This window comes from Oncorhynchus kisutch, linkage group LG30, assembly GCF_002021735.2.
Source record: "Oncorhynchus kisutch isolate 150728-3 linkage group LG30, Okis_V2, whole genome shotgun sequence".
NCBI classification, from domain to species: Eukaryota; Metazoa; Chordata; class Actinopteri; order Salmoniformes; family Salmonidae; genus Oncorhynchus; species Oncorhynchus kisutch.
Window position 1 is genome coordinate 13,047,046 of NC_034203.2, and position 144,179 is coordinate 13,191,224.

Here is a 144,179-nt window from a genome sequence, read left to right on the forward strand (position 1 = left end):
GCTTCACCTACTGGAGCCGAGGAATCATGCACTGGCCCTTGACAGAATTATCTATTTGAAATCCATCTGAAATGTGAATATATGGCTTAGACTACACCAGTACCCTTTGTGTATTTCATCAGTACTGCAATGAATCATTGAGTCCTCATAACATATTTGAATTGATACAGGATCAATCAAGGCTATTGACATCAATTGAAAATACACAAACTGTTTACAATTGTCTTGTTGCTATGTCATTTACTGTATCCTAAGGAAAAAAACATGGTAGACTACAGAACTTGAAGTGTATGTTTATCAAACTGAAGGCCATCCACTCTCACACTGGAAAATGTTTTCTAATTTTCTAATCTCAATTGGCATATAGGTTTCAGGGGTTTTAAGAAGGGCAGCTATCACTCCGTCCCTTAGCTCCATAAGAGGGCCTACTATTGCTCTGTCACAGAGTTTCATCACAGTGCCTGCTGTCGCTCCACCACAGAACCCCCTCCTTGTCCCTAAGCTCCAGGACAAAGCCACTACCTGTCCTAGTGCTCCATCATGGAGTGACATCATGACAGGGCCTATTATCTTTCCTTCATAAGTCCCTTTCTCATTCCATCTTCAGAACTCTAGTCTGTTCCATCAGTTGAGAACGTCTGGTGCATTTATCTGCTAGAAATGGGATCGGTACTTCCTGTATATAGCCATGTGATTTTTACTCATTATTCACTGTATATTTATTCCTCGTGTCATTATTATAGTTTTTTTTTTTAAGTATCTTTATCTCTGCATTGTTGGAAAAGGACCCTTGAGTAAGCGTTTCACTGTTAGTCTACGCCTGCTGTTTACGAAGCATGTGACAAATACATTTTGATTTGATTTGATAATGTCCCTAAGACATCTTAAGAGGTACATTGATTTCTGCATCTCTTCTAAAGCGGCAGTGGCCAGTCTGCAACTCATGTGTTACTCCTTGGTTCCCAACCGAAGCATCTCAAACGCTAGCCCCTCTTTTTCGCCCTGTCTCTTCTTCTCTCATCGTCTCTCCATCACCGGTCTGTCTCTCTCTTTTATCCCTCAGCACATTCCCTTTGGTTTTCGGGGATGCTGCTTAAGCTGACGAGGAGCAGGAGCTCTCCCTTTCAATTTAGGTCAACTTTCTGCCCTACTTAAGACCTCCCTCTCCCCCATGATAACTAGGTCACTTTCCAACATCACATGCCTGCACACCCATGTGTATCATCTATACAGCAATTCTATAAATTATAAAGAGTATAGGATGTTATGGCAGCGAACAATCAGTATGGGCATTGGGGTCATGGAATGCAGAGGCTGATGAAAGAAATGAAAGCTGCAATTAATCATTCTCTCAACTATTATTCTGACATTTCACATTCTTAAAATAAAGTGGTGATCCTAACTGACCTAACAAAGGGAATTTTTATTAGGAATAAATGTCAGGAATTGTGAAAAACTGAGTTTAAATGTATTTGGCTAAGGTGTATGTAAACTTCCGACTTCAACTGTAAGTCTGTGATACTGAATTGACATCACAATATGCCATTGTGACACAGAGACATAACATCACAGTGTGCCTCTGTGACACAGGGAAATGACATCACTATGAGCATACAGTATGTGACACAGATAAAAGGACATCACGGTCTACTTCTACCCCTACCAAAGAACTACATCAACATATGATTATGTGACACAGGGAAATGACATATACCATTACATCACAATGTATACATTGAATACAAAGATGACATCACTATGCTTCTCCGTGACACAGATGAGACAGAAAAAGATATCACCATCAACAAACAATCTAGTTTGATAATCAAACATTTATTTCAATATTTAGACATAGTCAACTCCATAGAATAGTGAAATACAGAGTGTATTTAGAATGTGGAATACAGAGTATGTCTGGTGGTATCATTATACACAATGATTGGAATTCAACCCTCTAAATAAGAGCGACTCCTGACTGAGGCTTCTGTTTCGCTAGCCACAAAGCTATCTGCCAATCACCACATCTGTTCTGAATGTGCACAGGCCAACGTTTGCAGATGTATAATAAAGCCAACTGACAGTTCGACCATAGAAATAGAATGACTAGATTATTATAAATTCCATTTCTATGCTCTCAACTCTGTACAAATGCATCCTCAGTCTATTAAACATCAAAACATCTTCTTCTGCCAAACATGATTTTATTTCTGTAGATATGCTTTCCTAACAACATTGTCTGCATGGCAAAGTTACAAATATTGTATTTACAGTGATAGAAATAATTCCGAGTTAATCAATTGGTTGTTTGATTGATCAATTGAGTAGGTATAAATCAAGGTACCAGCCAGAACTTTCAAAAGGTGTCATATACAAAAAAAAATAAGCCTTTAGATACAGTACATATTAAAATGACCATGCAGATATGACCACAGTTTAAAGCCATCATGAAAGTACACAGGCAAATATGAAACATTTCCCCCTTAAGCCGTCGCCTCCAATATACCCTTTGAGACATAAAAAATATGTAGAATATTTATATAATATCAATTCAGTGTCACTGAAAAGAAAAACACACACACACACACACACAAAAAAAACGTGATTATCGACGGACATTTTTAACAAAATCTTCATTTAATACATCTTACGTTCATATTATTGTGTACAGACACAAACAAACTGAATTACATTCCTTATCTTGGCAATCCAAATGCGACCGACATATCATGACCAATGTAAAACAACAACAAAAATGATACTGTGGTAGATGTCTCATGTTACTTCATGAGTAGATAGTGTTCTATACGCATAACACTCATGTCAGGGGTCTCAAACTGGCGACCCACGGGCCACAAACGTATTTAATGCGGTCTGACCTTGATTTAACCTCGTTGAAAGAGAACGTGGTCCCCGGCGAAATGGCTTTGAGACCCCTGCTGTATATGTGCAGTAAGCTCTTGGCACAGTTTTGTAAAGGTATCAGCCTACTATAATATACGTACTATACACGCCCTACTTACATTTATAGATTGCTGAATGGTTCTACCTTTGTACACAACAAACTGGATATAAATCATTGATTATTAGCATGTCACACACATATAGATCATGTGTGATAGTTACAGTGCCACTAACCAGTGGTAGTGAAAGTAATGTTATTTTTCACTTCTGTACTTTAGATCAAGGTTGTAATAGTTGTGTGTTTATATTCACTTTTATTTCTATCCGTTTTGACATTTTTATTTGAAATTCAGCTTAGTTTCAGTTCGTTTTCCGACCTGATTTGTTAGTTTTGATTTAGTTTTGAGTTGTATAAAAATATTGATATTTTGTTTTGATATTATTTAGTGCTGGATTCAATCCGTATCGCCAGAGTGTCGCCGAAGATCCGCATTAAAATGTAAAGGTAATTTCCGATTGAGCCGACATATGCAACGTTTACAGTGAATGCAGTCGCCGCGCCCGCGGGGAACGTTGCCGTAAATTGTCAATCACGCTGTATAGCGGATCTTCAGCGCTATGGATTTAATAGAGCCCTTAGTTTCAGTTTTAGTGTTAGGGACAGACAGCATGCATTGGAGGGTAGGAGCCATTTGTGTTGCATAGTTTTTTGGGGGTGTTTTTTGGGATGTCGTCTTCTTGCAACTGGGAGGCAGTTATACATAAGGTGACTTTTAAGGTCATAGGTTAGTTTTAAATTATTAAATTAAATTATTAGAAATGATTAAATCAATCTCAATGTAAAAAAAGGAATAGCGAAAGATCTGGAATAGCAAAACATATGGTGATAGGAAACTTTCTCTAGAGTATGTTTACACCTGTGCTTTTTACATTTAGTAGTACTGTACATGTAAGAAGAATCAAATGACCTAGACTATGTTTATCTAGTGATAGCTAGTGATAACTAGTGATAGCTAGTGATAGTGTTCGAAGATTATGACACTGATCCTTTTTCTAAAATATTTTATGAGTTGGAGAACACATCGGGAGGGACCTCAGACCATTCCTCCATACAGAATCCTTCCAGATCCTTGATATTCTTTGTCTGTGCTTATGGACTTCTTTCTGGATTTTGATGTGTGCTTGGGGTAATTGTCTTGCTGGAAGATCCACTTGTGGCCAAGTTTCAGCATCCATGCAGAGACAACCAGGCTTTTGGCTAAATGATGCCATGATGCCGTTGACCTTAACAAGAGTCGCAGGACCAGTGAAAGCAAAATAGCCCCATTACATCAAAGATCCACCACCATTTCACTTTTATGTGAGTCATTTTCTATTAAGGTATCTTTACTTTTACTCAAGTATGACTACTGGGTACTTTTTTCATCACTGCAAAATTGTTTTTCTCAAAGTTGTCGGAATTCCACGTGAGTCCACTTAACAATATAAACATTACGGCTATTCGATCAAATACGCCTCACACAGCAAATTAGCAATTAAAATGTGTTTTGACCAAATTTGACAGCTGCATACAAAGAAATCCCCACTTCCTCTGCTTCTGCCTGTTTTTTTTCTCCGCATGGGCAGATTTTGGGGTAGAGTCAAGCCTCTCGCTTCGCCTCTTCCTCTCTGTAGCGATTCACAAACTAGGCCTATTTGAAACGTCGCCATCTCCTGGACGCATTTACCCACCAGATTCAAAAGCTTGAAAACCGTATTTAACACCCAGTTTGTTTGTAAAAAAAATAAAAAATATAAAACTGGACATAATTCATTATGCTTTATTTTAGTTCGTTTTGGAGTCAAAGATAATAGTTTCAGTATAGTTTTAGTTTTTCAAACAGGTTTGTTAATAATTTTGTTTTACTAAATTGTTTTTTCATGATTAGTTTTAGTTTCAGTTTTAGTTTACTATAATAAACTTGCTTTCGACCGATTATGACTCACTTGTTTACTATTACTCTTGTGGGAGGGAGAGGGATGGTATTGGCATTATACAACCTCGTCTCTCAAGACTTGTTTATACCTGGCGCTAACATGCGTTCTTTGTGCTGATCTTGCCCACACTCTGATTGTGCCCACATTTTCAGAAATGTATCTAATGTGGTATTAAAATGTCTCAGAGGCTGCATTTACACAGGTAGCCCAGTTCTGATCTTTGTTTCACAAATTGGTCTTTTGACAAATCAGATCACCTCTGAAAAATATCCGATGTGAAAAGCCTAATCCGTCCACTGTGTCTGCATTGGTACCAGATTTCCTGGTTCCTCCCTGTATGTAAATTATTTGACTGCTATTCTTTCAAAATAATATTTATTTATTTTAAGACACATATTGACATAAGTCAATGGTGACATCTGTCAATGATTTTAAAGTGCGAGATAACGATGATTTAAAATGGTTGAACTGTCCACATCTGTCTATACTTGTGTGCCTGACTACCTATGTGTACCTGACTACCTCTGGATGCGGGCTGAAAGATCTGATCACAATCCAATCACAATGCACAGTCCGAATGTGAACAAGATCAAGAAAGGACGCATGTTAGAACCAGGTATAAACAGGGCTTCAGTCGTGACTTGTACACTGTACATTATAGCCCAAGGGAGACTAATGTATTATTTAATTTAATCTAACAGTACAACCAAAGTCCACAGCACAGGCTTGGCTGTCACATTGTCCAATCTGGAAAATCAACCGGATAATTAGACCAATTCGTGTGCGCATAGCAATGGGTTGGGAAGAGAAGCCTCTCCCGAGAGTGGTTTCCTTTTTATAGCAATCATCAATAGATACATTTACTTGAAAATGAGTTGAGTGCAAAGTGAGTAGCATTCACAACATGTACAGCAGTTATAGATTTTAGTTGGCTATATGAGCTGATAGGAAAAAGGGTACTTTATCAAAATGTTTATCAAAACAGTGAATACTTATTAGTATACTTATTTTAAAGGCAACAAAGGACACAAAGACTCAAAGTCCTTCTTGAATTTCCCATCTTTAAGAAATGTTTTTTTTATTAAGGCTCCTAGTAAGCAATTATCTGACATAGTTAACCCACTGCCCCTACTAATCAATTATCTGACATAGTTAACCCACTGCCCCTACTAATCAATTATCTGACATAGTTAACCCACTGCCCCTACTAATCAATTATCTTACATAGTTAACCCACTGCCCCTACTAATCAATTATCTGACATAGTTAACCCACTGCCCCTACTAATCAATTATCTGACATAGTTAACCCACTGCCCCTACTAATCAATTATCTGACATAGTTAACCCACTGCCCCTACTAATCAATTATCTGACATAGTTAACCCACTGCCCCTACTAATCAATTATCTTACATAGTTAACCCACTGCCCCTACTAATCAATTATCTGACATAGTTAACCCACTGCCCCTACTAATCAATTATCTGACATAGTTAACCCACTGCCCCTACTAATCAATTATCTGACATAGTTAACCCACTGCCCCTACTAATCAATTATCTGACATAGTTAACCCACTGCCCCTACTAATCAATTATCTGACATAGTTAACCCACTGCCCCTACTAATCAATTATCTTACATAGTTAACCCACTGCCCCTACTAATCAATTATCTGACATAGTTAACCCACTGCCCCTACTAATCAATTATCTGACATAGTTAACCCACTGCCCCTACTAATCAATTATCTGACATAGTTAACCCACTGCCCCTACTAATCAATTATCTGACATAGTTAACCCACTGCCCCTACTAATCAATTATCTGACATAGTTAACCCACTGCCCCTACTAATCAATTATCTGACATAGTTAACCCACTGCCCCTACTAATCAATTATCTGACATAGTTAACCCACTGCCCCTACTAATCAATTATCTGACATAGTTAACCCACTGCCCCTACTAATCAATTATCTGACATAGTTAACCCACTGCCCCTACTAATCAATTATCTGACATAGTTAACCCACTGCCCCTACTAATCAATTATCTGACATAGTTAACCCACTGCCCCTACTAATCAATTATCTGACATAGTTAACCCACTGCCCCTACTAATCAATTATCTGACATAGTTAACCCACTGCCCCTACTAATCAATTATCTGACATAGTTAACCCACTGCCCCTACTAATCAATTATCTGACATAGTTAACCCACTGCCCCTACTAATCAATTATCTGACATAGTTAACCCACTGCCCCTACTAATCAATTATCTGACATAGTTAACCCACTGCCCCTACTAATCAATTATCTGACATAGTTAACCCACTGCCCCTACTAATCAATTATCTGACATAGTTAACCCACTGCCCCTACTAATCAATTATCTGACATAGTTAACCCACTACCCCTACTAATCAATTATCTTACACACTGTATCTGTTCGTCTATTAATATACAGTATTTGCCACTGTATACCACTGTGAGCAAAAAAAAAGAAAAAGCATAACATACTGTTTTCCAGAAATCCCGGTTGTAAGAATCCCAGCGTCTGGAGGAAATTCACTCACGACTTCTGAAAAACCTGGGGATTTTGGGAGAGTTACTGGGATTTCTAACCCCAGTGATAATATTTGGTGATTTCTCAAAACATCGCTCTTTTATAAATCACCTACCAAATCAATGCATATCCTGCTAAAGTTCCAAAAACAACAACTTTGAATAAACACATCTCTGGTAAAATAGACTATCAATAATTAGAAAAAAGCAAACGAGGACATGTGAATATTGTTGGCAGCACAATCAGAGTACTATAAATATGTACAGTACATAGCAAAAAATAGAAACATTTATTTTCACAATTGTCAGAGTACTATATGTATGACTGTTGTATCATGAAAAGCACCTCTAGAGTTGCTATGCATTTCCTATGCAGTTGCTATGCAGTGCAACACACTATGACAGTCACATTACACAGGGATATTAATATGCTGAGAAAGAGAACAGATCGTCAATGGAAAAAGCCTACAAAACATCATGTCTATCAACTTTGGGTGCAATCATAAAATTCACTCTGGCTATCTACTCAGATTTCAGAGCACTCTCGTCTGAGTGTGCCAGAGAGCAGAATAACTGATGAATGTACGAACGCTCAACAGCTGTTGAATATGGCCAGTATCAGTAAACGTTGGCAAAAAAAAGCATTAGTAAATTGTTGCCAGCAGCACAGTTACAGTCACCAACTCTCTGGATAACATAAACAGCCTAACCAGCTCTGCTATGGTGAGTAAAATGGTCAGAGTGAGCTGTTCTCTCATTTATGTCTGGAAGTAGCTAGCAAGCTAGCTAACTTTAGCCAGTTAGGTTGGGTGATTGACTGCCGTTGACTGCCAACTCTACTCCTTGGCCAGAGCGTCAAGTGTGCGCTCTGAACGCTCCGAGAGTGAAACGCTCTGAATGTACAAACAGACAATCTGACAACGCTCTGAATTTACGAACACACTCAGAGCACCCTCTGGCACTCCGGAGAGAATTTACGAACACACTCAGAGCACCCTCTGGCACTCCGGAGAGAATTTACGAACACACTCAGAGCACCCTCTGGCACTCCGGAGAGAATTTACGAACACACTCAGAGCACCCTCTGGCACTCCGGAGAGAATTTACGAACACACTCAGAGCACCCTCTGGCACTCCGGAGAGAATTTACGAACACACCCTTAATAAACAACTTGCACGGTTTATTGCCATCGAAGGCTCTTGCCGGGTGATAACAAAATAGTATCAAATTCCTAGTTCAAACCACTATAGCCACTATATAAAAAGAGTTTGAAGTTGTGCTTCTCAAATGGATCAAAGTTAATGTAATGAAAGGAGGGTTGAAAAGTGCGCGCAAAATGACCTTGTGGCGATTATCCAGCGTCTCCTGCATTTTTAAAGGATTATTGTGCGTGCTATAGTTTCATTTTCTCAAAGAACACACACCAATAAAGGTAGCCCCGGTCCTATCAAACCAGGTCTAACAGTAAAACAACTGCAAAAAATGAAGAATGATCAGATTATTGAGTAATGGAGAAACCCCTATGTACTGTACAGTGGCCTTCCTGGACCAGACACACTAAGATAGCTCTAATGAACTATATGACCATTGGACAATTTATCCAGCCCAGTTAACTCCACTGAATCTATGACGGGTTTGATAATATACAGCCGTTTATGAGCTGAATGTTCTCATTGGTCTTGTTGTGGGGTCCAGACTAGATCCAGTGTAGAAGGCCACTCATGGGGGGGACAGATAGGACCACCACTTGGGCAGTAAGGAGGAATGGTAAGTGCCGACTGTGCAGCTGTTCACTCCCTATACGCCAGACCCAGGGTGGGGGGCGGTGTGGGGGAGGACCCTTTGAAATAGTTCCTGGAGTTGTCCGGACTTGGACCTCTATCCGGGAGCAGGATGATTTTGCCCTTCCTCCGCAGGGTGGACTCCCGACTGGAGGCGATGGAAAGGGTCTCGGAGGCGGCCTCGCTGCCCCCTCCACTTAGTCCCTCCACAGGGGTCACACGGATGGTGGTGATGCCCTGGTGGGGGTGGTGGTGGTGGTGGTGGTAGTGTGGGTGGTGCACGTAGGGGTGACCCCCTCCCCCACCGCCACGCTCACTGCCAGTGTCCGTACCCGTCTGACTCATCCTCCCGTCGATGGAGCCGTAGCCGTCCTTGAGCGAGTCGCAGCTCTCCGAGTCGCGGTTGAGGTCGTTGAGCTCAAAGGACTGGCGGATGCTACCCCGTTGCTCCTGCGGCTTCCACCTCCAGGAGCCACTGCCGTCCGGAGGCTTGATCACAGGCTTGTTTTCCGGGTGGGCCTCCACCCTTACGATGCCCTGGCCGGGCTCCTGGTCCGTCAGGGCCTTGTAATGGATGGAGCCTGTGCAGCTGACCACGCTACCGTCCTCAGAGCTCTTGGGGCTGCCGTGCTGGAGCAGACCCTGCTGCTTGGACACGGTGATGACCTGCATGATGCGCGGCTGGTTAGTTAGGCTGTTAGTCCTGCACAGGGCGCCCTCTTTGGCCACTTTCAGCCACTTGGAGCGCGCCGAGCCTCCCCCGCCAGGGATCCCACCGCCGACATAGCTATCCTCTCTGTCCTCGTCATCCTCATCCTCCCTGGTGGAGGTGCTGCTGTTGTGCTCCTGGGTCTCCTCGGGGATGTGGACCAGCTGGGAGGAGCCTGGCCGGGACTGGATGGAGACGCGGGCCCCCGCAGCCAGGCCGCTGCTGCCCCCATTGTGGGGGAGGTGGTTGGACAGCGGCACGATGCTAGCTGCCAGCTTCATGTACTGGGCGGGGATGTGGCCCTGAGCACGGAGCTCCGCCTCCAGGCCCATGGCGGACGGCTCAGAGCTGCACCTCAGCTCCATGGTCCTCTGGGGCGAGGAGGAGGAGGATGTTGAATGGTGGCATCCCACCACCACCCCACTGTCCATCACCTGCAGTGAGAACTTGCGGTTCTCGTTCTTGCTCTTCCACTGCGACAGCAGCTGCTTGGAGCGCGTGGAGTCCATGGAGGCGTGGATGCTCGCGTGGCGGCGCGGGACCCGGTGCTCTTCGGGGAGCGAGCCGCCGTGCGACCTGGGCAACGTGCTACTGTTAAAGGTCACCAGGCTGTCCTGTTTACACAGCGTGCTTGACGAGGTGATGCACTCCACATCAGCACTGGCCCTCTTCAGGTTGTTCAGGGAGCTGGACTCGCGGCAGGAGGGGACCCGGGTCAGGAGGGTCGCGGGACGGGCGGCGGTGAGGCTATCGGTGGTGCTGATGCTGTTCAGGCTGTTCATGCTGTTGAGGCTGTTGGGCTGCAGGTGGCGCCCTGCGCTCTGGCTGACGTTGGGCACGGTGTTGCTCCTGGGGGGCTCGCGGAGCGGGGGAGGCTGGGGCTGCTGTCTGGACGTGTCCCGAGTAGGCTGGAAGTTACCCACTGCATACAGACCCTGAAGGGAGGACAGACCATGACAGCATTCTTTATAGGTTGAACTACCATCCTGAGCTACCTCTACCTACCTATCTATACCTAATATATCTGTATCTACCTATAACTGTCTAAAATTGTCTTAGGCGTCTGTAGACAGACATTAGTACACAATCAAGCATCATTCAGTGAACATATCTAAGACAAAAAGACATGAAACAAGCAAGGGCAAAGAGCCATTCGTTCAACATGAGGTCTGCACGATTGTGTCAGTGGATTTGGTGTGCCACTGGTCATGTGACATGTCTTAGTCACTGAGTCATAGATAATGCAGCAGCCAACTATATTACTGTCGTGGTAAATTGTCAGTGGCACGATCATAGCCACATCATAGCCTCAAGCACTTCTGATTTAACATTCCTCAATGTGAGGATATTGTGTGGGTGGGTGTAGGTGGTGTGACATGAATGTTTGTGGGATGTGCATGTCTGTTATTTATACATGTCCATGATCCAGTACCATGAAAATCCAATATTTTGCCGCATATTGCTGAAAAGGATTTGAGCAAATGCACAGTATTGTACAGTATCTTTACCAATCGTAATCATGTTATGTATTTCTGATGCCGCACATTAAGCTAATTCAATGCACATTTCATTTTGGTGACATATCCATTACCATGTAGCCTAATTATAGCCAACAGTATTTGAATAATGTTGAAACATTGACACCCTCATACAACAGCATGAATCATATTGCTCAAAACTAGTGCATCCTGCTTTGTTCAGCATGCCGGTAATTGGATTTCTGGAACCCCATTTACAAAAGCACCACAGACTCAACAAACAAGCTAGCAAAACATGCCACTATTCATTACATCCATCAATATACAGACAGACAGTTGCACCTTTTCCTAGAGGCTCCACTCTGGTTCCAAAAGGGTTCTTTGGCTGTCCCCATAGGAGAACCTTTCGGTTTTTAGGTAGAACTGTTTTTATTTCAAGTTAGAACTCTTTTGGGTTCCAAAAGTAGAACCCTCAGTGGAAAGAGCTCTACATGGAACACAAAAGGGTTCTACCTGGAAACAAAAGGGTTCTACCTGGAACCTAAAATAGTTCTTCAAAGGTTTCTCCTATGGGAACAGTCGAAGAACTGTTTTAGCTTCTAGATAGCACCTTATTTTTTCTAAAATGCCAGAAGGAGATAAGAGGCTAGCTATATCAGAGGTGTGCTCTAGTATTAGAAAGAATGGCTGCAATGAGATGAATCTTCAGATCAGTGTTCTTCAATCCTGGTCCAGGTGACCCACCGGGTATGCAGGCTTTTGTTCCATCATGATACTTACACACCTAATTCAACTAAATCAATTTGGCATGTTATTTAATTTACAAGGTGAATGAAGTGTGTTACGACATGGACTGGAACAAAAACCTGCACCTCTTGTCGGTCTCCAGGACCAAGACTAAAGAGCCTGGAGTGTCCGAAATGGCACATTATTCCCTAATATAGTGCACTTCTTTTGGCCAGAAAAAGTAGTGCACTTTATAGGGGATAGGGTTCTCTTCCATACGCAGACCCAGATCTACAGTCGTCGAGTGTCACCAGTTAGTCTCCCCAGACCAAGACCTAGAAGATCAGTGATCAACTAGAGATCTACTAGAGCATCTCACCAGGTAGACGGCGATCCCGCCTCCGATGAGGAAGCCACAGTAGACGTCGATGGCGTGGTTCTTGAACTGGATGATGCGGGTCAGGCCACAGATGATGCCACCCATAATGAAGGTGAAGACCAGCAGGGGCTTCAGCAGTTTGGAGGAGTCCGTCAGTGTAGCGTTGAAGTACATCTGGAGGAGAGAGGAGACTCAGTGTGCCATTACTCAGGCATCCATATTAGGAAGTCGCCAACTGGCAACTTTGGAAGTTCTGTCGGAAAACTCACCATACTTACATTCTAAATAGTATTTTGGGTATGCGAAAAGAGAAACTTTTAAAGTATATGCATTCTTTAAATGCCAGGATGTCATACTCATTTCGGTTAATTATCTAGTAGAATTGTCTGCACACTATAGAGGAAGAGGATCGTCTTTTCGGATCCAAATGTGATTGACAACAGCTGATAATCAGAATATGGGACTCGCTCTACAAAAATGAACGAATGACGGTAACAAGCGCGATTGCACATTAGATGATGCCTTCACAGTATAGATGTATTATATAGTATGCTGTTATTTGTTGCATACTGCATTCAGTTTTACCAAACAGTATGTTCTAAATAGTATGTAGTATGAGTATGTAGTATGCAGTATGTAGTATGCCGTTTTAGTAAGTAGTAGGCAAGACAGATTTCGGCCACAGCCAGGGAGTTTTGTCTGACAACTGGCGAGTTCCTACTATGGATGCCGTACAGCTAATAATTCAGCTATCGTCTATACAGTTATCTATTTACCATATATCCAGTTGCATTATGGATTCGACAAATTGTTCTTGTTTGTAGAGAGGCCTGGAATCAATACACTATAAAATAGCTGTTTAATTGTTAGCAGAGGTGCCTTGTCGAAACGCATTACGACTGCGTTCCAATTCAACCATTCCAAGGAATATGTATGTTTTTGTGGACCTTAACAGAGACTGTTCAAACCGAAATAGAGTAACATGGAAAACATTTGTAGAGTAAGACACATGGTCATCATCCAGTGGATGAGGACCAGTTAGGCTGAGGAGAAGGATGTGTGTGTGTGTACGTCTGTGTGTGTGTATGTGTGCTTGTAGCTGGATTACTTACAGAGACGTAGACAGCAGCGAAGGCGGCCAGAGTGGCATGCTGCGAGGGAAAGGACTTCCTGGAACGACAGGAGAGGGAGACGGTCATTTTTTATCTTCCGCTTGAGAGACGGTGAGACGGACTGAAGGGAGATCCACCGTGAAGGGCGCAACCCGTGATCGATTTGCCACAGCAATGAGTTGGTTATATTTGCCCCACAAATCACTGACCATATGTTGAGCAGTTTGAGCATAAGCATTGCGAGTTATTGTCACATCCCTAGCCTGAACTAGCTTGCCACCGAGGAATAAAGTCAACAAACAGCTATTAATTCACTTTATTAAAAATGACGGCCAATCAGACTTCAGGAGCAGCACATACCTACTGTGCTGTAGCAGTCATTCATCTATGGTCCTCCTCCAGACTCACTTGCCTATTAAAGTATTCCATAGCCTACATCATTTATACAATACAAAAACAGCACACTTAAAGGATTTAAAACATATGCTAATCCTAAGAAAATCAACAATGTTTAATCTGACAACTGAGGGACCTTCTAACATGGATTACAAAGGGGCCTATCTCCATGCAGATGTGCACAGGCCTACTTCCCTTCCTGAGAGGCTGGACAGAACAGAATACACACAGTACAGATTCCGCATATTGAGTAAACAGAAACTGACAGCCTTGGTAAGAGCTGAAAATGATAGCTGTGAAATACTCAGTTGCCTGGTCTGTGTGTGGGTTCAGGCAGATCTGCCACACATTCCCTGTTTCGTAAGTGCACCGGGATGAACCGAGTGGGCTGTAGGAACAGCATCTCCGGTTCTCCTTGCTCTCTTCTTATTTCTGTACCGGCAGACCGTAGCTAGGACAGCTACATTGTACAGTGAGTCAGACACAGTATTTATTAAGTTAAAGCCAGCAACGTGGTGGAGAGTGGAGACATTAAAATAAAGAAGATTCACCCATTTTTTATGTTATATTGTATTTGTGCTTCTCTGAGCGATGTTCTATCAATTCCCAGGGTCATTTCATGTTTTCATGTGTATCTGAGCTACATGTATTGCCGTTCAAGCAGGCCGATATAACATTTAAAATGGGTGAAAAATTTCCTTTAATTTCCTTTAAGTGCCTTTAACAAACTAATGTCTCTGAGACTGGCGGTGAGTCACTCCTGAGGTAGAGGCTAGTGTGGGTGTTGTTTAGAAAGCTAGCGCTATTCTTAACATTGCAAATGAGCATTTCGTAACATAGCTTTCCAATGTAGAGTATATGAACAACAGATAGATGTACAGTAGGCATGTTGTTGGTTTACTGGCGGGGAAAGGTGTTCGCTGTAATAATGTGTGAAACTTCTGCATATACTACACTGGAGAGATATGCTTAATGACCATCTGTGGCGGCCCACTATAGACGACGTTGCGTGCCACTTGCAGAGCACAATTTCAGTGCCTGTGTTTACAAACTCCAGGGTGAAGTTTCTCCTACTTTTCCCCTTCAAATCTAGGATAATGTTCCCCTCCACCAGTCCTAATCTGTATTTACGATCTAAATGGCAAACATGATCCTAGATTAGCACTCTGACCTGCCAGCGTTGATGATGGATGGGTCTGCTCCTCCAGAACAGAAGTCCTCTGTGATGAAGGAGCTGTCGTCACAGGTCAAGTTGAGCGTGGTGTAATTGGGTTTACACACTGTCAGGAAGTATGGGGCGTGGTAGCCCGTCGACAGCTGGATGACATCAGTGATGAGAGCCGTGAGGCACAGTCCAAATACGTGGACCCCTGGTAGAGTGATGGGGGGGGGGGGGGGGGGGCAGAAAGTGGGAGAGCAAGGGAGGTATTACTCAGCTAATCACCAAAAGACAAGACAAAACACTATGCAGAACATGTGGGTGTTCACTACACAGCTGTGTCAGTGTTGTGAAGTTAGATACGCCATTATGTTTTCAAGACGTCACGATTGAGAAAATACCTAAACTTACCAACAAACCGAACAGCACGCCGTATGTACGAGTTGAAATTGCAGCCGGCTGCATTGATATTGGCCTCTGTTTTGACCCCAGTCTTTCTCCTAGACAGACAGCAATACAGGATACCTTCTCCTATCATTATCTAAGAAGAGATTTGACAGAAAGGACAGACAGAGGGAGGGTTTAATTAACACAGACCAGGTTTGGGGTCCATCCTAGTTCAGTTTCTGTATGTTGAATAATTGGACCAAATAATTTATTCATAGGATTGCTCCTGAATTGACTAGAAATGTATTAGGTAATGACGCCAACACTGACAGATAATGTATTCATAATCTCAGTGGATAGCAGCATCTGTTAGTGAAGGAGAGATGGCTAAAGTGAATGCAGGGCTGCTCCACCACCTGAGGCAGCTAAAATAACTACATGCCTCTGAGGCAGCTACACTAACTGGCTGCCTGAGAGGCAGCTACTACAGTCTGATACCTCCCACGGCTCCCAGTGCCATGCTAAGGTAGAGATTGGTTACTACACAGGACCACAGCTGGGACAAACCACAGGACCCGCGTGGGAAACTCCCCACGACAGCTGGCACGTACTATCTCACCTGCGGGGTGAGAAACAAATTACCCTGTTGGGGAAACACTGTACATCTGGGTTGAACCATCTAAGCAGCGGGGGGAAATATATCTACTCCATGAGAACAGGTGGGAAACACCATACAATGACAGACTGTATGAGAAAGAGGAAAACATCGACATGGAGAAAACTCCAGGGGATAACTTCAATTATGTATGAACACATACAGAATGTGAGATGCTCAGAGATACTTGGGAAAATGGTCACAACGGGGGACCAGCGTGCGTGTGTTTCAGGGGAAAGGGGTGTATCTGAGCTCCTTCAGCTAGGACTTGAAAACCTCCCCATTCTTGCTCAATTTTGCATGCCTTCTCAAACAGCTGCAACTGTATATGCATTCGCACGTCAAGTCTTCTCTTGAGTTGGGCTCGGGGATGGAACAACTGTTGAACATCTGAGCTTGTGGTTGTTTGTGGGGGAAGGGTGGGGAGAGTGTGTGTATGTATCCCACATCTGTTGCTAAGAGGTAACGATGTTCGGAACAGTATAGGATGAATCACAGTAATCGTTTCCCAAAAATAAAATGTTGAAAAAAAGTGTAGAGATCTGAGTACTTTCTGAATGCACTGTACATATTTAAAATAATATTTATATTTGTTAAAAAAAAATATATATATATATATATATATATATATATATATGGGGAATTGGAAAGAATGCAGACAATTACTGTACAATGATTGAAGCCACAATCTATTTGCAATATTAAAGCCCCTACAAAAATTATTCAAAACAAATAATTATAATAATGAACACATGTCCATTCTAGGAGCAATTACTACAGTATAGCCTATACTGTATAATGTAAAGTGTGCGTTCGGCACCGTAGGAGGAACATAACATTAAATACATCATTGCCTGCATTTACTTTCATGATGAGAGGATCAGCGAGTGGGAACAAATGAAATAGGCAGGATTTATAGTCCATCAATAATCTCCTGCTACAGAATATTGATGTTATAGAATCTATATATATGATTTATCTCAAACAAGGGGGATAATATGAAGTTAATGACTCAAGGAGGGAGATGGGGAGTTGCATTAACCATCATAGCCCATGATGCTAGAGGCGGACTCATTAGCCATTATACTGAAAATATTTTTTGTATGCTTATATGGCCGTCTTGTAGTTTTTGTGTATAATACTAAAGATGTATAGTGACCTACTTCTTTAAAAAAATAACAACAGTACAAGTCACAGCTTATTATCTGAACCATATTCATTTTGGACTGCAAAGCTAGTAACATAGTCCGATAAATGTAGTCATGTAGCTAAAGTAGAAGAAACCTAAATAGAGAAACCAAGTTTAGATTCCTCTGTGTGTTTCCACCTCGAGACCAAGTCATGCACGTATTAAAAAACCACGAGAAAACCCTTCAGTGGAAAGCTGTAAATGGGGAAACACTGTACATAAATGGTTTTAGCAGGTGAATTTCAGCTATAACAATATTTGGCCTTATCATGGCTATGCTTTATTGTAACCAACTGCCCTTCTAAGCACCCCCAAGGGCCACCTGTTAAATAAAGCATGCAGTAGGATACTATAGGGCTTTAACAACAATAAAAAATCACCACAGGACCGGGGAGATGTCTGTCTGTCTGTCTGTCTCTCTGCCTGCCTGCCTGCCTGCCTGCCTGCCTGCCTGTCTGTCTGTCTGTCTGTCTGTCCGTCCGCTCGTCCATCCGTCCGTCCGCTCTCCCGCCCGTCTGTCTGTCTGTCTGTCTGTCTGTCTGTCTGTCTGTCTGTCTGTGTTGATGTTCAGCCAGTGGCCCTAGGTGGGCAACAGTCCAATAGAAGCTGACAGCGCCAGCCAAACTGTATGGGTCTGAGAGACAAAGCATGACACCGCAAGAAGCACAACACCCCGCAGGTTGCCTAGGTGATAACAGCCGAAAGAGAGAAAGAGAATGTGTCGCCGAGCGAGATGCTGTCAGGGGAATTTTTGCTGAGGACCATAGAGAGACTAGCAGCAGCAGAGTGATGCTAAGGATTGTATGAATATAACACGCAATTATTAACCAGAGAAATCTGAAGATGTTTTGGAACGTGTAGGCCAACACTTTCCATAAAAGGTCCATGGGAAACTGTATCGCGGACACCTTCAGGTCTGTTGTTTTCTCACACGAGCAGTGTCTAATATAGAGAAGAGACGATAGATAGAACACCATAGATGTTATCTTTATGGAAGAAACGATTCCAAAACCAAGACCTTTAGCAAAGTGATGGCACTTGAAACCCTTACGAGCCCAAAGACAGAACACTTTTGGAAGAGTGAGATATTACATTTGAAAACAATGAAAACCTATTCTTTACTAGACCCTAAAGGTAAATCCACTGTAAAGGGGGAAAAAACCTAGGGAGTGTACACTTCTGGGTGAGTGAACCCTTAGAAGTGATCCTACAGCCTAGGAGTGAATTCATCTGCATGAGTAAACACATTGTGACATACCATTGGGAGAAAACCCTTCTGATATAGTAAGTCTAGGTAAATGAGCATGCTAAGATATGAAAAGGCATACCTTTTTGAAGTGAACCTCAGACAGTGTAAGTAAGCCCGTTGGATTCTCCCTGAACTCTCATTCAGCATGAATAAACCATATGTGACTACTGAAATGTGGAGGAACCCTTAGGAGGGAACACACTGAGATTAAGGGCATGCTGGCCGTGAGTAAGCCCTTAGAAATGAAACATGAAGAGTGAATTTAGCTGACAATCTGAATATGGAACCCTTAGAGGGGGACTAAGCACACACACAGTGAGTAAACCAGGACGGAGTGAGTTTTCCAGCACAGGCCCTAAACCCTAAGAAGTGATCCCCTAAGAATACATTTGGTTGAACACTGACTGTGAGTTCAGCTAACACCGGAATGAAAGTAAATTGAAGAGCACACTGATGCCACTAGCTTGGTCCCACATCTGATCGTACTGTCTTTCCAACTTCCATGTTCATTGTTTGGCATGACTAGGAGTTGGTAAGACGCCAAAAACAGATCTGGAAACAGGCTATGATGCTACACCCTTCAGGCAACCAATAGGGAGCGAGGGAATGAGGTTTGTGGTTATACTGACCGTAGCTGTAGGTCCAGCGAAGGCCAGGCTGAAGAGCATGAGGAAAGGGATGACTTCCTCAGCGGGCCTGATGTAGGGCATGCTCAGACTGCGGTCATTGCAGCTGTAGCCCAACCGCACCGGTTTGAACACGTCGGTCAGCTCCAGGAAATACAGGCTGACCACAGAGGAAGCCATGATCGGGAGCTGGAGGGAGAGAGTGGGGAGGGAGGGGGGAGAGGGGGAATGGTAGGGAAGACAGAGAGAGAGATGAGGTTGAGAGGAGGATAGAGGAAGACAGAAAGAGAAAGAGAGAGATTAAGCAGAGGAGGGCAATAGGCAGATGTTTCAGAAAGAGAGGAGAGAGAGAAATGAGAGACAGAGAAGGGGGAAAAGGTTAGAAGCTGTCATGATAACATATGGCAGGCAGCAGACAGAAAGCAAACTACTATAAGAGCCCTGTCGGACAAGCCATCCAAAATACAACCCACTATTCTTCAAAATGACATCACTGAGCACTGAGATGTTAGCCTTTTTAAACAGCAATGCTCTTCCAGACAGGGCCACAAAGGGGCCCCTGTTTCCAATTAGCGACTTCATTTAGCAAACTAAGATACATAGAGAATACAATGATGATAACTGGTTTGATATGAAACACCATTGCGCTAAAGAGTGATTGGATCCCGACAGAATTCAACAGTCTTAAGAGATTTACCGCCTAGCACTTTGTTGATAACCATCTGTTACCCAAGCACAACAGCACTGTGTACCACACCGCATAGTGCATACAGAACCAACACAACAACACGAACTGTGAACATGGAGAACACAAAACGAGTGGTTTATGAAAGCACAGCGATTACATAGGGTAGATTTCCCATTAATTCTCCCTTCGTAGTGCACTCCACTTCAGAACAACCCAAGAGCTCTGTGAGAAATGTGTTTCTCCAGAAATCACACAGGCGGTTTCCATGTACCCCTTGCAGTGGGGATGACACATTATTACAACAGCAACGGAATGGCATAGCACGCAGTCTGCTGAGGATGCGTGAGGACTATTGATTAACCAAACAAATGTATATATGGAAGCGTAGCATTTCAAGGGAAAATGCATTTGAAGGGAAATGTTTATCTTTTTGCAGCTGACCAAAGGCATCTTCAGAGGCTGTGATGGCATTTACAGATGTAACACCAGTGAGAGCAACCATTCTCTGTTGGTGGGGGTGTTACTAGAAGACTGTGCCCAAGTTACAGTCTTAGCGACCACCAGGGAACCAGGTTCAAGGTCACAGAGTCATGCAAAGGTTACATCGTAAGGAGAAACTCCACTCCCCTATCGCTCATGCGAGTTTCTCCAGCTTCAATCATTGAATGAGCTCTAATTCAAGTAATTTACACTTCTTCAAAAATGAAGGATTCTAGGAGTCAGCTGTTCTGTTTACAGCACGATTATAGTGGTAGGCAGTCAACTCGATATTTGACAAAGCGGATCCTAGAAAATCAGAAAAGACAGAATAACTGTCTGGTAAACACTTCACAGTGTCCTACAGCTGCTTTACCTTAAAGCTGCACACATAACAAGCATCATTACTATCGCAGAGGGACAACGCAGATACATTTTTCGCGGTCTACCCATTTCCTCCAGCCCTTGAAGGTCTGAAACAAACTGTCAAAACATGCACCCTAGTTGGTAACTCTCCTACCTGGAATGGGTCATACCAACTCACTTCTACAGAGGTGACATTATCTTTCTGAAAATACATCACAGTATTTACACTCCTAATAATAGCATAGAACCATACGTCCATACAATCCCTAAGCCCGAAACAATACAGAGGCCGTACATTTACGTACTCAACAGAGAGAAACTAGACCCCTGCTCCAAAATGTGGCACCACCACACGAGGCAATGTGAATGGGCACCCAATGCGGCACATTGCCTCCCCCTAGGATCGGAAGCACACATCGGACATGGGGGAAACAATGTAACAACTAACATCTCTAAAAGGCTGCTGCAAGCTCACGTTTCGAGTTTCAATTGATAATTCCATTGGTAAACAGGCCATGATGATTGAAAGGTCCCCAAATCCCACTTGATGTCTGAGGATGAGTTGAGGTGACTGGGAATGCAGCAGTCTCTTGGATGGGTTCACAATATGATTCATGAAACCCAGCCTCCCACTCTCCTGTTCAGACAACCACTATCAAAGTGATCTACAATAGGGAACATTCCTTAGAACATTTCTTCCTGTCAACATTCTAATGTGGTATTCAGTGAATACGTGCTTTAGCTCCTGTTATTTTTATATCACTCTAGTACACATTGCTGCATGTAAAAAGATATATGTATATATATGTGGCCTCCCGAGTGGCGCAGCGAGGCACTGAATTTCAGTCCTAGAGGGGTCTCTATAGAGATCTGGGTTCGATCCAGGGCTGTGTTGCGACCGGGAGACCTATAAGGCAGTGCACAATTGGCCCAGCGTCGTCTGGGTTAGGGGAGGGTTTGTCCGGCCTAGGATGTTCTTGTCCCCTTGCGCTCTAGCGACTCCTTGTGGTGGGCCGGGCGCATGCACGCTGACTTCGGGTCACCAGCTCTACAGTGTTTCCTCCGACCCATTGGTGCGGCTGGGTTCCGGGTTAAGCGAGCAGTGTGTCAATAAGCGAGCAGTGTGGCTTGTCGGGGTTGTGTTTCGGAGGACGCATGGATCTCGACCTTTGTCTCTCCCGAGTCCGTATGGGAGATGCAGCGATGGGACAAGATTGTAACTACAAACTGGGGTGAAAAAGGGGTAAAAAAAATACAATTAAAAATGTATATACATATCTAAAGTGAGTAATTTATTACTTTTAATGATAGCTAAATGTGGACCATGTAAACTGAAAACTGTGAAACGTTTCTTAAACCATCTGCTTGTGTGTGAGACATTATTGATATGACAGTATAACCAAACAAACACAGACTTTCTTCAAACACAACAATGGCGACTTAATATTAGTTAAATTACGTTGCAATGCACTAAATATTGGGGTAACGCTGCAGAATAATATTTAGCTTAACGCTAGTAATAAATAGGTAGAGTAGATGGACGCAAGGCAAGCCGCGTTGTCACAGGACCATTGAAGCAACTGAGCCCCTTCCATAACATGAATGATGATGAAGAGATATATAGAGTAGGCCTATATGCCACAGTGCCACAATTTCTACCGTATTGTTCATCACAATCCAATCTATCCACATGCATTCATTTCCGAAGCATCTTACAGTTGCCAAAAAATGATGGGTATGAAGCTAATCGCAAACAAACACCTGAGGAGCTGTGCTGCCTGGTTGCCCACCATACTGATAGCACTTTGCAACCTCATGCTCGTTTAATAAGAGCTTACCGTGCAAGTCTGTTCCTGCATCTGTTGGATTACTGCAATCCAGGTTCTGTGTAGGCTCTCTGCTCGCTATGATGCCACCAGTTAATTGACTAATTGAGCTCCTTAAAGAACTTAACTAAACGATGATCTGCACGATTATTTTGCCTGTCCTTAAGCGACCGTAAAGGAACATCGATGTAAATCGACTGAAGGAGGGGCAGTGGGTTGTTCCCCGCCCAAGGGCATATTTAAAAAATGCAGTGTCACATTGAATATTTATGTTAGAATAATACAGTTTCCCCGGTTGAGCGACCAATGGTTTATCAGCCACATTTTTCTTTCCTTACCGTAGCTCTGAATAAATTGTCACCATACCTCTTACCAACATATTATACATCAATTGAGTTTGTGGATTACACTTTACATATTTCCACTTTTCATAATGATTTTTTTGTTGTTGTGGTAGAGATATAACTTTTAGTTTTTCATTGGATATTCCCTTCTATTCAATCCCATGGTAGAGCAGGCTGGGCCACCAGGGCAGTGATTTAAGTCCCATGGTATGACACTTTTATATTACAATGATCACTCACTCTCTCTCTCTTTTCTCTCTCTCTCTTACCCAGGGCAATCCTTCTTGTTGATGTCACACATAGACAAGAGTTAGCCATTCTTCATATCCCGTTGAGCGTCTTTATGCTTACTCAAGCATAGTAAACACAGTCGACATCGGCTAAAGAGAAATGAACCCGAGGAAGAAATAGAGGCTGGTGCAGAGAACTCTCCATGGTGCTAAAATGAGATACTCTGTACCACCGTGTGGTTCTCCATTTTCATTACTCTAATCTTATTTTTTTACTCACCTTTCCACTGACTTTTTACTGATATCAGACATGTTGTGCATTTATGGGGATGGAGAAGGCAACCCACATTTGGTCAAAACTAGTATTGCCATCCACTACAGCCACTGCTTCCAAGAATGGTATGGAATGGTATAGAATGGTATAGAATGGTATGGAATGGTATGGAATGGTATAGAATGGTATAGAATGGTATAGAATGGTATGGAATGGTATAGAATGGAATGAACTATTGAACTAACCTAACGTAGCAGCCATGAAAGACACGCGTGAAACTAGATCCCCTACATCCCTCAAACTCAACTCTGGACCTCGAAGCCAGTTCCACTGCCTTTTTTCCCCCATTGTCCCCCTCTAATCAGGGACCGATTTAGACCTGGGACACCAGGCGGGTGCAATAAATGATCAGGAAGAAGAGAAAAGCAGCAGGCTCTGGACCTCGTAGGGTAAGATTTTAATACCCCTGCCCTAAATACTGGTCTTGAACAGAAGAAGAAAAATAACTGTTGGGGGAGGTTCTCTTGTGCACTGTTCAATGAATCCAGTAAATGTGGAGGAGTTAAGATGGAGGGTCGCTTTGTTAGCGTCCAAAAGCGGAAGTCTCGTCACAGGCTCTCTTTCCATTTCCCTTGAAAACTGGACCGTCCAGTTGTTGGGGACTCGGCAGAGGCTACTATTGAACTAAAGCCAGCTCTGTTATGAGTTGGACCGGTAAAGGTCCAATGCAGCCGTTTAAAAAAAATCTCAATATCAAATATTTCCCGGGTAACAATTAAGTACCTTACTGTGATTGCTTTCAATCAAAATGGTCAATAAGAAACAGAAATAGCTTCTTAGTTAAGAGCAATTTCTCAATCAAAAATGTTGCTAGGACTGTCTGGGAGTGGTCTGAGTGGGGAGGGGGAAAACTGAAAACTAGCTGTTATTGGCAGAGAGGTTTGGAACTTCCTTTCTTATAGGTCTATTAACATAATATAAATATTATTAACTCCAGGTGATGTCACCAGGCAGGCCAAAACAGGCTGATATTTCAGGCGGTCTTTTTAAACAGCTCTAATTCCAACATCAGTTGGAAGCCACATCCAACTCACAAGTTAGCAGGACATTTATGTTGTTCATCCTCAACTCATATCCATAGGGCATATATTTCCAATAGTGACTGAAACCAAAGAAGTCAGTGTTGACTTCCATCTGCTTGATGGACAAAGTGAAGGGAACCTCTGCATCTCAACGACATGTTTGCATTACAACCCTCCTGCCTGTACTTTAGAAGCCCCATGAGAAAGCTTGTTCAACTTATTATGGGGATCTAGCCCTCTCCAATGTGTCCATCCAAGAACCAGGCCATATAGCCTAGTATAGGGGGGAAACGTGACCAAAGGAGTCCATCCTCACCTCTTCTATCACCGTCTGGTTTAGATCTGCGTCTACCCGCTGCAAGAGCAAACTGCAGCGCATCGTCTGGTCTGCGGAGGTCACCGGTTGTCACCTGCCTTCCATCAAGGACCTGCACGCCTCCAGGACAAGTAAGCGTGTAGGTCAGATCATCGCCGACGCCTCCCACCCCGGACACCCCATCTCTCAAAGACTCATGACCAAAACCGCCTGCCACCTGAACAGTTTCTTCCCTGCGGTGGCCCTCATCAACCGGCCATCAGGCTCATAGGGATTAAGTGACTTTGCATTGGGCCGATTACTGCACCTTGTCATCAATGACCTCGAATACCAATCTGCACTCTATTGCAATGGCCCAACACTGTATACTGTATTCGCCAAGGCAACATCCCTCCCTCTGCTTATATAGATATTTCCCATCTGTTAATTGTATATTCCCACTGTAATCAGCCTATAATACACTCTAGAGTTTTATGTTTTATGGTTAGTGTTCCGATATTGTATATTCTGTATGATGTCTATGTGGATTCTGATTCTAAAATCCATTATTTCAAAGACCAACCTGATGTTCTTTTCAGGTAATCATCTATAGTTCATCATCAATCGATCTATAATGAATGGAAAACATGGCCTACATATTTGGTGGAGCGTCATTAAACCCACTGTAATGCTTTGTAACTACACAGCAGTCTTCACCATCATGGAGAACTCCCAGATTCAGCCATTACTACCTTTCTGCATCGAATCACACTAAATGCAAATGAACGAATCAACCCTTGGCTACATGAATATTTGACATGGGTGTAACAGGCTGTTTAAAACAGTAGGCCTGCATAAACTGGCATGGCATATTAATATTCATGATCCCTGCTTGGGAGAAAACAAACAAGGCTAAACATGTTTAATTCTTTGAGTCATTTTTGCATAGTCCAACTAGTTTTTATGAACACTCTCTAAATGATGTGGGTGTTGAGTTATATGAGCAATGAAACAGATATGAAACAAGAGTGATGTGACTATTCAGATGAGAGTGAAATTATTTATTGTTTGTCATGTTCAACACTTCAGTTGATTGGCTACTGTATGAATCTGTTATATGACACATGACAGAAAGACATGAAGATAGTCCCCACCGCCAGCTCGTTAACCTTGAATAAGTAGTTTCAGGGCAGCCTCATCATTCATCCTAGCCTTCAACGTGACTGCCATACCAATACACAGTGCCGCCGTGACTGCCACACATTCTGCGCGGCTACCTGTAGGCAATGTGGTGTTGTGCATAAAATATGATACAGCTGTATTTCGTTACATTTCCGCTGTCAGTCACCGCATATTCATTCAAAACACATTGTTTCTCTAGGCTACTCCAGCGCCAGCGGTTCAATGCGCATTGGAGCTGTCGCGGAATGGTAAAACTCACCTACCTCAACGAAATAGAAACAAGGCAGCAAGGTGACGCTGTCTTTGGTCACCTTCCCTTTTAGTCTCTCTTTAGCAGACATGATGAACCTCCTGTCTCTCCTTTGAGAGGCCGGAGACAGAGAGTTGTATTTAATTCCGCCCGTAATTTTGGCAATGTAAGAGATTACGCTTCTGTAGCTGGTGGTTTCAGCTTCATCGCCAAGTGTCGCGCTTGTGTTGAATGAACAGCTCCACTGCAGCCAGTCACTCGCGCACCAAATCACTATCGAAGCAAACCGCAAAACCGAATGGTAAAATAAAAAATGTTGTGCGTATTTAGATATCTAGTGGGAAAAACATGATCCAAATATTGCATTGTATTCCTTGAGAGTATAGAATATTTTGCAGGTGACAACAACGACGTGCAACGAGAAGGAAAATGCAAAAAGATCGATGCAAGTGACGTCAGAACAAGTGTGCTAAAAACCTATTTTTCACACGGGTGGCACGCATGGAAGTACGCGCACACCCGAATGAATAAGCGTGTGTGTGTACGTGCTACACATATAACGATTGTAGACCCTCTAGCTCTGCACTCATTGTTAATTTTCATGTAAACATCTGTCATTGAACACAAAATACATGTAATCATTGCAGAGGGGAATTGAGGCAGAATTGCATATCTAGGCTACTGGTAATAGATAGATCACCTAAGCCTTTTATGCATATTTTGCTATAGTAGCCTAAGGGTCTTGAACAGAGAGATTCAGGCAGACAGACAGACAGATAGAGGACAGACCGACAGACACATACAAATACCCACCTCTAACTTCATTGCTGTACAACACAAAAACATCCTCAACTTTCCTTGTGTGTTTCCTTTTATGCAGAATGCTTTCCAATCCAGTCACTTTAGCTGGTTTTCACTTGTTTGTTATTCCACACAAGATCTTTGGGTGAGAGATTCCTGACATCTTCCATTTCTTATGCCAATTTAGTGAATACTGGGGCAGTTAGCTGAATTGTGCCACCGAGCATGGGATTTAAACCCTCAGCTCCAGCTTTGTTAACTCCTTCATGTGGTCAGTAAATTCTAATGCTTTTCTTACCATTTCATTTTTTGTTTTAATTTGTTCTTATGTGGTGGTTGTGGTGACAGTTGTATCATGGTATCGTTGTAAGTGTCATTTCAGCTTTATTCAGGAGGACACTCCCAAGTAAATGTTTGTTTTCCTCACCCTTCAATGTAAACACCGGACATTCTACTGTTATTACAGTTATTACAACAGATTTATGCAAACGAAAAGGGCAACAACCCAACAAACAACCAAATTTGAACTCATTCTTTAATGACTTTAGATATCAGATTCAAAACTGATTAACCAAGGCCATAGTCTTTAAAAAAAAATTGGGGTGGGATGTGTTTCACCTCGTGTCCACAATTCAGAGCTGGTAACGTCTGCCATCTAGTGTTAGAGCTTGAATATTACAATAAAAGGGAAGGTTGCGTCCCAATTGTTTTGAACAGCCACCTTTCCTCACTACCTTAGTAACGTCCCTTGATGACAAATGATTTGAAACGACCTGATAAATATTGCCCTGAGACGTGAGTTGACCAGGAAAAACTCTTGATCCTTATGATAAACTACAAATACTCCCGAGCACCCTGAGTTTTTCATGGTCAAGTCACATGGTCAGGAAAAATCCAGGGGCCCTAACTAAAAGTCATATTATAAAGGTAAATTCCAGTCTTTATAACTGTCAGTGATTAGATAGTAAACAGTGTTATTAAATGGTATTGGAACATTGCCAATGGTGTGCTGTTAAACATGCAAGGTCCTTAATTAACACCTACACACTCACAGCTCAGAATATCCACCGCAGCCAGGCTGGCAGGCAGGCAGATGCATGCCTTCTCAACTCCCTTTGTTAAATGGGAGCCAAATAGGTGTTAATGGTAGGCTACTCCACGAACACGCATGATAAGACACTTCATTGGCTTTTTAGATAAAAAATCATTCATTTCACACTTTATTGTAAGATTAGCAATTTGAGATAGTGATATCTTCAATGTAATTTGTATCCATTGTAGTCCTTCTCTTCTTCAAATCAAATCAAACTTTATTTGCCACATGCGCCGAATACAACAAGGGTAGACTTTACCGTGAAATGTTTACTACAAGCCCTTAACCAACAGTGCAGTTCAAGAAGAAGAAAATATTTACCAAGTAGACTAAAATAAAAAGTCATAATAAAAAGTAACAAAATAAGGCCTCCCGGGTGGCGCAGTGGTCTGTGCCCAGGCTCTGCTGCAGCCGGCTGCGACTGGGAGGTCCATGGGGCAACACACAATTGGCCTAGCGTCGTCTGGGTTAGGGAGGGTTTGGCCGGTAGGGATATCCTTATCTCATCGCGCACCATTGACCTCTGTGGTGGTCCGGGCGCAGTGCACGCTAACCAGGTCGCCAGGTGTTTCCTCCAACACATTGGTGCGGCTGGCTTCTGGGTTGGATGCGTGCTGTGTTAAGAAGCAGTGCGGCTTGGTTGGGTTGTGTTTCGGAGGACGCATGGCTTTCGACCTTCGTCTCTCCCGAGCCCGTACGGGAGTTGTAGCAATGAGACAAGATAGTAACTACTAACAATTGGATACCACGAAAAGGGGTTAATTTTTTTTTTAAGTAACACAATAAGAATAACAATAACGAGGCTATATACAGGGGGCACCGGTACGAGTCAGTGTGCAGGGGTACAGGCTAGTTGAGGTAGTCTGTACATGTAGGTGGGGGCGAAGTGACTATGCATAGGGAATAAACAAACAGCGAGTAGCAGCAGTGTACAAGAGGGAGGGTGTAAATGTAAATTGTCCAGTGGCGATTTTTATGAATTGTTCAGTAGTCTAATGGCTTGGGGATAGAAGCTGTTGCGGAGCCTTTTAGTCCTAGACTTGGGGCTCCGGTACTGCTTGCCGTGTGGTAGCAGAGAAAACAGTCTATAACTTGGGTGAATGGAGTCTCTGACAATTTTATGGGCTTTCCTCTGACACAGCCTGTTATATAGGTCTTGGATGGCAGGAAGCTTGGCTCCAGTGATGTACTGGGCCGTTCGCACTACCCTCTGTGTTGCCTTACGGTCAGATGCTGAGCAGTTGCCATACTGGCAGTGATGCAATCGGTCAGTATGCTCTCGATTGTGCAGCTGAAGAACCTTTTGAGGATCTGGGGGCCCATGCCAAATCTTTTTAGTCTCCTGAGGGGGAAAAGTTTTTGTTGTGCCCTCTTCACAACTGTCTTGGTATGTTTGGACCATGATAGTTTGTTGGTGATGTGGACACCAAGGAACTTGAAACTCTCGCCCTGCTCCACTACAGCCCCGTCAATGTTAACACCTTTTCCTGTAGTCCACGATCAGCTCATTTGTCTTGCTCACATTGAGGGAGAGTTTAAAGGTTTTGTTCACATCGGCTACCGAGAGCGTTATCACACAGTCATCCAGAACAGCTGGTGCACTCGTGCATGCTTTAGTGTTGTTTTCCTCGAAGCGAGCATAAAAGGCATTTAGCTCATCTGGCAGGCTAGCGTCACTGGGCAGCTTGCGTCTGGGTTTCCCTTTGTAGTCTGTAATAGTTTTCAATCCCTGCCACATCCGACAAGTGTCAGAGCCGGTGTAGTAGGATTCGATCTTAATCCTGTATTGGCGCTTTGCTTGTTTGATGGTTCGTCTGAGGGCATAGCGGGATTTCTTATAAGCGTCTGGATTAGTGTCCTGCTCCTTGAAAGCGGCAGCTCTAGCATTTAGCTCGATGCGGATGTTGCCTGTAATCCATGGCTTCTGGTTGGGATATGTACATACAGTCACTGTGGGGACGACGTCATCGATGCACTTATTGATGAAGCCGATGACTGAGGTGGTGTACTCCTCAATGCCATTGCATGAATCCCGGAACATATTCCAGTCTGTGCTAGCAAAACAGTCCTGTAGTTTAGCATCTGCGTCATCTGACCACTTCCATATTGAGCGAGTCACTGGTACTTCCTGCTTTAGTTTTTGTTTGTAAGCAGGAATCAAGAGGATAGAATTGTGGTCAGATTTGCCAAATGGAGGGCAGGGGAGAGCTTTGTATGTATCTCTGTGTGTGGAGTAAAGGTGGTGTAGGATCTTTTTTCTCCCCTGGTTGCACATGTGCCATGCTGTTAAAAATTTGGTAAAACTGATTTAAGTTTGCCTGCATTAAAGTCCCCGGCCACTAGGAGCGCCGCTTCTTGGTGAGCATTTTCTTCTTTGCTTATGGCCTTACAGAGTTGGTTGAGAGCGGTCTTAGTGCCATCTTCGCTTTGTGGTGGTAAATAGACGGCTACGAATAATACAGATGAGAACTCTCTTGATAGATAGTATAGTCGACAGCTTATCATAAGGTACTCTACCTCAGGCAAACAATACCTCGAGACTTCTTTAATATTAGACATCACGCACCAGCTGTTCACCATGACGAATAGTGCTTGTGCAGGATCCTACTGTATGTGTTGATCAACATACTGATCAATGGAATGCGCGCCAAACTGAAAGCGCGAACCACTGCATTTAACTATGGAAAGAGGCCTGGGAATATGGCTGAATATAAACAGTATAGTTATTCCCTCCACATGGCAATCAAACAAGCAAAATGCCGGTACAGTGACAAAGTGGAGTCGCAATTCAACGGCTCAGACACGAGACGTATGTGGCAGGACTACAAATCATGGACTACAAAAAGAAAACCAGCCACGTCACGGACACCGACGTCACGCTTACAGATAAACTAAACACATTCTTTGCCCGCTTTGAGGATAGTACAGTGCGGCCGCTAACAAGGTCTGTGCCCCCCCCCTCTCCTTCTCCGTGGCCAATATGAGTAAAACATTTAAACCTGTTAACCCTCGTAAGGCTGCTGGACTAGACGGCATCCTTAGCCGCGTCCTCAGAGCATGCGCAGACCAGCTGGCTGGTGTGTTTACGGACATATTCAATCGCTACCTATCCCAGTCTGTTGTCCCCACATGCTTCAAGATGGCTACCATTGTTCTTGTACCCAAGAAGGCAAAGATATCTGAACTAAATGACTACCGCCCCGTAGCACTCACTTCTGTCATCATGAATCCTAGACTAGTCAAGGATCATATCACCGCCACCTTACCGGCCACCCTAGACCCACTTCAGTTTGCATACCGCCCCACAGGTCCACAGACGACGCAATCGCATTCACACTGCACACTGCCCTATCCCATCTGGATAAGAGGAATACCTATGTAAGAATGCTGTTCATAGACTACAGCTCAGCATTCAGGACCATAGTACACTCCAAGCTCATCATCAAGCTGGAGGCCCTGGGTCTCAACCCCGCCCTGTCCTGGACTTTCTGGCGGGCCGCCCCCAGGTGGTGAAGGTAGGAAACAACATCTCCACTTCTCTTACCCTCAACACTGGGTCCCCACAAGGGTGCATGTTCAGCCCCCACCTGTACTTCCTGTTCACCCACGACTGCGTGGCCATGCATGCCTCCAACTCAATCATTAAGTTTGCAAACGACACAACAGTAGTGGGCTTGATTATCAACAACAATGAGACAGTCTACAGGGAGGAGGTGAGGGCACTGGGAGTGTAGTGCCAGGAAAACAACCTCTAACTCAACATCAACAAAACAAAGGAGATGATCGTGGGCTTCAGGAAAGAGCAGACAGAGCACCCCCCTATCCACATTGAAGGGACAGTAGTGGATAAGGTAGAAATGTTTAATTTCCTTGGCATACACATCACAGACAAACTGAAATGGTCCACCCACACAGATAGTGTGGTGAAGAAGGAGCAACAGCGCCTCTTCAATCTCAGGAGGCTGAAGAAATTTGGATTGTCACCCAAAACCCTGACAAACTTCTACAGATTCACAATCGAGAGCATCCTGTCGGGCTGTATCACAGCCTGGTATGGCAACTGCACCGCCCTCATCCGCAAGGCTCTCCAGATGGTGGTGCAGTCGGTACAACGCATCACCGGGGGCAAACTACCTGCCCTCCATGACAGCTACAGCACCCAATGTCACAGGAAAACTAAAAAGATCATCAAGGACAACAACCACCCAAGCCACTGCCTGTTCACACCGTTACCATCCAGAAGGTGAGGTCAGTACAGGTGCATCAAAGCTGGGACCGAGAGACTGAAAAACAGCTTCTATCTCAAGGCAATCAGACTGCTAAACAGCAATCACTAACTCAGAGAGGCTGCTGCCTACATTGAGACCCAATCACTGGTCACTTTAATAAATGGATCACTAGTCACTTTAAATAATGTCACTTTAAATAATGCTACTTTAATTATGATTAATAATGTCATCAGGCTTTCACGCCTCAACCAGATCGTCAGGCGCCCACGCCTCAGCCGGTTTGTCAGGCTCCCATGCCTCTGCCGATTCGTCTGGCTTCTACGCCCTAGCCGGCTTGTCCAGCGCCCTAGCCGCCTTGTCCAGTGCCCATGCCCCGGCCGGCCCGTCAGGCCCGCCCAGGTGGGACGCCAGGTGGCGCCCCTAGAGGAGGGGTGCGGGGTTGGTACTGTCACTCCTGGTCCCATTCTCCCTCTCTGGCACTCGAGGGCGCCAGACTGCCTATCATTACGCACACCTGTCCCCTTCATAACGTGCACCTGCGCCTCAGTGGACCCACCTGAACTTCATCATTATTTGATTGCCTCCCCTTTATCTGTCTGTTTCCTCTGTTCTATCCCTGTGTCAGCATTGATGTCGTTATTTTGTCCGCTGTCCAGATGCTGTTCCTGTCCTGTTTCATGTCCGTTATTTATTAAACGTTCTCCCTGTACCTGCTTCCTGTCTCCAGCTTCGATAATCACACAGATAGAAATGCAAATGGAGGAGGTGTTGCTATGTATGTCCATAGTCATATTCCTGTTAGGCTGAGAGAGGGTCTCATGTCAGATTATATGGAAGTAATATGGCTACAGGTTCATCTGCCTCACCTAAAGCTTATTCTCGTAAGAAGTTGCTATAGACCACTGTGTGTTAAAAGCAAGTATTTGCACTATATGTGCGACATGCTCGATAATGTATGTGATATAAAAAGAGGTATATTTTTTGCGTGACCTAAATATTGACTGGTTGTCATCAAGCTGACCACTCAAAAAAAAGCTTCAAGCTGTAACCAGTGCCTGCAATCTGGTTCAAGTCATAAGTCAACCTACCAGGGTATTTACAAACAAAACAGGAACGTAATAATCCATGTGTATTGATCACATCTTTACTAATGTTGCAGAAATCTGCTCTAAAACAGTATCCACACCCATCATATGTAGTGATCATAATATAATAGAAAAACCAAAGTTCCAAAGACTGGACTTAAAATTGTGTAAAAGCGATCATACAATAGGTTTTTCACGATTCCTATGTCGAAGATGTGAACAATATGGTCTGATGTTGGTCTGATGTGTGTAATGAGGAACATCCAGACGGTGCACTTGAAGCATTTATGAAACTGCTTCTTCCGGTTACTGATAGGCATGCGCCCATCAAGAAACTGACTGTTAGAACTGCCAAATCCCCATGGATAGATGATGAATTTAAGAACTGTATGGCTGTGTGGGGTGAGGCAAAGGGAATAGCAAATACATTTTAAGTATCGCTGTTAATTCAGTTGATTGTGGTGTACCGCAGGGCAGCCAACAAGGACCATTCTTGTTTTCTGTTTTCACAAATGACCTTCCACTTAACTTGAATAAAGCCTGTGTGTCTATGTACGCTGACGACTCAACAGTATAGACGTTGGCTGCAACAGTAAAATAAATAAATGAGACACAACACAGAGCTCCGGTCTGTTTTCTAATGGGTAACTAGTAATAGGCTGATGCTAAATATCTCAAAAACTAAAAGCATAATTTTTGAGACAAATCACTTGCTTAACGCTAAACCTCGTTTAGATCTATTATTGAGTAATGTGGCTATTGAGCAAGTTGAGGAGACTAAACTGTTGGTTGTAATCCTAGAAAGCAAGCTGTCATGGTCAAAATGTATAGACTCAATGGTTGCTAAAATGGGAAGAGGCCTGTCCATGATAGGGCGTTGCTCTGCCTTCTTGATATCTCAGTCGACCAGACAGGTTCTGCAGTCCCAAATTTTGTTGCACCTGGACTACTGCCCAGCTGTGTGGTCATGTGCGGCAAAGAAGGACATGCTGTAGGTAAATTGCTGTTGGTCCAGAACAAAGCAGCACGTATCGCACTTAGATGTACATAGAGTGAAAGTGTCAGTAACATGCATGTCAGTCTCTCCTTGATCAAAGTTGAGGAGAGATTGACTGTATCACTATTGGTCTTTGTGCAAAGCATTGATACGTTGAAGGTACCGAACTGTCTGTTCAAACAGTTGGCACACAGTTCAGGCACTCATCGGTACAACACAAGACGTCTCTTCACAGTCTCCAGGTCCAGAACAGTGGCTGGGAAACGCACAGTATTAAATAGAGCCATGACTACATGCCACCCCAGGTAACCCAAGCTAGCAATAAAACCAGTTTCAAGCAGATAGAATAGCACCTTGCTGCACAAAGGGGACTGTGAAGAGAGAGACATTTTCTATATATATATTATATTGTAATTTGCAATGTACTACGTATTAGACCTAGATAATGTGTGTATGTACTGATATGTAGGCTATGTGTGACATTTTAAATGTACTGTATGTATTTCAGTCCTTGACTAATAATGTTCTGTACTATGTATTATGTCATGTCTCATGTGGATCCCAGGAAGAGCAGCTGATGCTTTTGCAGCAGCTAAAGGGGATCGTAATTAATACCAAAAAACAATAGAGAGGTCTATTTTCATTTATACTCTATTATGTACAGTTCTAAAGTTTGGTTTGAAAAGGTCAACACGGCTGCACATATTGGCTTCTTATGTTTTGGTTAGTGGGAAGTGGCGGCTCCTGATAAGGTCACTGTCCACCATCCTTTTTTGCTGAACTTTGGAATTGTGATTCAGTTGCGGTTTGCTTCAATGGTGCTGAATTGGCGATTGGCGCTGTTACACCTTGTTTACTTTACCCCTGACCTTTTACATTGTGACAACAAGTTTACCACAGGAGTGTCGCTCAGTGGGCAAAGTTTGAGACCCCCGAAATAGAGGACATATCAGCAGTAGGGAAGTGTCTGAAAATCCAATTTCACCACGGAGACCTTGTCAGTTGGTGTGTACACTGCAAGTCTACCCACACAATTTACAAGGAGGGATTGTGTAGTTCCCTTGGGTTTAGCTAACTCTAGGTCCATGTGAAGATGAAGAATAAGACTGTCGTGTCCTCTGGGTCCTTTGAGGAATAAACAATGCTTCCTCCAGTTAATACTAAAGCCTGAACCAGTCCTATAGTTACCAAGCTGCAATGTGCCTTTATATCAACACAGCCGTATTGTTCTGTGAAGGTTTCCTAGTTCCATTATTCATTATTTAGTGCGATGGGGTTCTCAGGAAGCGAATGGAGGAGACTGTTTTCCTTGTTGTCTCTTCTTATTACAGTACAGATGTGTTAAAGAAAGTATCCATAGAGTGTGTTCTCTGTCCCTGCAATGTCTCCAAGCCTTGTCTGTGCCACCACTCAAGCCTTAGTCACTATACAGCAATAAAACACTGCAAAATAAATCATTATCCCACCAAGAGTGTCCATAGAGAACACATGCAGTAACTGAACCAAGATGGCTGTTTAGTTTTGCTTGCTGACTGAGCTACCCTGCTTTATTTTAGGCATTGTGACAAATCCATTTGTAGGCTCCACATGTCCTATTTAGATTCCAAGTCTCATCACCTCATACTCAGATTGAGGCTACCCTGTCTCATTGCAAAGGGTCTAGCAGGAGTGTGTGCATTTCTTTGTCTATTGCTGTTGTGCCGACCTGAGAAGGATTGATTTAGTACATATATTCAGGTGTCCTGCAGTGGACCTTTACTGAAAAGGTGACATTGATCTGACGTTATGAAATATGACTTGTTGACTGGGATATAATCTCAGTTAAGACATAACTAAAATCTAGGGTTATTTGGTCTGATGCTTTTTGTAGTCTACCCATGAGAGGCTAGAATGGATTATTTTTTTAATCAGTTCATCTCTAGTGTGACGTTCCGTAACAGCGAGGTCATCATCTTGTCAGGACTAGGACACAAACATTTTCTTGTTCATCATATTCCACTAGAGGGCACACAGGCATGCCACAATATTGTTAAAGTGAGGGAACTAAAACCAACCATGATTAATATTTGTTATCAAGAACCAAATGTTCTTAGTTACATTTCAACAGGATAAAATGTTACTGAATATGCTGGACTCTCCCTTCTAGTCAATCTGCTTGATTGTCAAGGTGATCTGAAAATGAGTGGTGTCAGCTTTTCTTGGTGAATATTGGACAGTAGTAAATTATAGTAAAACAAGACACTTCATCAGTCTTGTTGTTACTGTAGCCCACAGTATTTCATTCCTCGTGTACTGTACATTCAATTAATTCACAGTAAAAGCATCCCTATCCTCTCCAACCACGTGCCTGTGCTGTAGCATCGAAGGGAGACCAGCAACAGCCACGATAGTAATATCGTCTCAAGAAGCTTGTGATCAAGACAATGAGGGCAAATACTTAACAGTATCAGCATCTGATTTTTGTCATCCATAATCTGAGGATTTATCATCTTAATCTGTGGGCTACTGTACTTCAGATCGCCTCGCTTCTGCTTATAAACTGAGCCTTGTTTGTTACGTGAACAAAAACTAAATATTTAAGATTTCCAGAGTGGCCACTCGAACAATATCTAATTTCCTTTGAAATAATAATGAGATTGCTGAATAAATTATGGAGCATTCAGCTTGTTTAGCTGAGCCACAACTTTTAGAAAGAGGGATTGTGACAGTCACGCCACATCTTAGGTTGGACGAGGAGCCGCAGTCTCATTGGATCACCATCAGAAACCCTCTCTACATAAATGAAGTGGTTAGTAGGGGAACACGGTTAAAGATGATAATCAACAAGATTTATGAAGACAGTGAGGAGGACCGTGGCAGTAACGATGTAAACAAGAAGAAGAAGAAGACAGACGGACATAAACACAATATTGGATATACTACGTAAGGCTATTGGCGTTTAGAGGGGCAAGTCCATGGTCCCCACCAATACCAAACTGTGGTCTCTTTATGTTCCGAGTCAGAGTAAAGCCTATTGCTAATTCACTTCTTACACAAAGTGAGGGAATCAAACATAAAGGATGTGTCAAATCTCACTGGGCAAATGTTCTCTTATTGTTCTACAGCCATCCATTAGTGTTGGATTTGCATGGATTTAAGCACTATTACAATGATTTTCATATAATCTTCACAGAGCTCTATCTCTAATGATTTTCTGTCCAAGGATAAAGAGAAGGATTTCAGCTATTCGGGAGAAGGAACTAAAGTCACATTTACTAAGTCTTACCACTATGTTCTGGCTATTTTCATAGTGAAATCTTTCTCTTTTCAAGATACACAGTTTATTAAGTACACCCATCTAGCACCGTGTCGGACCCCCCTTTGCCTCCAGAATAGCTCATCAGGGCATGGAAACGTTTCTCAATTGATATCAAGGGACCTAATGTGTGCCACCAGCCTGTATCATTGACACCAGGCAGGATGGGGCCATGGACTCATGTTGCTTACGCCAAATCCTAACTCTGCCATCAGCATGACGCAACAGGAACCAGGATTCGTCGGACCAGGTGATGTTTTTCCATTCCTCAGTTGTCCAGTGTTGGTGATCGCACGCCCACTAGAGCCGCTTCTTCCTGTTTTTAGCTGATAGGAGTGGAACCCGATGTGGTCATCTGCTGCTATAGCCCATCCGTGAAAAGGACTGACGAGTTGTGCATTCCGAGATGCCGTTCTGCGACCACTGTTTTACTGCGCCATTATTTGCCTGTTTGTGACCTGCCTGTTAGCTTGCACTATTCTTGCAATTCTCTTTCGTCCATTTATTAACTAGCTGTTTTTAACAATAGGTCTACTGCTGACTGGATGTTTCTTGTTTGTTACACCATTCTCGGTAAACCCTAGACACTGTCATGCGTGAAAAGCCCCAGAGGCCGGCCGTTTCTGAGACACTGGAATCGGCGCGCCTGGAACCGACGATCATATCACGCTCAAAGTCACTTAGGTCACTCGCCCAATTTAATGTTCAACAAATAGTAACAGAATGCTATGTCTGTCTGCATGCTTTATATAGCAGGCCACAGCCACGTGACTCACTGTCTGTAGCAGCGAACCATTTCTGTGAACAGGGTGTACCTAATAAACTGGCCACCGAGTGTATATATCTGTTGTTATCCGCATGCTTGAGTTTGAAGTAACCTCCTGTCAGAACAAATCATAATGAACTCCATATTGGAGTGAGAAAAGTATCAATATTGTGTCCGTATACTGTCCCACGATCCATGTGTACACCATAACTCACAAATAAAACCATGATCTGTGAATATCTACAACTATTTCACAAATAAATCCATGGTCTGTGAATATCTACAACTATTTCACAAATTAAACCGTGATCTGTGAATATATTAAAATGTTTCACCGAAAAAACATGATCCATATATACAGTGTCTTCAGAAATATTGACTTATTCCACATTTTGTTGTGTTACAGCCTGACTTCAAAATGGATGAAATATTTTTTTTTCTCACCAACCTATCACAAGGTGAAAATATGTTTTAAGAAATGTTTGCTAATTTATTGAAAATTAAATACAGAAATGTCTTATTTACATTGGTATTCACACCCCTCAGTCAATACTTTGTAGAAGCACCTTTGGTGGCAATTACAGCTTTGACTCGTCTTGTGTGTGTCTGTATCCGCTTTGCAGATCTGGATTTGGGGATTTTCTACCATTCTTGCTTACAGATTTTCTCAAACTCAATCTTCAAGTCTTTCCACAGATTGTCAATGGGATTCAAGTCTGGGCTTTGGCTGGGCCACTCAAGGACTTTCACATTCTTGTTCTGAAGCCATTCCAGCATTGTTTTGGCTGTATGCTTAGGGTCATTGTCCTCTTGGAATGTAAATCTTCACCTCAGTCTAAGGTCGTTTGCACTCTGAAGTAGATTCTCATCAAGGTCTGCCGGGTTGGGTGGGGAGTGTCGCTGCACAGCTATTTTCAGGTCTCTCCAGAGATGTTCGATCGGGTTCAAGTCCGGGCTCTGGCTGGGCCACTCAATGACATTCAGAGACTTGTCGCGAAGCCACTCCTGCGTTTTCTTTTCTGTGTGCTTAGGGTCGTTGTCTTGTATGAAGGTGGACCTTCACCCCAGTCTGAGGTCCTAAGCGCTCTGGAGCAGGTTTTCATCAAGGATCTCTCTGTACATTGCTCCGTTCATCTTTCCCTCGATTCTGACTAGTCTCCCAGTCCCTGCCGCTGAAAAACATTCCCACAGCATGATGCTGCCACCACCATGCTTCACCGTAGGCATGGTGCCAGGTTTCCTCCAGACGTGTCGCTTGGCATTCAGGCCAAAGAGTTAAATCTTGGTTTCATCAGACCAGAGCATCTTGTTTCTCATGGTCTGAGAGTCTTTAGGTGCCTTTTGGCAAACTCCAAGTGGGCTGTCATGGGACTTTAACTTCTTATGGCTGGGGGCAGTATTGAGTAACTTGGATGAATAAGATGCCCAGAGTAAACTGCCTGCTACTCAGTCCTAGAAGCTAAGATATGCATGGTGTATTTGGATAGAAAACCCTCTGAAGTTTCAAAAACTTTTTGAATGATGTCTGTGAGTATAACAGAACTCATATGGCAGGCAAAAACCTGAGAAAAAAAAATCTGAGGTTTGTAGTTTTTCAACTCTTGGCCTATCGAATACACAGTAGGATATTGGTCATGTTGCATATTTTTGCGTGCGCTCAGATAGGCTTTCCACCGCAGCAGCCTAGGCTACACCTAAACGTTAAAGATCTGACATGCTGTATCGGATGAAAACAAGACGATTTTTCAGTCTTAACAACTGTTAAAAATTGCCCCACCGCTCTGGGACCTGCACCAGTCTGCTTGCAGTTGTCAGTTATCGTTAGGTATGTGGATGATCAAGGCTGTATTCAGAAACGTTTCTTGGTCTACTGTGTCAAGTGGGCGAGATGCACAGTCTGTGTTTGACTTTATGAATTTTGAGATGTTTAACTTCATAGAGAAATGTGTTGTCTAAACCTAAGATGGCACAGCTGTAATGGAATGTATCTGCTATTTGTATTTACAGCTAAGTCCCCTCCTGTTCCCCGATTTAAGAGGTGATGACTACTCCACTCCACTACCATTGCCAACTTTCTCCTGACATGAACTGAAGCCACAACGTCTCATGTGCCCACTCATCCACTGGCACATTGAATGTTTCCCCTCCAAGCACAGTGAGTACCTCTATCAATTTTCTCTCATTACTGTATGTAGAGTTAATCACTTACACAATCACATTATTACACATCAATGATTTTACTCCTTGCTTGGACTAACTCATTCTTAGCTCTTTTGTCTAACTGTGTAGTGTGTTGTCTTATAGTTTTTGTCTTCCCAGTCAAATTCTGGCCTGCACCGTTCAAGCTTCTGAACACCTCAACTCATACCTCATACCCTCAATCAATCACTGCTGTGATCCCTTTCCAACACGGTCTAAGTAGCCCTCTCATTCCCATTCCCCATAATATTATTTATTAAATGCTTTAGGTTAAAATAATTAGTCTTTCACGATTTTTGAAATACACTTTGTCGTCTCTGTGCGTTCCGTGCCACCATATACCATATACCATATATATATACAGTATGGAGAACAATTATTTGATACACTGCTGATTTAGCAGGTTTTTCTACTTACAAAGCATGTAGGGGTCTGTAATTTTTATCATAGGTACACTTCAACTGTGAGAGACGGAATCTAAAACAAAAATCCAGAAAATCACATTGTATGATTTTTAAGTAATTCATTTGCATTTTATTGCATGACATAAGTATTTGATCACCTACAAACCAGTAAGAAATCCGGCTCTTACAGACCTGTTCAAACAGACTCCAACCTCTCCACAATGGCGAAGATCAGAGAGCTGTGTAAGGACATCAGGGATAAAATTGTAGACCTGCACAAGGCTGGGATGGGCTACAGGACAATAGGCAAGCAGCTTGGTGAGAAGGCAACAACTGTTGGCGCAATTATTAGAAAATGGAAGAAGTTCAAGATGACGGTCAATCACCCTCGGTCTGGGGCTCCATGCAAGATCTCACCTTGTGGGGCATCAATGATCATGAGGAAGGTGAGGTATCAGCCCAGAACTACACGGCAGGACCTGGTCAATGACCTGAAGAGAGCTGGGACCACAGTCTCAAAGAAAACCATTAGTAACACACTACGCCATCATGGATTAAAATCCTGCAGCGCACGCAAGGTCCCCCTCAAGCCAGCGCATGTCCAGGCCGGTATGAAGTTTGCCAATGACCATCTGGATGATCCAGATGAGGAACGGGAGAAGGTCATGTGGTCTGATGAGACAAAAATAGAGCTTTTTGGTCTAAACTCCACCCGCCGTATTTGGAGGAAGAAGAAGGATGAGTACAACCCCATGAACACCATCCCAACCGTGAAGCATGGAGGTGGAAACATCATTCTTTGGGGATGCTTTTCTGCAAAGGGGACAGGACGACTGCACCGTATTGAGGGGAGGATGGATGGGGCCGCCATGTATCACGAGATCTTGGCCAACAACCTCCTTCCCTCAGTAAGAGCATTGAAGATGGGTCGTGGCTGGGTCTTCCATCATGACAACGACCGAAACACACAGCCAGGGCAACTAAGGAGTGGCTCCGTAAGAAGCATCTCAAGGTCCTGGAGTGGCCTAGCCAGTCTCCAGTCCCGAACCCAATAGAAAATCTTTGGAGGGAGCTGAAAGTCCGTATTGCCCAGTGACAGCCCCAAACCTGAAGGATCTGGAGAAGGTCTGTATGGAGGAGTGGGCCAAAATCCCTGCTGCAGTGTGTGCAAACCTGGTCAAGAACTACAGGAAACGTATTATCTCTGTAATTGCAAACAAAGTTTCTGTACCAAATATTAAGTTCTGCTTTTCTGATGTATCAAATAATTATGATTATTTTCTGGAGTTTTGTTTTAGATTCCGTCTCTCACAGTTGAAGTGTACCTATAATAAAAATTACAGACCTCTACATGCTTTGTAAGTAGGAAACACTGCCGATTTTGCAGGTTATCAAATACTTGTTCTCCCCACTGTATATGTCACACACTGATCTGTTTCATCTGTCTTTGTGCTTGTCTCCACCCCCCTACAGGTGTCGTCCATCTTCCCCATTATCCCCAGTGTATTTATACCTGTGTTATCTGTTTGTCTGTTGCCAGTTAATTTTGTTTCGTCAAGTCTACCAGCGGTTTTCCAATGCTCCAGTCTTTCTCTAGTTCCTGTTTTCTAGTTTTCCCGGTTTTTATCATTCTGCCTGCCCTGACCCTGAGCCTGCCTGCCGTTCTGTACCTTATCACACCACCCTGGATTACTGACCTCTGCCTGCCCTGACCCTGCCTGCCGTTCTGTACCTTTGCCTGCCCTCCTGTTTTCGTAAAAAAAACTTTTGTTACTTCGAAATTGTCGGCATCTGGGTCTTCTCCTGAGCCTTGACAATATATACATATACATACGGATCATGATTTTATTTGAAAAATATTTGAACACATTCACAGATCATGGTTTCATTTGTGAAACATTTTAATGCATTCACAGATCATGGTTTTATTTGTGAAATATTTGTATATATTCACAAATCATGATTTTATTTGTGAGTTTTGGTGAAAATTCATATGGATTGTGGGACACTATACAGACCAAACATTGAGACTTTTCTCACTCCATGCTAGACGACCAGGCGTGTGTTTGTGCGAAGAACATTGTCCATATGATTTGTTTTTGCTGCCAGGATGACCTGAAATGCACAGCATAGAAGATCAAAAAACATCAATTTTTTGGACTAGCTAAACTGACAAACTGTGGACCCCCAAGGTTTCTAGTAAAATCATGTTTTGTTTGTTTTTGGTCAAAAATACCACTAGGTATTCAGCCAAAAAATGTGTTTAATTTTTATAGGAAATCTGTTCCCAAAATTCCAACAAAAATAAAGAAATATATATATATATATATGATCATGTGTGTGATCATGTCTCAAAATGCAATGAAGCTGTGAAATTATGTTATTTTCCAATACAATCTCCTTTTGGGCTTAGTTGTGGTCAATTTGAGGTGGACACATTATTATTATCCAACAAACAACAACTTTAGCTGAATCTAGTTGCCTACAGATGTTGTTGTCGTACACATGAACGTTAACAAGATCCTGTGGCTCATGCCAATGGTTGGCGCGCGCTGTCACTCATCATGGTTCCGTACATTCCACGCATATCTCTCACGTCACGGAAGGAAAGTCTATTCCATCCCACGCGCTCATGTTCCCAACCCGCTCCATACTCTTTTTCTGTCTTAGCGCTCACCCTGGCATGGACCTCTGAGCGGTGTCAAGACTGAGCTCGCCTCTTCACCTAACACGATGTTTTTTGGATTATCTTCCATTGTAGTAGCGAGAGATATATGTGGATGGAACGCGGAGCGAGGTGGAGTACTGGACGGGTTACAGCAGTAGCCTAAAAACCGGGCGGCTGGGGGTTCCATACAACCATGCTTTACTTCCAGCTGGTGATCATGGCTGGGACTGTCATGTTGGCATACTACTTTGAGTACACCGACACTTTCAACGTGCACGTCCAAGGGTTTTTCTGCTATGACAATGCCTACACCAAGCCCTACCATGGACCCGAGGCGTCCAGCGCTGTTCCCCCTGTAATACTTTACGCAGTGGTCTGCGGATTGCCGTTGCTTTTGGTGAGTTTTGGAAAATGGGCAAATATTTGTATAAGGCTGGCATAAACTAATGGACCCAACTGCATAGGGATGAACCACACAAATGTACAACTTTAGGTTACAACAGTAGCAGTTGAACAGGTCTCCATTGGCAAAGAGGTATTCAGACCTCAATGGTGCAACCTGTCTAGGTAAACATTAAGTGTTTGTTTTTCTACATTGGCAATGAATCGACGGAAATTAGTCGTGCCAACCATATATCTTGTTGATAAGACATACAATATATCCCCGTTGCTTTTACATGGCTGATACTGTGTAGCACCCGCTGTACTGTACCCTTTTGACAGTCCCCATGGATGTTTTCAGGTGTTTCGTGACATGTAACTTTCTACTGGGCAAAAACGGGTTGAATCAACGTTGTTTCCACGTCATTTCAAAAATAATAATATGTGATTAAGTTGAATCAATGCGGAAAACTAATTGGATTTGCAAAAAGTGGTGCTGAGTTACTGCTTTTTGAGGTCGGTTTGGTTTTCAATTTCGGTTTTGCTAGTTTTAACAAAACATTAAATGCACTACACATTTTGAGGGTTGAATTCTGTAACAACCCATATACAACAATTAATAAAAGCCCCATGATGGTAGTGTGCCCCATGATTACTTTAATAAAATAATTCAATTGTTATATACGGGTTAGAATGGTTCAGGGAACATAACCTAAAACTGGAAAATAACGAAATTATTGGAGGAACAAAACCCAAACCGGAAGCGATCTATACTGTTCCGAAAGAGAAACATTATTTGAAAAGCATGGGAACCGCTTAATAACGTTATTTTACGTTCCGCGGATTTTTTTCCAGCCCCACAAAAATCGCAACAAAGCGCCTATGCAAAGCCCTCACTCACTCTGTCACTCAGAAATGTATTCCAGTGTCTGCCTGCCAGCTGGAAATCTTGTGCCAGTGGGTGTGTAGGCTACATGCCCCTCCCCTCTGAAGCATACAGTAGGTTACTGTTGCCTGCTGATGACATTACAAGAGTGATTCAGAAATTAGGGAGAAATTTTTAGAAGAATGCATTAACTTTTTAAGTGCTTGTTAAAACCTCTTAATGCTCCACAGCATACTGCTCTATCCACACTGATTGGTGAAGTAATTTAATGTTGAGCTAAATGTAAAAACGAAATTGTCTCTATACACTGAACAAAAATATAAATGCAACATGTAAAGTGTTGGTCCCATGTTTGATGAGCTGATATAAAAAATCCCAGAAATGTTCCATACGCACAAAAAAATTATTTCTCTCATATTTTGTGCACAAATCTGTTTACGTCCCTGTTAGGTTTTGCCAAGATAATCCATCCACCTGACAGGCGTGGCATATCAAGAAGCTGATTAAACAGCATGATCATTACACAGGTGCACTTTGTGCAGTTTTGTCACACAACACAATGCCACAGATGTCTCAAGTTTTGAAGGAGCATTCAATTGGCATGCTGACTGCAGGAGAATTGGATATCCATTTCTCTACCATATGCTGCCTCCAATGTCGTTTTAGAGAATTTGGCAGTAGCTCCAACTGTTCTCACAACCGCAGATCACGTGTATGGTGTCGTGTGGGCGAGAGGTTTGCTGATGTCAACATTGTGAACAGAGTGCCCCATGGTGGTGGTGGGGTTATGGTATGGGCAGGCATAAGCTATGGACAACAAACACAATTGCATTTTATTGATGGCAATTTCAATACACAGAGATACCGTGATGAGATCCTGAGGCCCATTGTCGTGCAATTTGTTATTTTTTTAAATTTTATTTCACCTTTATTTAACCAGGTAGGCAAGTTGAGAACAAGTTCTCATTTGCAACTGTGACCTGGCCAAGATAAAGCGTAGCAATTCGACACATACAACAACACAGAGTTGCACATGGAATAAACAAAACATACAGTCAATAATACAGTAGAACAAAAGAAAACAAAAAGTCTATATACAGTGAGTGCAAATGAGGTAAGATAAGGAAATAAATAGCCCATGGTGGCGAAGTAATTACAATATAGCAATTAAACACTGGAATGGTAGATCGGCAGAAGATGAATGTGGAGGTAGAGATACTAGGGTGCAAAGGAGCAAAATAAATAAATAATTACCAGTATGGGGATGAGGTAGGTAGATAGATAGATGGGCTGTTTACAGATAGGCTAAGTACAGGTGCAGTGATCTGTAAACTGCTCTGACAGCTGGTGCTTAAAGCTAGTGAGGGAGATGTGAGTCTCCAGCTTCAGAGATTTTTGCAATTCGTTCCAGTCATGGGCAGCAGAGAACTGGAGGGAAAGATGACCAAAGGAATTGGCTTTGGGGGTGACCAGTGAGATATACCTGCTGGAGTGCGTGCTACGAGTGGGTGCTGCTATGGTGACCAGTGAGCTGAGATAAGGCGGGGCTTTACCTAGCAGAGACTTGTAGATAACCTGCAGCCAGTGGGTTTGGCGACGAGTATGAAGCGAGGGCCAACCAACGAGAGCTTACAGGTTGCAATAGTGGGTAGTGTATGGGGCTTTGGTGACAAAACGGATGGCACTGTGATAGAATGCATCCAGTTCATCCATCACCTCGTGTTTCTGCATGATAATGCATGGCCCCAAGGATCTGTACACAATTCCTGAAAGCTGAAAATGTCCCAGTTCTTCGATGTTCTGCATAATCACCAGACATGTCACCCAATGAGCATGTTTGGGATGCTCTGGATCAATGTGTACGACAGCATGTTCCAGTTCCCGCCAATATCCAGTAACTTTGCACAGCCATTGAAGAGGAGCTTGATCAACTCTATGTGAAGGAGATGTGTCACGCTGCCTGAGGCAAATGTTGGTCACACCAGATACTTACTGGTTTTCAGATCCACGCCCCTACTTTTTTTTTTAAAGGTATCTGTGACCAACAGATGCATATCTGTATTCCCAGTCATGTGAAATCCATAGATTAGGGCCCAATGAATTTATTTTAGTTTCCTGATTTCCTTAAATGAACTGTAACTGAAATTGTTGCATGTTGCGTTTATATTTTAGTTCAGAATCATTTTGGTTCCAACTGCTGGTTGTGTATATTACATTTCTTTTATTTGATTACTTTATTATTTCATTCCAAATCATCATCAGATCTCTATAGAGCTGTTGCCTATGCTGTCTGACAAAATCACTATTTTAGTAATTCTTCAAAGTAAATAAGGCATACTTTTATGACTGCTGAATACCAACTATCAATCACTTAGATAATGTATTTGCAAGTATAGATACCTCACGAAGCGACCCCTCTCTATCACGCATTCTTCTCTCTCCTCTCCCTGTCTGGCCCACACTAACCTAATGTAGCAGGCATAAAAAAAACACACACTGGACAAGTAGGCACTCAATGGATTATGTAGTTAATTACCATGTTTTCTGAGCTAATATGTTGATTTTTGGTCTTTTGGAAACTACAACTCCCTACTATATCACACAGTTCGGGGTTGATTTGATTTATCTCTAGAGAAACAGTGCAATGTGCGCATTGAGCTTACATAATAGAAACAAACTAAATGGAATTCAAATAATTGAACCTCATTTATTTCAGTCAATTAGTGGTTTAAATAAACTAGCAAAAAGTCATTAAAGTAAGGGCATTTCATCCTTCTTTTAACCCAACTTTTTACCTAAATCCAAAACATGGTGAATTTTTTATATATTTTTTATTTCACGTCGAATTAACGTTAGTTAACAACTTAACCAAAGGTACATCAAAATTAAACGTGCCAAGTGGGTAATTTAGCATATAAATAAATGTAGGTCTGTGCATCAAGCAGATGTCTGAAAGGAATAGTGAAGTTGCCATATGGCCAAATAGAACTACTAGGCATAATGTAACTTTCAATAGTCATGCAGGTGCTGTACTCTGCTGTTTTGGATTCAGGCTTAAAAAACAGCTAGATGCATTGGGTAACCAGGATAATAAGTATAATTATTGGCCATGGCACATGGGGCACTGCCGTTTGCCAAACCTATCTGGTTTATTTGTGAAAAACACAGGCAAACCCTGTCTATGAATTTACTCATATTCTTATACTTATCTCTTCGTATCTGTCCATTTTCTTTATAGTATGAAGAATACAATTGAAAAAAGCTGAATAAAATAGAAAGGATATTTTCTCCAAGCGATTTGAGGGAGTGCGCACATACAGCTATTCTGTGTTGAGCATTTCACAAAGAAATAGGTATTCCAGATGCTTAATTTAGTTATTAATGTAACTTTAGTTTTTATACAAATGTTGGGCTATGTGTTTTGATTTTTAGTACATTGTAAGGCTGCATGATACGACTCTAATGATGATTTGAAAAAAGTCGCTTGAAGGCATCAGCTCTGCTTTGTTTTTTTTTACGCAGGCTGTACACCTAGATCAGTCACTCATACACAATTTGACAAGCACTGGATAATGCCTAGAATTTAACGGCGGCATCCCCTTTGTGTGGGCGTAACGCACCATAAAAAATCCATGCCTTTTGCAGCCAGTGGCCTGTGTGCCCTTCTCCCTGAGTGCTGAGCGCTCTGAATTACCTCTCACTCTCATGACTCTTCATCACGTGATCGGGTCTTTCTCACAGGCTACAAGTGAAGACAGACACATCGGGGGCGCAATTGCGCGGGTCCTTATCCAATTCCCGAGTTGGAATTGAAGATTTTGCAATGCGCACAAGGAAGTAGGCTATAAGCGCGAATGTTCCATTATCAAATTGTTATGCTTTTATTATAAATGCGCATTTTTATGGTGAAAATGGTCTTCCCCAAACTTGAAACTCACATGCTGCTTATGTATGCCAGTTAGGCTCTGCACCCCTTGTAAAGTGGATTAATGTGCTTAATTTTAAGAAGTTATTTGGCAACTTTAGTTGTGATACAAACATTATCAAAACATACAGGCCTATGGGCTAGGCTACATGAGGTGTGCGACTGATTCGAAAAAGACACACACAAAAAAGGCATTGTTTCTTATGCTGGGCATCATTCACAAGTTATAGGCTAATATTGTCACCCATGCATTGATGCCAGAGTGATTAGAGGAACAATAGAGTGCTGAGTACCAGGCAGTTAGCAAGTTTGGTAGGCTACTAATGACCATCAGCAGCATCATAGCTTGGATATTAACTCAACTTTGAATAAGACTGTAATTGAAACTGTACAGCCTACCTGTGCTGGAGGACATCTGCAAGATGGTGCTGGCATGCTTAAATAAGGAAATGAATGTAAAATCAATTGCACTAAGTTGTTGATCTTTTTGTTTGCTGTCACAATTTACTGTAAGTTGTAAAAAAAAAACTAGTTCTTAAGTAGATTTCTGACCAGATACCTTTTTACTTTTACCAGAGTAGTTCCTAAAGAGGGTTACTTTTACTTGAGTAAATTACAATCTCAGTAAGATACTTTTACTTTAGGTCAAACGTAATATCAGAGCTCTGACTTTGTGATAGACTGAGTGTAACGGCATTCCTCCCTCCTCTTCTGAGGAAGAGTAGCGAGAAGGATCGGAGGACCAATGGGCAGCGTGGTAAGTGTCCATTATGTTTAATACGAAAAATAACAGAACACTAGAACAAAACAAAATAACGGGCATCAATGAAAACCGAAACAGTACCGTGTGGCAACAAACACACACACGGAAAACAAACACCCACAACTCAAAAGTGAAACCCAGGCTACCTAAGTATGATTCTCAATCAGAGACAACTAACGACACCTGCCTCTGATTGAGAACAATACTAGGCCGAAACAGAAACCAAACATAGAAAAACAAACATAGACTGCCCACCCCAACTCACTCCCTGACCATACTAAATAAAGACAAAAACAAAGGAAATAAAGGTCAGACGTGACACTGAATCAGGGCAGGCTTTGGGTCAGTCCTTACCTCATCTCCCCAACTGAGTCTGACTACCCTGCACCTCTGTGCCGTTAAGCGCTTCTATCCAACTGTCTCATTACTGTCACACATCTCGCACACCGCTCCTCTAGACCCATCCATTCCCATTCATTCCCCCAGAGTTGTTAGCTTTGAGAAGGAAGGAGACAGAATTTTTTTTATCCATACCAATATCAGATTCTGGGTTTTTTTGCAAATAGAGAGGGAACAGTGAAGAGGTTCATAAAAAATTAAGCTTTTACCCAACTGCACAGAGACCTGAGCTTTGGGCAAATTCACAGAGGTAGAGAGCTAGATTAAAAAGCATGATTCGACACCTCAGTGTACTTGTCATGGCCGGTGTCGGTGGAAGAAGGTGAGGACCAAAGCGCAGCGTGGTATGTGTTCATGATGTTAATATTTAATGAATCAAACTGAACACTGAAATACAAAACAACAAAGTGAAAGAACGAAACAGTCCTGTCTGGTGAAGACACACAACAGAAAATAATCACCCACAACTCAAGGGTGAAAACAGGCTACCTAAGTATGGTTCCCAATCAGGGACAACGATTGACAGCTTCCTCTGATTGAGAACCATACCAGGCCAAACACAGAAATCCCAAATCATAGAAAAAAGAACATAGACTGCCCTCCCCAACTCACGCCCTGACCATAATAAAACAAAGACAAAACAAAGGAACTAAGGTCAGAACGTGACAGTACTATTGCAAATTTGAACTAGCTAGCGAGAGCACGTCATGGCTTGTCGAGTGGTCACCTTTCTTTGGGCCATGAAGTACTACCATTGTTTTGGTAGGCTACTGATTGTCAGTAGCTATGGTCTTACGTATTGTTGTGAACTCAAGTCTTTTTCAACCCTGCACCCAAAGACTTTTGTCTAAGGACCTTTGAATTGAGTGCACCAATCCTTGACTCTGTGGGTTCCTATCCTGGGCGGGCAGCGATGGATGTTACATCATTAGATGGGACAGTCCGACTCCTGAATCCTAGGCAGACGAGAATCAGTAATGGTTCAAGGCTGGCCCAGTCCAACCCCCGAATCCTTGACCGACGAGAATCAGAAACATCCACTGAAGAGTGTCTCACCCCTAGCCTTCCCCTAGACTTCCCCGGACATCCCTTATGGTTCCTATGTAATGTTGAGGGGGAATTTATGATGAGCGGATATTGACGGACCCAGCTATCAATAAAACAGTAGCAGCGTGACCATTGAGACGCATTTCTCCGCAACATAACTTGATCAATGAAAGGTTGCCCTTGCCTGATACCAAGGCCTCTTAGATTCCCTCTCCCAATCACTATTATTATCTGCTATGTTCTGGGGAATTGTGTTCGATAATGGGCTAGGATGGATGGGACTACTAACAGGTCATAATCTCACACTCCACTAGACACGTAATGATAGCCATTATTATCATAAACCCTCCAGAAGCTGTTCAGGGATGCACTGAAAAGCGAACAAATTCTCTCCTGCACCCTGAGGGTTATGGTGGTGCACATCCATTTAGTAATCTTGACAATGGCTAAGGGTGCTAGCTTTGCTGCAAGGTTGATAACTTACAAAGAGAGTATACAAAACAAGGACAGGAACCATGCCTCATTTGTGAACGTGTTATGAGCACAAACACGTGTAATGCACAGATTATGAGCTACAAAGGGTATTTCTTTGGTATTTTAGGGAATGGTGCTCTTTGGACTGAAGTCACACAACATGAGGGTGACAAGCCGTTGTGAACATTGACGTTACGATCAAACCGTTTTTGATTCATAACCACAGGTCCTCACTACTCTGTCTTGTCCTGACCCACAGCAGTAACTCGCAGCTGTAAGAAATATACTCTGCAGGAGAAATCGATATGTGTGTGGAGAGCTGTCTCCGCATACACACACACACACACACACACACACACACACACACACACACACACACACACACACACACACACACACACACACATGCAGGCACTTACTCACACACACTGACAATTCGAACAAGGACTACTCAAGCTGAATCAAAGGAGACGGCCCAGTTATCCACTGTGCCATCTGTCTGTCTGTCTAAACAAAGGAGTTAAGAGACTGTGAAAACAGAGACTGTAAAATACAGTCCCACAGTGGAACTAGAGGCATATTTGGTTGTTGTAGAGAATATAGTTGAAAGCGGCAATCTGCACTTGCTACATACATTTTTGGACTTATAAATGAATGATGTGTACCCATTGATTCGTGAAGAATATAACATTAATCGCTCATGAGCTTAGTTCAACTGTTCAATATAAGCTTGTTTTACTCCGTAGTTTGTTAACGATGTAAACTGAACAAAAATGTAAACGCATGATATAAAGTGTTGGTCCCATGTTTCATGAGCTGAAATACAGTGGTGGAAAAAGTACCCAATTGTCATACTTGAGTAAAAATATAGATACCTTAATAGATAGTTACCCAGTAAAATCACCCAGTAAAATACTACTTGAGTAAAAGTCTAAAAGTATTTGGTTATAAATACACTTGAGTATCAAAAGTAAAAGTAGAAGTATACATCATTTCAAATGTCTTCTTTTAAGCAAAGCAGACTTCACCATTTTCTTATTTTTTTAAATGTATGGATAGCCAGGGGCCTATACTCCAACACTCAGACATCATTTACAAAAGATGTATTTGTGTTTAGTGAGTCCTCCGGATCAGAGGCAGAAGGTATGACCATGTGTTGTCTTGATAAGTGTGTGAATTGGTAAATGTTTCTGTCCTGCTAAGCATTCAAAATGTAACAAGTACTTTTGTTGTCAGGTGAAATGTATGGAGTAAAAATTGCATTATTTTCTTTAGGAATGTAGTGAAGTAGAAAAGTAGAAAAATATAAATAGTAAAGTACAGATATCCCCAAAAGGTAGTATTTTAAAGCATTTTTACTTCAGTACTTTACACCACTGCTGAAATAAAAGATCCCAGAAATTTTCCATAAACACAAAAACGTATTTTTCTCAAATTTTGTGCACAAACTTGTTTACATCCGTGTAAGTGAGTATATCTCCTTTTCCAAGATAGGTGTGGGTATATTTGCAGAGACAGGTGTGGTATATCAAGTAGCTGATTAAACAGCATGATCATTACACAGGTGCACCTTGTGATGGGGGGACTATAAAAGACCACTCTAAATGTGCAGTTTTGTCACACAACACAATAACACAGATGTCTCAGGTTTTGAGGGAGCGTGCAATTGGCATGCTGACTTCAGGAATGTCCACCAGAGCTGTTGCCAGAGAACTGAATGTTTATTTCTCTACCATAATCAGCCTTCAATGTCGTTTTAGAGAATTTGGTAGTACTCCCAACCGGCCTCACAACTGAAGATCACATGTATGGTGATGTGTGGGTGAGCGGTATGCTGATGTCAACGTTGTGAACAGAGTGCCCCATGGTGGTGGTGGGGTTATGTTATGTGCAGGTATTGTCTATGGACAATTAACACAAATGCATTTTATCGATGGCAATTTGTATGCACAGATATAGCGTGACGAGATCCTGAGGCCCATTGTCGTGCCATTCATCCGCCACCGTCACCTCATGTTTCAGCGTGATAATGCACGGCCCATGTCGCAAGGATCTGTACACAATTCCTGGTGGTCACACCAGAAACTGACTGGTTTTCTGATCCACTACTTAAAAAAAAAAAGGTATCTGTGACCAGTCATGTGAAATCCAAAGATTAGGGCCTAATGAATGTATTTCAATTGACTGATTTCCTTCGGTGAACTGTAACTCAGTAAAATCTTTGAAGTGGTTGCGTTTATGTTTTTATTCAGTATAATTGCAAACAAACACTCTATAGCTGTCACGTCCGGACCTTAGTTCCTTTGTTATGTTTCTTATTTAGGTTGGGAAGGGCCTGAGTTGGGGTGGGCATTCTATGTGTTGTTCTAATTTTAGTTTTCTATGTGTTTGGCCTGGTATGGTTCTCAATCAGAGGCAGCTGTCAATCGTTGTCTCTGATTGAGAACCATATTTAGGTAGCCTGTTTTTCCCCACTTGACTTGTGGGTAGTTGTTTTCTGTTTAGTGTATTTCACCTTACAGAACTGTTTTGTTTCATTCGCCGTATGAAATATGAACATGGACACGAACAACGCTGCATATTGATCCGATCTCTCCTACTCCTCCGAACGTTACAGAACTACTCCCCCCCCCCCCCCCCCCCCCCCCAAAGGACCAAGCAGCGTGGTAACGGGCAGCAGCAGCGATCTCAGGACTCCTGGACATGGGAGGAGATCCTGGACAGCAAAGGACCCTGGGCACAGCTGGGGAATAGCGCCGGCCCAAGGCAGAGCTGGAGGCAGCGAAAGCTGAGAGGTGGCGGTATGAGGAGGCAGCACGGCAGCGCGGCTGGAAGCCCGAGAGGCAGCCCCAAAAAATGATTGGGGGGGGCACACGGGGAGTGTACACGGGGAGTGTGGCGAAGTATGGTAGGAGACCTGCGCCAACTCCCCGTGCTTACAGTTTGTATAGTAGTGTGTATTACTGTATTTAGTAGCCTCAACCATCCTGACATATACTGTACCTCTACCCAACTCATCAAACAATATATTGGTTGCAATCACTTTGCTCTCATTGTAGCCTTGATAGGACGAGGAAAATCTCAGGGCCCTCCAAACCATTGTAATGATCATTATTGAGTAGTGATTTGACATCCATTATCCACAATGTGAAACCACACATTGATTAAAACACACATGAACACACCCATGCATCTACTCAATCATGCATCTACTCAATCATTTGGACACACACACACACACTCATACACACTTATAACTTCCCCTTGGTTGTTGGACAACAATTCTCTTTTTCCTTTTGATGGATGAGGTTGCAAGTTCAAACCCCCGAGCTGACAAGGTACAAATCTGTTGTTCTGCCCCTGAACAGGCAGTTAACCCACTGCTCCTAGGCCGTCATTGAAAATAAGAATTTCTTCTTAAACTGACTTGCCTTGTTAAATAAAGGTAAAATAAAAAATTTAATAAAAAATGTCATTAAAACCGGAGCTATGTGAACCTGTCATTACTAGTACAGTCCCCACACATATAGTGAACTTGCTTCCTCCCCTCCTTTAGCTTCCAGCTTTATTTATACTGTACATCATCTGTTTAAAGCACTTCAGGCCCCTGCGACTGGATCTCAGGATGCTTAAAGCTAGATCTAGGCATTTATTAATCCACGGTGCTGCGTTGTGAGATTTTCCACTTGACGCGTTGCTTTAAAAAAGATCATTTGACTCCACGAGGTGGACTTACTTTACCAGGGTGATTTACGCAAGTGAGATTTTCGGGGGAGTTGGTCTCTTTCCCTAATCTCAATATTGTGAAAGACTGAATTTGGGTCATCATTGGTAGTCACAAAACTTAATTTCAAGTGGAAATGTTTATTTGTAATTCTTTAAATGGATCATGTGGTGTATTGGGAAATGTGTTAATGAGTTTCGCTGTAAAATGGTTGCAAATAGCCAATGGGATTTGTATGCAGGGGTTGAGTTATTTGAATTAACAAATGATAATGGAGTTTCCGTTCTTGCATTGAAGGGATTGGATTGTGAGATGCAAGGGCGGTAAAAGTTCAATGATGTATTGGAGAGTTGGGCTGAAGACACTGGAAACAGTAGTCGACTCTTCAGTAAAAGAACCCAGCATCTTAGGATGCAACAGATCAGTTATCTTTTTACAAGATTCTCCAAGGCATTAGATAGCAAATAGTTCATTACTATAGCAGTTGTAGACAGTCTTGTCTTTCAGGCTTTTATTTCACAGTTTTTCTGCTTTGTTCAGTTCTTCGATGTCTTCACAAGTTCTTCAGAGGCAGACACAATATACTAGTTAATATACTAGTTAAGTTATACAGCAGTTGAGGACATTCCAAAATGTAAAGGTTGTCCAATATGTCCTCTTTGCCATTGTCATGCCCTGACCTTAGAGAGCCGTTTAATTTCTATGTTTTGGCAGGGTATGGTTCTCAATCAGGGACAGCTGTCTATCATTGTCTCAGATTGGGAATAATACTTAGGTAGCCCTTTTTCCCTCCTTTCAGTGTGGGTAGTTATCTTTGTTAGTGGCACTATAGCCCTGTAAGCTTCACGGTTGTTTTTAATTCGTTGTTTTGTTGGTGACATTTACTCAAATAAAAGGTAAATTTACGCGTACAACACTGCACTTTGGTCTACATCTTACGGCGCCGTGACAACCATCTCATGTTAGCACATCATTTTCAGATGTAGCCTAGCTCTGATTGTCCAGGCCAGCTTTGATTGACCACTAGCCACACAGCTTGAGTAACCTCTAACTAATACTCACCTCATTTCAATGTAATTTGAAGCTTCAAATGAGCAGTGTAAACGGCAAAGTTTAAAGCAATCTATGATGTACACACCAGAACACCAGATCCCTTTTTTTGTTTTTTTTCACCCAATCAAATGTGTACTTATGAGAGGCATAAAGTGCAAGTATCAAATTCCACCCAAAGTTGTGCCCCATATGGGAATGAGGTGTCATCTGTGACAGAGCCACGGGTATGGGTTGGTTTCAATACTAGACCAGTGGTTCTCAACTTGTTTTGCTTTGGGACCCAAATTGAACCAGGTTGTCTCAGTCGCAATCCAATATTCACATCAGAATGTTTTTGTTGCTGCAAAAATGCAATCTGGAAAACTATTTTTAATGATATATTGATAGTAAATGTATCAGTTATATTACAAGGGAACGAAAGTCCCCACTTTTTCGTTGTCAATAATTCCATTTTGCCTATATTCTTGATGATGAATGTTAAGCTCACTGCTATGAGACCACAAATGAACCAAATATGCTAAATAGCGCTGCTAATAACTCTATATTGAAAATACTGTGATTGAAGACATAGTTCAAACTTCAAAGGTTACTTTCTACCTAGTTTTAGTCGTTTAAGTTTAGACTGGAGTATTTTTCATTAAATAAATCTGAAAATCGTGACCCATTTAAAACCTCCCACCAACTCCAGACTAGCTCCCCTCCCCTGGTCTTCTGTCAATCATGATTATCAATCAATCAGTCAAATTTATTCATAAAGCCCTTCTTACATCAGTTGATGTCACAAAGTACTGTACAGAAACCCAGCCTAAAACCCCAAACAGCAAGCAATGCAGGTGTTAGAAGCACAGTGGCTAGGAAAAACCGGAACCTAGGAAGAAACCTAGAGAGGAACCAGAATATGAGGGGAGGCCTGTCCTCTTCTGGCTGTGCCGGGTGGAGATTATAACAGAACATGGCCAAGATGTTCAAATGTTCATAGATGACCAGCAGGGTCAAATGATAATAGCCAACCATTCAGAGTACTCTACCGCGAAGAGATGAGTATTCAATAAAGACTTAAAGGTCGAGACCGAGTCTGCATCACTCACATGGATAGGCAGACCATTCCATAAAAATGATTAGGTTTGCAAAATTCCGGGAACTTTAAATATTTTCCCTAATTTTCCCAAAATCCCGGTTGGAGTACTACCTCCTGAACAATTGAAAGTTGCCAGAATTTTGCAACCGTAATCATGATTGAGTGCCATAGATCAGAATAGACTTGACTAGAGGTCGGCCGATTATGATTTTTCAACGCCGATACCGATTATTGGAGGACCAAAAAAATTGAAATAATGAAAAATGTTCAATTTGGTTTAAATAATGCAAAAACAAAGTGTTGGAGAAGAAAGTAAAAGTTCAATATGTGCCATGTAAGAAAGCTAACGTTTAAGTTCCTTGCTCAGAACATGAGAACATGTGAAAGCTGGTGGTTCCTTTTAATATGAGTCTTCAATATTCCCAGGTTAGAAGTTTTAGGGTGTAGTTATTATAGAAATTATAGGACTATTTCTCTCTATACGATTTGTATTTCATATACCTTTGACAATTGGATGTTCTTATAGGCACTTTTGTATTGCCAGTGTAACAGTATAGCTTCCATCCCTCTCCTCTCCTCTACGTGGGCTCGAACCAGGAACACATCGACAACAGCCACCCTCTAAGCAGTGTTACCCATGCAGAGCAAGGGGAACAACTACTCCAAGTCTCAGATCGAGTGACTTTTGAAACGCTATTAGCGCTAACCCCGCTAACTAGCTAGCCATTACACATCGGTTACACCAGCCTAATCTCGGGAGTTGATAGGCTTGAAGTCATAAACAGTGCAATGCTTGAATCATTGCGAAGAGCTGCTGGCAAAATGCACGAAAGTGCTGTTTGAACGAATGCTTACGAGCCTTCTGGTGCCTACCATCGCTCAGTCAAATCATAGACTTAATTATAACATAATAACACAGAAATACGAGCCTTAGGCCATTAATATGGTCGAATCCGGAAACTATCATTTCGAAAACAAAACATTTATTCTTTCAATGAAATACGGAACCGTTCCGTATTTTATCTAAAGGATGGCATCCCTAAGTCCAAATATTGCTGTTACATTGCACAACCTTCAATGTTATGTCACAATTACGTAATATTCTGGCAAATTAGTTGGCAATGAGCCAGGCGGCCCAAACTGTTATACCCTGACTTTGCGTGCAATGAACGCAAGAGAAGTGACACAATTTCACCTGGTTAATATTGCCTGATAACCTGGATTTCTTTTAGCTATATATGCAGGTTTAAAAATATATACTTCCGTGTATTGATTTTAAGAAAGGCATTGATGTTTATGGTTAGGTACACATTGGAGCAACGACAGTCCTTTTTCGCAAATGCGCACCGCATCGATTAATGCAACGCAGGACAGGCTAGATAAATATCATCAACCATGTGTAGTTATAACTGGTGAATATGATTGATTGATTGATTGTTTTTTATAAGATAAGTTTAATGCTAGCTACCAACTTACCGTGGCTTCTTACTGCATTCGCGTAACAGGCAGGCTCCTCGTGAGGCAGCTGGTTAAATAAAACGGTAAAAATACAACTGAAAAAAATATATATAAAAAAAATTCTGCGTCCAGAAATACCGATTTACGATTGTTATGAAAACTTGAAATCGGCCCTAATTAATCTGCCATTCCGATTAATCGGTCGACCTCTAGACTTGACCATTCCCACCAACTGGTGATCAAGTCAAAGTGACCCATTTGGGTAGAGTTTGGGACACACAAAGCGGGATGTAAAGGCAGCCAACAGCTTCACAAAATCCTACTATAACTTTGAGAGTTTTCATTGGCTCGATAGGCTGCAAATATAGCTCGGCGCTGTCACTATACGGAAAAATTAACAAGAATAAATAAATAATCTGCTGAAGTCCTTGTAAAGCAGCCAGAGGAACATTCCCACTTATCAGGGTTATACTGTTGACATGTATGGGCCAAAGATGGCATGATTGCTATTATTAGTGAGCAGTGAATAAGTCTCTGGCTCGTTCCTGTTCACAGTAGTAGGGGGATGAGTTTGCAGTGAGATGTGAATAAATTACAGGGTTTAGGTCCCCGTGCTTTGCCGAGATACACTGGAAAAGGTTGAGCTGGTCAGAGCTTCATTAATGGCTATAAGCTGCCTTTTTGAATTATGTAGTTTTAGTGAAATATGAACAATATATTTGCATGTTTTTTTATCGCAAAGAACGAGTGATGCGTCATTAAGCAGATTGACAAAACTCATGTCTTATTTACAGTAAGCTTCTAAAAGCCTAAATAATGAGTGTTAGACAACATTAAAAGACAAGTGGGAATAGATTAAATGGATGGTTTGTTCAGTCATATAAATGAAAAAGCAGTCCTACAATAATAGAGTGAATGTGGTTTGTTGGTGCTCCACACTAGGCCTACCTGTGAAAAATTCTGTTGTGCACTGGGCTCAAGTGCTGATGGGTCAAATGGTAAAGTGCCTTCAGAAAGTATTCACACCCCAGTACTTTTTCCCCAAAAACTGTGTTACAAAGTGGTATTATAATTGATTTAATTGTCATTGTTTTGTGAACGACTACACTAAATGCTCTGTAATGTCAAAGTAAAAATAAATACAAAATAAACAAATATATGTTGATTAGGTAAGTATTCAACCCCCCATGTTAGAATCACCTTTGGTAGTTATTACAGCAGTGAGTCTTTCAAGAGATTTACACACCTGGATTGTGCAAAATTTGCGCATTATTCTTTTTAACATTCTCTTAACATGCTCTGTCAAGTTGGTTGTTGATCATTGCTAGACAGCCATGTTCAAGTCTTGCCATAGATTTTCAAGCCGATTTAAGTCAAAACTGTAACTACAGTAGGCCACTCAGGAACATTCAATGTCATCTTGGGAAGCAACTGTGTATATTTGGCCTTCTGTTTTAGGTTATTGTCCTGCTGAAAGGTGAATTTATCTTCCAGTGTCTGTTGGAATGCAGATAACCAGGTTTTCTAGGATTTGCCTGTGCTTAGGTCTATTCCATTTCTTTTTATACAAAAAACTTAATCTTCCTTGCCGATGACAAGCATACACATAACATGATGCAGTCACCACCATGCTTGAAAATATGAAGAGCGGTAAGCAGTGATGTGTTGTGTTCGATTTTCCCCAAATATAACACTTTGTATTCAGGACATAAAGTGAATTTCTTTGCCACATTTTTTGCAGTTTTACTTTAGTGCCTTCCTTCTTTTCACTATGTCAATTAAGTTAGTATTGTGGAGAAACTACAATGTTGTTTATTCATCCTCAGTTTTTTCCTATCACAGCCATTAAACTCTGTAACTATTTTAAAGTCACCATTGGCATCATGGTGAAATCCCTGAGAGGTTTTCTTCCTCTCCACCAAATGAGTTAGAAAAGACGCCTGTATCTTTGTAGTGTATTGATAAGTGATGTAAAGTAATGAAGTAAAAATACTTTAAAGTACTACTGTCGTCGTTTTTGGGGGTATCTGTATTTTACTATTTATGTTTTTGACAACTTTTACTTTTACTTCACAACATTCCGAAAGAAAATTATGTATTTTTTTCCCATACATTTTCCCTGACACCCAAAAGTTAAATTTTGAATGCTTAGCAGGACAGAAAATGATCAAATTCACACATGTAAGGGGTGCGTAACCGGTGGCAGGGAAGTCAGACTCAGGAGAGCAGAACTTTGTAATAGCCGGAGCAGTTTAATAGCAAAACCAACGGCATAAAAATAACAAGATATTGGGTACAAACACCCGTCGCGCACCAATCAACACGTGCACAAGCACTTACAATAAACAATCCCACACAAAGACATGGGGGGGGGGGGACAGAGGGTTAAATACACAACAAGTGATTGAGGGAATTGAAACCAGGTGTGAGGAAAAACAAGACAAAACACATGGAAAATGAAAAGTGGATCGATGATGGCTAGAAGACTGGCGACGCCGACCGCCAAGCGCCGCCCGAACAAGGAGAGAACCCGACTTCGGCGGAAGTCGTGACAGCACACTTATCAAGAGAACATCCCTTTACTTAAATATATTTTAGCAACTACCATTACTTTTGATACTTAAGTATATTTAAAATTTTAAAAATGTACTTCTACTCAAGTAGTATTTTCCTGGGCGACATTCACTTTTAATTGAGTCATTTTCTATTAAGGTATCTTTACTTTTGCGAAGTATGAGAATTTAGTACTTTTTCCACCACGGGTATTGGTACACCATCCAAAGTGTAATTAATAACTTCATGCTCAAAGGGATATTCAATGTTTGCTTTCTTTTTTCTTTACAAATAGGTGTCCTTCTTTGTGAGGCAAAAGAGAGGAAAACCTCTCTGGTCTTTGTGGTTGAATCTGTGTTTGAAATTCACTGCTCGACTGAGGAACCTTACAATTATCTGAATGTGTGGGGTACAGAGATTATGTAGTCATAAAGAAAACACTATTCTTGCACACAGAATGAGTCCATGCAACTTATGTCAAATTTTTGAGTGCTTCAGAACTGTACCATTATGACTTGTGAAATGTATGTTTACAGCTTACATAGTGCTGAAAATCAAAGTAATTACAAGGGATAAGCCCAGTTGGCATACTTTTCTGGTGTGATTCCATCATGATTATGTTCTTGATTGGACCACACTCACAAACAGTGGCAAACAAAACAAAAAAATATGTGATGCATGCCAGCAAAGCCACTACACTACACAACACAACACTAAGCAATACATTAATTGCACTATAACGGTGACAAATGGTGCCCACAAACTGTTATGGCTGTCCCAACAGCAGAGTCCCAACAGCAGTCCCAACACCTTACCACTGCTACACCTGGCTATCAGCAGAGCCTTGTCTGGCAGCAAAACAGTTCATTCAGCCTCATTTAATGCCTTTAAAAAACATAGCTGATATGGCTCACTTTCTTAAACAAATGTGGTTAATACTGACAATTGAGGTGTACAAACTATGGCATAAGGGGTCAACAAGCAGATAAGAGGCAATCCGTAATTTCGATTAAGACATTAATGAGCGAGCTAGGACGGATGTAGTCAATTTAACTATTGGTTCAGCACTTTTGAAATGTACAGCGACAGAATTCAGAACATGGGCCATTCTTTCAGTGTTCTCCCTGTACACCAAGTCGGAACAGTAGGTAAAAGAAAGGGGGCATATAAGCAGACAATGACATATTTCAATATTTGATGATTACATTTCTCTAAAACAGGTTATTGGCTACATGTGCACCACAAATGTGATACCTGTGCACCACAAAGTCAGAACAGTAGATGAATTTAAGAGGGGAAAATATACCAAATTATTAGGGTGAGGCACATGGGCTACTAACAGCTTACTACACAACATACACTTAGTATTACTTTCTTACCTACAGTATACATATCTCCCTGGCATATTATATAATTTTATGCAGCAGCGTACAAGACGTTTATGGACTCACCTTGTTGTGCTGTGCTCACAAATTTGTGGGCAAATTTTGTCATTAAACTTTGTCATCAAAGTATGGCATTCTCTGGATTTATGGTGCTTTCAAGACAACTGGGATTTTGGAAACAAGGTCGAATCATGATGACATCAGTGATCTTCAGGTCGTTGCTCTAGAAAGAGGCCCGAGTTTCCGACTTACAATTCCGATTTGGCTGACCGTTCAAAGCGTATTTTCCCAGTCGGAGCTCATTTTCCCCCCAGAGTTCCCAGTTGTGTTGAACTTATTGAAGTCAGATTTCCCAGGTCTGTGTTAACAGTTGTGTTGAGCGTGGCAGAAATCATGCTGGATTGACAGCATGGCCAATGTTGAATGTTTATCATTTTAAGCTTGGAATAGAGACACTTAGACCCAGAATTAGGACCACACACCCACTCCACTGAATAGCAGACTAGTGATTGCTTTGCAATTCTTGCAGTTAGCCACTGATTCCTTCCAAACCACTCATTGTTAAGTTTGCGATTTCCAACTTGTAATGTTTATATGCAATGGTCGATGAGCACCGATACATTTTGTTTATAATTTCTCTTTATAATTTCTCTTCATATGACAAGGATTAAAAATGATTTGACAGTAGATTGTCGACTTGATTCATGATGATGACTGCTAGCTAAGATTTTGAAAGTATGATGTTGATCAGTCCAATGAAAGCTACTGTAGATATAACGTGATGAGAAGTCATTTTATCTGTGGCCAATGACCTTGAGTCTTCTTGGATGGGCACTTCTAATGCAACTCTATGGCAGCATCCAAGGGGCTTGAATTTTCACTGTGTCCCCATGAGTGACAGAACACTGAGCCAATCATGGCGCAACTCGAGAACATTACCAATCCCTGCGCTCTGTATTTTCTGCTGGCTGCCCCACCACAACAGGAAGTACTGAGCTAGGCTGAAACGCCTACATTTTGGAGCTGTCTTACTCAAGAAAGCAATAAAGAGACCATGCTTTATTAACTCAAAGATTATTATTATATATTTTTTTTTACATTGTTTGCAAACTGATATATAACACGTATTAATGCCAACACTTTTCCCCCCAAATAATGTGGGGCTCAAAACAGGTGGGGCTCTGACTGCAGCTAGAGTCTAGGGACACCAGGGAGACAGTATAATATAATCTCACTGAAATGGATTCAACTCACTGAAGTGGATTAAACACAGCATCCCTGATGCGCTGGTCTAGGTGTTGGAATAGGTAAACCTGCAGACTACACCTGATGCCCTGTGTCACGAATGTGTCATGATCGCCAACCTACCTTGTCACATACCAAGGATTAACACTCTACCACCACAAAACGCCTATGTTTGTTTCCGGGAAATTATTGCAGACATTATACTGGGTGTCTGCATAGTGTCTTTACCTAAAGGTGCTTATCACCCCATTCATTGTTCATTGGTGCAGTATTCTTCCGTCTTAGGTCTAAGTGTTGTACTCTGTGCGTGGTTGCAGAGAGAAAACAAAATAGATGTTAATGCATGCCCTCAATAGGACATTTGGTTGATGTGGCACGAAGGCATTGCTACAGGGAAGATGGTTTAACGGGGACCGTGGTGTGCATTCTTTGCCCAAAGAATTCACAATATTAAGATCCTATTATCAGTGAGTCTCTCTCTCTCCCTCTGTATGTTAGATCACAGCCATAGAGTCGGTGTTGTTTCTGCTTCAGTATGTGTCAGAGGACCTGGACAACAGGGAGAAGATCATCGTCATGGGAGACTGCTGTTACCTCAATCCTCTGGTGCGCAGGACCTTCCGCTTCCTGGGTACGTGTTTTGGCAGTAACCTACCTCCATACCACTTGCCGAATGCTTACTGTCCCCATGCAGAATGGCTGCCCGAATTCATGATGTGGTAGCAAGGACCTTCGATCAAAGGTCTGCACTCAAAATAAGACAAAGATTGTTGGAACACAGTAAGTGGTGTACAGGAAATGTCTGACTCAAAATGATGAGTGATGATGAGTGATGTTTACCTATATTTAATGCCACTAGTAAAGTACAATGTAGCAACATTTTCTAAGCTATCATTAGTGTCAACAAAGTTAAACCTACCCACATACGCCTAGGTCTGGCTGCAGTCAAGATGGTGAATGGAGTGTTTGTCATTGCCGTGTGCTTGCTTGAAGCCATGCTCTGTGGTGTTTACCCTTGCTGTAGGAAAATAACATTTCCAAAAGCCCTAAAGAAATGAAGTGGAGCGGAATTGATTGGATAAAAGCTGTTTGCATATCTGTAATATAGTCCGTGCTATTTTTTGGGGGGAACAGACTGTGAGACTGTGTTTTGGCCAGTGACAGCTTATAGGACAAGAAGCCCAATGCTAGTGTAATCAAATCAAATCAAGTGTTATTGGTCACATACACATATTTAGCAGATGTTATTGCAGGGATGCGGATGCGAACAAGTCACCTTTCGGTGAAATTCGTCGTTTTTGAATCCAAAATAGGTGACCTACGTGAATCGTGCAGATCCGATGAGAAAAGTTTAGGGGGGAGAGGCTTGGGATCATTACTGGCTGTAAGCAGACGAGTGATGTGTGTTTGGAGAAATACCTGCTGTATCCCAAGGCTCAGCCAGTCGTTCACATAACAACAGAATGCCGCACGCGACTGAAGAGAAGAGACAACCAATTAGCTAGTTACAGAATCAGCGTGCGTTCTAGAAAGACAGCAGATAGTGCAAAGACAGTTACGGCAGTGTGTCCCCTGAACTATAACGAAGAGGTAGATGAGAAGCCTTAGCTAGCCAGAGAAATGTTGAGCAACATTAGCCTACTTAGCTGATCTAATAATTGAGTTTAATGTGTGAAACTTTTCTGGCTAATAAAGTCAGACAGCTAACATTAGCTAGCTAACGTTACAACATCAGATGAGCTAACGTTAGTAACCTAACCAATTCGCTGCAGTATTAACTGGTATACGACTCCTTGTCGTTCCTCAAGTTATAACGTGTTAGTTGATTACTGGACCCTGGCAATCTGTGTGAAATGTTAACTAGCTAACGAACTAACTACTATCTGTGAACTAATGTTTTCCCTCTACAGAATGCGCTTCATTTTCAGAATGAGAGAATTAGGGGAAAATGTGTAGCTGGAGTTGGGCCTGGTTTATTATGCTAGATGCTAATAGAGGTGAAAGAAATGCCATACACTAACCCTCTCAATACAGTGGATAAAAGGGGTATGCCGGGTGTACTCTCTGCCTGAAAGAGATTATACCAACCAAGGGTATCATGCTCTGCTGGCACATTGTGTTCTACTTTAACCCTAAAATCTTAGCATATTTTTTATTACAATCAATCTTAAAATCAAAGTTTCACATTCAACCTTTTAGTGTGAAGAACCAAATAAAACCACCTTAAGACCTCCAAACATTTATTTGAAAATCCGAAGTTCATCATCAATTTTAACGACAACACTAACAATTGTGAATTCAGAAAACATGAACACTAAAAGGAACAAAGTGTGCATCTTGCATTTGTTACAAACCACAAGCATGTGACTGCTCTTTGCAGACACGTGTGTTGCACTGAGAACACCAGCAGCTGACTTTTCCATCCTTTGCGCTTGGGCAGAGCTGGCACCTCTTCCTCTTCTGGACCTGGCTGCTCTGAGTGGTGGTGGCATGGCTCTCTTGCATCACCCCACATCTTTCCATTGCCTCAGTTCTTCTGTGGAGATGGGAGAACCGTCCAGAAGAATAACCATGTCAGCAGCACTCCAACAATCAGGCCTTAAGGTAGACTGGCCAGACGGAAGCCACTCCTCAGTAAAAGGCACATGACAGCCCGCTTGGGGTTTGCCAAAAGGCACCTAAAGGACTCTCAGACCATGAGAAACAAAAATTCTCTGGTCTGATGAAGCCAAGATTGAACTCTTTGGATGGAATGTGAAGCGTCACGTCTGGAGGAAATGCGTCACATTCACTGTGACGCAGTCACTGGGTATGAACCTTCACAGTTTGCTGGACAAGGTCCCACACATACCGGAATGCTGCCAGGTGGTCAGTTGCCTCTCTGGACACTCTGGTCCTCTTGTCATCAAGGCAAATTATTTACTGTATGACAAATGAATACTACTACCAATATTGTTAATACATATTTCTAAAACAAAAGTCAAAGAGAATAACACACAGCTCAAACATTTTTTTTCCTTCTTCAAAAGTGGCTTGTATTCACCTATCATCTTGGCGATCTCACTGCAGAGTTACAGGGTCAGAGAGTTAGAGGGCTAATCCTTAGGAAGACATCCTGACCATCCGGCAGACCCAATCTGGTGAAAGTTGTTATTGAAGCAAGAAAAAAACAAAGAAAACTTCAACCCATTTGGAGTAACTCAACCATTGCCAACATATTTTTCCTTTTACTGGCAGGCATGTGAAGAAAAGGTATTTGCATATTTACCAAAGGCCCAGGGAACCTAATTTGCATATGTACCATAGGGGACCGGTAATACCCCTTTGGATACATGACTCTCACATCGTGACTCACATCGTGACTCATGCGTCCCCAAAAACCAACACTGCCTAATAAATCAAAAATAACAAATAAACAGCTCTTACAGCTCTTGATAACTCCATAAAGTAAAAATAATTGTATCTCATGAGGTAATGGTAAAAACAGACTAGAGACAGGTGTCCCACATTCAGGGGCAGCACTCTCTCCCGGACATTCACGTGGCCTGAAGCACACATAGGACTATTGATCAATTATAAATGTGTTAATGATCCGGGCACCTTTAACTGCTCTCCCAATGCACTTGCCTTAGGAAGCCTTTCAAAGGGAGAGATATGTAATCATTCATAAACAGTCGTATATGGAATTCAGACACATTAGATTATGCAGTGTCCCGATAAGGTGAATAGGTACCTTCTGAAGTTAACAATCCCAGAGCCCCTCTCTTGTAATCATTGTCAGTTCGACCTGTTGCATTGACATAGAAACAGTCCCTGGGACATAGTTTATGTTGGTGGAGAGAGAAATGTGCAGTTAACAGCTAATTACCTGTGATTCTACATATAGAGAAAATGTTGTAGTTTTAAAAAGACAGTTTGCTGCAATTTTAACCATTCTGTCAAATGTGCAGTTTCATAGCCAATGTCCTGTATTTCTACACATTTTGCCATAGGGTGGAGAGAAATGCTTGCCATTTTTAAAATGATATCTGAGTGAGAGTGACTTAAAACATTGACTATGATTACTACAAGTTTAGATAGCTGGGTAGATTAATTTACCAATCCAACACTTTGGCTGACATGGGCTAATTGAGTGACTGCCAGTGACTGACATAACAATAGAAAAACAGCTGATACACAACCAAACTTCTAAATGGCACTTTGTGTATTCTACTATTCTAACTCTCAACAATAAGTTGAGACCTCCACTGATGCCGCATTCACATGCTAGTCGGAACTAGGAAACTCTGAAATGTCTGATTTGGTCAGACATTTCACGACGTGATTAACTACAAGTTAGACATTTCAGAGTTTCCTAGTTCTGACTAGTATGTGAATGCGGCATCAGTTCCCCCCCCCAAAAACTACTATGCCACAAGTTGCCCATCCCTGGTCTAATCAGACACTGCAGTCAAGCCTTTAACAATTTTTCATTTTCTGGAGGATTTCAAGCTGAAGGAAGACATTCAAGGTGAAGGATTCTCGTCTAGACAAAGCTAATCACATACTCATCATTAGTCTATGACTCATTTAACACAGTAGTTGGAGACCACCCTGTCTCTTCACTTCCTCACCTCTAACCTTTGTTGATTTTTTTTTTCTCTCTCTCTCTCTCTCTCTCTGATTCCCATCTCTCTCTCTGATTCCCATCTCTCTCCAGGTGTGTATGCGTTCGGACTGTTCTCCACAGACATCTTTGTAAACGCAGGCCAGGTTGTAACAGGAAACCTGTCCCCCCACTTCCTGACTGTGTGTAAGCCCAACTACACGGCCCTGGGCTGCATACAGACCGCCCGCTTCATCAACGAAAAGGGGGTGTGCACGGGAAACGAGGACGACATCATGCGCGCCCGCAAATCCTTCCCCTCCAAAGAGGCGGCACTCAGTGTCTACGCCGCGCTCTACACAGCAGTAAGTGTAATACACTATTTGTAGAAGTTACTATTATGTATTATTTATTTATTACTATTACGTATTTCTTTGTTTGTTGGTGGACTATTAGGGATGCAGGATGATATTACCACAGTTATCCATTATACAGTACATACGGTGAAGTGGGGGATCTCATGCTAACTATGCATATCCGATCCTGCCGACTACGCCAAATGTACTTCTAAGGACAGTTTGAAGATGATCTACACCACTTTGTTTAAAAGGCCTATTATCCATAGTTAATTTCTATTGGTGGTCCTACCACACTCAAGGTACTCAACGATATCATAACCGCCATCGATAAAAGACAGTACTGTGCAGCCGTCTTCATCGACCTTGCCAAGGCTTTCGACTCTGTCAATCACCATATTCTTATCGGCAGACTCAGGAGCCTCGGTTTTTCGGATGACTGCCTTGCCTGGTTCACCAATTACTTTGCAGACAGAGTTCAGTGCGTCAAATCGGAGGGCATGCTGTCTGGTCCTCTGGCAGTCTCTATGGGGGTGCCACAGGGTTCAATTCTCGAGCCGACTCTTTTCTCTGTGTATATCAATGATGTTGCTCTTGCTGCGGGCGATTCCCTGATCCACCTCTACGCAGACGACACCATTCTATATACTTTCGGCCCGTCTTTGGACACTGTGCTATCTAACCTCCAAACAAGCTTCAATGCCATACAACACTCCTTCCGTGGCCTCCAACTGCTCTTAAACGCTAGTAAAACCAAATGCATGCTTTTCAACCGGTCGCTGCCTGCACCCGCATGCCCGACTAGCATCACCACCCTGGATGGTTCCGACCTAGAATATGTGGACGTCTATAAGTACCTAGGTGTCTGGCTAGACTGCAAACTCTCCTTCCAGACTCATATCAAACATCTCCAATCGAAAATCAAATCAAGAGTCGGCTTTCTATTCCGCAACAAAGCCTCCTTCACTCACGCCGCCAAGCTTACCCTAGTAAAACTGACTATCCTACCGATCCTCGACTTTGGCGATGTCATCTACAAAATGGCTTCCAACACTCTACTCAGCAAACTGGATGCAGTTTATCACAGTGCCATCCGTTTTGTCACTAAAGCACCTTATACCACCCACCACTGCGACTTGTATGCTCTAGTCGGCTGGCCCTCGCTACATATTCGTCGCCAGACCCACTGGCTCCAGGTCATCTACAAGTCCATGCTAGGTAAAGCTCCGCCTTATCTCAGCACACTGGTCACGATGGCAACACCCATCCGTAGCACGCGCTCCAGCAGGTGTATCTCACTGATCATCCCTAAAGCCAACACCTCATTTGGCCGCCTTTCGTTCCAGTACTCTGCTGCCTGTGACTGGAACGAATTGCAAAAATCGCTGAAGTTGGAGACTTTTATCTCCCTCACCAACTTCAAACATCAGCTATCTGAGAAGCTAACCGATCGCTGCAGCTGTACATAGTCTATTGGTAAATAGCCCACCCTTTTTCACCTACCTCATCCCCATACTGTTTTTATTTATTTACTTTTCTGCTTTTTTGCACACCAATATCTCTACCTGTACATGACCATCTGATCATTCATCACTCCAGTGTTAATCTGCAAAATTGTAATTATTTGCCTACCTCCTCATGCCTTTTGCACACATTGTATATAGACTCCCCCTTTGTTTTCTACTGTGTTATTGACTTGTTAATTGTTTACTCCATGTGTAACTCTTTGTTGTCTGCTCACACTGCTATGCTTTATCTTGGCCAGGTCGCAGTTGCAAATGAGAACTTGTTCTCAACTAGCCTACCTGGTTAAATAAAGGTGAAAAATAAAATAAAAAATACTTCAGAAATTTGATGTTGATAGAGAATCTTCCCCGATCTGCTCAAGCGAGGTTGTTGCTATCAAATCCAAAACGGAATTTCTGCTTATTTCAGAATGTTAATGATTGCCCATTAATTTTTATGAGACTGAGCTTAGTTTCATTGTAAGGTTTTTGGCTTTACTTCTTTGAACAGACAAATTATGTTAAATGTGTACAACAGACATTTTTACAATATCCTTGTGGTAACCATCTGTTTAGTTCAGATTTAGAACCAAATTGCATCCAGGTTTTCAGAAAAGTAGGCCCATGGCTTTTCACTCCGAGCCTATATTGTGCTGCTGCTGTGCTATTGAATGAAACAGTTGGATCTAGACTGAGCAGAATGCTTTGCTCTGCTCAGAATGCTCCTCCGTTGATATTTTGGAGGGTTGCTGCTGTTGTTGGTGGTGTCTATGCTGTTGAGCACCTTGATCAAATTAGTTCTTATTGAAGAATTTCCTCTCCGAAGACGGTGCAGGGGAAAGGGTGCTCCAAAATCACTTCCCCATCCTATTCTGTGCTCCCTCCTTTCCAATTTCAGCTCAAGTGGCCCGCCCTCTAAGATTGGATGTCTCTGTTTTTCTCAAAGCGACTGATTGTACGTGAAGCCTGAGAGTAGAGGCTAGACACAGCAGTTTGGTGACATGCTTATCATTAACACTCATCCAGCATTAAGAATGTTTAGAAGACAGTATTTATATTTGCGCAATCATGTCTAATATTTTGTTTGAATTATTTATTGTTGCCAGAGGAGGGGTGCATTTGGAGTCAAGTTATTCAAATTGCTTTCTGGTTAATACTGTAGGCTATGTCTCTGGGTCTCAGGGCTGCTCTGTGCCTACTAGCTAGCGCTTAGCGGTAATTGCTGCCTCTTGCTCTTCAGCCTTATTGGACGTTGTCTCTCAGAATCAGACACAGACTCGGCTGAATAACCCTTGTCTCTCCTTCATGCTTGTCGCTAGAGGGGTGAGGGACTGGAGGTTAGTTGGAAGAGCAGAAACAATGTCCTCTCCAAACGTTACTAGAGCAAATGTTTCATCTCCACTTCATTGAAACTTCAAATTAATTGAAAGTTTAAATATATACTGAACAAAAATATAAACACAACATGTAAAGTGTTGGTCCCATGTTTCATGAGCAGAAATAAAAGATCCAACATTTTTTCCATACACACAAAAACCTTATTTCTCTCAAATTTGTTTACATTCCTGTTAGTGAGCATTTCTCCTTTTCCAAGATAATCTATCAACCTGACAGGTGTGGCATATCAAGAATCAGCATGATCATTACAGAGCTGCATGTTGTGCTGGGAACAATAGAAGGCCATTCTAAAATGTGTAGTTTTGTCACACAACACAATGCCACAGATGTCTCAAGTTTTGAGGGAGCGTGCAATTGGCATGCTGACTGCAGGAAAGTAACCACGCTAGCCCAGGACCTCCACATCCGGCTTCTTCACCTGCTGGATCATCTGAGGGGGCAGCTCTGAAGAGTATTTCTGTCTGTAATAAAATATTTTTGTGGGGAAAAACTCATTCTGTTTGACTGCCCCTGCCATGTCATGTGAAATCCATAAATTAGGGCCTAACAAATTTATTTCAATTGACTGATTTCCTTCTATGAACTAAATCTTTGAAATTGTTGCATGTTGTGTTTATATTTTTGTTCAGTATAATTAACCTTTGGTGGCAGATTCAACATGACTTTCTTTCAGCAAATTAAATACAGAGACGTAGAACTTAGAACTCTTAATAATGTTCATTGCAATTGACCCTGGAGCGGTAGGTAGGAAAAGTAAGCCTTGCCTGAGTCAGACTCCTGCCCTATGGGCTATTCTATCTCCTGTTTCTGTAGTGTGAGGCAGCTTGACATACAAGCACAGCCCCATAGACAGCAGAGACACCAGGTCCCAAATATTTTGTCTTTCATATGAAACGACTGGAAATCGAACACGCAACCTTCCAATCTGATGTACTGAGTACGGAGACTATGCTTCTCGGAGTCATGGCTGAACAAGGACATGGATAATATACATCTAGCTAGTTTTTCTATGCATCGGCAGGACAGAATGGCAGATTCCGATAAGATCAGGGGGGTGATGTGTGTCTCTTTATTAACAACAGCTGGTGCACGATCTCTAATATTAATAAGGAAGTCTCAAGGTTCCAAAAGGGTTCTTTGGCTGTCCCCATAGGAAAACCCTTTTTGGTTCCAGGTAGAAGCCTGTGGGGAAAAGGTTTTACATGGAAAATAAAAGGGTTCTACCTGGAACCAAAAAGCATTCTTCAAAGGGTTTTCCTGTCGGAGAAGCCTTTCAGGTTCTAGATAGCAGCTTTTTTTTCTAAGAGTGTAGAACACCTCATTATAAGCTCACTCTATACCAGGGTTATTCAACGCTTGCCCTACGAGGTCCGGAGCCTGTGGAACTGGCTCAGTGTTGACTTTGAGGACTGTAGACCACACTATTCACCAAGAGAGTTTTCAACTCTATTTTCCGTAGCTGTCTATTTACCATCACAAACCGATGCTGGCACTAAGGCCGCACTCACCGAGCTGTATAGCGTCATAAGCAAAACCGAAAATGCTCATCCAGAGGCGGCGCTCCTAGTGGCCAGTGATTTTAATGCAGGAAAACTGAAGTCCGTTTTACATCATTTCTACCATCATGTCACCTGTGCAACTAGAGGAATAAAAACTCTAGATCACCTTTACTCCACACACAGAGACACATACCAAGCTCTCCCACCCTCCTTTTGGCAAATTGGACCATAAATATATCCTCCTGATTCCTGCTGACAAGCAAACACTCAAATCACTCTCTCTGTGGTGAGTAAGATATTTAAACAGGTTAACATTCACAAGAATTACCAGGACGCGTACATAGAGCTTGTGCTTACCAGTTGGCAAGTGTCCTCACTGACATTTTCAACCTCTCTCTGACACGTCTGTAATATCTACATGTTTCAAGCAAACCACCATAGGCCCTGTGCCTAAGAACAGCAAAGTAACATGTCTAAATGACTACCGCCTCTGTAGCCATGAAATGCTTTGAAAAGCTGGTCATGGCTCACATCAACACCATAATCCCAGACACCCTGGACCCACTCCAGTTCGCATACTACCCCAGCAGATCCACAGATGATGCAATCTCTATTTCATTCCACACTGCCCTTTCCCACCTGGACAAAAGGAACACCTATGTGAGAATGCTGTTCATTGACTACAGCCCAGCGTTCAGTGCACTACAAGCTCATCACTAAGCTAAGGACCCTGGGATTGAACACCTCCCTCTGCAAATGGATTTCCTGATGGACCGCCACCAGGTGGTGAGTTTAGGCAACAACACATCCGCCATGCTGACCCTCAACGTGTGGGCCCCTCAGGGGTGCGTGCTGAGTCCCCTCCTGTACGCCCTGGTCACACACGACTGCATGGCCGCGCACGACCCCAACAGTATACTTAAATCTGCCGACGATGCGCCGGTGGTAGGCCTGATCGCCGATGACGATGAGACAGACTATAGGGAGTGGTGCCAGGACAACAACCTCTCCCTCAACCTCTGCAAGACAAAGGAGCTAATCGTGGACTACAGGAAACGGAAGCCCGAACAGGTCCCCCATTCATATCAACAGGGCAATAGTGGAGCAGGTGTACACATCAACTAAGGACCTATCATGGTCCAAACACACCAACACATTTGTGAAGAGGGCATGAAAACGCCTCTTCCCCCTCAGGAGGCTGAAAAGATTTGGCTTGGGCCCTCAGATCCTCTATGTTCTACAGCTGCACCATTGAAAGCACTTTGACTGGCTCCATCACTGCTTCGTATGGCAACTGCTCGGCATCCGACCGTAAGATGCTACAGAGTGTAGTGCATACGACCCAGTACATCACTGGGGCCAAACTCCCTGCCATCCAGGACCTCTATACCAGACGACCAGGTGGTGTCAGAGGAAGGCCCTAAAATTTCTCAAAGACTCCAGCCTACCCAAGCCATTTGGAATTTACATTGACTCCCTTTATTATCTATTTATTTATCTTAGTTGTTTTGCACTGGCTCTATGCACACTCACTAGACTCTACCCACACACTCACGCATACTACTCTGACACTCCAACACACACACACGCACACACACACACACACACACGTTCACATTTCACATATGCTGCTGCTACTCTGTTTATTCTGTATTCTGATTGCCTAGTTACTTTTACCCCTACCCACATGTACATACTGTATTACCTCAACTACCTCGTACCCCTGCACATTGACTCAGTACTGGTACTCCTTGTGTATAGCCTCGTTATTGTTTTTATTGTGTTACTATTTCCTTTTTAATTTAGCAAATATTCGTCTTACTTTTTAACTGCATTGTTGGGAATGGGCTCATAAGTAAGCATTTCTCTGTGACGTCTACACCTGTTGTATTCGGCGCATGTGACCAATAAAATTGGATTTGATGTGTGTCTCCCTGCTGCAGATGTACATCACGTTAACAGTGAAGGCCAAGGGGACCAAGCTGGCCAAGCCTGTCCTATCTCTGGGTCTCATATGTCTGGCGTTTCTCACGGGCATCAACAGGGTGGTGGAGTACCGCAACCACTGGTGTGACGTCATCGCCGGATTCATCATCGGAGGGGCCATAGCAGTCTTCATGGTGAGGGATCTCAACATCTTTATACTACAGCCTTCTTTTTAAAGATAGAGGGATCGTTTCTTTGAACGGGTTTGTTACGTATTGTTAGGTTCTTATTTTCCAGAGTAAATGACTCACGGACACTAGAGAAGCTTTAACCAAGTTTAATTCTTCCCAAAGGTTCTGTACAGCTGTATTCAGACAGCAAAACATTTCTCTCCATCACAGTTATATACATCCCACTTAATAAGACCCTCCTCCTTCTCTCCAATCCTTACATCTTATGGTTCAACAGAAAGAGGGTAACAGGATACCAAACCCTTATTACTATCTTAAGGGAATCTGTCCTCACCTCCTGACCTCAACCCCTCCGTCACCTAATCCACAGATATCCATCTGTCTTGCCTATATCAACAGTTGCTCTCCTCTCGTTCGCCCAACACATTCCAAAGCCTTCTGGCTTTCTACAGAGAACCATTAACTTGTGACATAAAACCGGGTCTCTTTCACTCTTTCTATTCAAGGCTTCTTCTCTATCGTTTATTTAATATCTCAATGTTCAACCTTTAGCCGATTCCAACAGTCCTTCCTCTTGAACAATAGCGTCCTAATGTTCAATTTACATAAACTTCGAAATTACTTATAAATGGATAAACCATGATAATAAAACATGAATTTACACAAAAACAAAAACAAATGATTATAAAAATGTAATTACACAATCTAACAAATGGAACAAACAATGAACAACATTCACCTGTACCTGATCACACAATTTTAATTCCCATCTATCATCACATAGCAAAATGCCATTCCAGCTGAATCACGCTGTCTTGTTATATGTCAGATGGAGTGGCTTTGGTTTCTCCACTTCCCCCTTCTGGTTCCTAAGAGAGTAATAGCACAAGACTTGGAAAGCAACAAAAAGACACACAAAACATAACAGTATAAACAATGTGATAAGCTATGCATAATTATATATAAATGAAAACCAAAGTCTGAGACCCTGACAATTCCCACTCTCTCTTCACCTGACTCTATGCCTCCCAGATACTTTCCTGCTGAGTTCCACAAAAATGAAAGCTCTAAAAAAGCTTCCTCATGCTCACACCCAGTCTTCCCCTTTCGGCCCCAGGTTCCGAGAGGTGTTCCCAAGTCATGTCATTTTCACTTTGTTCCCCATCTCCTCCATATCAACTGATAGGCACGTCACCTGATATGCAAGCGCGTATCCCTAATCAACATTACATTGTCTTGAGGTAATTCAGCACTGTATCTGCTTTCACATCAATGCCTTCAACATTTTTGTTCAGAGTACAATGACCCCTCTATCCTTTATCATAATGATGCATTAACCAGTAAAGCAGCTAACCCCAACTATGATGTTTATAGTAGCTCCCAGACCCCACACATCTGTATGTCTTACAGTGGAATCTCTCTCTCGCTCCGCTTCCTCAGTCATGGTGTTTTCACCTACCCATCATGCAGCTGGTACTCACTTCACGTGAGAACTATGCACCCCCCCAAGGAGAGACATGACGATCTTTACCGCTGCAGGTACTGTATGGAGCAGTGTGGGTCCCAAACCAACGCTGTCCCAACACCCCCGCCTGGTGTCTCTTGATGTACACTCATTCTCCAGTATTCAGCCCGTGCCCTTGGTTATACCTCTGCTTCCACCTGAGGATATACACACTGCAGCACATGGGTCATTTCCTGGCAACATCATATGTGATATTTGAATAACCACATCCACTGTCCTCCCATCGGCCCCCCTGTTACCAGTTACTAATCCATGTGACATGAGTCATCATAAACTGATATCCCAACAATGCCACGAAAGTAACCATTGCTACTTAGTAACCATTGCTACTTCCAACATGGCCCATGACAATAGTCTCACAATACCCTCATTTGTGCAGTAGCCCAATTCCATGCTATCAATATAGCATCCTTCGCTACTAATACTGCTCCTTCAGTTACTGTCCCTACAGCTCCTTCAGTTACTGTCCCTACAGCTCCTTCAGTTACTGTCCCTACAGCGCCTGCCGTGAGAACACCTCCTGCATGTAATCTGTCAAATGTTCACCGGCTGTTAGAAATTGGAGAAAAATGAATGAGTTGGGAATAATATCCAAACTAACAAAAGTCTGAGTCTCAGGTGTCCTGAAAGCTTTACCATAGTGTCTGAAATGCCACCACTATCTCTTCTACTGTTACCACGATCTAGGTATGTGTAATGTTCAACTAAATCCCCATATTGTGTACAGTTAGCTGCTCTCCATCTTCCATGAGCGGTCTTCTGTAACAATATACAGTCTCCGGGGAATGATACTCCTCCATCATTACATCTAACCCATAACACACTATACTCCTAATGCATTTTCTACAGTTATAAACATACTAACACAAAGTACATGTTTAATAGCTTAGCACAACTCATTGATGCGATGTAACGTAACAATTTTGAATGCAGGGTAAAAACAGTTCAAATGTTCATGGTTGTCCCAAGCTTTCATCCAGTGATTCCCCCCCAAACAAACCACCTCCCCTCAGGATGACACTCAAGAGATAAGTATCCCAATCACAACTGAAACGTTTGATAAATTCTCCAACCCATATTTAGATTGACTGACCTCAGTGCTGACTTTGAGTCTAGGGCTCCAATTCCAGTTGACCAACTTAGCACAGATCATCCCTGCTAGAACATACATTTATAAACAACCTTTTATTACGGGTCATAACTCTTCTCAATACAGCCCCCCCCCCCTGTCCCTGTTTTCCTATCATGATTGGCCTGGTAAAGAAAGATCAGTATCTCAATGCATTCTTGAGTCTAAATAGTTAGCAGGGCGTATTCCCACTCCCGGATCCCAATCTGGTGATATTTGTATCAAAACAAAAACACAACTTGAAATCAGCAATACATATATCACAATCCATTTGAAGTAACTGTCATCCCTATTTGCCTTTCTATATGCAGCCTGAACACAGTACCACTGTATAAGTACCCAAAGACCAGGACCTCAGGGAACTGGTCATTTTCTCCTTTCATACACGTGATTAAACAAAAACATGTTAAATCAAACATGAACAAATTCGAATAACTAATCAACTTAGACTTATAAAGAGTTGTAACTCCCTACGGAAATAATAATAATTTCCTAAAGTAATGATACAATTTGGATAGAGAATGGTGTTTCTCATGAATTTTATAATGAAATTATTCCGTCAATTTCTAATGAGGGTGATCATTTCTCATTAGGATTTTATTTGTGTACAGGGATTTCTACACCATTAAAATGTTTCCTCTCCCTTCCTTTCCCTTTCCTTTGGAAACCATTTAAATACCTATTCAAAACATTTCCATCCTCCTGCAAACCTATTCCTCATGATCCCAGTTCATTTTAGGTTAGGTAACCCCTATACCTATTCCTCATGATCCCAGTTCATTTTAGGTTAGGTAACCCCTATACCTATTCCTCATGATCCCAGTTCATTTTAGGTTAGGTAACCCCTATAACTATTCCTCATGATCCCAGTTCATTTTAGGTTAGGTAACCCCTATAACTATTCCTCATGATCCCAGTTCATTTTAGGTTAGGTAAGCCCTATACCTATTCCTCATGATCCCAGTTCATTTTAGGTTAGGTAAGCCCTATACCTATTCCTCATGATCCCAGTTCATTTTAGGTTAGGTAACCCCTATACCTATTCCTCATGATCCCAGTTCATTTTAGGTTAGGTAACCCCTATACCTATTCCTCATGATCCCAGTTAATTTTAGGTTAGGTAACCCCTATACCTATTCCTCATGATCCCAGTTCATTTTAGGTTAGGTAACCCCTATAACTATTCCTCATGATCCCAGTTCATTTTAGGTTAGGTAAGCCCTATACCTATTCCTCATGATCCCAGTTCATTTTAGGTTAGGTAAGCTCTATACCTATTCCTCATGATCCCAGTTCATTTTAGGTTAGGTAACCCCTATACCTATTCCTCATGATCCCAGTTCATTTTAGCTTAGGTAACCCCTATACCTATTCCTCATGATCCCAGTTCATTTTAGGTTAGGTAATCCCTATACCTATTCCTCATGATCCCAGTTAATTTTAGGTTAGGTAACCCCTATACCTATTCCTCATGATCACAGTTCATTTTAGGTTAGGTAAGCCCTATACCTATTCCTCATGATCCCAGTTCATTTTAGGTTAGGTAACCCCTATACCTATTCCTCATGATCCCAGTTCATTTTAGGTTAGGTAAGCCCTATACCTATTCCTCATGATCCCAGTTCATTTTAGGTTAGGTAACCCCTATACCTATTCCTCATGATCCCAGTTCATTTTAGCTTAGGTAACCCCTATACCTATTCCTCATGATCCCAGTTCATTTTAGCTTAGGTAAGCCCTATACCTATTCCTCATGATCCCAGTTCATTTTAGCTTAGGTAACCCCTATACCTATTCCTCATGATCCCAGTTCATTTTAGCTTAGGTAACCCCTATACCTATTCCTCATGATCCCAGTTCATTTTAGGTTAGGTAACCCCTATACCTATTCCTCATGATCCCAGTTCATTTTAGGTTAGGTAAGCCCTATACCTATTCCTCATGATCCCAGTTCATTTTAGGTTAGGTAACCCCTATACCTATTCCTCATGATCCCAGTTCATTTTAGGTTAGGTAACCCCTATACCTATTCCTCATGATCCCAGTTCATTTTAGGTTAGGTAACCCCTATACCTATTCCTCATGATCCCAGTTCATTTTAGGTTAGGTAAGCCCTATACCTATTCCTCATGATCCCAGTTCATTTTAGGTTAGGTAACCCCTATACCTATTCCTCATGATCCCAGTTCATTTTAGGTTAGGTAAGCGCTATACCTATTCCTCATGATCCCAGTTCATTTTAGGTTAGGTAACCCCTATACCTATTCCTCATGATCCCAGTTCATTTTAGCTTAGGTAACCCCTATACCTATTCCTCATGATCCCAGTTCATTTTAGCTTAGGTAAGCCCTATACCTATTCCTCATGATCCCAGTTCATTTTAGCTTAGGTAACCCCTATACCTATTCCTCATGATCCCAGTTCATTTTAGCTTAGGTAACCCCTATACCTATTCCTCATGATCCCAGTTCATTTTAGGTTAGGTAACCCCTATACCTATTCCTCATGATCCCAGTTCATTTGAGGTTAGGTAAGCCCTATACCTATTCCTCATGATCCCAGTTCATTTTAGGTTAGGTAACCCCTATACCTATTCCTCATGATCCCAGTTCATTTTAGGTTAGGTAACCCCTATACCTATTCCTCATGATCCCAGTTCATTTTAGGTTAGGTAACCCCTATACCTATTCCTCATGATCCCAGTTCATTTTAGGTTAGGTAAGCCCTATACCTATTCCTCATGATCCCAGTTCATTTTAGGTTAGGTAACCCCTATACCTATTCCTCATGATCCCAGTTCATTTTAGGTTAGGTAACCCCTATACCTATTCCTCATGATCCCAGTTCATTTTAGGTTAGGTAACCCCTATACCTATTCCTCATGATCCCAGTTCATTTTAGGTTAGGTAACCCCTATACCTATTCCTCATGATCCCAGTTCATTTTAGGTTAGGTAACCCCTATAACTATTCCTCATGATCCCAGTTCATTTTAGGTTAGGTAAGCCCTATACCTATTCCTCATGATCCCAGTTCATTTTAGGTTAGGTAAGCCCTATACCTATTCCTCATGATCCCAGTTCATTTTAGGTTAGGTAACCCCTATACCTATTCCTCATGATCCCAGTTCATTTTAGGTTAGGTAACCCCTATACCTATTCCTCATGATCCCAGTTCATTTTAGGTTAGGTAACCCCTATACCTATTCCTCATGATCCCAGTTCATTTTAGGTTAGGTAACCCCTATAACTATTCCTCATGATCCCAGTTCATTTTAGGTTAGGTAAGCCCTATACCTATTCCTCATGATCCCAGTTCATTTTAGGTTAGGTAAGCCCTATACCTATTCCTCATGATCCCAGTTCATTTTAGGTTAGGTAACCCCTATACCTATTCCTCATGATCCCAGTTCATTTTAGCTTAGGTAACCCCTATACCTATTCCTCATGATCCCAGTTCATTTTAGGTTAGGTAATCCCTGTACCTATTCCTCATGATCCCAGTTAATTTTAGGTTAGGTAACCCCTATACCTATTCCTCATGATCACAGTTCATTTTAGGTTAGGTAAGCCCTATACCTATTCCTCATGATCCCAGTTCATTTTAGGTTAGGTAACCCCTATACCTATTCCTCATGATCCCAGTTCATTTTAGGTTAGGTAACCCCTATACCTATTCCTCATGATCCCAGTTCATTTTAGCTTAGGTAACCCCTATACCTATTCCTCATGATCCCAGTTCATTTTAGCTTAGGTAAGCCCTATACCTATTCCTCATGATCCCAGTTCATTTAGCTTAGGTAAGCCCTATACCTATTCCTCATGATCCCAGTTCATTTTAGCTTAGGTAACCCCTATACCTATTCCTCATGATCCCAGTTCATTTTAGGTTAGGTAACCCTTATACCTATTCCTCATGATCCCAGTTCATTTTAGGTTAGGTAAGCCCTATACCTATTCCTCATGATCCCAGTTCATTTTAGGTTAGGTAACCCCTATACCTATTCCTCATGATCCCAGTTCATTTTAGGTTAGGTAACCCCTATACCTATTCCTCATGATCCCAGTTCATTTTAGGTTAGGTAACCCCTATACCTATTCCTCATGATCCCAGTTCATTTTAGGTTAGGTAAGCCCTATACCTATTCCTCATGATCCCAGTTCATTTTAGGTTAGGTAACCCCTATACCTATTCCTCATGATCCCAGTTCATTTTAGGTTAGGTAACCCCTATACCTATTCCTCATGATCCCAGTTCATTTTAGGTTAGGTAAGCCCTATACCTATTCCTCATGATCCCAGTTCATTTTAGGTTAGGTAACCCCTATACCTATTCCTCATGATCCCAGTTCATTTTAGGTTAGGTAACCCCTATACCTATTCCTCATGATCCCAGTTCATTTTAGGTTAGGTAACCCCTATAACTATTCCTCATGATCCCAGTTCATTTTAGGTTAGGTAAGCCCTATACCTATTCCTCATGATCCCAGTTCATTTTAGGTTAGGTAAGCCCTATACCTATTCCTCATGATCCCAGTTCATTTTAGGTTAGGTAACCCCTATACCTATTCCTCATGATCCCAGTTCATTTTAGGTTAGGTAACCCCTATACCTATTCCTCATGATCCCAGTTCATTTTAGGTTAGGTAACCCCTATACCTATTCCTCATGATCCCAGTTCATTTTTAGGTTAGGTAACCCCTATAACTATTCCTCATGATCCCAGTTCATTTTAGGTTAGGTAAGCCCTATACCTATTCCTCATGATCCCAGTTCATTTTAGGTTAGGTAAGCCCTATACCTATTCCTCATGATCCCAGTTCATTTTAGGTTAGGTAACCCCTATACCTATTCCTCATGATCCCAGTTCATTTTAGGTTAGGTAAGCCCTATACCTATTCCTCATGATCCCAGTTCATTTTAGGTTAGGTAATCCCTATACCTATTCCTCATGATCACAGTTAATTTTAGGTTAGGTAACCCCTATACCTATTCCTCATGATCACAGTTCATTTTAGGTTAGGTAAGCCCTATACCTATTCCTCATGATCCCAGTTCATTTTAGGTTAGGTAAGCCCTATACCTATTCCTCATGATCCCAGTTCATTTTAGGTTAGGTAAGCCCTATACCTATTCCTCATGATCCCAGTTCATTTTAGGTTAGGTAACCCCTATACCTATTCCTCATGATCCCAGTTCATTTTAGGTTAGGTAACCCCTATACCTATTCCTCATGATCCCAGTTCATTTTAGGTTAGGTAACCCCTATACCTATTCCTCATGATCCCAGTTCATTTTTAGGTTAGGTAACCCCTATAACTATTCCTCATGATCCCAGTTCATTTTAGGTTAGGTAAGCCCTATACCTATTCCTCATGATCCCAGTTCATTTTAGGTTAGGTAAGCCCTATACCTATTCCTCATGATCCCAGTTCATTTTAGGTTAGGTAACCCCTATACCTATTCCTCATGATCCCAGTTCATTTTAGGTTAGGTAAGCCCTATACCTATTCCTCATGATCCCAGTTCATTTTAGGTTAGGTAATCCCTATACCTATTCCTCATGATCACAGTTAATTTTAGGTTAGGTAACCCCTATACCTATTCCTCATGATCACAGTTCATTTTAGGTTAGGTAAGCCCTATACCTATTCCTCATGATCCCAGTTCATTTTAGGTTAGGTAACCCCTATACCTATTCCTCATGATCCCAGTTCATTTTAGGTTAGGTAAGCCCTATACCTATTCCTCATGATCCCAGTTCATTTTAGCTTAGGTAACCCCTATACCTATTCCTCATGATCCCAGTTCATTTTAGGTTAGGTAACCCCTATACCTATTCCTCATGATCCCAGTTCATTTTAGGTTAGGTAAGCCCTATACCTATTCCTCATGATCCCAGTTCATTTTAGGTTAGGTAAGCCCTATACCTATTCCTCATGATCCCAGTTCATTTTAGGTTAGGTAACCCCTATACCTATTCCTCATGATCCCAGTTCATTTTAGGTTAGGTAACCCCTATACCTATTCCTCATGATCCCAGTTCATTTTAGGTTAGGTAAGCCCTATACCTATTCCTCATGATCCCAGTTCATTTTAGGTTAGGTAACCCCTATACCTATTCCTCATGATCCCAGTTCATTTTAGGTTAGGTAACCCCTATACCTATTAATCATGATCCCAGTTCATTTTAGGTTAGGTAACCCCTATAACTATTCCTCATGATCCCAGTTCATTTTAGGTTAGGTAAGCCCTATACCTATTCCTCATGATCCCAGTTCATTTTAGGTTAGGTAAGCCCTATACCTATTCCTCATGATCCCAGTTCATTTTAGGTTAGGTAACCCCTATACCTATTCCTCATGATCCCAGTTCATTTTAGGTTAGGTAACCCCTATACCTATTCCTCATGATCCCAGTTCATTTTAGGTTAGGTAAGCCCTATACCTATTCCTCATGATCCCAGTTCATTTTAGGTTAGGTAACCCCTATACCTATTCCTCATGATCCCAGTTCATTTTAGGTTAGGTAACCCCTATACCTATTAATCATGATCCCAGTTCATTTTAGGTTAGGTAACCCCTATAACTATTCCTCATGATCCCAGTTCATTTTAGGTTAGGTAAGCCCTATACCTATTCCTCATGATCCCAGTTCATTTTAGGTTAGGTAAGCCCTATACCTATTCCTCATGATCCCAGTTCATTTTAGGTTAGGTAACCCCTATACCTATTCCTCATGATCCCAGTTCATTTTAGGTTAGGTAACCCCTATACCTATTCCTCATGATCCCAGTTCATTTTAGGTTAGGTAACCCCTATAACTATTCCTCATGATCCCAGTTCATTTTAGGTTAGGTAAGCCCTATACCTATTCCTCATGATCCCAGTTCATTTTAGGTTAGGTAAGCCCTATACCTATTCCTCATGATCCCAGTTCATTTTAGGTTAGGTAACCCCTATACCTATTCCTCATGATCCCAGTTCATTTTAGCTTAGGTAACCCCTATACCTATTCCTCATGATCCCAGTTCATTTTAGGTTAGGTAAGCCCTATACCTATTCCTCATGATCCCAGTTCATTTTAGGTTAGGTAACCCCTATACCTATTCCTCATGATCCCAGTTCATTTTAGCTTAGGTAACCCCTATACCTATTCCTCATGATCCCAGTTCATTTTAGCTTAGGTAAGCCCTATACCTATTCCTCATGATCCCAGTTCATTTTAGGTTAGGTAACCCCTATACCTATTCCTCATGATCCCAGTTCATTTTAGGTTAGGTAAGCCCTATACCTATTCCTCATGATCCCAGTTCATTTTAGGTTAGGTAAGCCCTATACCTATTCCTCATGATCCCAGTTCATTTTAGGTTAGGTAACCCCTATACCTATTCCTCATGATCCCAGTTCATTTTAGGTTAGGTAACCCCTATACCTATTCCTCGTGACCCCTCCACTCTTTTGTCCATTCTAGAATTCCATTCCAGAATGAGACATCAAATGTACATTTATTTAAAAATAAAACCACATAAAATGTCTGATTTAACCCTAAGGCCTTCTGCATTTGCAAGGAGTGCTTGGCCATATAATTGAAATATTTTACCTTTAGAATCTATTCCCCTGGCATTTCGCCTTGATTATTCAACCCAAAATACAACCCAAATTTAGCCAATTTGTCATCGTAAGGAATCTGCAATTTTTACATGTGGTTTTCTAACACTTTCTCTCACCAAGGCAGCCATTCTGTCTGCTTTACGATTCCTTATGGCGATTCTAACTGTACGACTAGTATGAGCTTCACATTTCACCACTGTTAATTTACTGGGTAACTGACATGCTTCTGATAATGCCTCTACCTCCAGACCATTTTTAATGGTGTTCCTGTCACTGTTAACATGCCCCGTTGTGACCACAATGTACCGAAATCATGAACTACTCCAAATGCATACCACACACAGCGTACCCGGTTATGTTACTCTCTTCCCTTCAGTGTTCATGTAACTAGAGCCATCTGTATACAATATTTTTCCCGATTCCAATGCTGTCTCTTGCAAATCAGGCCTAGGTTTTGGAGTAATCTGATCTGGGTCACATGTATGCGATTCACCCTCCCCAGACAACAGCATTAACGACGCAGGTTTCAAAGCACCAATCTCCTGAAATTGTACATTTTCATGTGATGTTCACTATGGTTGCTACTGCGTGTGTAACATACAAATCAACTTTTTGACCCATTGTAATGGAAGCCGTGTTATGCAACACCGTTTATGTCGCCTGTACCTCCCTAAGGTACGGTAGCATTCCTCTTGGCCCTCTTCATTTTTGCGTAACCATCGCGCTACAATGTTTTCTGTTCAGATTCGGTGAAAGTTCCATTCCTTCTACTTTCCGGAGGATTTGTTTTTGCGCTTTTGAAAATGATGCCAACGCTTGCCTGGCAGCATTTGCTCCGAATACACGCTCCATACCCACTTTACAGTCCCTTTTTCAATGACCAATAGCCCCACTCCTAAAACAGGACTCAGTCTCCCTACGCTTTGATGCTTTTCCGCTACGTTTTTTTGTCTTATCTTGGCCATTGAAACTATAGGTGGTGATTTTCTCAATGGCCCTATTAACCCCTCGCCCGTCTGCGAGTTAAGCGGAGTTATATTCCACTCTCAAAACATCGTCTTGAATTAAATATACTACCCAGCAATTACCGGTTTGATCACAGGGTTAAAACCTGCCATCAAAGCAGAAGTGCAAATTCTATCAATACACTCCCGTTCCCATTCCTTCTGTGGCAGCGTACTACTACTCAGTCCGGGTTTATTGTGATGCATTTTCTGTTGATAGAATGCTGACATCAAAACGCTGGTATATTGTGCTTTTGATTCTGGTTGTATGTTTTTATGCCAAGTCATAATTGCCTCCCTGAATTTTTTGAATTCTCCGTCAGCAGGAAAATGTAGTCCAATTTGATCTAATTTGCAACATTTTTCCCATATTCCAGTCGAATTGGTAGAATTCTTGTGCGCTTCTTTTAGCGCCTCCATACTTGTACTAAAATCTGCTAGCTCTATCTTACAGGGAGAAACGGGTCTGTTTGTCGCCATATCAACAGTTATTATAGATTTCTTCACTATAATACACACCTTCCATGAACTAGTTTCTAAGATAGCACTACACACTTCCCCGGATAATAATTAATTGGTCACGGCTAATACTTTTTTATTAGAACCAATACCATAGCGTTCAAAGTTTTGCCGATTCCAACAGTATGTATTACATGCTTATTATATGCTTGCTACATTAACTCTTCATGATAAGGCCTTCTATGTGGTCACATGTACATACGTTTAACATGTAACATGTTTGAACTCTATACAGTCCAAGGTGAAAGTCTACACATCATCTTGCACAGTCTTCACATTTTGCTGCCTTAGACCTAAAAAGTGTTTAGGTTAGATTTTTTTCCCCTTACTGATCTACACAACGTCCTCCACATTTTCAAAGTGAAAGAAAAGAAATGACTTATTCTGGTCCAAGTAAATTTGCCTACATAACTCATTTTGCATGATATTGTGTAAGTGGGAAATGCTGGTCTTGAACGTACCTTGGTAAGATTTCAGGGAATAGAAAAGACGATGACAATCTGTAGGGGACTATGACATCACATTCCAAGACTGTCCTAATAACATCCTCTGGGATGCCCCTGGAACATACCGGGAACTAGACAAAATCTCCAGGGGACCATAATACAATGCCCAAGAACGTCCTAAAAACGTCCTTGTGGACGTCGCTGGGTAAATGTGGGAACTACACAAACCTCCAGATGACCATGAAACAAAATCATGACAACTTTTGGCACACACAACGCGGGCGGTGAGGTCAGCATGTAATGGACATCATAATAACTTGTTATACTGTGACCAAACCGGGACCTATACTGAACATCCTCTTCTGGTCCCGAGGTTATCGATATGTTTTAATATTCCTGGAACATTACCAGAACGTGAGTTGGATAAAGTCTTGCCAAAACCCTTAAAGGGACCTAATGGGAACTTTGCAGAATGTCCTTCGGACGTCCCCTGTTTGCTGGGTAGTGAATACAACCCTGTGTGTGACCCTTTTCTCTCACCATCTTTAAAAAAAGAGGCACCAGGGATAGCCACAAGATGTAGGATGACATTTCCTCTAAGCACTGATCTAAGGCCTGTGTTACCATTTCCTCCCAATGATTAATCTTAAGACTGTCATAGATTGATCCGTGTTTAACTATCTACTGTAGATCTGGGTGGAAAACCTGGAAAATCAATGGTCATGGCTCAGTTCTGTTTTCTGTAAGTACATGGAGTAGCCAGCCAAATAACAAAAGTAACCAACCAGGGAGTTCTGGGCTTAAGAGGTTCGGGGGGAAAACATTGCAGAACAAGCTCTATTTTTGTGGCCTCTGGTACATTCGAATGCCTTGAAATACACAGCTAATTTGAATACTTTAACAAATTTACCTCCAAGATTGTGGTATTGAGTAAAAAGACATTACTTTACAATTAAAATTGCTGAAAATGTATGAATTCAGTGTTTCGGATATTGTCTATTGTCTAGGCCTATATGATCAGGACTATTTTTTAAAGTAAGATAACCTTTTTTTAACATTTAACCTGTGACCTTTTGAGATGAAAGTCATATTTACAGTTTTACTGCAATATATGAATTGCCACAATAATGTTTGTTTGTCAAATGACAGTGCATTCGGAAAGTATTCAGACCCCTTGACTTTTTCCACATTTTGTTACTTTATAGCCTTATTCTAAAAATGATTAAATTGTTTTTTCCCCCCCCCTCATCAATATACACACAATACCCCATAATGACAAGCAAAAACTGTTTTTAGATTTTTTTTGCACATTTATGAAACAACCCCCCCCCCCCAGAAATAATGCATTTACATAAGTATTCAGACCCTTTACTCAGTACTTTGTTGAAGCAGCGATCACAGCCTCGAGTCTTCTTGGGTATGACACTACAAGCTTGGCAGAGTTTCTCCCATTCTTCTCTGCAGATCCTCTCAAGCTCTGTCAGGTTGGATGGGTAGCGTTGCTATACAGCTATTGTCAGGTCAAAGTTGTTCGTTCGGGTTCAAGTCCGGGCTCTGGCTGGGCCACTCAAGGATTTTCAGAGACTTGTCCCAAAGCCACTCCTGCGTTGTCTTGGCAGTGTGCTTAGGGTCGTTTTCCTGTTGGAAGTTGATCCTTTGTCCCAGTCTGAGTGCTCTGGAGCAGGTTTTCATCAAGGATCTCTCTGTCCTTTGCACCATTCATCTTTCCCTCGATCCTGTCTAGTCTGCCGCTGAATAACATCCCCACAGCATGATGCTGCCACCGCCATGCTTCATCGTAGGGATGGTTCCAGGTTTCCTCCAGACTTGACACTTGGCATTCAGGCCAAAGAGGCCAATCTTGTTTTCATCAGACCAGAGAATCTTGTTGCTCATGGTCTGAAAGTAATTTAGGTGCCTTTTGGTAAACTCCAAGCAGGCTGTCATGTGCCATTTACTGAGGTGTGTCTTCTGTCTGGTCACTACCATAAAGGCCTGATTGGTGGAGTGCTGCAGAGACGGTTGTCCTTCTGGAAAGTTCTCCCATCTGCACAGAGGAATTCTGGTGCTCTGTCAGAGTAATCATCTGGTTCTTGGTCACCACCCTGAATAAGGCCCTTGCCTGATTACTCGGTTTGGCTGGGCGGCCAGCTCTAGGAATATTCTTGGCGGTTCCAAAGTTCTTCCATTTAAAAATGATGGAGGTGTTCTTCGGGACCTTCAATGCTGCAGACATTTTTTGGTACCCTTTCCCCTGTCTCGGAGCTGGACAATTTCTTCAATTATCATGGCTTGGTCGACTGTCGGACCTCATATAGACAGGTGTGTGCCTTTCTAAATCATGTCCAATCAATTGAATTTACCACAGGTGGATTCCAATCAAGTTGTAGAAACATCTCAAGGATGATCAATGGAAACAGGATGCACCGGAGCTCAATTTTGAGTCTCATAGCAAAGGGTCTGAATACTTATGTAAATAAGGTATTTCAGTTTTTTATTTGTACATTTAAAACAGTTGTTGCTTTGTCATTATGGGGTTTTGCATGTAGATTGATGATTTAATACATTTTAGAATAAGGCCGTAATGTAACAAAATGTGGAAAAAGTCAAGGGGTCTGAATACTTTCCGATTACACTGAATGTATTTTATTGGCTCTGCTGCTGTGGACACTTAGGGTAAGGAAAGCAATGTAATTTTGTAATTTGGGTGAACTATCCATTTAACAGTTTGTACTTTCAATCAATCACTGTGGGTGGGACTGTCAGGGGAGGGGGCAGGGTGTTTTTGAGTCACAGAGTTGTTAGGGTTTCAGACCTGTCAATCACTGTGGGTGGGACTTAGAGGAAGGCTGTAGATTAGTAGTCAAGTCAGAAAAACTAGTCTAGTCTACTATTTTAATTGAATTTATTGTAGCAAAATCTAATTCTAGTCTACACTTCAATTTAATGTATTGTGGCAAAAACCTAATAAAATCTTTTGTGTTCTCTCAAGTAAACATTGATTCCCTGTTGAGAAAAAATATAGAATCACAGGAAATGGTTTTAAAAATGCTAAATTTTCAGGGGGAGGACCCTCAGACCCCCCCGCCAGATACAAAGTCAGGCACCCATGAATAAACTTACAGGTATGATTCAGTGGAGGCTGCTGTCGCGGGGCGGACGGCTCATAATAATGTATCGAGCGGAGTAAATGGAATGTTATCAAACCATGTGTTTGTATTTGACACCATTCCAGTCATAATGCTCCAGCCATTACCACGAGCCCGTCCTCCCCAATTAAGGTGCCACCAACCTCCTGTGGTATGATTCCTTGTATCCTGATGACTAATATCCAATTGCTGGGAAAATAAACTTTGTGAACTCGAGTAAGGCTTCAATTACAGAAGGATATCAGGGAATGTTGTATCTTTGTTTATACAGACACATGGCTTACATACAATTCACTCGACTGTGCTTTGTAATTTTGCGTATGGATCGTATGGTGGCTTCTGATTAGGGTATGGTGGAAGGTGTATGCTTCCTCGTCAACAATTCCTTGTGTACCGAAGTTGAAAAACGTCTCGAGCTCCTGTTCACCTGACATGGAGTTTCTGATGCTACAATACCGACCCCACTATATGTCGAGGGAATTCACTTGTGTTATTATCACAGCTGTGTACATACCCCTACAAGCACACATCAAGGCCGCACTTAGTGAACTATATAAGCACATTAACCAGCAAGAATTGTCTCACCTGGAAGCAGTCTTGATTGCCGTGGGAGATTTTAACCAAGCAAATTGTAAACAAATGATTCCAAAGTATCACCAACATGTAAACTGCCACAACGAATGGAAACAACGTGCTGGACCATGTGTACGCAAACAGCCGTGATGTGTAAAACGCCATCCCCCACCCTCACTTCGGCCAATCAGATAGCGTCTCTCTGTTCCTTCTCCATGCCTACAAGCAGCAACTCAAGAGGGAGCCATCAATACAGAGAATAGTGAGGCGCTGGACATAGGAGGCAGACTCGATGCTTGCAGGACTGTTTTTGAAAATACTGATTGGAATATGCTCAAAGATTCCTCAACCCAGGATTCATCCATCGACATTGAGGAATATACATCGTCAGTCAAGGGCTTCATTAGGAAATGCGTTGATGATGATTTACCCACAATAACAATCTGGACATACCCCAACCAAAAAACCTGGATGAACTGAGAAATCCATACCTTGCTGAGAGCCCGTAGTTCAGAATTCAATGTCAGCAGAACGAACCCCGACGACTCTGTGTCGCGCAACGCGTAGAATGCAAGTAGGTAGGAGCCCCGCAAATCCACCTGTGGTGCACACACACATAGAGTATATGCATTCATGCTACACACAAATTACAACGACTGCTACCAGACTCGATTTGCTCATACTGCACAATTTAAACACTTGCCCTCCAATCCCTCCTTGTGTAAATATTGTACTATAAATTGTGCCTTCCTATATTATACTTATGCTAAAATGTCTATTCTATTCTACTCAGCCATTTACTTTATGTTCATATTTTTATTTTCTTATTTCTTATTGTTGTTGCATTGTCGAGAAGGAACCTGCAAGTAAGCATTTCGTTGGACAGTGTATACCATGTGTATCCTGTACATACGACTAATAACACTTGAAACATGATTGAAGCATGTTGGGGATCAGGCACTGTTGTGTCATCAGTAAACTTGATGATTGAGTTGGAGACGTGTCTGGCCACGCAGTCATGGGTGTACAGGAGGGGGCTGAGCACGCACCTTTGTGGGGCCCCCATGGCGAGGATCATCGTGGCGGAGGTGTTGTTGCCTACCTTTACCACCTGGGGTCGGCCAGTCAGGAAGTCCAGGATAGTTGCATAGGTCGGGCTTCAGACCCAGGGCCCCGAGCTTAGTGATGATCTTGAACAGGGAGAGGAAGTAGGGGGCTGAGCATGCACCCTTTTGGGGCACTGTGTTGAGGATCAGCTTGGCGGGAGTGTTGTTGCCTATCTTCACCACCTGGCGTCGGCCCGTCAGGAAGTCCAGGCCAGGTTGCACAGGGCGCGGTTCAGACAAAGGGCCCCGAGCTTAGTGATGAGCTTGAAGAACACTATGTTGTTGAAGGTGAGTGTTCAATCAATAAATGGTGTTCAATGGCGTTCAATCAAGAAATTGATAATAAAAACTTTTGCTAGACTTTTGACTGCTGAAAAAACATATATGTTATTGATTTATTGATTTATTGATCTAACCGAACACAGAGGGTGTTCTTTAATAGAATTCTCTTCAACATAATCCAGGTAGTGTCGGGCACACCCCAGGGCAGCTGTTTACTAATGACCTGTGTGTGTCTATGTATGCTGATGACTCAACATTATACACGTCCGCTACCACAGCAAGTTAAATCACAACAATACTTAACAAAGAGCTACAGTCAGTTTTAGAATGGGTGGCAAGTAATAAGCTAGTCCTAAATATTTCTAAAACTAAAACCATTGTATTTGGGACAAATCATTAACTAAACCCTAAACCTCAACTAAATCTTGTAATGAGTAATGTGGAAATTGAGCAACTGCTTCATGTCACCCTGGATTGTAAACTGTCATGGTCAAAACATATTGATGCAACGGTAGCTTCACTATCAACAAAACAAGTACTACAGGTCCTAGTTTTATTGCACCTGGACTACTGTCCAGTCATATGGTCAATTGCCACGGAGGGACACAGTAAAATTACAATTGGCCCAGAACAGAGCAGCACCTCTGGCCCTTAAATGTACACGGAGAGCTAACATCAATAACATGCATGTCAATCTCTCCTGGCTCCAAATAGAGAAGCGATTGACTGCATCACTGCTTGTCTTTTTGAGAGGTATTGACTTGTTGAAAGCACCGATCTGTCTGTTCAAACGGCTAGCACACCCATGCATACCCAACGAGACATGCCACCAGGGGTCTCTTCACAGTCCCCAAGTCCAGAACAGACTCTGGGAAACACACAGTACTACATAGAGCCATGACTACATGGAACTCTATTCCACATCAAGTAACTCAAGCAAGCAGTAAAATCAGATTTAAAAATCAGATAAAACTACACCTTATGGAACAACAAGGACAGGCACGCACACGCATATGCAAACATATTCTAAACACACTACACAGACGTACATTGTAATGTTGAAATATTATGGAATTATACATTTTGTATTGTAATTATGTAGTAGTAGAGTAGTGGTGTAATAATGTGTTGTATGATGTTAAATAAAGCAGTACATGTTGGTTGATGTAATTGCCTTAATCCTGTTTGGACATTGGCAGCAGCTAATGGGGATCCTTAATAAATACAAATGCAAATCTGTTGTCTTTTATCGTATTTTGGACCAGACTGAGGCATTCTCTTCACTTCCTATTGATCCTGCAGTGAGGATTCAACACCGTCGAATGTTTTCATAATTTATCTGCAGATAATCGGCAAAAAGCAGTAGCAGCCTACCAGTATGCACGTGCCACAAAACAATAATTAAGTGGATTTCAACTCATCGTTACCAGTTACATTACATAGGACGTGTAAATTCACTCACAGGAGATGAGGAAGAAGCATCATGCTCTCCTCCATAAATGGATTTGACTTCAGCCAACCACAGGGCACAAAAATAACACCGGTACCAAGAGGTGGAACAGAAAGCAGATTGAAAAACTGTACAAACCAGCAGTCTCCCTGTCATCATTCGCTTTGTGACTGACAGGTGCCTGTCCTACCAATAGATCAATGTAAGGTGCACATCGTTCATTCTAGCGGGAGAAGACTACGGATTTTTCTGACTAGCGAATTGAAACGTCTAAATGAAAAGAAACCTAGTTCATTTATGAAGTGGAAAAAGTAACCAGCTTACAATGACTCTGTTATTGTCTATTTAGCCGACGGGCCAGCACTTATGGAAACACTAGGTTTTCCCCCTAGTATGGCTGGATAATTGGCTCAGATGAACACAGTAGGGCCATGTGGATCTGTTGTGTTTAGTATAGGGAAAGTGACTGAGCTCTATGAGTGGGCTCCTTTTGATATCTCTGCAATACACGTATTAGTTGGTATATCTCTTGCTGGAGCGAGTATGAACACCGTTAAATTTCCTTGAGTTTCTCGGATTTCAGAGCACTAGTCTATGGAGAAATCTTGCTTAATTGGTTGTGCATACAAATTGGGTGTGGAAACATTAGTGCAAAGTTGCTGCTCATGGCATGTTTATCCTCAACAACTCTAAATTACTACTAGCACAAAGATCATCCATTTCTGACAGGATAGGTGGAGAGTTGTAGTGTATCCCTGGGTAGAGGAGAGGTGGAGGGTTGTGCTACTGTGCGTCCCAAATGGCACCCTATTCCCTATGTAGTGCACCACTTTTCTAACGGCCCTTGTCAAAAGTAGTGCACTATGTAGGGAATAGGGTGCCATTTGGGACACAGTCTAGTATGACCTAGTTAACAAGAATGGGGAAAGGTGGGAAAGGACCCAGCAGGAGATATCGGAGATCAAACCACCGTATAACAGGCGAGCAGGCGCACATCACGCATCATCAGCAAGAAAGCACAGTGCCTAACAGAAAACAGCAGGGTGCCTGGGCCATGGGTGTGTGTGTGTGTGTGTGTGTGTGTGTGTGTGTGTGTGTGTGTGTGTGTGTGTGTGTGTGTGTGTGTGTGTGTGTGTGTGTGTGTGTGTGAGTGAGTGAGCGTGTGTGTGTGAAAACCGCAGGGTGCCTGGGCCATGGGGTAAAGGTGTGTGTGTGCAGGTTTACTTGCATCCATGTCTGTGTCTTGTGTGTGACTGCATGTTTTTCCCCCTAAAGTGTTATAGAGTACATGAACCTATAACGACAGAATGCTATTTCCTGGATGTATTCACAACATGTGTATGTGTCTCACGTTAAGTCAAATATGTCTTTTACCTTTGATGTGCCCTACATTTGTCAATTCTCTGTACGCCTGTGCCCTGCTTGTGTTATTCACTCTCACATGCAGTGTTCAGTCATGCATGTGTATATAATTTTGTGCCGTGGCGTAAGATTACAACTTGCGCACAAACTATTATTACTACATTGCAATTTCATAACATACCATATCTGAAGCGGAAGTATACTGACCCATATACTGAAAAGAAGTACCACACATACGGTATTATTTATTGTTGGGATATAAGTCAACAAATGACTGCAGGGCCTTTTGGCCTTGTAATGGTAATGGGAGAGTCCCTCTAGATCAGTAGTCACCAACCTTTTCTGAGTCAAGATCACTTTCTGAGTCCAAAAGCAAGGCAGGATCTATTAAACATTACTTGAAAAAACATAAGCCAATGCAACATTAACTTGTTAAAAAAACATTCTGTAGCAATGAGGTTTGCACAGTAGGCTATAGGCCCAATACATTATTACCGCATACTGACTTTGCTTGAATTGACTTGCCAATGTTGTTCTTCTCAGAGCATTTTGACATTACACTGAACAAAAATATAAATGCTACATGTAACGTATTGGTCCCATGTTGCATGAGCTGAAATAAAAGATCCCAGAAATTTTCCATATGCACAAAAAGCTTCTTTATTTCACATTTTGTGTACAAATTTGTTTACATCCGTGTTAGTGAGCGTTTAGTGACCAAGATAATCCATCCACCTGACAGGTGTGGCATATCTAGAAGCTGATTCAACAGCATGATCATTACACAGGTGCACCTTGTGCTGGGGACAATATAAAGCCACTCTAAAATCTGCAGTTTTGTCACACAACACAATGCCACAGATGTCTCAAGTTTGAGAGAGTGTGCAATTGGCATGCTGACTGCAGGAATGTCCAGAGCTGTTTTTTTGTGTGTTTTTTTTCACCTTTATTTAACCAGGTAGGCTAGTTGAGAACAAGTTCTCATGTGCAACTGCGACCTGGCCAAGATAAAGCATAGCAGTGTGAACAGACAACACAGAGTTACACATGGAGTAAACAATTAACAAGTCAATAACACAGTAGAAAAAAAAGGGGAGTCTATATACATTGTGTGCAAAAAGGCATGAGGAGGTAGGCGAATAATTACAATTTTGCAGATTAACACTGGGGTGATAAATGATCAGATGGTTGTTCGTGTCTGTTTATTTACCACCACAGACGGACGCTGGCGCTAAGACCGCACTGAGTCAGCTGTATAAGGAAATAAGCAAACAAGAAACCGCTCACCCAAAGGCAGCGCTCCTAGTGGCCGGGGACTTTAATGCAGGGAAACTTAAATCAGTTTTACCTAATTTCTATCAGCATGTTAAAAGCGCAACCAGAGGGAAAAAAATTCTAGATCACCTTTACTCCACACACAGAGATGTGTACAAAGCTCTCCCTCGCCCTCCATTTGGCAAATCTGACCATAATTCTATCCTCTTGATTCCTGCTTACAAGCAAAAGTTAAAGCAGGAAGCACCAGTGACTGTCTATAAAAAAGTGGTCAGATGAAGCAGATGCTAAACTAAAGGACTGTTTTGCTAGCACAGACTGGAATATGTTCCAGGATTCTTCCGATGGCAATGTGGAGTACACCACATCAGTCACTGGCTTTGTCAATAAGTGCATCGAGGATGTAGTCCCCACAATGATTGTACGTACATACCCCAACCAGAAGCCATGGATTACAGGGAACATTCGCACTGAGCTAAAGGGTAGAGCTGCCGCTTTCAAGGTGTGGGACTCTAACCCGGAAGCTTATAAGAAATCCTGCTATCGTACTACACTGGCTCCAACGCTCGTAGGATGTGGCAGGGCCTGCAAACAATTACAGACTACAATGGGAAGCTCAGCCACGAGCTGCCCAGTGACACGAGCCTACCAGACGAGCTAAATACATTCTATGCTTGCTTCGAGGTCAGCAACACTCAGGCATCGATGAGAGTATCAGATGTTCTGTGTGATCCCGCTCTCTGTAACCAACATGAGTAAGACCTTTAAACAGGTCAACAGTCACAAAGCCGCTGGGCTAGACGGATTGCCAGGACTTGTGCTCCGAAGCATGTGCTGACCAACTGGCAGGTGTCTTCACTGACATTTTCAACATGTCCCTGATTGAGTCTGTAATACCAACATGCTTCAAGCAGACCACCATAGTCCCTGTGCCGAATAGCACTAAGGTAACCTGCCTAAATGATTACAGACTTGTAGCACTCATGACCATAGCCATGAAGTGCTTTGAAATGCTGGTAATGGCTCAAATTAACACCATTATCCCAGAAACCCTGGACCCACTCCAATTTGCATACCGCTCAAACAGATCCACAGATGATGCAATCTCTATTGCACTCCACACTGCCCTTTCCCACCTGGACTAAAGGAACACCTACGTGAGAATGCTACTCATTGACTACAGCTCAACGTTCAACACCATAGTGCCCTCAAAGTTCATCACTAAGCTAAGGATCCTGGGACTAAACACGTCCCTCTGCATCTGGATCCTTGACTTCTTGACGGGCCGCCCCCAGGTGGTGAGGGTAGGTAGCAACACATCTTCCACGCTGATCCTCAACACTGGAGCTCCTCAGGGTTGCGTACTCAGTCCCATCCTGTACTCCTTGTTCACCCATGACTGCATGGCCAAGCATTGTTCCGACACCATCATTAAGTTTGTAGACTACACAACATTGGTAGACCTGATCACCGACAACAAAGAGACAGCATATAGGGAGGAGGTCAGAGACCTGGCCGTGTGGTGCCAGAATAACAACCTTTCCCTCAACGTATTCATACCAAAGGAGATGATTGTGGACTACAGGAAAAGGAGGACCGAGCACACCCCATTCTCATCGACAGGGCTATAGTGGAGCAGGTTGAGAGCTTCATGTTCCTTGGTGTCCACATCACCATCAAACTAGAATGGTTCAAACACACCAAGACAGTCGTGAAGAGGGCACGACAAAACCTATTCTCTCTCAGGAGACTGAAAAGATTTGACATGGGTCCTCAGATTCTCAAAAGGTTCGACAGCTGCAACATAGAGAACATCCTGGACGCATCACTGCTTGGTACAGCAACTATTCGACCTCCGACCACAAGGCACTACAGAGGGTGCTGCATACGGCCCAGTAGATCACTGAGCTAAGCTGTCTGCCATCCAGGACCTCTATACCAGGCGGTGTCAGAGGAAGGCCCTACAAATTGTCAAAGACCCCAGCCACCCCAGTCATAGACTGTTCTCTCTGCTACCGCATGGCAAGCTGTACCGGAGTGCAAAGTCTAGGACCAAAAGGCTTCTCAACAGCTTTCACCCCCAAGCCATAAGACTCCTGAACAGGTAGTCAAATGGCTACCCAAACTATTTGCATTAACATTAATAATAGTTTATTTTAAAATGACCAGAGGAAATGAAATATTCCTCAATATTAAAAAATACACAAGCCGCTAAAGAGAACCTTGCAAGCTTATCGAAACGCTTTTCTATACTCATTCATTGCAGCTGCAGTGCTGGTTGTAGCGTGAGTGGAAGTAGTGAGAACACACATTTAAGACTTGTAAAAGTGTTGAATAAAATGTTGATAGTGCTGAATAACAACTTAAACATGAATTTACTTTTAAAAACAGCAGCTCTTTGCTGTATTCACTGTCTCTCTCTAGTCATGGTTTTAAACGTTTGGAAATCTCACAGTATCAACTTTGCAGTGGCTTTGTTTTATGTCTCTGGCAAGAGGAAACTGCAGACACAGTGATCTGAACCATCTGATTGGCCAGCGATAGGCCTATAGGTGCACTTGCTCTCTGGGCCTGCCGGGTATGAAGAGTTCTACCTTCAGACACATTAAATGGTTCAAAATAGGAACACTTTGCCTTCTTGGCGCTAGTGCTGCTGAATCATGTGCACCTACCACCAACAGCACTAAACAAAGAAAGAATTATAGGAACGCAAGGCTTTATCGTTTTTTCCCCCGTTTTTTTTACAGAAATGTTTGGTAAACGACTACAAATGCCTTAGAGATTGAACAGGTTGTTGACCACGATCGACTGGTTGGTGACCACTGCTCTAGATGATCATTGTTTTCTGAGTTGCATTTCTCCTCCATCTGAACATTGCCTTAGATAGACGTCTCACAAAAAAAGCTAATTTGTGCTCTGCTAATGGATGAAACTCCTTGAATTCATGTTTTTGGGCAACAAGCCATGCGATTCCTTTATAATAGAAAAAAATACTTACATAACCCATACTAACATAACCCATGTTATGAGAAGTGAAAGGCACTCTGCCAGGCACTCAGCTCTGCAAAAACACCACAGAGCCTCTATTTCCATCTCAGCCTAACTAACTTACTAAGTCTCCCACTCCTTCTCCTCTCTCTCACATCTCTATTTCTTCTTTCTTTCCGTCTCCCTCTTCCACGCATGTCTATCCCCCCTATCTATTTTCCTTTGTCTGCCCCGTGACCGTGGCTGTGAGTGCAGGTTCTAGGGGTGGTGCAGAACTTCAAAGGGAAGACCCTGCTGAACGAGATCCCACCGGAGGAGAGAGTGGTCGGCAGTGTTCCTATGATGGGCCAGCCCCGCATCATGGACAACACCATGGAGAAGTACATAGCCTCACAGGTATTGTCAGCTACACTTCACTGCAGTAGGCTAAATACAATATAATGTGTTTTTGCTTGGAACAGGTTTCTAGAGTACCTTGTTTGTCAGCCTCAGTCCATTCTGGTGTGTCCACCATACAGAAAGACACATCAGAAACAGTATATCCTTCATTATCTGTATAGAAAGATCATTTTCCCTCCCTCATGATGCCATCTATTTTGTGAAGTGCACCAGTCCCTCCTGCAGCAAAGCACCCCCACATCATGATGCTGCCACCCCGTGCTTCACAGTTGGGATGGTGTTCTTCGGCTTGAAAGCCTCCCCCTTTTTCCTCCAAACATAACGATGGTCATTATGGCCAAACAGTTCTATTTTTGTTTCATCAGACCAGAGAACCTTTCTCCAAAAAGTACGATCTTTGTCCCCATGTGCAGTTGCAAACCGTAGTCTGTCTGTTTTTTATGGCTGTTTTAGAGCAGTGGCTTCTTCCTTTCTGAGCGGCCTTTCAGGTTATGTCGATATAGGACTCGTTTTACTGTGGCTATAGATACTTTTGTACCTGTTTCCTCCAGCATCTTCACAAGGTCCTTTGCTGTTGTTCTGGGATTGATTTGCACATTTCGCACCAAAGTACGTTCAACTCTAGGAGACAGAATTCGTCTCCTTCCTGAGGGGTATGACGGCTGCGTGATGCCATGGTGTTTATACTTGCATACTATTGTTTGTACAGATGAACATGGTACCTTCAGGTGGAGGTCTACTATTTTTTTCTGAGGTCTTGGCTGATTTCTTTTGATTTTCCCATGATGTCAAGCAAAGAGGCACTGAGTTTGAAGGTAGGCCTTGAAATACATCCACAGGTACACCTCCAATTGGCTCAAATGATGTCAATCAGCCTATCAGAAGATTCTAAAGCCATCACATCATTTTCTGGAATTTTCGAAGCTGTTTAATGGCACAGTCAACTTAGTGTATGTAAACTTCGGATCCACTGGAATTGTGATACAGTGAATTATAAGTGAAATAATCTGTCTTTAAACGATTGTTGGAAAAATTACTTGTGTTATGCACAAAGTATTGTGGAGTGGTTGAAAAACTTGTTTTAATGACTCCAACATAAGTGTATGTAATCTTCCGACTTCAACTGTATGTGTTGACTGAATATAAGCTAAATAATCAAGTTGATGGTGCAGTCATATAGCCTCGGCACCTACATAAAGCTGAGTGACTCACTCATTCATAGCTTTGGAACAAAATAAATAAGTACCAACATTCTTTCTGATAGACTTTAATAAAGAAATGTTTTGGTTATCCTGACCTGGACACCATGTATTATAATAGTCCACTATGCACTATTAGCAGGAAAATAGACTCTTTACAGTATTTTGATACTTTGTGCCTCCCAAGTTGCGATGCGGTCTAAGACACTGCATCGCAGTGCAAACTGCGTTTCGAAAGATGCTGGTTCGATACCCGTCCCGTCCCGACCGCAACCGGGAGACCCATGAGGTGACTTTGGGCTTTTGGTTTCATCTCCCTCTAAAAACAGAAAGAAATAATTCTAAATAACAAACTGGCTTTATTTACAAATTAGTAAGAATATCTCACCCCACGTTCAAGAATGGCCTTTTTCTCACTCACTTTAGGTTATTTGAAATCTCCAAAATATTGTTATTTTTTAAACAAAGCGATTATTATTATCATTCTTAATTAATTTAGAATGATATAAAGCCCCTTAGATATTCTCACAGATCCGATTTGCTCTAAAGAAAAATGCCCCTTAGATATTAATTTAGAATCCTCCAATCATCTAAATCTAATTATTGGCGGAGAGTCACGTCATTGAAAAAAGTATTTTTCAATATACTGTAGGCCTACCGTCGGCGACATGAGTCTCATTAGTGTTGAAAAGCATATTAAGTTAGAAGCAATAGGATTTGAAGCAATAGCCTACCCGCTGTGGTCAACTATTTCAGCACCGTTGGGGACTGGTCTTGATAAATCAATGAGATTTGTATTTTCACTGAATTTCCATTTGGGTATTGGTTAGACTACAATTAGGATGTGGAAATGTTATGCTCTTAGTACTGTAGCCTACTCCCGACTGTCACGTAGTACAGTGCCATATTTTCCTAACGGAAACACTGAGGGTTTCGTTTTTCTTGGAATAGAAACACTATAATATTAATTAAATTAAGCTACATTTCTTAAAATCAATCCCATATACTATGTTATTACAAAAAAAGGTTTTAAATTCTCTAGTACAGCCACTATTGAAGGCTATCAAATGCTTCTCAAACATATCCTCTGGTGGTCAAGCTAGCACTAACTAGCATTAATGGTAACAATGGCTGACAATTAAATAACTTGCCATAGATCTCTGCGGCAGCCTGCAAGATGTGCTGCAGTATGAAGCACACCTTACAGGAAGAACCACTGCACTTTGAATGCGCTGAGGGGCTTGTTAAAGTGCAGTGTCTCTCCACATACACACACACACCTGCATGCACACACACACACACACACACACACACACACACACACACACACACACACACACACACACACACACACACACACACACACACACACACACACACACACACAAACAAAGTGGGAAAAGTAGCATGAGGCTAGCACACTGTACAGCTCCTGGGTTGCCTCTATAAGCATAATACAGTAGCATTGCTCCTGAAGATTAATGATGTAGCCTTTGCAGAACCTATAGCGAGGGGAATGCAAGGTCATGCATTACAGGGACATACAGTATGTCACCGGCCCCCTTGGAAATTTTGATGAAGTGCCTTATGGAGACCCTGTGCTCCCCCTATTTGAAATCACAATGAGTCCAGGGGAAGTTACATTGGGCCATTCATCAACGCAAAGGAGGATGACCACATCTCATTAGATTGAGGTGTGTGAGGTGAATAAGAACGAGGAGATGTGGAGAGGTGTGTTTGTGTTTGCGTTCATGCATGCATGCGTGTGAGGTAGATGAGCAAAGCATTAATGGCAAGAATAGTCAAATATGTAGTAGTTGAGGTTTGAGGGACTATATGTACCTTAGAAATCTAAAAACACCCAGTGGAAACCTAAACTGCTGTATGGATTCACTCATTGCACAGTTTAGTGTAGCAGCAGGGAGACTGTAGCTAAATGCATTTCCACACTAAATGCATTGCCACACACAACATCAACATGGCCATAGGCCATCTTCAAACTCAGTACAGAATCTGACCCAAATAAATCTGACACATTAGGATGCGTTAGAAAACCTTTTGGATCCAGGCTCACTGCTCGTTTTGACTGCCTGGCTGCCTGCTTCAGTGTTCATAGATTTTAAGGGAGGTCAATTAAACACGCATACACCATCCCATAATTAAGCCAGTAGTTAGTAGTGAAGGATATCATGCCTTGCTAAGTAAGAAAGAATGAAAAATAATATACAATTATTATTTTAAAAGGCATTTTCCCAATTGATACTATTGGTGTATATAGGATACATTAATTCATCTGAAAACAATAACTAAAGCTAAGTTATTATAAAAATGTATAATTCATGTTGTGGAACACGTAACCCCATCCATCTACAAGCACTGTGTATTTCCAGTAGCTTGTAAGTTTTCAGTGTCAGGCCAGCAGTTCTGTTCTTCTCTCCTGACAGTTACAGTTGAAGTCGGAAGTTTACATACACTTATGTTGGAGTCATTAAATCTAATTTTTCAACCACTCCACAAATTTCTTGTTAGCAAACTATAGTTTTGTCAAGTTGGTTAGGACATCTACTTTATGCATGACACAAGTCATTTTTCCAACAGTTGTTTACAGACAGATTTATTTCACTTATAATTCACTGGATCACAATTCCAGTGGGTCAGAAGTTTAATTACCCTAAGTTTACTGTGCCTTTAAACAGCTTGGAAAATTCCAGAAAATGATGTGGTCTTTAGAAGCTTCTGATAGGCTTATTGTCATCATTTGAGTCAATTGGAGGTGTATCTGTAGATGTATTTCAATGCCTACCTTCAAACTCAGTGTCTTTTTGCTTGACATCATGGGAAAATCAAAAGAAATCAGCCAAGACCTCAGAAAAATAATGGTAGACCTCCACGGTAGACATGGTTCATCATTGGGAGAAATTTCCAAACGCCTGAAGGTACCACGTTCATCTGTACAAACAATAGTACGCAAGTATAAACACCACAGGACAACGCAGCCGTCACACCGCTCAGGAAGGAGACATGTTCTTTCTCCTAGAGATTAACGTACTTTAGTGCGAAAAGTGCAAATCAATCCCAGAACAACAGCAAAGGACCTTATGAAAATGCTGGAGGACACAGGTACAAAAGTATCTATATCCACAGTAAAACGAGTCCTATATTGACATAGCCTGAAAGGCCACTCAGCAAGGAAGAAGCCACTGCTCCAAAACAGCCATTAAAAAAGCCAGACTACGGTTTGCAACTGCACATGGGTACAAAGATCGTACTTTTTGGAGAAATGTCCTCTGGTCTGATGAAACAAAAATAGAACTGTTTGGCCATACTGACCATCGTTATGTTTGGAGGAAAAAGAGAGAGGCTTGCAGGCTGAAGAACACCATCCCAACTGTGAATCACGGGGTGGCAGCATCATGTTGTGGTGGTGCTTTGCTGCAGGAGGGACTGGTGCACTACACAAAGTAGATGGCATCATGAGGTAGGAAAATTATGTTGATATATTGAAGCAACATCTCAAGACATCAGTCAGGAAGTTAAAGCTTGGTTGCAAATGGGTCTTCCAAATGGACAATGACCCCAAGCATACTTGCAAAGTCAAGGTATTGGAGTGGCCATCACAAAGCCCTGATCTAAATCCTATAGACAATTTGTGGGCAGAATAGAAAAAGCGTGTGCGAGTAAGGAGGCCTACACACCTGACTCAGTTACACCAGCTTGGTCAGGAGGAATGGGCCAAAATTCACCCAACTTATTGTTGGAAGCTTGTGGAAGGCTACCGTAAACGTTTGACCCAAGTTAAACAATTTAGAGGCAATGCTACCAAATACTAATTGAGTGTATGTAAACTTCTGACCCACTGGGAATGTGATGATAGAAATAAAATCTGAAATAAATCATTCTCTCTACTATTTTTCTGACATTTCATATTCTTAAAATAAAGTGGTGATCCTAACTGACCTAAAATAGGGAATTTGTACAAAGATGAATTGTCAGGAATTGTGGAAAACTGATTTTAAATGTATTTGTCTAAGGTGTATGTAAACTTCCGACTTCAACTGTATATCTTAAGAATATCATGGAATATAATTGAACATTTTCATTTCTCTTAGAATAAAAACCTTAGTGTAACAACAGTTTTAGTAAGTAATACTGACGAGTAGGGTGTGTGCATGCAGGACAGAGGAATAGCAATTCTTACACTATTGTTCTAAATTCAATCACCTTCTTCATCCTCATCATTCAGTTCATTGAAATTGCAAGTCGTGCAGTTAGAGACACAGTAGCGCCTTGGGACCCAAAAGCATAACCAGTGCTCTAACTCCCCATTGCGCTGACCTGGAGAAATGAAGCAGTGACGCAGGGTACCGTACTAATCCACAAATTACCTCTATGTCCCACAGCATAATCTGAAATCTTTTAGTTGAGCAACCACTGTTGAGGCAACCCAAGAGCTGTACACTGTGCTACCCTCATGCTACTTGGCCCACTTTGTGTGTGTTGTTTGTGTCTGTGTGTGTGTGCGTTTACATTTTGTGTGTGTGCATGCGTGTGTGGACTGTCAGCCTAACAAGCCCCTCAGCGCAATCAAAGCAACTGACTCATTAGCTCGAGGTTATGTAAGGGTCGTTATATAATTAAAATACGGAAAGCAAGAGATGTTGGGGACCAAGATGTCACAGGACTGATACTGTATCTTGACTGTGCTAATTTGTGTTTTTTTTTATATCAAGATCGCAAATATCATAATAGTTCCTTTATGGAGTTACTAATCTTGGGATGTATTGAATGCAGAGAATGTCTTGAATATTAAATATACTGAATCATTGACGACAATTTTTTGTTCTGTTTCTTCTTTTGCTTCTTCTTTCCTTTAGAATTCTAATACTTTCGCCGAGGTCACATGACTATGAATGTGTCACCTGACACGCAGTTGGATGTGGTTGCTGCTCACTGCCATGGTCGCCAGAGGGCAACACAGATCCTGAAGATGAAATCTATGTATAACAGGGTTGTGGTCAGTTGCATTTAGTGAATTCTGGAAGTAAACTGAAATTGCAATTCAATAATTGAAAAAAAGGCATCTGTTTTCAAGACTTCTCAATAAAAAAGTTGTTTTCCATTATTCTATTTTAAATTCAAATCACTTCAAGAATTGACTTCAATTCAAATTGACCCCAACCTTGATCTATACAGTATGACCCGATTTCCAAATCAAACATCCTTTAGCTTGACTTTTTTTTTGCTCTCCAATCAATATGTTCCCTCCTTCTGTTCTTCGCCTGACGAATGGTGTTCATTGATCATTGATTTCCCAAAAAGTATTCCTTATTTGTATATACTATAAGTTACTGTATCAAAAACGTCTCATATATGTGTGTGTATATATATATATATATATATATATATATATATATATATATATATATATATGTATTGTACGGCATTTTAATTTAATTTCCTTCAATGTCAACGATCATGAATCCTAGCCAACAGCGTAAACGTGTATAATGTGTTTTCTATCATGGCTGTGTATTACTTTTTATGTGCTTGCTTGTGAAAGTGCAATCCAAGCTGTATGTTGTCAGAGCCAATCTGTATGGGCTTACTTCTGTCTAGATTTGACCAACCAGACCTGAGAGAATGAAGAGCCAAAGATCATTGACATTTTATATAGGCTTTGGTAGTTTTCAGAGAAATCCATGAATGAATTGTGTCCCTCTTACGATTAGCTCGAAATACATGGGCATTTAGGTGTGCAACTATGCGACTGTGTGTGCATATGTGCATGGAGCCGTAAAAGTGTGTCCGTGTGTGTGTGCTTGATAAACCTTTGAACATAATTTTCTCTTAGGGATTGAAGGATGTTGCTTAGGGCTTGCCAGACAATCAACAACCATACTATGACCACGGTCAGGCAACAGAGCCAGTGCGGAAATAATATGGAAATAAAGAGATGTTTTTTCATTTCTCGGGTTTCATTCCTCCTATTTCATTGTGTTGCAAAAGCATGGATCTATACTGTTTGTTGATATGTCAGATACCTGTTAAGCACAATATGGAGTCAGGCCAGCAATGATACTCATAGTTGATGCACGACCAGACTTCAGTTTCCCAAATGCATTATGGGTAAAGTTGTTTTTATACCACCACAATTTGATGAAAACCCCTGTCATATGTTAATCTCCAAGATGACATTTTTACACTGTTGTACTGTACGTGGCTGTACTGTTTACCGTGTACTGTCTGAATGGTATGTCGTACTGTATGACCCCTAACAGTCTCAGACCTAGAGGGTTGTACTATTCATGTGCAGTTAGAAAAGGTTTCTATACATGTACAATTTGATGGCATGGTTTTTATACTTTTAACATCTCATTATTTACTTTGTCTTCGTTTTTATAGAAAATGTAGGGGGCATTTGAATGATTCTGGAGATGTTGTTCACTCTCAACCATTTCGTTACTTAAAAAATATGTAAATATATGAATTATAATATATAATATAAAATTTATAATATTAAAGCTGGATTTGTGTATTGTTTTGATCTTATATATAGTTTCTGAGTGTTCGTTTTTTCGCTTGTACAGATTTAGTTACTTTTATAACTCTTTTGTTTTGATATTGTCCCATTATACCAGATATTTGTTTATTGATCTCATCACTATGAGTAACATTAACCCAGCAGCAGCTGCAGGACCTCTTACACTGTAGAAAATGAGAGAAAAAAAAACTAAACTGTGAGAAAGTTGCGGTATAAATGTATTTGAATCAAATCAAAATAAATAGGTTTGACTCAAGCATGTCTGTTTTGAAGTTTCATTGCAAAACGTGATACTATATATCCATTTTCAGAAATGTTTTTAAATTGACATGAATTAACACATCTTGTGAAAGAGAGAGCTCAGCTTCTTTCATCTTAACATGACATGGGCTAGTGAAAAGACAGATAATTTTGTTTCAAATATATTGCAAGGTCATTTTATTTTAGAGAGACAAATAACCATGCTTTGTGGCAAAATGCTATATATCCACTTCAAACAACAAAACTCCAATAGAAAAAGTATCACGATTGGGATTTAAACAGTTATATGTAAGAAAGTATCGATACCTAAATGAATAAATATTAAAATAATCAATTTCTTTCAACTTTATTGTGCAAAATAGCCTATATCACATTGCTCTCTGGATACAATAAATTGGCAAACAGTGTATACAATGTGTTTTTTCTTTTTGAACATTTAAGCAACTTTTGAAACAAATTCAGCGGGTTTTACAGGTTTTATCATTAGGATAAATTAAGGAAAGCTTTTTGAGTTTCATTATACAGTGCCTTCAAAAAGTATTCACACCACTTGACTTTTTCCACATTATGTTGTGTTAGCCTGAATTTAAATGGATTCAATTGAGATTCTTTGTTACTGGCATACACATAATATCACATAATGTCAAGGTGGAATTATGTTTCGACATTTTTACAAATACAACATTTAAAGCTGAAATTTCTCAATAAGTCAATACGTATTGAACCCTTTTATTATGGCAAGCCTAAATAAGTTCAGGAGTAAAAATGTACTTAAGTCACATAATAAGTTGCATGGAAATAAGTGTTGAACATGATTTTTGAATGACTACCTCATCTCCGTACCCCACACATACAATTAGCTTAGTCAAGCAATGAATTTCAAACTCAGACTTCCAATACCTCGCAAAGTGCACCTATTGGTAGATGGGTAAAAATAAAAAGACATTGAATATTCCTTTTAGAATGGTGAAGTTATTAATTATACTTTGGATGGTGTATCAATACACCCAGTCACTACAAAGATACAGGCGTCATTCCCAAGGAAACCACTTATATTTTACCATGAGGCCAATGGTGACTTTAACAGATACACAATTGAAGGGCTGTGATAGAAAACTGAGGATGGATCAACAACATTGTAGTTACTCCACAATACTAACCTAAATGACAGAGTGAAAAGGAAGCATGTACAGAATAAACATTTTCCAAAACATGTATCCTGTTTGCAATAAGGCACTAAAGTAAACCTACAAAAAAATGCCAAAGAAATGAACTTTATGTCCTAAATGGGGCAAATCAAACGAACACATCACTGTTTAAGGGCACAGAGTGAGACCCAGATGCAGACACGGGGAGGCAGATGGTTCAAGTCTCTGATATTTATTAGTATCCAAGGGGCAGGCAAGAGAATGGTTGTGGACCGGCAAATAGATCATAACTTGATCTTAAAAGAGTCTTGGAGGTACAGAGTGGCAGGCAGGCTCGAGGTCAGGGCAGGCAGAATGATCAGGCAGGCGGGTTCAGAGTCAGGGCAGGCAAGGGTCAAAACCGGGAGGACTAGAAAAAGAGACATAAGAAAAAGAAGGAGCACGGGAAAACCACATTGGTTGACGTGACTTGACAAGACGAACTGTCACAGAGAGATAGGAAACACAGGGATAAATACACCGGGGAAAATAAGTGACACCTGGAGGGGTGGAGAAAATCACAAGAACAGGTGAAACAGATCAGGGCGTGACACACTGAGTACCACTCTTCATATGATTTTAAATGTGGTGGCGGCGGCATCATGTTATGGGTTTGCTTGTCATCGGCAAGGACTAGGGAGTTTTTTTTAGGATAAAAAGAAACAGAAAGGAAAAGGAAAACTTGGTTCAGTCTGCTTTCCAACATACACTGGAAGACATTCACCTTTCAGCAGGACAATAACCTAAAACACAAGGCCAAATATACACTGGAGTTGCTTACCAAGACAACATGGAATGTTCCTGAGTGGCCTAGTTACAGTTCTGACTTAAATCAATTCTAAAATATATGGCAAGACTTGAAAATGGCTGTCTAGCAACGATCAACACCCAACTTGACAGAGCTTGAAGAATATCTAAATAATAATGTGCAAATATTGTACAATCCAGGTGTGCAAAGCTCTTAAAGATTTACCCAGAAAGACACACAGCTGTAATCGCTGCCAAAGGTGATACTAACATGTATTGACTCAGGGGATTGAATACTTACAGTATGTAATGAAGATATATTTGTGTTTTATTTTTCATAAATTCTTAGAATTTTTCTTTCATTTTGATAATATAGAGTATTTTGTGTAGATCGTTGACAAAAAAAATGACAATTAAACCCATTTCAATCCCACCAAAATGTGGGAAAAGTCCAGGGGTACTTGAATACTTTCTGAAGGCACTGTACACTTTAGGGAAGGATTTAAGGAGTAATAAGGACATTGAAAGTCGGTTGCAATGAATTTGCTTGTCAAGGATGGATTGATTCTTATTGTCAGAGTGACACAGCCTGCTGTTTGCCTCCGTATGTTTGCAGTTTTTCCCGTCGCTGGATCTTGGCTCTCTCCTTTTCATGAGCATGTTTAGAAAGTTGACTTTTTCGGCCAACGGGAACAGATATGACAGGATCCAAACTGTCGAAGGGACCCATAATAATCCAAAGGTCCATGACACTCAAGAGCTCAAACCTAACGTAACGCTAGGTAGCCAGTGCGTGAACAGCAGATAGCTGTCTATCACCGCATCTGGCTGACTTAAGCTTGCCGTATACTTCCCAATTGAAACAGTTTGCGCATATATTATGATGAAATGTTGACGTTTTTGTTTGCTTCTGCAGGTTTTTTTTGTGCTGTTTTTGCAAACATTTTTTTTCGGCTGACAAGTCTACACCCCTTCCTTGGTTATTGGTCAACAGTGCTAATCTTAGTAGGAGTGGGAACATGAAGTGTTTGGTGTCGACGACTGATTTTCATGCACATTTTTTCACTAGAGGAATAATACACCAAATATCTTAGCTAGATGTAAAATTGCGTAACTATGACCTTGGCAATAACATCTAAATGAATGATAGATTTCTTGATTTATCTTAGATTAATTTGGACTATTTTGAGGAAGTGTTTCTGCTTATGTTGTTGCTACGGTGGCTCAAGACGGAGAAACAACAGTTTCTTGACGTTTTTTCTTGTTTTTCAAGCAAATGTCTTTAGGGAGTATGAGAGCACAGACGGTCGCTCCGCCTAGCCGAGTTTTGATAGTAGCAAACTGAACTTATGTATGCAGACCCCTTAAGCCAGGGGTTAACCTAAATTAAGATTGATTACATTCCACTGATACTGATTATGTTCCTAAGGGTGGAGAAAATATTTAGAGAAACCTCACTTTTGACTGAACAGAAAAATATAATTGAAATGATTCACTAAATGACTCTCTTTTGCGCCAATGGAAAAAAACGTGTGGAACGTTCCATCCATCTGGACAGTGGATATAACCAGCCATACATACAGAGCCATAGAGTGGCTTGCGAAAGTATTCACCCCTCTTGGCATTTTTCCTATTTTGTTTTATTACAACCTGTAATTTAAATGTATTTTTATATGGATTGCATGTAGTTGTCATACAAAATAGTCCAAATTAGTGAAGTGAAATTTAAAAAATAACTTGTTTCAAAATATTTCAAAACAGAAAAGTGTTGCGTGCGTATGTATTCATCCCCTTTGCTATGAAGCCCCTAAATAAGATCTGGTGCAACCAATTACTTTCAGAAGTCACATAATTAGTTAAAGTCCACCTCTGTGCAATCTAAATTTCACATGATCTGTCACATAATCTCAGTATAAAGTTGTGGAGAAGTACAGATCAGGGTTGGGTTATAAAAAACATTGGAGTATCTGTCCATAGGACCACTTTAAGCCATACACTCCACAGAGCTGGGCTTTACGGAAGAGTGGCCAGAAAAAAGCCATTGGTTAAATAAAAAAAATAAGCAAACACATTTGGTGATCACCAAAAGGCATGTGGGAGACTCCCCAAACATATGGAAGAAGGTACTCTGATCAGATGAGTGTAAAATGTAGCTTTTTGGCAATCAAAGAAAACGCTATGTCTGTCGCACACCCAACACCTCTCATCACCCCGAGAACACCAACCCCACAGTGATGCATGGTGGTGGCAGCATCATGCTGTGTGGATATTTTTCATCGGCAGAGACTGGGAAACAGGTCAGAATTGAAGGAATGATGGATGGTGCTAAATACAGGGAAATTCTTGAGGGAAACCTATTTCAGTCTTCCAGAGATTTGAGACTGGGACAGGGGTTCACCTTCCAGCAGGACAATGACCCTAAGCGTACTGCTAAAGTGCGTTCTTACTATACTGAGGCTTTGCTTTCAAATACTTTCTCTGATCAGGCTTTGATGTCCTGATCTTTAACTTTATCTTGTATTTAACTTTAACACCAGATATGCTCAGGAGGGAGATGCTACAGCTATTTAGGTCAGAGGAGTTGTGCTGTGATGTGCAATTTCTTAAGCTACTTTTGCTGCTTGCTTGAGTGATTTGAGATGGCAGGGACTTCCATACTATCATGGCTTTATATGTTACCTTGAATTCATTTCGGGACTATGAAGAGACCTTTAGTTGCATGCTGTTCTGTTTTGAGCCAGCTGAAGCTTTATTATTTATTTATTTGCAGCACCAGAGGGATCCCTCAAATCCAAGATGGTGGCCAATCAGTCTGTCTGTTTGTATGTGTGATCCTTGAGATCAGAGTTTTAAGAGTTTTTTATGTTTTAATGACCCTGATCCTGTTTACAAAAGAAAATACTTTTTATGTGAAGGTGGATGCTGTATATATAAACTATTATTTTTTAGATCTCAGTCTCTATTTTACGAAATTTACATGTACAAAGATTTCGGATTGAGAAGGCCTTTATTTTTTTCCTACACCTTTCTGGAGTTGGAGTCAGCCTTATCAGTAGTTATCGGATTGGAAAACCTGATGCACCGTGGGCGGTGGGGAAATCTACGTTGTTCTACACAACGTCTACTGGTCGTTGCACACCTGTGCTGAAATACGTCTAAAAACCGGCATTATGTATCTGTTACTGTGCCTGCTCTTTACTCAATGCCATCCTGGATTAAATAGGCTGAATGATCAATGGTTGAGTGAATTATCCTCGCCTTATGCCCTACAATTTGCAAACACTTTGACGAGACCATCATGTCAGTACCACCAGGGAACTTGGTCTCTCTGCATTTGTACCACTCTCAAACGCAACTGGACCTACACTTGATGGCATACTTCCAAAAATCTCAAGCTATTGAATTACTTTTCTTCTGTGTCAAAAGACTCAGTTTGTTTTCCAAAAATAGACATGATTAGAATATGGGCCAAAATGACAAATGCAGACGTAATGGTTTTATCAGAAATTTGGCTAAAGAAATTTGCGTCAATTAACTTGATTAATAGATGTGTGCCCAAGGGTTCATTTTAGCTCCTGTGTTGTTCTCATTTTTTATTATTGATTTGGGAAATGGGATGTAACCAGCAAAGTTACATCTATATGCAGGTGATACAGTCACATATGCATGTGCTCCTTCTCTGGTTACGGCTGTTGAAGTGCTCCAGACTGCTTTTCTGTCACTGCAGGTCTCCCTTTTTAGTTTCAAACTGGTCTTGAATGTACAAAAAAAAAAAAAAAAGACCTTTACCAGAGCTAGAAATCTACCAGAGAACGTTAGCATTGTCACATCTGGTGGCTTATCCATTGAAAAAGTGTCATCCTACAAATACTTAGGTATTTGGTTGTATGACAAGTTGTCCTTTAAAGTTTATGTGGATAATCTTGTGACAAAGCTTAAATCGAAATTGGGTTTTTATTTTCGTAATAAGGTTTGCTTCCCACTTATGGCTAGAAAGAAGCTTGTTCAAGCCAGTTTTCTCTCTGTAATTGATTATGGTGACTTGTTGCATGCAACCTCCTCCGTCTTACAGAGACTGCACTCTGTTTACCATGCAACCTCCTCCGTCTTACAGAGACTGCACTCTGTTTATCATGCAACCTCCTCCGTCTTACAGAGACTGCACTCTGTTTACCATGCAACCTCCTCCATCTTACAGAGACTGCACTCTGTTTACCATGCAACCTCCTCCGTCTTACAGAGACTGCACTCTGTTTATCATGCAACCTCCTCCGTCTTACAGAGACTGCACTCTGTTTATCATGCAGCCTCCTCTGTCTTACAGAGACTGCACTCTGTTTACCATGCAACCTCCTCCATCTTACAGAGACTGGACTCTGTTTATCATGCAACCTCCTCCGTCTTACAGAGACTGGACTCTGTTTACCATGCAACCTCCTCCGTCTTACAGAGACTGCACTCTGTTTACCATGCAACCTCCTCCATCTTACAGAGACTGCACTCTGTTTATCATGCAACCTCCTCCGTCTTACAGAGACTGCACTCTGTTTATCATGCAACCTCCTCCGTCTTACAGAGACTGCACTCTGTTTATCATGCATCCTCCTCCATCTTACAGAGACTGGACTCTGTTTACCATGCATCCTCCTCCATCTTACAGAGACTGGACTCTGTTTACCATGCATCCTCCTCCATCTTACAGAGACTGGACTCTGTTTATCATGCAACCTCCTCCGTCTTACAGAGACTGGACTCTGTTTATCATGCAACCTCCTCCGTCTTACAGAGACTGGACTCTGTTTACCATGCATCCTTGCGCTTTATTACAAATGCCAAGTCACTCACTCACCATTGCACATTGTACTAAATGGTAGATTGGACCTCACTTTATATGCGCAGAAAGATACATTTGTATGTGTTCATCTACAAAGCCCTTTTGGGTAAACTCCCTCTTTATCTCTGCAGTCTGGTCTCCTTCACCACCAGCAGTTACCATACCCGGTCTGCTAGGTGGTTGCTACTTAAAGTCCCCAGGACATTCACAGTATTAGGCAAGACTGCCTTCTCTTCTTGTGCACCAGACACATGGAATAATCTACAATCTGTGCTTCATCTAGATATGTTAGTGCCACTGAATTCATTAAAGAAATTGATGTGATACTCTGTTACAGAGGAGTGTAAATGCTTTTTTAGGCTGGATCATGTTGTGTTGTGTGTTTTAATTATGTAATGTATTGATTGTTGCTGCCTTATTGGCCAGGTCTCCCTTGAAAAAGAGACTCTGGGTCTCAATGGGATTTTCCTGGTTAAATAAAGGTTAAATAAAAATAAAAATATGTGATCAAAAGAGAGAAAACATTGGAAATCATCTTTAAATATCTAGATTTTGCACATCAGCCAAACACTAGTTCCTCATTCTGAAAATCATTCCGCTCTCGGTAGTTATGACGCACTGGCTAAAATGGCAAACCTTGCTCAATCAGCTGAGCAAGCCTGCTCCAGCTAGCAGCATAGTGCAAGCTTGTTTGAATGGCCATATGGTAGCTAGTATGCCAGCTTGTTGATTAAGCACCAAAGTTATGGGACTGTTCTCAGAAGTCAGCATGTATTTGACAGCTGGCACTGTGCCTCGCTAGCTTTGTAACATTTGGCCATAATGTTGCACACACATTCATCTGTGCAGTAGAACTCAACGCTTTATTCCTGGGCTGAATAGATATCATAAAAACTCATTTGTGCATTAGCTAGAACTTCACTATGCTGCCTAGCTAGCTAAAGGGAGTATTCAGCATTGAGTATGTGAACTGGTGTTGTTAGCATCCCTGTCTTTTGTTTCATATGGATTGATTTCAGACTGGTTCAGACAGCAAGCAGACGCTAGCTAACACATTAGTTAGCACATTTTCATGCACATTTAGAATGTTAGGACAGCATATTGTAGCCAAATGTATTTTATGCTATGCCATGAGTGTTTGCGAAATATCAGACATATCATCTGACGTGAGACAATGGGCTAAATATATCATAATGATCTTTCTGTAAACAGGAGCTAACATGGCTGCCATACAATGTTAGAATGTTATGTAGTGTCATCTAAATGCATCATACAGTAATGTATAAACCTTAACGTTCCAACTCTTGGAAGATTTCAAAAGAACACATTCTAAAGCACATATAAAGTAAATATTTGAACAGTATGAGAACAGCCATAATTCATACACATAAAATGGAGCCCATGAGATTCATTTCAGATGGAAAAATGCAAATGTGAAAAAAATGTGTTTATCAGGTTTTTAAATCAAACCCTTCATATGTATCAGACTAGTGATCATGACTGGGCAACGAGCAGATCAAAAAGAGTCCGGTGCTGGCCAACCCAAGAGGTTAGGACAATTTATTCAAAACCAGAGTGTTACTGGTTTAAATCCTATATAGTGTCTATACAGCAGTGGAATGAATGCCCTTCACAAAGACCTATGCCCAGTTAAATTAAATTGAAGCCTACTCTAGACATGGCTCATAATTCTGGTTTGGCATCGAATACTGGTGATATTAGGATATCAGATATCAAGTTCCTAATATGGATGCCGTATATTCAAAAACTGGTTGAATCAAAACTCTTTCCGCTCAATTTCAACAAAAACATTCTATGTGATGACGTTGAATCAATGTGGAAAATTGATTGGATTTGAAAAAAGTCCTCGTAACGAATTGTTTTTAACCTACATTTTTAACCTAAATCCAATGACATTGTGAACTTTTGTTGTTGATTTCACCTTGAATTCAGGTTAGTTGACAACTCAACCAGATGCAAATCAAAACCAGACATTGAACTGAGGTCTGTGCCCAGTGGGTGATCTCTTCATGTATACCATAGGCCTACTACGCCAAATCCTATAGGATTCCTGGAAATAAAGTCAGTGGCATAAATAAAAAATAGTACAACATTGTTATTGTCACATACACCAGATAAGTGAAATGTGTTGTTTTACATGATCAACCACAGTATTACGGCGCACCTGTAACTAATTAGGGTTAAGTGCCTTGCTCAATGGCACATCAACAGATTTTTCAACTTGTTGGCTCAGGTGTTCGAACCAGAAATCTTTCAGCTGGCCCAATGCTCTAACGACTAGACTACAGTACATAGCCCTCCCCTAGGTAGCCTAGTGCGGTCAGCACAATCCTCAGAGGAAGAGGAGGACCATCCTCCCCAGTGAATTTCATACAAATTTAAATGGTAAAACATTTTAAAAGTTATCATTTTTAGAAAAAACTATACTAAATATAATCACATCAACAAATAATTTACTAAAACACACTATTTTGTCAAGAAGGTCTACAGTAGCCTCAACAGCACTCTGTAAGGTAGCACCATGGTGCAGCCGGAGGACAGCTAGCTTCCGTCCTCCACTGGGTGCATTGACTTCAATGTAGGAGGCTCATGGTTCTCACCCCTTCCATAGACTTACACAGTAATTATGACAACTTCCGGAGGACGTCCTCCAGCCTATCAGAGCTCTTGCAGCATGAACTGACATGTTGTCCACCCTATCAAAATATCAGAGAATTGATCTAGCACTGAAAGCATAAGCTATAGCTAGCACTGCAGTGTATAAAATGTCATAAGTGGTTGACTCAAAGAGAGAGAAATACAATAGTTGAACAGTTTAATACAAATGAATTTCTTCCAAAATGAAGGAGAAGCAAGAGAGAAATGAAAAGAGAGAGGTAATTTTTTTAAACCTTCAGTTTCACTTACATAGCTAGCAAATGCAACTAGCTAGTTTAGCCTACTGAACGTCCTGCTTTAACAGAGGGATGCTATGTTAGCTAGCTGGCTATGACTTTTCAACACAACACTGGAACTCCAACACAACACTGGTAGTCAAGGTAAGCTTTTGGTACTGCTAATTTATTGCCACCGGGCCCGCCGGTGTAACTGCTTATTGTACACTGTAATATTACTGCATAATTGTAGCGCATTTACTAACGCTTTAGTTGCTTTAGCTATGCTGACTATGACGTTACTTTAGCTAATATGGTGACAATGATGTAGGCTGTGTGTAGCGGTTTGGCTTGAAAAGTTTTTTTCGCCTGGTCACCTACAGCTGATGTGTTGTGCATTGAAGTCCACAAGTGAAAGGAAGAGGTGAGAGGAGGAGAGCGCATAGATGCAAGAAGGAATACAACATGAGTGAAAGTGAACTGTGTTAATGCTTGATCAGGGGTGTGTTAATTCCTGTTAAACGTTTAAACGGAAGCAAATGGAACAAAACGGGGACAAACATACCTGGATTTGTTCAATAGAAACTCGTTTAAAACTGTTGGACTAATGATTACACCCTATATCAGCTAGAAGCAGGGGAGAGTGTGCAAGGCGGTATTGAATGTCACTGTTTGTCCATGTGTATTGTCTGTCTAATTTGTCTCTCAACCTGTGTGCACCTACATAGTAAACTTTCAGTCGTATGATAGGTTGTAGCAACCTCATGATGGGTATATGGAAAATGTTTGTATCATGTAGTAGCCTGAACCTTTCGCTGTTACGTTGAACCAGGTGAATGGAATGTGAATGAGAGGCATCCAATATGCTGTAATAGAAATAAGGTCATGCTCATGAAAAGAAAATTGTCCTCCCTCATTTTAAATGGCACTGACCGCCACTGGTCCATTCTGTCTATACACATCACATATAGACAGGTGAGGGGATGGCCGGAGGGGATGGCCGGAGGGGATGGCCGGAGGGGATGGCTGCCGTTTTACGGGCTCCTAACTAATTGTGCTATTTTGTGTGTTTTTTCACTTGTTTGTAACTTATTTTGTATATAATGTTGATCCTACCGTCTCTTATGACCGAAAAGAGCTTCTGGATATCAGAACAGTGATTACTCACCTCGACCTGGACAAACATTTTTTCTTTAATGTTGCTCCCAGACAAAGCCCAAACCCCTGTCAATTTGCATAATGAAAATAAGGAAATCAGGGTGCCTTATGAGAATTCATTGGCGAGTGCGTAACCCACCTGTTCCATCCGTTCTATTAGCCAACGTCCAATCCCTGGAGAATGAAGTGGATGAGCTCTGTTTGAGACTATCCTATGTACCAATGGGACGTTAACTGTAATATGTTATGTTTCACCGAGTCGTTGCTGAACAACGACACAGAAAATAAACAGTTGGCTAGGTTTTCCCGTGCATCGGCAGGACAGAACAGCTGCGTCTGGTAGGACGAGGGGTGGGGGTGTGTGTCTATTTGTCAATAATAGCTGGTGCACGATGTCTAATATTTTTCATAGCCGTCTATTTACCACCACAAACCGACACTGGTACAGAGACCGCACTCAACAAGCTGTATAAGGCAAAAAGCAAACCAGAAAATGCTCATCCTGAAGCGGCGCTCCTAGTGGCCGGGGGACTTCAATGCAGGCAAACTTAAATCTGTTTCACCAAATTTTTACCAGCATGTCACATGTGCAACCATGTGTAAAAAAAGAGTTTAAAAAAACTCTAGACCAAAAACTCTCTCCCTCGCCCTCCATTTGGAGAATCTGACCATAATTCTATCCTCCTTTTTTTATCCTGCTGATTCCCTCTTACAAGCAAAAACAACAGCTGGAAGTACCAGTGACTCACTCAAAACGGAAGTGGTCAGGTGACGCGGATGCTATGCTACAGGACTGTTTTGCTAGCACAGACTGGAATATGTTCCGGGATTCATCCAATGGCAGTGAGGGGTATACCACCTCAGTCACTGCTTCATCAATAAGTGCATCGACGACGTCGTCCCCACAGTGCCCGAACGTACATATCCCAACCAGAAAACATAGTAAATAGGCAACAACTGCACCGAGCTAAAGGCTTGAGCTGACACTTTGAAGGAGCGGGACAATAATCCGGAAGTTTATAAGAAATCCTGCTATGCCCTCAGAGAAACCATCAAACAGGCAAAGTGTCAATACACTAAGAATCCTGTACTAGAATCCTACTACACCGGCTCTGATGCTCGTCGGATGTGGCAGGGCTTGCAAATTATTATGGACTACAAAGGGAAGCATAGCCGTGAGCTGCCCAGTGACACGAGCCTACCAGATGGCCTAAATGCCTTTTATGCTTGTTTAGATTCAAGCAACACTGAAGCATGCATGAGAACACCAGCTGTCCCGGACGACTGTGTGATCACTTTCCAAAGCCAATGTGAGCAAGACCTTTAAACAGGTCAACATTCACAAGGCTGGGGGCCAGACGGATTACCAGGATGTGTACTCAGATTATGCGCGGACCAACTGCCAAGTGTCTTCACTGACATTTTCAACCTCTCCATGACCTAGTCTGTAATACCTACATGCTTCAAGCAGACCACCATAGTCCCTGTGCCAAAGAAAGCGAACCTGCCTAAATGACTACCGCCCCGTAGCACTCACGTCGCTAGCCATGAATCTCAATCGCACTCCAGACTGCCCTTTCCAACCTGAGCTAAGAGAACACCTATGTGAGAATGCTGTTCAATGACTACAGCTCAGCGTTCAACACCATAGTGCCCACAAAGCTCATCACTAAGCTAAGGACCCCGGGACTACACATGACTCCAACACCATTGTTACGTTTGCTGACGACACAATGGTGGTTGGCCCAGTCACCGACAATGATGACACAGCCTGTAGGTAGGAGGTCTGAGACCTGGTTGTGTGGTAGCAGAACAACACCCTCTCCCTCAACGTGTGCAAGACAAAGGAGATGATCGTGGCGTACGAGATAAAAAAAAAAATGAAATATCACATTTACAAAAGTATTTAGACCCTTTACTCATTACTTTGTTGAAGCACCTATGGCAGTGATTACAGCCTCAAGTCTTCTTGGGTATGACACTACAAGCTTGGAACACCTGAATTTGGGGAGTGTCTCCCATTCTTCTCTAAAGATCCTCTCAAGCTCTGTCAGGTTGGATGGGGATGTATAGCTATTTTCAGGTCTCTCCAGAGATGTTCGATCGGGTTCAAGTCCTGGCTGGGCCAGTCAAGCACATTCAGAGACTTGTCTCAAAGCCACTCCTGCGTTGTCTTGCTGTGTTAGGATCGTTGTCCTGTTGGAAGATGAACCTTCGCCCCAGTCTGAGGTCCTGTGGTCTCTGGAGCAGATTTTCATCAAAGATCTAGCTGTACTTTGCTCTGTTCATCTTTCCCTCGATCCTGACTAGTCTCCCAGTCCCTGCTGCTAAAAAACTACCCCACAGCATGATGCTGCCACCACCATGCTTCACCGTAGGGATGGTGCCATGTTTCCACCAGAAGTGACGCTTGGCATTCAGGCCAAAGAGTTCAATCTTGGTTTCATCGGACCAGAGAATCTTGGTGCTCATGGTCAGAGTCCTGTAGGTGCCTTTTGGAAACTCCAAAAGTGGCTTCCGTCTGACCGCTCTACCATAAAAGTCTGATTGGTGGAGTGCTGCAGAGATGGTTGTCCTTCTGGAAGGTTCTCTCATCTCCACAGAAATTATTATACATTTTTTATAAATTTGGAAAAATGACTAAAAACCTGTTTTCACTTTGTCATTATGGGTTATTGTGTGTAAACAGATTTGTTTTTAATCCATTTTAAAATAAGTCTGTAATGTTTCAAAATGTGGAAAATGTCAAGGGGTCTGAATACTTCCCGAATGCACCGTATACACTGAGTGTTCAAGACATGAAGGACACCTGCTCTTTCTATGACATAGACTACCCTGTTGAATCCAGGTGAAAGCTATGATCCCTTATTGATGATACTTGTTAAAGTCACCGAGGTCAGGATTACTTGTTAGATATTACTGCATAGTTGGAACTAGAAGCACAAACATTTCTCTACACTCGCATTAACATCTGCTAACCATGTGTATGTGACCAATAAAATTAGATTTGATTTACCCCAAAAATATTGATGTTTATGTATTTAAATCTAAAATATTGCCAGATTGGTTTTCACAGCTGTTTCGTAAGGTGTTCATTATTGTAAATTGTAACGATTCCCTTAATGGTATTTGTTTGTTCAACATTACTCATTGTTGTATCATAAGACGTAAAATAGATATATATTCAACCACAAGAGTGTACTAATGAGTTATGTTTAAAAGAAATCACAATAGAGGATCAATATTATTTCAGTGTTGATAACGTAAGGCCTGTTTAAAATGAAAACATGCCAGCCAGACAAGCCAATGTATGATTAAAAGGTATTTGTGAACAGTAAGGCAAGTAACATTAATGTGTGTGGAGGGAGGGGGCATTGAAATTATATATCTTTTTTACCCTGATCCGATTTTAATCGCAATGGTTAGCCTATTAACAGGTGTGACTTGTTAAAAGTTCATTTGTGGAATTTCTTTCCTTCTTAATGCGTTTGAGCCAATCAGTTGTGTTGTGACAAGGTAGGGGTGGTATACAGAAGAGAAACGTCAGTCCATCATTACTTTAAGACATGAAAGTCAGTCAATCCGGAAATATATTAAAGTGTAGTCGCAAAAACCATCAAGCTCTGTGATGAAACTGGCTCTCATGAGGACCGCCACAGGAAAGGAAGATCCAGAGTTACCACTGCTGCAGAGGATACATTCATTAGAGTTAAAACCTGTTAAGGCTAGGGCAGAATACTGCCCCCGTTGGTGAAATGCGTGCCCATAGTAAACAGAAAAAAAATCTGTAAGAAATTGCTAATATATGCATATAATAAATATGATTGAATAGAAAACACTCTAAAGCTTCTAAAACCGTTTAAATTATGTCTGTAAGTAAAGCAGAACTCTCAGGGCACTCATTCTCCCAAACTCTCTCTTGTCATCCAAAAAGTTGGCCCAACTTTGACGTCATCGCCCCCACCCTTCCCAAGCACCTACAGTCCTGGGAACAGTTCCTATGCCTTCAGCTTCTCATTGTGTGAATCGCACGCTCACCAGAGTAGTGACGGTCGCGCGATAAAACAGGTTACTCTGACGCGCATTCTGTCTTTCTTCCAAGATTGATTAACGATGCGTGTGTTTCTCTTTGTCCTGAGAATTGCGGTGAAGCTATATAGCATGCTAACGCTGTGTTCTGAACCAAGTTTGACAAGTTTAGTCGACATATAATATGTAATTTCGACGTTTTGGTGCGAACTAACTTAACTGTTTGGCTGCATTTCAACCGAAATATGTCGTGTTTGATAACCGAAAGACACAGACTTCAAAACTAAAGCTGTTTTTGGTAAGTATAAACCCTTCCAGGTCTTCTGATGGAAGAACAGCAAAGGTAAGGGAACATTTATGTGTTAAATTTGGGTTTCTGTGGAGGAGCCAAAATGCTAATTCCTGAGCGCCGACTCACATTATAGCCTAGTGAACGAAATCTGTAAAGTTAAAAATAAATGTAACACAGCTGTTTTATTAAGAAGAAGTGTATCTTTCTAAGTATATGTAGAACATGTATATTTAGTCAATGTTTATGATGTGTATTTCTGTTATCTGGCAGAGTTACCATAATTTCTCCAGGCATTGTTGTAGCATTTTTTAGCCATGACCTTCTATGTAAACCGTGATTTATGGATATAATTAGCATATTATTGAAAAAAACATAAATGTACTGTATAACATGTCCTATTCCTGTCATCTGATGAAGATTTTCAAAAGGTTAGTGAATTATTTTACTTTTAATCCTGCTTTTGTGATTGCATCTATTGTTCTACAAAATGGCTATGTAAATTAGCCTATCTTTGGTGGTGGTTTGACATAAATATGTGCTATGTTTTCGCCGTAAAACATTTTAGAAATCTGACTTGGTGGCTAGATGAACAAGGTGTTTATCTTTCATTTGAGCTATTGGACTTGTTAATGTGTGGAGGTTAAATATTTCTAAGAATATTTTTTGCGTTCTGTGTGCTACTGTGTCAGTTGAGCAGTGGGGGGAGGTGCCCTAGCGGGACGTGTGGTGCCAAGTAGTTTTAACTGCCGCTCAGATTACATCCCAAATAAATGCTTCACAGAGTTCAAGTAACAGACACATCAACATCAACATCAACTATTCAGAGGACACTGCGTGAATCAGGCCTTCATGGTCAAATTCTGCAAAGAAACCACTGCTAAAGGATAGCAATAAGAACAAGAGACTTGCTTGGGCTAAGAAACATTGGACAATAGATCGGTGGAAATCTGTCCTTTCATCTGATAAATCCAACCACCATGTCTTTGTGAGACGCAGAGTAGGTGAACGGTTGAACTCTGCATGTGTGGTTTCCACCGTGAAGCATGGAGGAAGAGGTGTGATGATGCAGGGGTGCTTTGCTGGTGACACTGTCTGTGATTTATTTAGAATTCAAGGTACACTTAACCATACCACAGCATTCTGCAGCGATACGCCATCCCATCTGGTTTGCGCTTAGTGGGACTATCATTTGTTTTTCAAATGGGCAATGACCCATCACAACTCCAGCCTGTGTAAGGGCTATTTGACCAAGAAGGAGAGTGATGGAGTGCTGCAGATGACCGGGCTTCCACAATCACCCGACCTCAACCCAAGTGAGATGGTTTCGGATGAGTTGGACTGCAGAGTGCAGGAAAAGCAGCCAACAAGTGCTCAGCATATGTGGGAACTCCTTCGAGATTGTTAGAAACATTCCTCATGAAGCTGGTTGAGAGAATGCCAAGAGTGTGCAAAGTTGTCATCAAGGCGAAGGGTGGCTCCTTTGAAGAATCTAAAATATATTTTGATTTGTTTAACACTTTTTTGGTTAATACATGTTCCAACTATGTTTTTTCCATAGTTTTGATATCTTTACTATTATTCTACATTGTTGAAAATAGTCAAAATAAAGAAAAAGCCTTGAATGAGTAGCTGTGTCCAAACTTTTGACTGGTACTGTATATGTTATTATTATTATTTTTTAACCTTTATTGGCATGGCTCTGAACTCCCAAACTATGAAGGCAGGTATAAATGCCTCAGTGCATGGACAGCATTCTTCTTCTGAAACATTTCCAGTTGAGTGCATTAGTGAAGGTACAAACATTCCAACAACTCATGGTCAAGATCGCAGTAACACCGTTAGGCCTGCTGTCTTTAAGGCGACCACTACAAGTGTGGTTTAATGACTTCTGCTTGGACCCCAAGCGGGATAGAAACACCAAAATACGGGTGACAAGGGCGCGCTACTCTACTCTGCAGCCGGAGAGGAAGAGAACCAGGTGTCCCCCTCGGCTCAATTCCGGGAAGGCGGGAAGTGGTGACCACCGACGCTTCGCTAACAGACTGGGAGTGAGGTGCCCCCACTGGAAGAAAGAGCACATCAACTTGCTAGAACTTCAGACACTTTACCTTTGCCCTAAATCACTTTTTGCCGGTTCTCAAACATGTCCTGATACAATCAGACAACATAATGACAGTGTTCCACATCAACCATCAAGGGGGAACGAGGTCTGTACAGTCCCTACAGGTCTCTCCCAGGCAAGGTGAATGATGTGGTGGACTTCTTGTCAAGACAGAAACTGCCCCCCAAGGGAATGGAGACTTCACCCACAAGTAGTAAAGATGATATGGCAGCGGTTTGGAACAGCACATTTGGACCTGTTCACCTCAGAGCAAACATCCCACTGCTCCCTCTGGTTCTCTCTGACAGAGTCCAAGAGCCCCCTGGTCATGGACGCCTTAGCCCACACATGGCCGGAGGGCCTACTGTATGCTTTCCCTCTGCCCCCCCTCTAATTTTAGAAACACTGTATAGGGTCTCTCAGGCAAAGCACAGGATGCTGCTTGTATCACCCAGATGGCCATTGAGACCCTGGTTTCCAAACCCCCCAGTCTTCTGTAGGGAGAGCCATGGCAGCTCCCTCACATACAGGACCTGCTCTCACAGTTGGATGTCAGGAAATGGCACCCCAGCCCAGACCAACTACAGCTATGGGTGTGGCATCTGAAGAGCCAGACCCTCTACTGATTAGCTGTGATCCTGCTATTTTCCAGATGTTACAAAACGCCAAAGCCAAATCGACCAGGATGATGTATGATGGTTGCTGGAAGCTGTTTACCAAATGGTGCTCTACCGGGGGGAGGAACTGATGTACTGCTCTGTACCTGTTATATTGAGTTTCCTTCAGAAACTATTGAACTCAGTGCCTCCCGAGTGGCTCAGTGGTCTAAGGCATTGCTACAAACCCGTGTTTGGCCGGGGGGGGCTTTACTTGGCTCATCGCACACTAGCAACTCCTTGTGGCGGGCCGGGCGCCTGCAGGCTGACCTCGGTCATCAGTTGAACGGTGTTTCGTCTGACACATTGGTGCGGCTGGGTTAAGCAGGCAGGTGTTAAGAAGCGTGGTTTGGTGGGTCATGTTTCAGAGGACGCATGACTCAACCTTTGTCTCCCAAGCTCGTTGGTCGAGTTGCAGCGATGAGCCAAAATCGAAATCGAGGAGAAAAAGGAGGTCAAATATTTTTTTAAATGCACAAAATATTGTACTCTACCTTGAAGGTGTATGCCTCAGCCATATCGGCTAACCATTTACGTATTAATGTAAAATCAGCAGGGGCCCACTACCTCATCTGCCAATTCATCCAAGGTGTTCGCTGGCTGCATCTCCCCAGGGCTGTCCGTGCTGCATCTTGGGAGCTGCCAATAGTAATGGCGGCTTTTATGAAACCTCCATTTGAGCAAACAGAGGAGCTAGACATAAAATGGTTCTCTCTGAAAACGACTTTCCTCTTAGCAAAACATGTGAGTGAGCTCCATACAGTCTATATGAGCCCTCTCTGCCTATGATGGAAGGCCTTTATGGCCCAATCCAGTCTTTTTGCTTAAGGTTTTACTTTTTTATTTTACCTTTATTTAACTAGACAAGTTTATCACCACTTCACATCAATCTAGACATCGAACTGGCGGCCTACTGCCCCCCTCCTTTCCAGAATGTGGAGGAGGAGCGAGCAAATCTCCCGTGTACAGTCCGTTCCCTCAAACGCTATATGCAAGCCTCGGAGCACTACAGGAAATCAGACCAGCTGTTTCTGTGCTGGGAAGTCAAAAGTCCTTGCATTGTCCAAGCAGAGGCTTTCACACCGGGTTGTGGATGTCATCACTCAGGCCTACGAGGGTGTAGGGCTCCCTGTCCCAGAAGGTGTGATATGTCACTCGACCAGAAATGTCGCCACATCCTGGGCTGCACAGAGAGGCGTCCCCCTGAATAACATATGCGCAGCTGCTACCTTGTCATTGCCCTGCATGTTGTCATGACTGTCATGTGAGGATCACAATGGGTTAGATCAGCTTGGCAATGATTGACAATAACCAGACCTTATCTCACCCACAGAAAAGGGGAAGAGGGAACTGGGCCGGTTCGACAGTTCACAGTTCACAAGGGGGGGGGGTCTTTCTCCGCCTTTAGTATCTTTGTTTCACAGACAGTTTTCCCTCTTAAACTCTAACATGGTCAAAAGTGGATATTGGATCAGTATTTCTAACATAAGAATGTGGGGAATGGTCAGTGGGGAGTTACACTACCGGTCAAAAGTTTTAGAACACCTACTCATTCAAGGGTTTGTCTTTATTTTTGAATATTTTCTACATTGTAGAATAATAGTGAAGATATCAAAACTATAAAATAACACATATGGAATCATGTAGTAATCAAAAAGTGTTAAACAAATCAAAACATATTTCATATTTGAGATTCTTCAATGACAGTTTTGCACACTCATGCCATTCTCTCAACCAGCTTCACCTGGAATGCTTTTCCAACAGTCTTGAAGGAGTTCCCACATATGCTGAGCACTTGTTGGCTGCTTTCCTTCACTCTGTGGTCCAACTCATCCCAAACCATCTCAATTTTGTTGAGGTCGGGGATTGTGGAGGCCAGGTCATCTGATGCAGCACTCCATCACTCTCCTTCTTGGTAAAATAGCCCTTACACAACCTGGAGGTGTGTTGGGTCATTGTCCTGTTGAAAAACAAATGATAGTCCTACTAAGCACAAACCAGATGAGATGGCGTATTGCTGCAGAATGCTGTGGTAACCATGTTGGTTAAGTGTGCCTTGAATTCTAAATAAATCACAGACAGTGTCGTGTCTTTGGCTATGCCAGATTAAGTGATATGACATGCTATTCTATAAAGTAATTTCTCTGTAATTAATATTACCTGATTAAGCTAATCAGGTAAATGTAATTAACCAGAAGGTCGGGCCACCACGAAAGAATGTTTATAGAGCTGTTATCTTCCGATTGAACTCTTAAAGCCTGGTAATCTTTTACCTCAATAGCAGTCAATATTTAATCGTCACCTTATTTAGTCTCATCTGAAAGTTGTAAATTCTTGGTTATCTTCACGAACCCTGGCTAACAAGTTGAACCCGCAATACAACATTGGTTTAATTATTTATTTACTAAATACCTAAACAATCACACAGAATTACATATACACAGAATGGATCATACATTGATTACAAATTATGTCATACAGGAAAATGCCCCTAGCAGACGGAACAGATATGACAACTGGTTACACAAAGAAAGGAGGTTGGGTTTTTAATGAAAGAGCGGGAAGACTGAGGAACAAATAGATTTTGTGTCTCTATCGGGCCATAGGCAGTTACTCTATCGTAAATACAGAATCTTATGCATTCTAAATAACCACCCATTTGGAAAAGGAAAATGCAATAAATATTTACTCTGAGCTGCGCTTTGATCGGTTGGTCATAGATGGAAGGTCTTGTTGTCATTTGAAGAATTTCTGGTTGTAGAACGGGTACTTGGTAGTATCGTCGTTGTGTGGTAGAATATTCTGGCTGGTATAGTCGAAATTCATCCTTTTGTCGTGTGGATTGTCATCTTCACGTTGAAATTCAATGCTAATTTCCTTAGGTTCTTGTCATTCAACCAGAGCTCACGCTGAGGTAGGCTTAGTTCTGTAGGTGACCTTGTCCCATTTAACGCGGGGATTGTAAGTCCTCACTACCTTGGAACAGGAAGTTGAATTTTCATATATTGGTGAAAAGCGTGTTTCATAGTTTACAACAAATAGTTTCATATTTAAACATTTAAATTGCACAACAATTCCATGTGAATATGACAACTAGAATGTGTCGACTTTCCAAGATACAGTTTATGTCGTCCTATCATCAGTAATAATGATCATATTCTCTAAGTTCCAACGCATATTTTCAGCTGGTTGGATTACCGAAACATGGTTCCTTTCCCCCACCTTTTGATGTTCCCAGACGCTCTATGTTAACAAAGGGCTTTTCAAGAGTCAACTCTATAGAGTAGAGAGAGAGAAACGAGGGGGGGGGATGTATTTATGGGGGTCATAAACCTCCCCCAACAGGCCAACGTCATGACAACAGTGTCACCAGCAAAGCACCAACACACCATAACACCTCCTCCTCCAGGCTTTACGGAGGGAAATACACATGCGGAGATCATCCGTTCACTCGCACCGCGTCTCACAAAGACATGGCGGTTGGAACCAAAAATATACGATTTGGACACCAGACCAAAGGACACATTTCTACTGGTCTAATGTCCATTGCTCGTGTTTCTTGGCACAAGCAAGTCTCTTCTTATTATTAGTGTCCTTCAGTAGTGGTTTATTTGCAGCAATTTGACCATGAAGGCCTGATTCACACAGTCTCCTATGAACAGTTGATGTTGAGATGTGTCTGTTATTTGAACTCTGTGAAGCATTTATTTGGGCTGTAATTTCTGAGGCTGGTAACTCTAATGAACTTATCCTCTGCAGCAGAGGTAACTCTGGGTCTTCCATTCCTGTGGAGAGCCAGTTTCATCATGGCGCTTGATGTTTTTTGCAACTGCACTAGAAGAAGTTCTTGAAGTGTTCCATATTGACTGACCTTCATGTCTTAAAGTAATGACTGACTGTCATTTCTCTGTGCTTATTTGAGCGGTTCTAACCATAATATGGACTTAGTTTTTTACCAAATAGAGCTATCTTCTGTATACCTCCCCTACCTTGTCACAACACAACTGATTGGCTCAAACACATTAAGAATGAAAGGAACTCCTAAAATTAACACCGGTTAATTGAATTGCATTCCAGGTGACTGCCTCATGAAGCTGGTTGAGAGATAGCCAAGAGTGTGCAAAGCTGCCATGAAGACAAGGGGTGGCTATTTGAAGAATCTCAAATCTCAAATACATTTTTATTTGTTTAACACTTTTTTGGTTACTACATGATTCCACAGCGTGGGGGCACGTCCTCCCACGCTGTCATATCGTCCCACGACACGTCAGCAGTTGTTATTATCACCCGACCTGCGTGGAGCGCCAGGGATATAATCCATAATTTCAACCGTACTGACGGTCTTCCAGGTATTCGCAGAACCACAGTTACATTCGTTACTTCCGTTATGGGCTTGAGGCTCCTGTACGACACACTCAAACTCATCCTACTGTCCAAGTGCTAAGAAAACAGAAACGTACCACCTCTATTGCGTATGCAGACAAACTGACCCACCGCATGAACCTTATCACCAACCAGATCTGCCTTGTTGTTCATAAAACTCCACAGACCCCCACCCCCCACCCCCTCTTGTGCAGTGGAACCCAGGAAGATATGGGACCACTTGGTTACGGTGCTGGCCTTTCAGCACCATGATTTCATAATCGCTTAAAATAACCCTGATCGAGTTATGTTGCCTACGCCTAATAATCCTACTCATCACTTATTATTATAAAGGGTTGTCACTTCTCATAATGGTGCTCGTTTAGTAGTTAGATCAAAGCTGAATCAATGTCTCGATGGGTTTTGTGTGCAGGGTGGTGGCTGATTCCTTGATCTATACCAATTATCCTTCCCGCCGTCTTCATCAAGTGCTGAAGCTTGATTTGGTCTTGCACTCGCATGTTTCCGAAAACACGCATATCCAACCAAAGGACGGCACATTCTGCAGGACAGATTTATAGAACATTTGAAAGATATGCAATGTCTTTATCTTTACAAAGGCACAGTCATTGAATATCAGTTTATTGTCTATTTCGATTCCCAGGTTCTTATTTGTGGTCACTCGATCAACTGATTCCCCATTGATCTTCGTAAGGGGTAGTGGAATTTTTTCCCTTCTGAAATCAAGTTCCATCTCTTTTGTTTTCTTCACATTTATTTCCTTTTTTTGTAAAAACCTTGAAGATAGGCTTGGTCTGGGTGGAGAAAACCCACAACAGCGGTGTCATCTGTACATTTAAAAAATGCTTGTGCTGCGTCAGAGGCTTGACAATCGCTTGTGTACAGTGTGTACAGTCTCTGTGAAAGTACGCAACCTCGAGGGGCTCCTGTATTCACCGTTCTAGATATAGAGAGGCTGAGTTAAAATCAAATCAAATTTTATTTGTCACATGTGCCAAATACAACAAGTGTAGACCTTACCGTTTAAAAAATATATATATTTCACCGTTATTTAACCAGGTAGGCTAGTTGAGAACAAGTTCTCATTTGCAACTGCGACTTGGCCAAGATAAAGCATAGCAATTCGACACATACAACAACACAGAGTTACACATGGAATAAACAAAACATACAGTCTATAATACAGTAGAACAAAAGAAAACAAAAAGTCTATATACAGTGAGTGCAAATGAGGTAAGATAAGGGAGTTAAGGCAATAAATAGGCCATGGTGGTGATGTAATTACAATATAGCAATTCAACATGGAATGGTAGATGTGAAGAAGATGAATGTGCAAGTAGAGATACTGGGGTGCAAAGGAGCAAGATAAATAAATGAATGGGGATGAGGTAGATAGATGGGCTGTTTACAGATGGGCTATGTACAGGTGCAGTGATCTGTGAGCTGCTCTGACAGCTGGTGCTTAAAGCTAGTGGGGAGATATGAGTCTCCAGCTTCAGTGATTTTTGCAGTTCGTTCCAGTCATTGACAGCAGAGAACTGGAAGGAAAGGCGACCAAATGAGGAATTGGCTTTGGGGGTGACCAGTGAGATATACCTTCTGGAGCGCGTGCTACGAGTGGGTGCTGCTATGGTGACCAGTGAGCTGAAATAAGGCAGGGCTTTACCTAGCAGAGACTTGTAGATAACCTGTAGCCAGTGGGTTTGGCGACGAGTATGAAGCGAGGGCCAACCAATGAGAGCGCACAGGTCGCAGTGGTGGGTAGTGTATGTGGCTACGGTGACAAAACGGATGGCACTGTGATAGACTGCATCCAATTTGTTGAGTAGAGTGTTGGAGGCTATTTTATAGATGACATCGTTGGAGTCGAGGATTGGTAGGATGGTCAGTTTTACGAGGGTATGTTTGGCAGCATGAGTGAAGGATGCTTTGTATATATATATAGGAAGCCGATTCTAGATTTAATTTTGGATTGGAGATGCTTAATGTGAGTTTGGAAGGAGAGTTTACAGTCTAACCAGACACCTAGGTATTTGTAGTTGACCACGAAATCTAAGTCAGAGCCGTCCAGAGTAGTGATGCTGGACGGGCGGGCAGGTGCGGGCAGTGATCGATTGAATAGCATGTATTTAGTTTTACTTGCATTTAATTGCAGTTGGAGGCTACGGAAGGAGAGTTGTATGGTATTGAGGCTCGTCTGGAGGTTAGTTAACAGTGTCCAAAGAAGGACCAGAAGTATACAGAATGGTGTCGTCTGCGCCACCAGGCAGGATAAATGTTTTGATTTAAACAAAATATGCATTCAAGAATGGCCAATAGTTTGTTAACCACCATCTGCCTTAATTAAAGAGTTCGACCGATACCGATTATTGGAGGACCAAAAAAGTCGATACCGATTAATCTTTTTTTATTTGTAATAATGACAATTACAACAATCCTGAATGAACATTTATTTTAACTTAATATAATACATCAATAAAATCAATTTAGCCTCAAATAAATAATGAAACATGTTCAATTTGGTTTAAATAATGCAAAAACAAAGTGTTGGAGAAGGAAGTAATATGTGCCAATATACAATATGTGCCATGTATGTGCCATGTAAAAATGTGTGCCGTGTAAAATATGTGCCATGTAAAAAAGCTAATGTTTAAGTTCCTTGCTCAGAACATGAGAACATATTTAATTTTTAATTTGACCTTTATTTAACTAGGCAAGTCAGTTAAGAACAAATTGTTATTTTCAATGACGGCCTAGGAACAGTGGGTTAATTGCTTGTTCAGGGGCAGAACGACAGATGTACCTTGTCAGCTCAGGGATTTGAACATGAAACCTTTCGGTTACTAGTCCACTAGGCTACCCATATGAAGTTGGTGGTTCCTTTTAACATGAGACTTCAATATTCCAAGGTAAGTGGTTTTAGGTTGTAGTTAATATAGTATTTATAGGACTATTTATCTCTATACCATTTGTATTCCATATACCTTTGAATATTGGATGTTCTTATAGGCACTATAGTATTGCCAGTGTAACAGTATAGCTTCCGTCCCTCTCCTCGCCCCTACCTGGGCTCGAACCAGGAACACATCGACAACAGCCACACTTGAAGCAGCGTTACCCATCTCTCCACAAAAGCCACGGCCCTTGCAGTGCAAGGGGAGTAACTACTCCAAATCTAAAAGCGAGTGATGTTTGAAACGCTATTAGCGGGCACCCAGCTAACTAGCTAGCCATTTCACATCGGTTACACCAGCCATTAGGCTGATAGGCTTGAAGTCATAAACAGCGCTGTGCTTGTGAAGAGCTGCTGGCAAAATGCACGAAAGTGCTGTTTGAATGAATGATTACGGGCCTGCTGCTGCTCAGTCAGACTGCTCTATCAAATCAGACTTAATTATAACATAATAACACACAGAAATACGAGTATTTGGTCATTAATATGGTAGAATCTGGACACTATCATTTCGAAAACAAAACGTTTATTATTTTTGTGAAATACGGAACCGTTCAGGATTTTATCTAACGGGTGGCATCCCTTACTCTAAATATTCTTGTTACATTGCACAACCTTCAATGTTATGTCATAATTACGTAAAATTCTGTCAAATTAGTTCGCAATGAGCCAGGCAGCCCAAACTGTTGCATATACCCTGACTCTGCGTGCAATGAACGCAAGAGAAATGACACAATTTCACCTGGTTAATATTGCCTGCTAAACTGGATAAGTAGTTATAACTAGTCAAATCAAATCAAATTTATTTATATAGCCCTTCGTACATCAGCTGATATCTCAAAGTGCTGTACAGAAACCCAGCCTAAAACCCCAAACAGCAAGCAATGCAGGTGGAGAAGCACGGTGGCTAGGAAAAACTCCCTAGAAAGGCCAATACCTAGGAAGAAACCTAGAGAGGAACCAGGCTATGTGGGGTGGCCAGTCCTCTTCTGGCTGTGCCGGGTGGAGATTATAACAGAACATGGTCAAGATGTTCAATGTTCATAAATGACCAGCATGGTCGAATAATAATAAGGCAGAACAGTTGAAACTAGAGCAGCAGCACAGTCAGGTGGAAGTTGAAACTGGAGCAGCAGCATGGCCAGGTAGACTGGGGACAGCAAGGAGTCATCATGTCAGGTAGTCCTGGGGCATGGTCCTAGGGCTCAGGTCAGTTGAAACTGGAACAGCAGCATGGCCAGGTGGACTGGGGACAGCAAGGAGTCATCATGTCAGGTAGTCCTGGGGCATGGTCCTAGGGCTCAGGTCCTCCGAGAGAGAGAAAGAAAGAGAGAAGGAGAGAATTAGAGAACGCACACTTAGATTCACACAGGACACCGAATAGGACAGGAGAAGTACTCCAGATATAACAAACTGACCCCAGCCCCCCGACACATAAACTACTGCAGCATAAATACTGGAGGCTGAGACAGGAGGGGTCAGGAGACACTGTGGCCCCATCCGAGGACACCCCCGGACAGGGCCAAACAGGAAGGATATAACCCCACCCACCCAACTAGTGATTATGATTGATTGTTTTTTATAAGATAAGTTTAATGCTAGCTAGCAATTTACCTTGGCTTCTACTGCATTCACGTAACAGGCTGGAGTGCAATGGTTAGAGCGTTGGACTAGTTAACTGTACGGTTGCAAGATTGGATCCCCTGAGCTGACAAGGTGAAAATCTGTCATCCTGCCCCTGAACAAGGCAGTTAACCCACCGTTCCTAGGCCGTCATTGAAAATAAGAATGTGTTCTTAACTGACTTGCCTAGTTAAATAAAGGTATAATCGGCCATTCCGATTAATCGGTCAACCTCTACTTAATTCCCTCACAAAACAGTCATTCAAGAAGCTCCAAAGGCATATTCCCATGAAACTGATTGAGATCAAATGATTTGCAAGCAGATGTGGACATTTTGCCGGTAAAACGTGAAGAATTTAAATTCACAATTGACAGTGTTGATGGTCTATTTTGAAATAAGGTATGCTTTAACTTGGTGTTTGAGGGTATTAAAATTTGAAAATGGCATACTGTAGGCAGACGATGTAATTGGAGGATGCATTTTATATACAATGAAATTCAAACTACACCATGTTTAGATACCACAGTATCTCTACTTGCACATCCATCTTTTGCACATCTACCATTCCAGTGATTAATTGCCATATTGTAATTAATTCGCCACAATGGCCTATTTATTGCCTTAACTCCCTTATTTGACCTAATTTGCACTCACTGTATATAGACTTTGTTTTCTTTTTTTTCTACTGTATTATTGACTGTATGTTTTGTTCATTCCATGTGTAACTCTGTGTTGTTGTATGTGTCGAACTGCTATGCTTTATCTTGGCCAGGTCGCAGTTGCAAATGAGAACTTGTTCTCAACTAGCCTACCTGGTTAAATAAAGGTGAAATAAAGGGGCAAAACATTCTGGTTCACATTTGATTAATTCCTTTCGTCCTGCATTAGGTAAAGAAAGGCACTGCTTGAGGGTACCTACATCTGTACACAGTAAGATGGACGGGAAATCTTTACTTGTATGAGCAGACACGAAGAAAGTGGCTTCAGCCATTCTACAACCCCTTGCAAAAAAGAATAATGAGATCTTTATGAAAGGCAAAGAACGACTCAGCATGCAGGAAGAGAAAGGGAAAGTACATTTCTATCCTGCAGTGAACTTTTGGAAAATAAGGTTGTTGGTTATTTTGACACTGGCGGTGAGTGCGGTTGGCTGTTAATGAGTCTAAGGGGTGAGAGGAAGGCGATAAGAGACAGTGAAAGAAAGGAAAGCACCATACAGTGAGGGTTGTCAGGTCCTCATGTCCGTCTCTCTTTCTCAGCAGTCCATCTCCAATGCGTTCAGCCCTTTCTTCCTTTCGTGTTTACTTAGGAGCGTATTCAGACTGTAGAGTAAAAGGTGCTCTGAAGGCTCGTTTACAAGGCATTCATTACATTCGCAGGCCTGCATCATATAACATGCAATTTGTCATTCAAAAACCAAAAACTGGGCAAATACTGGTTAAATCAACAATGTTTCCACATCATTTCAACCCAAAAAAACACTGAGATGACGTTGAATCAACGTGGAAAATTGATTGTATTTGCTAAAAGTCATCGACTTTTAATCTAAACCCAATGACATGGTGACCTTTTGTGTTGGTTTTGTTGATTTGTTTACTCATCCTGGAAAAGCTATCAGTCGGACTACTGTCATCACCACTACAGATGGCACGTAAATCAAACAACACTTAGATTTAGCCATCTAGTTTATACCCTGAAGGTTAGCTTGTTAATTAGCCCGACGTGATCAGTTATTACCTCACTAGCCAATTTTAATGTGGTCCTTTTAATCAATGTAGCCTATCATACCTGTCAGCAATTGTGATTAAACACGATTGAATAACGTTGAAAAAGGGGTAATGTTAGCTGACTTTGCCTGGTAGGCTTACATTAATTGGAGAGAAAAAAGTACATTCGGTCTACTCACCACTATGTTTAGCCAGCTGTTTCTACCGATAGCTTGCAAAGCAAACACCATCGGCTAACAGTACATCAGCAAATGCGCCCTTCTGCTGCTTGACAGGCAAAGCCCACAAAGAAGGTGAAATGAACCTAAGCAACTCATACTTGTCAGGTATAGTTCACTTGTATTTTATATCACTCAAATATCCAATTAATGGTGGACAATATTGAGAAATACACAACATGACCAAAAGTATGTGGACACCTGCCAGTCAAACATCTCATTCCCAAATCGTGGGCATTAATATGGAGTTGGTCCCCCCTTTGCTGCTATAACAGCCTCCACTCTTCTGGGAAGGCTTTCCACTAGATGTTGGAACATTGATGCAGGGACTTGATTCCATTCAGTTACAAGAGCATTAGTGAGGTCGGGCTCTGATGTTTGGCATTTAGGCCTGGCTCGCATTCAGCGTCCCAATTCATCACAAAGGTATTTGATGGAGTTGAGGTCAGGGCTCTGTGCAGGCGAGTCAAGTTATTCCACACCGATCTCGTCAAACTATTTCTGTATGGACCTCGCTTTGTGCATGGGGGCATTGTCACGCTGAAACAGGAAAGGACCTTCCCCAAACTGTTGCCACAAAGTTGGAAGCACAGTATCATCTAGAATGTCATTGTATGCTGTAGCGTTAAGATTTCCCTTTATTGGAACTAAGAGGCCTAACCATGAAAAACAGCCCCAGACCATTATTTCTCCTCCATCAAACTATACAGTTGACACTATGCATTGGGGCCGGTAGCTTTCTCCTCGCATCCTCCAAACCCAGATTCGTCCGTCAAGACTGCCAGATGGTAGAGCGTGATTCATCACTCCAGAGAACGTGTTTCCTGTGCTCCAGAGTCCAATGGCGGTGAGCTGTACACCAATGCAGCCAACGCTTGGCATTGCGCATGGTGATCTTAAGCTTGTGTGCGCCTGCTCGGCCATTTCATGAAGCTCCCGATGAACAGTTCTTGTGCTGACGTTCAGAGGTAGTTTGGAAGTGAGTGTTACAACCGAGGACAGACGATGTTCAAGCGCTTCAGCACTCGGTGGTCCCGTTCTATGAGGTTTTCTTGCCTACCACTTTGCGGCTGAGTCCTTGTTGCTCCAAGAAATGTCCACTTCACAATAGCAACTTTTGCCCGGCAGCTCTAGCAGGGCAGAAATTTGACAAACTAACTTGTTGGAAAGGTGGCATCCTATGACGCTGCCACGTTGAAAGTCGCTGAGATCTTCAGTGAAGCCATACTACTGCCAATGTTTTTTTGATCAGCCTTAATATTGCCAATAAACTGTAGCTTCCATCAATGTAATTGTCTGCATCATTTCCAATCCCCAATTTTTTTTTTGTAAATATATACAGTACCAGTCAAAAGTTTGGGCACACCTACTCATTTAAGTGTTTTTTATTTCTACATTGTAGAATAATAGTGAAGACCAAAAAAGTGTTAAAACACAGTGTTTTAATAAATAAACGCAACATAATCCAAAACAACAAACACGAACAATGCACAGACATGAAACTGAAACAGAAACAATGACGACTGGGGAAGAAACCAAAGGGAGTGACATATAGGGCAGGTAATCAAGGAGGTGATGGAGTCCAGGTGAGTGTCATTATACGCAAATGCGTGTACCGCTGGTGACAGGTGTGCGCAATAAACGAGCGGCCTGGTGACCTAGAGGCCAGAAAGGAAGCACACAGTGACACATTCTCTCATTTCTTTTTTTGATTTATGAATTCATCATTTGAAATGGATAATGTACCTGTAAACCCCTCAACAAAAGAATAACAAAACCAATAAAAATGTGCACAAAAAACTAAAAGGTCAACAGTTTAACTGTCCGGCAGCGCCAGGGCAAGGCCAGGGGGAAGTGTGTCTACTGCGTGGCAGAGATGGCGCTATCAGACAAAGGATCTGGACAGAGCTGTTCTCTGTTCTCTCTCCCTGTCCTTCCAAACCACCTGGGCTAATCTAAAAGCTAATTTATTTTTTATTTAGGGGCTATATATGCTCAGGGGTCTTAATGCTCAGCTGTTTCAGTTATTATAGTTCTTTAACCAAGCAATGACAGCCTACTCCAGCCAAACCATCCCCTAACGACACTGAAACAAGGTGCAGCGAGAATTGGGAAGCAAGTTCAAGGAGTGAACCAGGGTCTGTAGTGACACTTTCTAGCACTGAGATGCAGTGCCTTAGAACACTGCGCCACTCAGGTTTTGAGAGTTTCTGGACAAAATTGTGTTGATTCTGCAAGCATAGCCGCGGGACGTACAGGCGCTAGAGGTGAAGCACCACACCCTGGTGGTGCGATGGTAAACTGCAAGAATTTGTGTTGCAATAAAAAAAACTATTAAGCTATTTTTCTGTTGCATTTTTGATATAAATTATACTGGGAATGAGGTAGGGGAGATGATAAAACACATGGGTATTTCAGTGTCTTTAGACAGTATTCACACCCCTTGACTTTTTCCACAGTTTTTTGTGTTACAGCCTGAATTTAAAATGGATTAAATTTAGATTTTGTGTCACTGGCCTACATACAATAACCCATAATGTCCATTTGGAATGATATTTTTTGAAATATTTGCACATTAATTAAAAAACGAAAAGCTGAAATATCTTCAGTCAAAATGTGTTCAACCTCTTTGTTATGGCAAGCCTAAATAAGTTTAACAAGCTTAACAAGTCACATAATAAGTTGCATGGACTCACTCTGTGTGTTATAATACTGTTTAACATCATTTTTTTTATGACTACCTCATCACTGTAAATCACACATACACTTACAGTGGGGAGAACAAGTATGTTTATGGAAATGCCCAAGGATGTGAATGATGATTCGTCAGCAGCTTTACAGTAGCAAGTGCAGAGAAGAGCTGGCATACTCACTGACTGCCAAGATGACTCTGACTGATGACGGTTCACGCCGACTTGACGGACCTGACAGTTCAAGCAGTCCTGGGGTCTTAGGTTTGACTGATATTGATGTCAAGTGTCTCCTGCTGGTAAGAAGAAACTCATCCAGCTCATAGCCAAGTACCAGTCCATCTTTTCCAGGCACAAGTTGGATTGTGGAAAAGCTACAGGATGTCTTCATCGCATTCAACTGAGTGATGAGAAACCCATTCGGATGCCATCCCGATGCCATTCACCCAATCATTATGAGATGCTCAAGCAAGCGTTGAATGAGATGGAAGAATGTGAAATCATAAGGAAGTCTATTAGTGAGTTCGCCTCACGTCTTGTCCTTGTCTGGAAGACGTCTGAAGACCTGAGACTCTGTACTGATTTTCATTTGCTCAATGCTCGCACCATCAAAGACGCCCACCCAATGTCTTTTTATCGACAATGGACCTTACCTTTGGCTACTATAAATCTGGAAGTGCATGAGGATGACTGGGAATTCAGATTTGTACGAATACAACCATATGCCACAGGGGTAATGTAATAGTCCTGAAACCTTTATGAGGATGATGCTAAACATCTTTGGGGATCAGAACTTTCTTAGCCTGTTGTGTTACCTTGACGATGTGTTGGTCTATGCTGAAGATCTGGCTATACAGCGCCTGGAAATGGTTTTTGAGCGTCTCAAAGCTCACAACCTGAAGTTGGCGCCAAAAAAGTGTCACTTTATGCAGAGGCCTGTGAAGTTTCTGGGGCATATCATTAGTGCAGATGGTGTAGCTACAGACCCTGAGAAGGTGAGGGCCATTACAGGAGTGACAGAAGCTGATCTGATGGAAGATGGCACTGACATTCCATCTCAGAAGAAATTGAGGTCATTCCTTGGGATGGTGATTACCAACAGTCCATTGCAGGTTGCTCGACCATTGCAAAGCTTCCCTTTGGATTGACAACTGGACACACGGCTCCACGCTGGAAAAAGGGGTGACACTCACCTGTCAGGAAGTTGATGGCTGCCGACTGGACAGCAGAATGCAGACATGCCTTATTCCAGCTAAAGCAAGCCTTACTGGACCAGGTTTTGTTGGCCCATCCAGACTTCGACAAATCCTTTCTACATCAAGAGTAGATCCCTGGGCCAAAATTTTTTGTTGCAGATTCTTTGAGCAGAGAGCCAATCTTATGACCCATTGCACTCTATCGCCTGACAAGGGTCCCGTACGAGACCTTACTAGCAGAAGCTAATGCTGTGCGCACAGACAGAGTGCAAGACGTGTTTCGCTGGTCCAACCACCCCTTTGACAAAGCATCTGACTCCAACGAGGTGGTCATTAGCTGCCAGGCTACTTTTGACCCCCAATCTGGTGCTTTATCAAGACATGAAGTTGCAGCTGTACTCCATTCACACAGGTGCTGGGTGGGTGATGTGGGCTCACATGCACTGCTGTTGCCACAGCTTCCGCTGGCTGTTATGCCATCAGAGCAGACCTATGTTGATGTTCTGCCACACGACCTACTGATGAGTAAGTAGCGCCAAGACAATGTGATGAGCAGAGTCATCTTCTTTGTGGAGAGGGGGAGAAGACCATCCCGGAGAGAGCGTGCCCACGAGAGTGTTGAGGTTTTGTGTCTTCTCAGAAGTTGGGACAAGTTGACCATGAAGATGGGTGTACTGTATCGTGTTTCGAAGAATGTGGTTACAAAGAGGAAAACGTATCTGCATGTGGTTCCAGCCTCCATGAAAGCAATGGTGTTGAAGGGTGCCCATGATGAAGCTGGCCACTAGGGCCAACAGAGAACAGTGTACCTGACAAGACTGAGGTTCTTCTGGCATGGCCTGGAGAGGGAGGTAAAGGAAAATGTGAAGTGCTGCAGGAGATGCTTTGTGAGCAAAACTCCTGATCCAGAAGCAAGAGCTCCTCTGGAGAGCATAATAACAACTGAGCTTCTTGAACTAGTGTGCATAGACTTTTGGTCTGCAGAAGATTCTTCAAACCTGTACCTGGATGTGCTCATTGTTACTGACCACTTTACCAAATTGGCTCATGCCTTCTTGTGTCCAAACCAGTCTGCTAAGTCTGTAGCTCATCACTTTCTGTGTCTACGGGATGCCTTGCCGTATACACTCAGGGAGCCAACTTTGAGAGCTCTCTAATAGCCGAACTGGTGAGTGTTGCAGGCGTTCAGAAGTCTCACACCACGCTGTACCATCTGATAGGGAACGGGTCCCGCGGAAGGATGAATAGGATGTTGAGAAACATGATCTGGGCCCTGCTGACGAGAGCAAAGCACAGATGACCTTAGGCGCTGAAGTCCCTCATTGTACAATCCACGAGACCACAGGCTTTTCCCCTTTCCTGCTAATGTTTGGGAGGACGCCAAGATTGACTGTTGACATAGTCTTTGGCTCTGTCATAGAGAACCCAGAAGTTGTCGACTATGACAAGTTTGTTCAGTCCTTGAGGAGAGATCTGAAAGAAGCCATGAATACAGCACAGGCATCTGCAGCAGAGGAGTTGAAGAGGCATGCTGATCTGTATGACAGAGTCAGAGGAGCAGAAGTGGAGATTGGTGATCGAGTGTTGCTGGCTAACAAGGGGGAGCGTTGAAAGCAGAAGCTCGCTGACCGTTGGGAGGATACTGTCTATCTTGTCACTGGAATGAATGTGGACAATCACACTTTTAAGATTCAGAACAGCTCCACTGGACGGGAGAAGACAGTACATCGCAACCTGATAATGCCAGTCAACTTTATTCCTCTTCCCCATGCTGCTGTTGATGATGAAACATCAATATATACTGTATTCTATACCATCTACTGCATCTTGCCTATGCCACACGCCATCGCTCATCCATATATTTATATGTACATATTCTATTCATCCCTTTACATTTGTGTGTATTTCAGTGTATAAGGTACTTGTGAATTTGTTAGATTACTTGTTAGATATTACTGCATAGTCAGAACAAGAAGCACAAGCACTTCGCTACACTCGCATTAACATCTGCTAACCATGTGTATGTGACCAATAACATTTGATTTGATTTTATGTTGGCCTTCTAAATGAGATACTTGTTAAGATGTAAAGTTTTAACTAGTCAGTGGCCACGCCCACGTAGGCATAGGCTTGGTCTGGGTCATGGAACGCCCCCTTCTTCCACAGACCCAATTCCTACAAAATTAGACCTGACAGCGTGCAGCGGTGGCTACACGGCTGACAAATAGTTTAAAACTACAAGACCAGAAAAGCATGGAGCGGTAGTTCTTAACCATTTCACATGTAGCTACAACTCTATAGGCTGTGGAGACCATACTGAGTGTAGCGTTGGCTACACGGCTAGACATGGTTAAACTCTAAAACATTGCCACAGAAAGAGCAAATCTTAGACGAGGCCTTTTCAGTCTGCAGCTGGAAATGTACGTTGCCTAGGATGAAGAATACCGACAACCGCCGAAACATCTATTCTATGCGACAACATGGGTACGTCTAACGTATCCATTAGGAACGAAACCAGAGACTTTTCTGTTGACTCTCTCCAGCAGATGGACCGGCGACCAAAGAGAGAGACAACAAGACATACACTCGTAAATATGTCAATTGCAATTTCTTTTTGAATGAGCGGTTGTTCATATTCAAAGTATTAGAAATTTGTAGTTAACAACTATGAGTCTCCCGCTCTTGAGCGGTCCCCACCCCATTTCCTTTGTCTGGCAAACCGGCATATCGGTTTCATCCGCAGGGGACATTTTCTTTGTATCATGTAGTAAACCTTGTATGAACTAATTGTGTGTTTGTTTTCATGTATTTCTGTGATTTGATTAGTTAGTTAGTAAATAAATAATTAAACCAATTTGTATATCGCTGATTCATGATCGAGGCTAGGGTTTGTGCAGATATCCAAGAGTTTGTAACATTTAGTAATGAAACTAATGAGGTAAAATTAATTAGTAAGCGACTGTTTTGATAAGATGTGAAAATATCGGAAGAGTTA

At 42.0% G+C, this 144,179-nt stretch overlaps 2 protein-coding genes across 2 annotated transcripts; one reads left to right on the forward strand and one right to left on the reverse strand.

Moving 5' to 3' along the window:
- Window positions 1-1,812: 1,812 nt before the first annotated feature.
- On the reverse strand, window positions 1,813-26,757 carry LOC109875126 (phospholipid phosphatase-related protein type 4-like). The gene is made up of 7 exons (XM_020467335.2): window positions 26,322-26,757; window positions 19,298-19,483; window positions 15,600-15,729; window positions 15,201-15,399; window positions 13,634-13,691; window positions 12,522-12,695; window positions 1,813-10,873 (listed from the first exon to the last, which is right to left on the reverse strand). The coding sequence occupies exons 1-7, from the start codon at window positions 26,397-26,399 to the stop codon at window positions 9,239-9,241; spliced, it is 2,460 nt and encodes an 819-aa protein (XP_020322924.1). The 5' UTR covers window positions 26,400-26,757; the 3' UTR covers window positions 1,813-9,238.
- Window positions 26,758-43,789: 17,032 nt separating this feature from the next.
- Window positions 43,790-107,741, forward strand: LOC109875125 (phospholipid phosphatase-related protein type 5-like). The gene is made up of 6 exons (XM_020467334.2): window positions 43,790-44,242; window positions 64,715-64,847; window positions 68,916-69,166; window positions 75,503-75,679; window positions 100,351-100,491; window positions 106,568-107,741. The coding sequence occupies exons 1-6, from the start codon at window positions 44,039-44,041 to the stop codon at window positions 106,595-106,597; spliced, it is 936 nt and encodes a 311-aa protein (XP_020322923.1). The 5' UTR covers window positions 43,790-44,038; the 3' UTR covers window positions 106,598-107,741.
- Window positions 107,742-144,179: the final 36,438 nt, after the last annotated feature.

What these genes read in the sequence shown, in the direction of transcription:
- LOC109875126 (XM_020467335.2), bottom strand. Translation starts at nt 26,399, where the DNA reads ATGTCTGCTAAAGAGAGACTAAAAGGGAAGGTGACCAAAGACAGCGTC. An exon ending in TCGCTGGACCTACAGCTACG is followed by an intron (nt 15,730 to 19,297) that starts GTCAGTATAACC and finishes ATCTCTTCTTAG; the next exon opens with ATAATGATAGGAGAAGGTAT. An exon ending in TCGCTGCTGTCTACGTCTCT is followed by an intron (nt 12,696 to 13,633) that starts GTAAGTAATCCA and finishes TCTCTCCTCCAG; the next exon opens with ATGTACTTCAACGCTACACT.
- LOC109875125 (XM_020467334.2), top strand. Translation starts at nt 44,039, where the DNA reads ATGCTTTACTTCCAGCTGGTGATCATGGCTGGGACTGTCATGTTGGCA. An exon ending in GGGCCATAGCAGTCTTCATG is followed by an intron (nt 75,680 to 100,350) that starts GTGAGGGATCTC and finishes CTGTGAGTGCAG; the next exon opens with GTTCTAGGGGTGGTGCAGAA. An exon ending in AGAAGTACATAGCCTCACAG is followed by an intron (nt 100,492 to 106,567) that starts GTATTGTCAGCT and finishes TCTTTCCTTTAG; the next exon opens with AATTCTAATACTTTCGCCGA.